Source organism: Triticum aestivum, chromosome 5B (genome assembly GCF_018294505.1).
Source record: "Triticum aestivum cultivar Chinese Spring chromosome 5B, IWGSC CS RefSeq v2.1, whole genome shotgun sequence".
NCBI lineage: Eukaryota > Viridiplantae > Streptophyta > Magnoliopsida > Poales > Poaceae > Triticum > Triticum aestivum.
In genome coordinates this window covers 407,410,358-407,554,536 of record NC_057807.1, presented here as the reverse complement: position 1 = coordinate 407,554,536, position 144,179 = coordinate 407,410,358, and the positions used below count along the sequence as shown (strand labels likewise).

The 144,179-nt window shown below is 45.8% G+C and overlaps 3 non-coding genes and 1 pseudogene across 3 annotated transcripts; all 4 read right to left on the bottom strand.

Moving 5' to 3' along the window:
* Positions 1 to 142,726: 142,726 nt before the first annotated feature.
* On the bottom strand, positions 142,727 to 142,798 carry LOC123118212 (small nucleolar RNA Z267). The gene has a single exon (XR_006457772.1). It is a non-coding gene; the product is annotated as a small nucleolar RNA Z267 (small nucleolar RNA).
* A 68-nt stretch (positions 142,799 to 142,866) lies between these two features.
* On the bottom strand, positions 142,867 to 142,944 carry LOC123118327 (small nucleolar RNA snoR122). Its single transcript, XR_006457872.1, has one exon. It is a non-coding gene; the product is annotated as a small nucleolar RNA snoR122 (small nucleolar RNA).
* A 55-nt stretch (positions 142,945 to 142,999) lies between these two features.
* On the bottom strand, positions 143,000 to 143,089 carry LOC123118217 (small nucleolar RNA R44/J54/Z268 family). Its single transcript, XR_006457774.1, has one exon. It is a non-coding gene; the product is annotated as a small nucleolar RNA R44/J54/Z268 family (small nucleolar RNA).
* A 151-nt stretch (positions 143,090 to 143,240) lies between these two features.
* Positions 143,241 to 143,329, bottom strand: LOC123118216 (uncharacterized; annotated as a pseudogene).
* Between the last annotated feature and the right edge of the window lie 850 nt (positions 143,330 to 144,179).

Here is a 144,179-nt window from a genome sequence, read left to right as displayed (position 1 = left end):
AAGGCCCAGCAGGAAATCCAGGTGGCCAAGAAGATAGCGGCAGGTAAGACATTCTTTATGCAAAGCAAGCATGTGGAGGAGACGTTTCTTTTACTTACCCGAATTCGGAGCTCTCCAGGGGCATTCAAAGATCTGCCACACAGCACATCGGATGTCGTGGAGTTCTGTCGTGCCGAAGAGGGGAGCTCAACGGAGAAGCTGTTCTGGTCCCAGTATGCTAGAGCCGAACTCCCGATGCCTCTGAGTGACCATTGAAGCAATTGGTTGAACTCCACAGGGCGGCCGAAGTGGCTATGAAAGATTCCATAGTCCGGATGTGGCCTCGTGAGCCCCTGCCCGCCAGTTACTTCGGCCTGATAAAGCAGATGGTAAATGCATGTCCGCGGCTTGAAGTGATCAAGCGATCCGTTTGCATTGAGGGTGCCCGCCGGGCTTTACCCGTGGGAAGGTGCATTGGGGCAAGCTGGATCCGGAGAAGCTGGTGAAGGATGGACCGCCGGAGGGCTAGGTGCATCGCTATCCCGAGAAATATTATGATGGTGTTATGAAAGGCGCTCACCTCGTGGCTGATGAATGTACCAAGGACACAATCTTTGAGTGAATGTACTCATGTCGTTTTTGTACTATAGAAACGAAGTTGTTTGCACTATATAGCGCTTTGTTGAGTAAACATATTACCTTCTATGCGGCTGTTTAAAAAATTCTGAAAGTAGGCAGTCGTCGGCTTCCGCCCCCTCGTAACTAGTACTAGGGTGTTCGTGCAAAACCCAAAACACCCTTTTACCCAAATATTTGGTCCCCGAAGGAGGTGTTTGGCGCAGCGAACAAGGCAATCAGACTATGCGGCTTTATAACTTTCACTTAGCCATAGAAGTCTACAATTTTAAATTTCAGCGAAGCCCCTAGAATTCGGAAAGCTGAATTGGGGCGTTATATACGCCTAAATCGGACGAGGCCGATTCCTCGCCTAAAGCAGAAAAAATCTTTAAGGATTTTAAGACCTGTCGAACAGCGACCAGCTCTCGCCGCATCATGCCAGTCAGTTTTCGGCTTTCTCTACTGAGGTGCTCATCCGGAAGAACCGGGACACAATCGCAGTAGTTCTCCCTGCGCTACCATAGCAGATATAACGGAACGTAAGGTACCAAAACAAGGGAGCCGGGCAAACCCAACTATTGACCCAAGACATAATTCGGAGCTGATGCATATAATGCTATAAGTTTAGGGTGCCGCACTGTTGAAAGTGTTCGGACTTATCTTGCCGTATTATGGGGCGCCATAAGAAGCCCCTGTCGAACTGAACGTACCAAAGTGTACGGATTCAATATTGACTAAACATTTTTAGAAAAAATGTGAAGATAGGAATAATAAGCTGACACTATGTATTTACTCCCATTGATAAATAATACGTCCAAGCGTATCTTTATAATTAATGCGTTGAGCAGAAGTGAAGAGGACTATTTGACACGTCCTATCCAAGGGCGGGCCGCGTGTAGGTATATAAAACAGGTATAACGATCATTAACAGATACCACCTGGGTATTCCCTTTGTGCGCAAAGCCTTTTGCCTCCTTGGTTCTCCCTCCTGTGAGGATTCCGATGATTCGGTTCTCTGAAGAGGCTGCCCGAAAGTAGGGTCCTGAAAGATAAAGAGGGTTATTAAAGTATGTTGCGGCTGAACCGCACTGTTGACCGCGTCACTATTGCGCCTCCGCATGTGCCCATGCTATTTTGAGTGCCTAATTGTGTGCGCGCGGCACGAATCCTGCCTGAATGGGACTGGGGCGGAGGCCGGACTGCTAGTCGCGCTCTTGGCGTGCCTGGCGATCCTGTTGCAGGGTGCTCCGGACTCGCTTAACGGTGTTCGTGGTTGTTGTCGCCGGATTGGTGGTTTGTCGGAGAAGGTTGCTTTGTACTTCTACCGTGAGAGCTGCGGTATGCTCTTCTGTACGGAGAGAGCGGTCCATGTTTCCATTGACTGTTATAACCCCGCGAGGTCCTGGCATCTTGAGCTTGAGGTATGCATAGTGTGGTACCGCATTGAATCGAGTGAATGTGGTTCATCCGAGCAGTGCATGATAGCCACTGCGGAAAGGGATGATGTCAAAGATAAACTCCTCGCTTCGGAAGTTATCCGCGGATCTGAAGACCACTTCTAGTGTTATTGAGCCCATACAATGGGCCTCTACTCCTGGAATTACACCTTTAAAGGTGGTTTTGGTGGGCTTGATCCTTCAGGGATCGATGCCGATTTTGTGCACTGTGTCCTGATAAAGCAGGTTCAGGCTACTGCCACCATCCAGAAGGACTCGCGTAAGGTGGAATCCGTTGATGATTGGGTCGAGGACCAATGCGGCTGAACCGCTGTGACGGATGTTGGTAGGGTGATCCCTATGATCGAAAGTGATTGTATGGGCTGACCATGGGTTAAACTTTGGGGCGACTGGCTCCATCGCATAGACATCCTGTAGTGCTCGTTTTCGTTCCTGTTTTGGAATGTGTGTGGCATAGATCATATTAACCATTTTCACCTGGGGAGGAAATTTCTTCTATCCCCCCGTGTTCGGACGTCGGGGCTCCTCGTCATCGTCGTTGTGCAGCCCCTTGTCCTTGTTTTCGGCATTTATTTTGTCGGCTTGTTTGAACACCCAGCAATCTCTGTTAGTGTGGTTTGCTGGCTTATCCGGTGTGCCGTGAATTTGGAACGAGCGATCAAGTATACGGTCCAGACTGGACGGTCCCTGATTGTTTCTTTTGAATGGCTTTTTCCGCTGACCGGATTTTGAGCCACTGAATCCGGCGTTGACTGTCGTGTCCTTAGTGTTGTCGCCATTGTTTCGATGCTTATGTCTGTTGCGTTGTGGCTTGTCATTATTGTCGCGGATATCTGAAGTGCCGGAGTTTATTGGCGTGGTGCTACTGCGAGCCAACCAGCTATCCTCGCCCACGCAAAAGCGGGTCATGAGAGTCGTAAGGGCCGCCATGGACTTTGGTTTTTCCTGGCTAAGGTGTCGGGCGAGCCACTCGTCGCGGATATTATGCTTAAAGGCCGCCAGGGCTTTGGTGTCCGGACAGTCAAAATTTTGGTTCTTTTTAGTTAGGAACCGAGTCCAGAATTTCCTGGCTGACTCTCCGGGCTGTTAGGTAATGTGACTCAAGTCATCAGCATCCGGTGGTCGCACATACGTGCCCTAGAAGTTGTCGAGGAACGCGTCCTCAGGTTTTCCCAACTGCCGATGGAATTTGCCGGTAGGCTATTTAGCCAGTGCCGGGCCGGTCCTTTGAGTTTAAGGGGAAGATACTTGATGGCATGTAGATCGTCACCGCGGGTCATGTGAATGTGGAGAAGGAAATCCTCGATCCATACTGCGGGGTCTGTTGTGCCATCTTATGATTCGATGTTTACGGGTTTAAACCCTTCTAGAAATTCATGATCCATCACTTCGTCAGTGAAGCAGAGGGGGTGTGCGGTACCTCTATGTCGGGCTATGTGGCTACGCAGTTCGAATGAGTCTGGTTGGCTATGTCCGGCCCGGCCGGACTTATTGATAGTGTATCCGGCGTGACGATCATCGTCACGTGTTGGGGCACACCCCCATCATCCGTAGATCGATCTTGGCTGTCCTGCCTTGTTTTCCCGTATGTCTCGCAGGTCCTGCCTATTGCCCCGGGCCATAGTGTATTGGCGTGGGGGTGCGGGCTGGTATTCGGGCTGATACGTCGTTTTATCCCGGCCACAACGTGGCCAGTCAGCCTCATCCTGTGCTGGTAGTATGTGCTCCTCCTTGAGTTGGGGTAGCCACTTGTGCTTTGGATAACCTTTGGTGTGGCGCTCGAGTCCATATTCCTCGGCTGCCAGGACTTCGGTCCATCTATCTGTGAGCAGATCTTGATCAGCTTGGAGCTGCTGCTGCTTCTTTTTCAGGCTCCTCGCAGTGGCCATAAGTTGGCTCTTGAAGCGCTCCTGCTCTATGGGATCCTCAGGCATGCCGAATTAGTCGTCGCCGAGGCTAATCTCGTCTTCGGAGGGGGGCATGTAATTGTCCTCCTCCGGGTATCCGTCTGTTGCCTATTCGTCTGGGCTGACCTGCCCGTCTTCCTGTTCGGCCTGCTCGAAGGCAGGCTGATCGGGGTTGTATTCATCTTCGGCACCATCCAGATTGTTTTCCTCTCCTGTGCCGATATTGCTGTGGCGGGGCTTGGAGCGGCGCCAATGACGCCCATGCTTTGCTTTCTTCCTTGAGGGGTTACCCTCCATTGCCTCATCGCCATTGGTTTCTTTCGGAGTGTCCACCATATATATATCATATGAGGAGGTGGCTGTCCAGCGCCCCGTGGGCGGTGGTTCCTGTTCTTCTCATACATTGTCGTCCACACCGTCGATGTCTTCAAAGTCGAAGTCAAGCACGTCGGTTAAATCATCGACCATGGCAATGAAGTGGGTGGTGGGTGGGCAATGAATTCCCTCGTCGCTAGCTTCCTACTCGAGCCGGACATAGTTCAGCCAAGAGTCTCCTGACAAAGAGAGAGATTTTAACGAGTTTAGCATGTCGCCAAAGGGCGAGTGCTGGAAGATATCTGCAGCGGTGAACTCCAATACCGGAGCCCAACCAGATTCGGCGGGCTCGGGTGTGCGCGAACTGGAACCTACAGCCAGACACGAGTCCGTGGGTCCGGAGTCATAGGCTTCCTTGGAGGTGGAGTCTGTGCTTGGCTCTACCGCTGAAAAGTGTGCGGCCTCCGGGGCGGGGTCCATCCACCCGTCCTCGGACGACGCGATCTGCTCCAGATTTGAGTTCGGAGCTCCTGCTGGTGCGATATCCCGAGTATTGTCCGACAGCAGGTCTAAGCCATGCTCGTCGTGACCATTCGGCGCCCCTGGCAGAGGCCCGAATCCGTCGAAGATCAAGTCTCCGCGGATATCGGACGTGTAGTTCAAGTTTCCGAACCTGACCTGATGGCCAGGGGCGTAGCTGTCGATCTGCTCCAGATGGCCAAGCGAATTGGCCCGCAGTGCGAAGCCGCCCAACACGAAGATCTGTCCGGGAAGAAAAGTCTCACCCTGGACCACATTGTTGTTGATGATCGAAGGAGCCATTGAGCCTTGCAGCGACGACACATAGGAACTCTCAATGAAAGCACCAATGTCGGTGTCAAAACCGGCGGATCTCGGGTAGGGGGTCCCGGTCTATGCGTCTAAGGCTAATGGTAACATGAGGCAAGGGACACGATGTTTTACCCAGGTTCGGGCCCTCTCGATGGAGGTAAAACCCTACTTCCTGCTTGATTGATCTTCATGATATGAGTATTACAAGAGTTGATCTACCACGAGATCGTAGAGGCTAAACCCTAGAAGCTAGCCTACGATGCTTATGATTGTCCCTATACGGACCAAACCCTCCGGTTTATATAGACACTGGAGGGGGCTAGGGTTTACACATAGTCGGTTACAAGTAAGGAGATCTAATATCCGGATCGCCAAGCTTGTCTTCCATGCAAAGGAGAGTCCCATCCGGACATGGCAAGAAGTCTTGAGTCTTGTATCTTCACGGTCCATCAGTTCGGCCAAAGTATATAGTCCGGCTGTCCGGATACCCCCTAATTCAGGACTCCCTCAGCGGGCACGGCTGCGTTGGCCATGGAGAGGAGAGGGCGAGAGAGAGGACAGGGAGGAGAATGAGGTGTCCAGGGGCTCGGGGCGGCGCCGAGGAGGCCCTTCGAGCCGCTGCGCTAGCGCGGGCGACGCAGGCAGGCAGGGAGGTGGCGTGGCGAGCTCGGCGGCGTCGCGGTGTCCCTCCTCTGCCTACTGGCAGAGGTGGGCGGTGACTAGCACAGGCCAGGTGCGTCGGCCCAGTGCAGGTAAGTGGCCTCTAGCCTTTCTCTCTCTCTCTCTCTCTCTCTCTCTCTCTCTCTCTCTCTCTTTTCATTTTAATTGTTTTTCTATTTTTCTGTAACTATTTGGCTTTATTAAAAATAGCTAGGCATTTCCAAAAATCCTGAAAATAATTAGGGGCTTTGTTTTGAATATTTCCAACAGCCCACACTTATTTCCAGAATTATTTGAGCATTTAAAATATTTTATATTATTTAAATGCCCAAACTCAAATAGCTAATGATTTAATCCAGTGACCTTATGTGTCCTAGAAAAATGTGAACCAATTTTGGCAGAGGTTCTAACCCAAGACAAAAATGATGGACATTTTAGAAGGGCATTTTAGGTTCATTGAAATTATTTTTAGTAAACCCTAGTTGGTTTCAAGGGGGCTGGGGGTTCTGTCATCCCCATTTCAAATTTCTGATGAAAGATAAACATGATGCAACACTCTAATGCATGAACTAACTAGGGTGTAACAACTCACCCCCACTCAGAAAAATCTCGTCCCGAGATTTAGGATCCTCTAGAAAGAAGGCGGGATACTCTAGTCGAAGATGATCCTCTCTTTCCCAAGTTGCTTCTTTCTCAGAATCGTGCGACCATTGAACCTTGAGAAACTTGATATTATGACATCGAGTGGTACACTCAGCTTGATCGCTTATACAAACGGGGTATTCTAGATATGTGAGATTATCTTGAAGATCAAGCATTTCGTGGTCCACTCCAAGGATAGGATTCGAGAAGCAACGCCTGAGTTGAGAAACGTGGAAGACTTTGTGGACTCTGGAGAGATGCGGAGGTAGTTCCAATTGGTAGGCAACTTCTCCTCGTTTGGCAAGAATGCAAAAGGGTCCAATGTAGCGAGGAGGCAATTTGCCTTTGATACCAAAGCGATGGGTTCCCTTCAGAGGAGTAACCCGAAGGTAAGCCTTCTCGTCAACCTCAAAAGTCATAGCCTTATGTTTTCGGTCATATTGGCTCTTTTGACGAGATTGGACTGTTTTCAACTTTTCACGAACGATGTGAACTTGCTCTTCTGCTTCCTGGATCATACCTAGGCGAAAGAATTGTCTTTCCCCGGTTTTTGACAAGTTAAGATGCGTTCGACACCTTCGTCCATAGAGAACTTCAAAAGGGGCTTTACCCAAGCTAGATTGATAGCTGTTGTTATAAGCAAATTCGGCAAATGGAAGGCATTTCTCCCAATCCATTCCGAATGAGATAACAGAAGCTCGAAGCATGTCTTCTAGAATCTGGTTGACGCGTTCTACTTGACCACTTGACTGAGGATGGAAGGCGGTGCTAAAAGAAAGACGGGTTCCCATAGCATTTTGGAAACTTTCCCAAATTCAAGAGGTGAAGAGACTTCTTCGATCTGAGTTAATTTCCAATGGAACACCATGGAGAGACACTATTCGGGAGATATACAAGTCTGCTAGCTGACTAGAAATTATACTCTCGCGAACAGGCAGGAAATGGGCCACTTTGGAAAGACGATCGATAACGACAAAGATAGTGTTATTCCCTCTCTTGGTCCTAGGAAAACGGGCGATGAAATCCATACCAATTTTATCCCATTTGCATTCAGGAATAGCTGAAGGTTGAAGGGTGCCAGCAGGCCATTGATGCTCTGCTTTTACACGACGACAGACATCGCAATTAGCAACAAAGTGAGCAATGTCTCTCTTTATCCTAGTCCACCAGAACCTCTGGCGTAGGTCCTGATACATCTTGGTACTTCCGGGATGAATGGTGAGAGGATATTCATGAGCCTCCTTAAGGATCAATCGCCTCAGGTTTCGCACCTTGGGAACCACTAGGCGGTTCCCAAATTATATGACTCCTTGATCATCAATGGAGAAACAATCCGCAACTCCTTTCTTGATGTTTCTTTTGATACGGGAAATCCCCGGATCTACCTTTTGAGCTTTGATGATTTGATCCATAAGGGTAGGCTTCGCCACCAAGGTAGAAAGGAATCCTTGAGGAACGATGTGAATATTAAGCTTCCTAAATTCCACATGGAGAAGCGGTTGACTTTGTTGTAACATCAGATTGTTACAATAAGATTTACGACTTAGTGCATCAGCCATGACATTGGCTTTTCCTGGGGGTAAGTTATCCCTAAGTCGAAATCTATGATCAACTCAACCCAACGTATTTGACCGAGATTCAAATCTGGTTGGGTGAATATATACTTCAGACTTTGGTGATCGGTGAAGATTTCACAACGATTACCGAGGGGGTAATGTCGCCAGGTTTTGAGTGCATGGACTACAGCTGCAGGCTCTAGATCATGTGTAGGATAATTTTCCTCATGTGGGTGCAACTGCCGTGAAGCATAAGCAATAATTAATTACATCACGATCTTGCATGAGGATGCAACCTAGTCCTTGTCGCGAGGCGTCGCAATAGATAACAAAGTCCTTGGAGAAATCTGGTGGTACCAGTACGGGAGCAAATGTCAGGCGCCTTTTCAGTTCCTGAAAACTGTGCTCGCACTGTGGGGTCCACTCGAACTTTTTATCTTTCTTGAGGAGTTCAGTTAGAGGTTTAGCAACTTTGGAGAAGTTCTCGACAAAGCGGCGATAATAGCTCGCTAAGCCAAGGAAACTCCAAAGTTGCTTGACCAATTCAGGTGGAGTCCGATTAAGAATGGCTTAAACTATCTCAGGATTGACAGCAATATCCTTACCAGAGATTACATGGCCTAGATAGGTCACTTCTGGCAACCAAAATTCACATTTAGAGAATTTGGCATAAAGGTGATGCTCTCAAAGTTTCATGAACACTAGCCTTAGATGCTCGGCATGTTCTTCCTCATTCTTGGAGTAGATGAGTATATCATCGAGGTAAACCACGACGAATTTATCCAAATACTCCATGAAGATTGAGTTCATTAACCGAGAGAAAGTGGATGGGGCGTTGATTAAACCGAAGGACATGACGGTGTACTCGTATTGGCCGTAATGAGTAACAAAGGCCGTTTTGGGAATGTCCCCGTTCTTGATTTTGATTTGATGGTAGCCCAACCTCAAATCCATCTTAGAGAAGACTGAGGATCCAGTGAGCTGATCATACAGATCGTTGATCCTGGGAAGCGAATACTTGTTCTTTATTGTGACCAAGTTGACGGGTCGATAATCTACAACCATCCGATCCGTACCATCCTTCTTCTTGATGAAGAGGACGGGATAAGCCCATGGAGACGAACTAGGACGGATGAAACCCTTTTTCAAGGACTCATCGAGTTGTTTCTTAAGCTCGGCTAGTTCTAGTGGTGCCATCTTATAGGGTCTTCTAGAGATTGGGATAGTTCCTAGAATAAGATCTATCACGAACTCGACATCTCGGTCAGGTGGAACACCTGGCAATTCTTCTCGAAAGACATCCGGAAAGTCACGAACTACCAGAATGTCTTCGAGGTCTGGCAAAGGACTGGCATTAAGAGAATATAGTTGTCGCTTAGCTACTCGGGGACAAGACATTGACTATCTTGCCCGATGGATGGGTAAGTTGAACAGTCCTAGAGAAACAATCAATCTTGGCATGATGGGCTGACATCCAGTCCATACCCAAGATGATATTAATATCTGAAGATTTGAGAGCTATTAACGATGCAAGGAAAACAAGTCTGTCGACCTGAATTTCATTCCCATGGCTTACTCTAGAGGTTTGCCATCTAGAACCAGGAGTAGAAATTTCCATGGTGGAAGGCATGTCACAGAATGCGGTGTTATGCAAACGAGCATAGTTTTCGGATATGAATGAATGAGATGCTCCAGTATCGAAAAGAACAGATGCCGGATGGCAATTAACAAGGAGCATACCGAGAACGACGTTAGGATCCTCGTGAGCCTCTTCAGCTGAGACACAGTTCACATGGCCACGTGCAGCGGTGGCCGGATTGGCATAGTACACCTTCCTGTTGGCTTGCCACGGCCAACAGCCTTTCCAGACTGGTTGGGGTTGGGGTTAGTCTGGGGACACTCATGCATGTAGTGGCTCGGTTCTCCACACTTGAAACACGTCACAGAGCTGGTGCGTAGAGGTGCATTGTTGGTTGATCCACCATAGGACTTAGCTAGTGCATACTGCTGAGCTAGGCGAGGCGCCAGATAGGATGGCCTCGGTGTGAACCTGGGTGGCAGGGCGGTGTTGGGCACCCACACCCAGCGCTTCTGAGAGCCAGAACCGGATGAGGAACCAGTGTCACGGCCATGCTTACGTGTTGCTTTGAAATCAGTCAGACCTGTCTCAGCACTGATGGCCTTGTTCACAAGCTTCTAGAAGGAAGTGCACTCGTGCAGACGGAGATCACGGCGAAGCTCGGGGCTAAGTCCCTTGCGGAACCTTGCCTGCTTCTTGGCATCGGTGGAAACTTCCTCAGTTGCATAACATGCTAGGTTTCCAAACTCCCTGCTATATGCATCCACAAAGAGTCTACCTTGGGTGAAACTACAGAACTCCTATAGGATCGAAAGTATGTCTAGAGGGGGGTGATTAGACTACTTGACCAAATAAAACTTATCATTTTCCCAATTTTAGTCTTTAGCAGATTTTAGCTAACTTAGCACAAGTCAAGCAATCTTAACACAATTCAAGCAAGCATGCAACGAGTATATGAGCAACGGAAAGTAAAGCATGCAACTTGCAAGAATGTAAAGGGAAGGGGTTTGGAGAATTCAAACGCAATTGGAGACGTGGATGTTTTTGTCATGGTTCCGATAGGTGGTGCTATCGTACATCCACGTTGATGGAGACTTCAACCCACGAAGGGTAACGGGTGCGCGAGTCCATGAAGGGCTCCACCCACGAAGGGTCCACGAAGAAGCAACCTTGTCTATCCCACCATGGTCGTCGCCCACGGAGGACTTGCCTCACTAGCGGTAGATCTTCACGAAGTAGGCGATCTCCTTGCCCTTACAAACTCCTTGGTTCAACTCCACAATCTTGTCAGAGGCTCCCAAGTGACACCTAGCCAATCTAGGAGACACCACTCTCCAAGAAGTAACAAATGGTGTGTTGATGATGAACTCCTTGCTCTTGTGCTTCAAATGATAGTCTCCCCAACACTCAACTCTCTCTCACAGGATTTGGATTTGGTGGAAAGAAGATTTGAGTGGAAAGCAACTTGGGGAAGGCTAGAGATCAAGATTCATATGGTAGGAATGGAATATCTTGGCCTCAACACAAGTGTAGGTGGTTCTCTCTCAGAAAATGCAAGTTGGAAGTGTAGGTTCGTTCTGATGGCTCTCTCCACAAATGAAGAGGAGGTGGAGGGGTATATATAGCCTCCACACAAAATCTAACCGTTACACACAACTTGCCAAACTCGGTGGGACCGAATTGGTAAACTCGGTCAGACCGATTCAGCAAATCTAGTGACCGTTAGGATTTTCGGTGGGACCGACATGCAACTCGGTAGGACCGATATGATTAGGGTTAGGGCATCACGTAATCTCGGTGAGACCGATTGCACAAACTCGGTGGGACCAATTTTGGTGATAAGCTAACCAGAGAGTTGGTCGGGTAAACTCGGTGGGACTGGTTCGCTCATTTCGGTGGGACCGAAATGTTACGAAAAGGAAACAGGGAGTTTACATTGCAATCTCGGTGGGACCTGGGACGATCGCTCATCTCGGTGGTACCGAAACGTTACGAAGGGAAACAGAGAGATTACAATCCCATCTCGGTGAGACCGAGATCCCTATCGGTGAGACCGATTTGCCTAGGGTTTGTGGCAGTGGCTATGACATCTGAACTCGGTGGCGCCGGATAGAAAGAATCGGTGGGGCCGAGTTTGACTTTTGGTTTAGGTCAAATGTGGATGTGGGAAAGTAGTTGAGGGTTTTGGAGCATATCACTAAGCACTATGAAGCAAGAACCTCATTAAGCAACACCTCATCCCTCCTTGATAGTATTAGCTTTTCCTATAGACTCAATGTGATCTTGGATCACTGAAATATAAAATGTAGAGTCTTGAGCTTTGAGCTTGAGCCAATCCTTTTATCCTTAGCATTTTGAGGGGTCCACTTTTCTCATCCATGCCATGCCATTCATTGAGCTTTTCCTGAAATATTTATCTTGGAATAATGTTAGCTCAATGAGCTATATGTTGTTAGGAATTACCAAAACCACCTAGGGATAGTTGCACTTTCAATCTCCCCCTTTTTGGTAACTGATGACAAGATATAGATCAAAGCTTCGTCAAATGATAATAAGAGTGAAAAGCATTGTCGCTTTGAGAAGTATGTGATAAGCAAGAGCTCCCCCCTAAATTTGTGCATAGTTTAAGATTTGCTTTGCACTGCAAATGCACAAAGAGTTAGGCTCATGGGTTACTCTTCCATGTCACATACATCTTGGTGGAGCGCTCAAAATGATAACAACTGAATACATGCACTCATCACCAAGCAAAGTGAATGATCATATAGAGATAAAAGGATAATGTCATCCAACAAGCATTAATGTAGCATATGATCATCCATGTATCACACAAACGCATAACGTATCTCAAACAAACAAAAGCAAACAAAGTTCAACCACCAAAGCAAGAGAGAATAAAAAGCAACGCTCTCTCTTGAAGCTTTTTCTCCCCCTTTGGCAGCAAGTTACCAAAAAGTTCATAGAAAATGCATAGTACTAAATCGTCTCTCAGGCTTGATCTTCAGGTGGTGGTGTAGAGATGGATCCTTGGACGAATACTTCAGTAGATGTGGATGGAGCTGGTGGAGTAGGTGCTGGAGCTTTTTGCACTGAAGCTGTAGCTGGTGCAGATGAAGTGGCTCTGGTGTCTGTCACTGGCACTGCAGCTGATCTCTGAGCCCTAGGCACTCTGGAAAATGCCTCAGTGGTTGTCTTGCCCTTCCTCTCCTGCATATCATCCTGGAGTTGCTCAACTACAGACTGGATCTCAGTTACCTTCACATCCAAGTCATAGAAATTTTGCTCCATGATCCTCTCCAGGCTCTCCTGGTTTTGAGTCAAGGTGGCCAGCCCCTTCTCAATCCTCAGAGTGGATGCAATCAAGTAGCCAAGCTGATCCTGTTTGCTCTTCAAAAAGTACTGAGATGCCTCTTCCATTGTTGGCATCTTGGTAGCCTTCTCTGTCCTTGCCTTCTCCTTCTTTGCCTGTGCTTGCACAGAAGATGGTTCATCTTCATCCATAACCACTTGGTTGTCCTCAAAATCTGGATAGATAGGCATGTGATCCTTGTCCAACAAGTATGTGCCAGTGCCCATCTTGGAGTTAATCAGCTCCTGGATCTGTGGGGCATACCCACAACTTCTCTTTTGGTCAGCAGCTGTCCTCTTGATAGTTTCAACTATAAGACTCATGACCTTGAACTTTTGTGGCACATCAAATAAGTGTAGCAGATTTATTGCATGGCCTCTGATCATGTTGTGATCACCTGACTTGGGCAAGAGAGTGTGCCTGAGGATCCAGTTGATGGTTGGCAGTCCTGACAGAAGGTAATGTACTGATCCAAACTTGTGTGTTTCAACAGCAGCATCTGGGATCTCCTTGTACATATGTGCCATAGTGTTGTGATCCATCTTCTTCTTGGCATAGACATCCAAGTCATCCTCTTTCTCCTTAGGTGCATTGATCAGATTTTCCCATTCATCAATTGATGATTGGTACCTAGTACCTTCAGACATCCATACAATCCTGCCATCTGGATAGAAGTGTGATGTGGAGTAGAATTGCATTATTAGCTCATCATTCCACTTTGTGAGCTTCTGCCCAACAAAGTCTGCCACTCCACAAGCACTGAAAGCTGTCATACACACCAGGATAGTGTTCTTCATTCTCCTTGATGTACTTCTAGTCCACCCATCTCATGTCACACACTATTGTCTTCTTGTCCAGCAGCACTGTCTCATAGAAATCATGCTGTTCCTTTGTATGGAACCTGTAGTCTACAACAGTTCTCCTCCTAAGTGCGTAAGGATCAGTCAACCTCCACTGTCTGAGTCCTGCATCCTTTCTCAGCTTCATTTTCTCAGCAACTGGATGAGCATCATTATGATCTGTAATTTTAGGCTTCAATTTTCTCAAGACATGCTCTTCATCATCTTCCTCTTCAGCAACAGTTTCAGGCACTGGGGCCTTGTTCTTCTTAGCAGCTGATATGTTCTTGGTATTCCTCTTAGGTGTAGTATTGGGCTTGGAAGAAGCCTTGGGTGCTTCTTTGGGCTTTGATGAAGTAGCCCCTGACCTGATAGCATCACCCATAAGCTTTTGAGCTTTGGGTGCTGGTGCAGCAACCTCTTCTTCTTCCTCCTCTTCAGAATCTCTCCTCATAGAGGGATTGCCAAGAACCTTGGCAGTAGTGGTTCTGACTCTCTTTTTCTTCTTGTCTTGGCCAACAGCTTCATCTTCTGACTCAATGGTAAACTTCATGGTTTCCCCAGTGGCAACCTTCCTAGGTTTGGAAGTGGGAATCCTTCTTGCAGGTGCCTTCTTCTGCATTCCTGGCTTAGTGGCTGCAGCTGAGCCATATTCTTTCTTGAGCACCTTCTTCTTGGAAGTGGCCTCATCCTCAATAGCCACATAGTCTTCATCCTCAAGATTCTGAGGTTTTCTTCTTTCTGGCCCTGGTGGCAGCTTTGGGTAAGTTGCTTGGGGTGCTCCTGCTGCCATCATCATAGCTGCTAGAGGGACTAGTGCCCTCACTCACTTGAACCTGCTCCTCTTCCTGTTCTGGCTGTCACTCTGATCAGACATATTGCAAACACTGACTAGCAGACCCTGTGAATAGATATAGATGAGATAGAGTGGATGAGCATCACAAAATACAGAGGTTTTTGCAAAAGAATGAGTCAAAAACTTAGTTTTAGTTTTCCACAGAAAGCATTTCGGATCTACCGATTTGGAAACTCGGTGATACCGAAGCAGCTTTTGGAACCTAAACTAGTGAACTCGGTCAGACCGAGTCACTGTTCGGTGGCACCGAGACTGCTAGGGTTTCACAAAGTCCTGAACTCGGTCACACCGATTTGCAATTCTCGGTCAGACCGAGAACCACATATGCAATGGCCTTAGCCGAATCGGTGGAACCGAGTTCTACAACTCGGTGGGTCCGAGATAGTTTTGGCGGAAACCTAACCCTAAATTTTCAATTCATCTCTAATCTACGGAGTGTTTTGACTAGATAAGATAGTTTCAATTGTGGCAAGATTCATGGCGAACACAATGTGCTAGGAATTAGATGGGGATAGCACAGTGATCGAGTCCATACCCTAGTTCGGCGATGAACTCGCTACGGCGGCTACGGCGGGGATGATTCCCGTTGACGGCGACGGAGACCAGCGGCAGGAGGCAGCTGGCGACGAGGAGGACAATCCGGAGACCCTGGAGGCAGAGCGGGCTGAGCGCGGGCGAAAGAGTTCGGAGAAAATTTCCAAAGTTTTGCCCGTGGGTATATATAGCCCGACCCTGTCGGTGTGACCGAGTGGAACAACTCGGTGGCACCGAGATGCATAACTGCTAACAGTTACAGCAACTCGGTGTGACCGAAAAGTTCAAATCGGTTGCACCGAGATTGAAAACCTAGATCGACTTAGTGATCTCGGTATGACCGAAATGGAAGAATCGGTCAGACCGAAACACACAAAGAAGTTTTGGAAGTTTAAGTCTATGACGAATCGGGGACTCCGAGTGCTCCTCACACAGAGTGGTTCGAATCTGACTTGATCAAATTTTGTGATGTAGCATGAATAGAGTTTGAGACAAGAAAAGCATAGATAGCTAGAGAAGGTTCTTAGGCATTCTTGTCCATCCACTTGGCAAAAGAAAAAGAAACCAATCAATCAAAACAACAAGTGGATGTCCTCGAATGAGTAAAATATGCAACCAACATGCTCACACAATAAAATGGCAAATGAAATATGTGGCAAAGCATGCACAACCAATTCTAGCATCTATCAAGCAATTGGCGATGACTAGGTCATCTATATATGAGTATATTGACTTAGGAGTCAAATGAGAACATTTGATCATAGGTCATACTCATCGTTTAAGCTCAAGTGGGGTTACCACTTTTACATAATGCATTGATGTGTTCACACCATTAGAGTTTCTTTGACGCAATTCTTAGAGTAAAGCTCCCCCTAGATGTGAGATCCCCCCTTAGAGGGATGAACTAACCTTGGGTTTTGTCGATGATGACTTCATGTAGGTGTTGAAGATGTGGATGCTCAATGTTGATGTAGATCATTTGGAGCAATCCTTTGGAGTGAGTTGCACTTTCAATACCTACACGGGTTAGTCCCACAAGGAACAAACAAGGATATCCATAGACATAGAGTGATGCACACACAAGATGATGTCTATGAGAGCATTAGGTTACCTTGTCCCTTGTCTTACCAACAAGAGGGTTTGTGACTCCTTGAACTAGTGAAAGATGTGGAAGTTGATTGCACTTGTTGTTGCCAAAATGATATGAGTGAAATATGTTGGCGGAGTCACCCTCAAGAACTCTCTAGTTCTTCTTCTTCGGGATCCACATCATCTTGATGGGAATCCCTTGGAGTTGTAGTCGTACTTGATGAAGTAGAGCTTGACGTAGTCTTGGGAACCCACTTGACCAAGGCCTTAGGAGCTTCTTCAAATGCATCAATCTCCTCTTGCCTTTTTGCTTGTGGTCTTGTGGTGGAAGATCATCTTGAGCTTGTGTCCCTTTGAACGAAGTAGGATCATACTTCTCTTGTTGAGGAACAAACTTCGTCTTGGGGTATTGATCTTCTTCCCACTCAACTCCATTGGCATTGAACTTTCATTCAAAACCAACACCTTGGTTCTTCCGGTGCCTTCCTTGCTTGCGTACAATTTCCTCAAATTGCTTACTCTCGGCAAGGCTCTTGTAAACACCTTTCTCTATAATTCCCTTCAATAAGCTATTTTCTTGCTCAAGTGTAACTTGGCTAAGAGAATCATTAGTGGAATCAAGAGAACTACTAGAAGCAACAACATTGGATTTAGCATGATTATTGTTACTACTAGAGGAAGAATCCTTCTTGTTCTTGTTACTAGACTTGACTTGAGGCATGTAAGTAGATAAGAGTAAACGCTTGGCAATGTAAGAAGAACTTTTCTTACGAAGATCATCATTGATTGCCTTTAAGAACTCATGCTCTTGCTCAAGGTTGAGCTTTTCAAAGCGTAACTTCTCATGAGTCCTTAAAAGTTCTCGATGATCTTCTAAGATAGTTTCATGTGCTAACTTAAGAGTGTTTAGTTCTTTAGTTAGAAGCTCAATCTTCTCCTTATCATTGTCATTCGTTTTATCTTGATTAGCATGATTAATTGACGTTTCATCATAGTATTCATCACTAGAGTTGTCAACAAGTAAATCATCATCACCTAACAAGTCATCTTCATCACTATTGAAATCAACATACTCGGGGTGTGTTACCTTTGGGCCTTTAGCCATGAAGCATCTTCCAAGTCCTTCATTTGGTGAATCAAATATGTCGTCGGAGTTGGTTGACACAAGTGCTAGACCGGCAACACCTTCATCTTGAGTATATTCGGAGTCGGAGTGATAGCTTCTCTCGGAGTGATTGTCGGAGTCGGAGCCGGATACCCATTCACCAACATGAGCTTGATGTCTTTGTTTTGTGTAGCTCCTTGATGACTTGTCCTTCCTTTCCGAATCCTTGCTTCTCCGGGATGTTCTTCGTTCATAACGATCATCTCTACTCCTCCTCTCTCTTGGTGGTGATTCTTCTCTTCTACTTCTCCTTTTAGGTGATTCTTCTCTTCTTTTGTGGGGTGCCGTACACTCATTGGAATAGTGTCCGGGTCTTCCACAATTGTAGCAATTACGCTCTCGACTAGAAGATCTTTTGTCATTGTAGGACCTTGACTTGGAGCTTTTCTCTTTGCTTCTACTCTTGTAGAACTTGTTGAAGTTCTTCACCATTAAGCTCAATTCTTCATTGAAGGTTTGTTTCTCACTTGATGATGTGGGGGCTTCACATGAGGCTTTGTAAGCACCACTTGACTTGTTGTGAAGTTCCTCCTTATCCTTGAGTGACATCTCATGAGCAACAATTCTTCCAATGACTTCCGTTGGCTTGAGATCTTTGTAATTGGGCATCATTTGGATCAATGTGCACACGGTATCATATTTTCCGTCCAAAGCTCTTAGGATCTTCTTGATGATGAATTTGTCGGTCATCTCTTCACTTCCTAAGCCGGCAATCTCATTTGTGATAAGAGCAAGCCTAGAGTACATTTCAGCGACACCTTCACCATCCTTCATTTTGAACTTGTCAAGTTGACTTTGAAGCACATCCAACTTGGATTCCTTGACGGAGTCGGTACCTTCATGCATATCAATCAAAGTATCCCAAATTTCCTTTGCATTCTCAAGACGGCTGATTTTGTTGAATTCTTCGGGGCACAATCCGTTGAAGAGGATATCACAAGCTTGAGCGTTGTATTGCAGCATCTTCAACTCTTCCGCGCTAGCTTCACGGTTCGGTTCTCTCCCATCAAAGAATTCACCTTGCAAGCCAATACACACAATAGCCCAAACGGCGGGGTTATGTCCAAGAATATGCATTTTCATCTTATGCTTCCAACTAGCAAAATTAGTACCATCGAAGTAAGGACCTCTACGGTGATAATTTCCCTCGCTAGACGCCATACTCTCCTAGGTTGTGAAACCAAGGCTATGACCACCAAAAGATATGGAAATCAAAGCAAATGGAGACCAAAGCTCTAATACCACTTGTAGGATCGAAAGTATGTCTAGAGGGGGGTGATTAGACTACTTGACCAAATAAAACTTATCCTTTTCCCAATTTTAGTCTTTGGCAGATTTTAGCTAACTTAGCACAAGTCAAGCAATCTTAACACAATTCAAGCAAGCATGCAAAGAGTATATGAGCAGCGGAAAGTAAACCATGCAACTTGCAAGAATGTAAAGGGAAGGGGTTTGGAGAATTCAAACGCAATTGGAGACACGGATGTTTTTGTCGTGGTTCCGATAGGTGGTGCTATCGTACATCCACGTTGATGGAGACTTCAACCCACGAAGGGTAACGGTTGCACGAGTCCATGGAGGGCTCCACCCACGAAGGTGATGTCTACTACACAACCTTCTTCTTGTAGACGCTGTTGGGCCTGCAAGTGCACAGGTTTGTAGGACAGTAGCAAATTTCCCTCAAGTGGATGACCTAAGGATTATCAATCCGTGGGAGGCGTAGGATAAAGACGGTCTCTCTCAAACAACCATGCAACCAAATAACAAAGAGTCTCTTGTGTCCCCAACACACCCAATACAATGGTAAATTGTATAGGTGCACTAGTTTGGCGAAGAGATGGTGATACAAGTGCAATATGGATAGTAGATAAAGGTTTTTGTAATATGAAATAATAAAAACAGCAAGGTAACTAATGATAAAAGTGAGCGTAAACGGTATAGCAATGCTAGGAAACAAGGCATAGGGTTCATACTTTCACTAGTGCAAGTTCTCTCAACAATAATAACATAGATAGATCATATAACAATCCCTCAACATGCAACAAAGAGTCACTCCAAAGCCACTAATAGCAGAGAACAAACGTAGAGATTATGGTAGGGTACGAAACCACCTCAAAGCTATTCTTTCAGATCAATCTATCAAAGAGCTTGTACTAGAGTAACACCTTAAGACACAAATCAACCAAAACCCTAATGTCACCTATATACTCCATTGTCACCTCAAGTATCCGTGGGCATGATTATACGATATGCATCACATAATCTCAGGTTCATCTAACCAACACAAAGTACTTCAAAGAGTGCCCCAAAGTTTCTACCGGAGAGTCAAGAAAACGTGTGCCAACCCCTATGCATAGGTTCATGGGCGGAACCCGCAAGTTGGTCACCAAAACATACATCAAGTGGCACGTGATATCCCATTGTCACCACAGATAAACACGGCAAGACATACATCAAGTGCTCTCAAAAAAGACTCAATCCGATAAGATAACTTCAAGAGGGAAACTCAATTCATCACAAGAGAGTAGAGGGGGGAGAAACATCATAAGATCCAACTATAATAGCAAAGCTCGCGAACATCAAGATCATGCCATAGAGAGAACACAAGAGAGAGAGATCAAACACATAGCTACTTGTACATACCCTCAGCCCCGAGGGTGAACTACTCCCTCCTCGTCATGGAGAGCGTCGGGATGATGAATATGGCCATCGGTGATGGGTTCCTTCTCCGGCAGGGTGCTGGAACGGGATCCCGAGAGGTTTTTGGTGGCTACAGAGACTTGCGGCGGCAGAACTCCCGATCTATCTTGATATTCGATGGTTTTAGGGTACGTAGGCTTATATAGGAGAAAGAAGTCGGTCGGGGGGTGCTCGAGGGGCCCACAAGACAGGGGGCGCGCCTAGCAGGGGGGCGCCCCCCTATCTCCTGGCCTCCTCGAGGATCTTCTGACGTGAACTCCAAGTCTCCAGGATGATATTCTTCCCAAAAATCACGATGCCGAAGGTTTCATTCCGTTTGGACTCCGTTTGATATTCCTTTTCCTCAAAATACTGAAACAGGCAATAAAACAGCAATATGGGATGGGCCTCCGGTTAATAGGTTAGTCCCAAAAGTAATATAAAGGTGTATAATAAAGCATGTAATCATTCAAAACACATAATAATATAGCATGAATGCTTCATAAATTATAGATACGTTGGAGACGTATCAGCATCCCCAAGCTTAATTCCTACTCGTCCTCGAGTAGGTAAATGATAAAATAAAGAATTTATGAAGTGTGAATGCTAGAAGGTGCACAAGTTTGATCAATGATAATTTCAATCACATTTTCTAGCATGATAATATGTCATAACAGTAGTTCATCTCATAAAACTTCTCACGATAAAGCAACAAGATATTCACATGTCAAAGAATAGACCATAAACTTTCTTGAAAACTAGCAAACTTCATTCTCAGTCATCAAACAATTGCAATTCATCTTATTTTCAGGAATAGCAAACTCCACATACTCAACTATCATATAGTCTTCTACAATTGCTAACACTCACGCAATACTAATGGTTATGGAGTTTCAATCGGACACTGAGAAAGATAGGGGCTTATAGTGTTGCCTCCCAACGTATTCACCTTTGGGTGATGTCAACAATAATAGTTCATGCTAACTTACATCCAATTGGATATATATATATATATCAGGATGACTCCAACACAAAGTGCTTGCCAAAGGATAAAATGAAAAAGGGAAAGGTGAAGATCACCTTGACTCTTGCATAAAAGTAAAAGACATAAAGTAAAAGATAGGCCCTTCACAGAGGGAAGCAGAGTTTGTCATGCGGTTTTAGAGTTGGATGCACAAAATCTTAATGCGAATGAACGTCACTTTATATTGCCACTTGTATATGGACCTTTATTATGCAGTCCGTCGCTTTTATTGCTTCCATAACAAGATCGTATAAAGCTATTTTCTTCACACCAAAATATCATACATATTTAGAGAGCAATTTTTATTGCTTTTGCACCGATGACAACTTACTTGAAGGATCTTACTCAATCCATAGGTAGGTATGGTGCACTCTCATGGCAAAACTAGGTTTAAGGATATTTGGAAGCACAAGTAGTATCTCTAGTTGGTGCAAGGAATTTTGGCTAGCATGAGGGGGAAAGGCAAGCTCAACATGTTTGAATGATCCATGACAATATACTTTAACTGAGATGTCGGAAAACATAACCCATTACGTTGTCTTCCTTGTCCAACATCAACTTTTTAGCATGTCATACTAAATGAGTGCTCCCAACTATAAAAGATGTCTATGATAGTGTATTTACATGTGGAATCTCTCTTCCTTCAATATTCTTTCATGAATTGTTCAAATGATCAATACAATGCTTGCTAACCTCCAATAAATTTACAACCTCTACTTCTTAGATGTGAAGTCATTACTCACAATGGAATAAGAAAATGAAAAATATATAATTTCAGATTTATGACAATCAACTCATTCAACAATTTACTCATAAGATATAAGTGAAGCACACGAGTAAATGACAAACTACTGCAAAAAGATATAAGTGAAGATCAATGAGTAGCTAAATAATTATGTAGCTTTAAGAAGACTCTCTCTTATTTAAGAAGTTCAGATCTTGGTATTGTATTCAAACATAAAGCAAAACAAACAAAATGACATTGCAAGGATAGCACAACTCATGTGAAGAAGCAAAAACTTTAGGCTCAACCGATACTAACCGATAGTTGTTGAAGAAGAAAGGTGGGATTCCTACCGGGGCATCCCCAAGCTTAGATACTTGAGACTTCTTGAAATATTATCTTGGGGATCCTTGGGAATCCCCATGCTTGAACTTTTGTGTCTCCTTAATTCCTCTCATATCATGGTTTCTCTTTTTATCAAAAGCTTCATCCACACCAAACTCAACAAGAACTCATGAGATAGGTTAGTATAAACCAATGCAAAACCTTATCATTTTCTACTGTAACAAATCACTAAAATTATTATTCAACATTTCATACTAAATGCCTCTGCATATTTAATACTCCTATCCTCAAATAGAATCATTAAACAAGCAAACATATGCAAACAATGCAACCATAACAGCAATCTGTCAAAACAGTATAGTCTGTAAAGAATGCAAGATTCATCAAACTTCCCTAACTCCAAAAATTATGAAATAAAATTACCACTTCAGTAAATTTATCAGATCTCAATATGAAAATAGTTTCAACATTATACCATTCTCTTACTTTTCTAGGGAATTTTTGCAACAGCGGTAACCTTTCTGTTTTCAAACAGCAACAAGTATACTAGCATAATAAGCATGGTAAAGGTCATCCTTGACATTTTGATTGGAAATAAATATGCAAAACATTATTATAAGTAACAGCAAGCAAATACTAACAAGAGGAAATGACGCTCCAAGCAAAACACATATCATGTGGTGAATAAAAATATAACTCCAAGTAAAGTTACCGATGAACGAAGACGAAAGAGGGGACGCCATCTGGGGGCATCCCAAGCTTAGGCTTTTGGATACTCTTGAATAATACCTTGGGGTGCCTTGTGCATCCCCAAGCTTAGGCTCTTGCCACTCTTTACCCCATAGTCCATCGAATCATTACCCAAAACTTGAAAACTTCACAACACAAACTTAACAGAAAACTCATAAGCTCCGTTAGTATAAGAAAATAAAACAACCACTTAGGTACTGTAATGAAATCATTATAAATTAATATTGGTGTAATATCTACTGTACTACAACTTATATATAGTTCATACCCTCCGATACTACTCATAGATTCATCAAAATAAGCAAACAACACATAGAAAACAGAATCTGTCAAAAACAGAACAGTCTGTAGTAATCTGTACCAAACGTATACTTCTGGAACTCCAAACATCCTACAAAATTAGGAAGTCCTAAGAAATTTGTGTACCAATCCTGATCAAAAAGAATCAGATCAATAGCACGTTTCTATGAATTAACAGAACTAATTTACTGGGTGCAAAAGTTTCTGATTTTCAGCAGGATCAACACAACTATCACCGTAAGCTATCCTAAAGGTCTTACTTGGCACTTTATTGAAACAAAAGTTATAAAACATGATTACTACAGTAGCATAATCATGTGAACACACAAAAACAGTAAGGGTAAATATTGGGTTGTCTCCTAACAAGAGCTTTTCTTCAATGCCTTTCTAGCTAAGCATGATGATGACAATGATGCTCACATAAAAGATAAGAATTGAAAAATAACGTGAGCATCATGAAGCATATGACTAGCACATTTAAGTCTAACCCACTTCCTATGCATAGGGATTTTGCGAGCAAACAACTTATGGGAACAATAATCAACGAGCATAGGAAGGCAAAACAAACACAACTTCAAGATTTTAAGCACATAGAGAGGAAACTTGGTATTGTTGCAATTCCTACAAGAATATATTCCTCCCTCATAATAATGTTCAGTAGCATCATGAATGAATTCAACAATATAACCAGCACCTAAAGCATTATTTTCATGATCTACTTGCATAGAAAATTTACTACTCTCCACATAAGCAAAATTCTTCTCATTCGGAATAGTGGGAGTATCATAAAAGACTTGAACACTAAAAATTGTTTCCACATTAAAAGAGTAATGCTAATCATGACAAGTTTTATAAATATAATCATCACTACTTTTTATAGCATAAGTTTCATCAAAATAATCATCATAAGTAGCAACTTTGTTCTCATCATAATCGATTGAAACCTCTCCCAAGATAGTGGAATCACTAAATAAAGTTGACACTCTTCCAAATCCACTTTTGTATTCATCACAATAAAATTCAACATCATCCAAAATAGTGGGATCACTACTTCCTAAAGTTGACACTCTTCCAAACCCACTTTCATCAATATAATCATCATAGATAAGAGGCATGCTATCATCATAAAAACTTTGCATATCAAAACTTGGGATGCTAAAAATATCATCTTCATTAAACATAGCATCCCCAAGCTTGGGACAAACATTAATTCCAGCAAATATATTCTCAAATATTTCATCCTCATCAAACATAGCTTCCCCAAGCTTGGGCCCTTTCATATCAGCATAATCACTCTCATCATTTAAAATATGGATAGCGCCAATAGTAAAGCAATTATCATCATCACAATGAGTAGTAGGAGCAACATCATTTGGGCGGGATACCTTTCTACCTTTGTTGCTCCTTCTTTTCTTTTTCTTCTTCATATTATGTGCGGGTTCAACCTTCCTCTTTGAGCTCCTTATTGACGAGATTGGTTGGATAGAAAGCTCCTCCTTGTTACCTGATTCATCATAAGAAATAATAGGAGGATATTGGGAAGTCTCTTCCCTTTCATTAATATTCTCATCATCTTCAATTTGCTTTCTTTTCTTTAAGTAATTGGCAATATAAGGGTTTTCAATGCAATTCTCCGCACAAAACATATAAATGTTTTCTAGATCAATATCAACGAAATGCTTAAGATTAAATTCTGAGTTCATTGAATTAAGGGAGGGCCATTCGTGGGGGGGTTCGTGGAAGAGTTGGGGTGCAGAAAGCGAAATGTTTTGCAGCGAGTCAAGCGTAATACGATCAAAAGGAAATGGAGTCGATGCTAAAACTCAAACAGTTCCCCAGAGGGGGCCCCGGGTTGAAAGAGCGAGTAACCCAAAAGAAAACTAAGTTCATTATAATGTGCAAGGGAAATCAACTCATCACAATTTTTGGACACGATTCGGTCATGAAACAATTTGCATTGGATATGTAAATGACCACGTTCATTGCAAAGTTCACAAGTACAGCAAAGGAATTTTAAATTTTCAGCACTCACATCTAGACTTTCTTGCAACCATTTAGTTTCTAAATGCTTATGCCTCTTGCAATATATATCTTCTCTATTTGGTGCGTTCATGCAAACATGCACTCCACAAAAGTTGATATGCTCATAAGAGATATTTTCATCATGACTAGAGCAATCATTATTAGTACTATGGATATTCAAGGAGTTTATACTAACAACATTGCAATGATGCTCATCATTCGAAGATTAAGTACCAAGCATTTTAATGCATTCTTCTTCTAGCACTTGAGCACAATTTTCATTTCCATCATACTCACGAAAGATATTAAAAAGACGAAGCGTATGAGACAAACTCAATTCCATTTGTTTCGTTTTCTTTTATAAACTAAACTAGTGATAAAACAAGAATCAAAAAGATTCGATTGCAAGATCTAAAGATATACCTTCAAGCACTCACCTCCCCGGCAACGGCGCCAGAAATGAGCTTGATTTCTACTACACAACCTTCTTCTTGTAGACGATGTTGGGCCTGCAAGTGCATAGGTTTGTAGGACAGTAGCAAATTTCCCTCAAGTGGATGACCTAAGGTTTATCAATCTGTGGGAGGCGTAGGATGAAGATGGTCTCTCTCAAACAACCCTGCAACCAAATAACAAAGAGTCTCTTGTGTCCCCAACACACCCAATACAATGGTAAATTGTATAGGTGCACTAGTTCAGCAAAGAGATGGTGATACAAGTGCAATATGGATAGTAGATAAAGGTTTTTGTAATCTGAAATAATAAAAACAGCAAGGTAACTAATGATAAAAGTGAGCGTAAACGGTATTGCAATGCTAGGAAACAAGGCATAGGGTTCATACTTTCACTAGTGCAAGTTCTCTCAACAATAATAACATAGATAGATCATATAACAATCCCTCAACATGCAACAAAGAGTCACTCCAAAGCCACTAATAGCAGAGAACAAACGTAGAGATTATGGTAGGGTACGAAACCACCTCAAAGCTATTCTTTAAGATCAATCTATCAAAGAGTTTGTACTAGAATAACACCTTAAGACACAAATCAACCAAAACCCTAATGTCACCTATATACTCCATTATCACCTCAAGTATCCGTGGGCATGATTATACAATATGCATCACATAATCTCAGGTTCATCTAACCAACACAAAGTACTTCAAAGAGTGCCCCAAAGTTTCTACCGGAGAGTCAAGAAAACGTGTGCAAACCCCTATGCATAGGTTCATGGGCGGAACCCGCAAGTTGGTCACCAAAATATACATCAAGTGGCACGTGATAACCCATTGTCACCACAGATAAACACGGCAAGACATACATCAAGTGTTCTCAAAAAAGACTCAATCCGATAAGATAACTTCAAGAGGGAAACTCAATTCATCACAAGAGAGTAGAGGGGGGATAAACATCATAAGATCCAACTATAATAGCAAAGCTCGCGATACATAAGATCATGCCATAGAGAGAACACGAGAGAGAGAGAGAGATCAAACACATAGCTACTGGTACATACCCTCAGCCCCGAGGGTGAACTACTGCCTCCTTGTCATGGAGAGTGCCGGGATGATGAAGATGGCCACCGGTGATGGGTTCCCCCTCCGGCAGGGTGCCGGAACGGGCTCCCGAGAGGTTTTTGGTGGCTACAGAGGCTTGCGGCGATGGAACTCCCGATCTATCTTGATATTCGATGGTTTTAGGGTACGTAGGCTTATATACGCAAAAGAAGTCGGTCGGGGGGTGCTCGAGGGGCCCAAGAGATAGGGAGGCACGCCCAGTAGGGGGGCGCGCCCCCCTATCTCCTAGCCTCCTCAAGGATCTTCTAACGTGAACTCCAAGTCTCCAGGGTGATATTCTTCCAAAAAATCACGCTGCCGAAGGTTTCATTCCGTTTGGACTCCGTTTGAGATTCCTTTTCCTCGAAATACTGAAACAGGCAATGAAAAAGCAATATGGGATGGGCCTCCGGTTAATAGGTTAGTCCCAAAAGTAATATAAAAGTGTATAATAAAGCCCGTAATCATTCAAAACACATAATAATATAGCATGAATGCTTCATAAATTATAGATGCGTTGGAGACGTATCAGAAGGGTCCATGAAGAAGCAACCTTGTCTATCCCACCATGACCGTCGCCCATGAAGGACTTGTCTCACTAGCGGTAGATCTTCACGAAGTAGGCGATCTCCTTGCCCTTACAAACTCCTTGGTTCAACTCCACAATCTTGTCGGAGGCTCCCAAGTGACACCTAGCCAATCTAGGAGACACCACTCTCCAAGAAGTAACAAATGGTGTGTTGATGATGAACTCCTTGCTATTGTGCTTCAAATGATAGTCTCCCCGACACTCAACTCTCGCTCTCTCTCACAGGATTTGGATTTGGTGGAAAGAAGATTTGAGTGGAAAGCAACTTGGGGAAGGCTAGAGATCAAGATTCATATGGTAGGAATGGAATATCTTGGCCTCAACACAAGTGTAGGTGGTTCTCTCTCAGAAAATGCAAGTTGGAAGTGAGGTTCGTTCTGATGGCTCTCTCCATGAATGAAGAGGAGGTGGAGGGGTATATATAGCCTCCACACAAAATCTAACCATTACACACAACTTGCCAAATTTGGTGGGACCAAATTGGTAAACTCGGTCGGACCGATTCAGCAAATCTAGTGACCATTAGGATTTTCGGTGGGACCAACATGCAACTCTAGGACCGATATGATTAGGGTTAGGGCATAACGTAATCTCGGTGAGACCGATTACACAAACTCAGTGGGACTGATTTTGGTAATAAGCTAACTAGAGAGTTGGTCATGTAAACTCGGTGGGACCGGTTCGCTCATTTCGGTGGGACCGAAATGTTATGAAAAGGAAACGGGGATTTTACATTGCAATCTCGGTGGGACCGATCGCTCATCTCGGTGGTACCGAAACATTACGAAGGGAAACAGAGTGATTACAATCCCATCTCGGTGAGACCGAGATCCCTATCGGTGAGACCGATTTGCCTAGGGTTTGTGGTAGTGGCTATGACATCTGAACTCGGTGGCGCCAGATAGAAAGAATCGGTGGGGCCGAGTTTGACTTTTGGTTTAGGTCAAATGTGGATGTGGGAAAGTAGTTGAGGGTTTTGGAGCATATCACTAAGCACTATGAAGCAAGAACCTCATTAAGCAACACCTCATCCCTCCTTGATAGTATTGGCTTTTCCTATAGACTCAATGTGATCTTGGATCACTGAAATATAAAATGTAGAGTCTTGAGCTTTGAGCTTGAGCCAATCCTTTTATCCTTAGCATTTTGAGGGGTCCACTTTTCTCATCCATGCCATGCCATTCATTGAGCTTTTCCTGAAATATTTATCTTGGAATAATGTTAGCTCAATGAGCTATATGTTGTTAGGAATTACCAAAACCAGCTAGGGATAGTTGCACTTTCAACTCCTCACGCTTACGATCCATAAGACCCTCCGGAATGTGATGTTCACGGAAAGCCTCACTGAATTCTGCTCGAGTAGTGACCTGGCCAGCTGGGCACATGGCCTCATAGTTCTCCCACCAGAGACTAGTTGGGCCTTCAAGATGATAGGCAGCAAAAGTGATCTGATAAGCCTCGGCTACGAGTGCAGAACGTAGCTTGTGGGTAATGCTACGAAGCCAATCATCGGCGTCGAGGGGCTCGACGGAGTGATCGAAGGTGAGTGGATGCAACTTGATGAAGTCGCTGAGTGACACCAAGTTGTTCCTCTGGTGCAGTGTTGTTTCTGTTTTGTGCGTTCCAGCAAACCGTTGGTCTCCCGTTTGTTCCTCTCGTCCTCTAGCATGACCTCAGCCAGAGATGGAGCATGAGGCAGGTTCGCATCTCTAGCCGCATTGCCTTCAGCCTACTCCAAGGGAGCAGGGTTGTTGCGGGTGTTGACCATCCTAGGAAAACAAGACAATGGTTTAGTCCAAAATGATAAGATTCTGACATAGAAATGCAGAATGTAAGGGATAACTCGGAATGCAAGATGTTCATTCGTATGACATGGTAAATACAGGAACTGCTACATTTATTCCATCGTCATACACACCATACAAGGTTTAGTACAAGACCAAACTGAGTACAACTATGGTGAAAGGAAGATTACATCTCATCGGAGGTATCCCAAGCTCCTATACATTATTTTTCTACACCTTCGGAGTTTGGTACACACTAAGTCATATCCCATGAGTCACGCAGGACTGTGGGTGATATAACTGTTACAACACTAGTGGTTCTACCATCATCTCAGACATCTCTGTAGTAATCTTCATAGAGATTACCCCCATGTCCTGGAAGCTGGACGTGATCATCTGGAAATAGTCGATCCTGTGGAGCCTGCGGTCCATAAGGACACGGATGTGGCCTTGGTCCAACAAACAGCGGCAGACGAGGTCCACGGGGAGGAGTGATGCCCCCTACATCACTCCAATCCATACGATTCGGCAGACTAGACCGCACGGGGTACAGATCCCGCATATCCATATACCCAGCCTGCACAGCAGGTGCAAACCGGGTCAAGGTGGCCCAGTGATCAGACCGGGAGTTGAAAAGCTCCAATCGCAAGGCACGATTTTCGCAGTCCTTATCCTCAAGCATCTCTACGGTAGTGTGGAGTAGCGAATCCTCATGAGAAGAGTCGGTGTAAATAGCTGTGTAGTAGCCTTCTGCCCCAGGGAGTGATGCTGGCATATAGCAGAACTCCGTGTTCCGAAGCAAGGTAGTTCTAGCCCGCATAATAGTCATCATCGAATAAGCAGCGTCCAGCACGGACATCTCGATGGTAACCCCAAGTCCATATGAGCAATGGAGGGGTTCAGTGGACCCAGGATAGGAAGGGTATATCCTGACTGTGCAAAGGTATTGGCTTTGACTGAAATCTCTATATTGCTCCTCAACGGTATACTCGGGATACCATCGGTAGCCAGCCTCGATCATTACTCCGACCAACATGGCGGTGTGGCCAGGTACATCGAGGCACCGAGTCAAACGAACAACTTGATTATGGGTGCGGGAGGCCATCTGAAACACAATGCAATGCAAAGGCATTAGAATTTCTAGCAGAAATTGGACAGCATAACGGCTATAAATGCTCAAATAAGATTTTGAGACACTTTGCAAAGGATTGCATAGACAATCAACAACATCATATCGAGGTTCTAGGTCCATCTTATCAACATAATGGGATAGTAGAACTAAACTAGGCTTGTATCCATCAAACCTATAAGGTACTACTGATTAGTAACACCTGAACCTGATAGAGAGAAGAGATCCTAATCCTTAACCCCCGGTGGAAAGAATGGACTGACTCAGATCAGAATGCCATGAGGTAAAGGAGTAAAAAGAACATTACGTTCCATCCCATAATCAATTCCCCTACATATAACTAAAGCATGACTAGACTCAACATTAACTAGTTTGGCTTGGAGAACCTACAGGCAGTCCGGCTCTGATGCCAACACTGTCAGGACCACGACTCAATGCCACACCGATCTAGCATGTAACACCTCATATCACTTTGCGGCCTCACACACGGTATTCCCACGGGTGACGCATTACCTTGCCCAGGACCGTTTGCGCCTTTTGGCACACGTATATGACAGTGTCTCTAGCATCCATATGATAAGGAGCCCGGGCTGACATGGCTAGTCGTGAACCCAAAGTGGCACTAACTTATAGGGATAGGCATACATGACCCAGCAACGAACGTGTCGGTCATCAGCGAGTGATTCCGAGCTGTAGCACTGGGCTAGCAGGACTCCGGTAAACCGGACTGTAGCGGGCTAACAGGACTCCGGTAGTCATCGCGTGACATTTCCCCGTAGGGACAGACACTGGAATGAAGAAGGACACATGCCGGCCAGCCTAAGTGTTCCGGAGCAGTAGCAAGCTACCAGGGCTCAGTGGACGCACTAGGAGACATTTCCCGGTAAGAGAGGCTACCAAGGATAATCAACTAGATAGTCAGATCCCACACATACCAAGCATTTCAATCATACACACAATATGCTCGATATGTGCAAATACAACATGACTCTACAACTCAAGTACTTTATTTAAAGGCTCAGAGAGCCATACATATTACACACACAAGTATGGGTCACACGACCTAGCATTCAAGTCATACAAACATACAAGCCAACGGCGGAAGTAACATGTCTGAGTACAGACAACTACAAGATAAAAGAGGCTTGAGAAAGCCTGACTATACTACACGATCCATCATGAGCTCAGGATCACCACCTGGGCTTCAGCCTACTCGTCGACATCGACGTCTATGAAGAACCCATCAGAAGGGGTTGCAGCGTCTTCTATAAAACATAAATTGAGAAAACATGAGTACAAAGGTACTCAACAAGACTTACATCAGATCCTACATACATGCACATTACCAAGAAGGGATGGTGGGGTTATTGCAGTAAGCTAGCTTTGACTCTTGGCTAAGCTATCTTACGAGACACCAACTTGAAATTGTTTTGCGCACTCGAGTCCACTACACACCACTTCAATACACTACCGGGGATCCACCTCCATCATCCTACGGAAGAGCCATCCTCGACACTCACGCTTATCTTGAGGCTTTTATTAGTATCCATTTACTTGTCTATGAACTGTATAGGCAACCAAGTAGTCCTTTACCGCGGATGCGGCTATTCGAATAGATGATGTTAACCCTGCAGGGGTGTACTTCTTCATACACGCTTCCACCACTTATCGCCGTTTACATGACATGTACTTGGAAACCTTCAAGCGGAAGCCCAACATGGGTGTCGGCCACAACCTACCTAAGCAACTAAGTCTCTAGTCCAGGTTTATCGCCTATTCAGGTTCCATCCGCAGGGAGTCCGGCCGAGGTTTCCACATACGGCCCCGAACGATGTGTACGGGGTTCTGAGACACCTAACGGGTGCCCGGCATGCCCGGCCACGTACCTACCACATCACAGCCCACCCCGAGGGTCAGCGCTGCCCAAGGCCTCCAGTAAGCTAAAAACACCAGAAACTACTTGCAACTCCTGGACAGAGGACTAGGATGATTAAGAAGCTGAGAGGGTCCATTGGTTTCGGGCCCAATGCATGGTAGTAGCTGGTTCTTAAATCACACATATAGATTTCAGTGGTTAAGGACGATTCGAATGAAACAACCCACCATGTACTCCTACATGGCCTCTCATCGATACCTTTACCAAATCGTGTTCAACAAATCACTCTCATTACCTACATGATCATTTCAATCTAGCCCATGACCCAGATGAACCAGACCTGACACGACTCTAAGCATAGCAGGCATAGCAAGGTAGGAAACACATACACATGGCTCAATCAACTCCTACACATGCTAGTGGGTTTCATCTAGTTACTGTGGCAATGACAGGTCATGCAGAGGAAATGGGTTCAACTACCATAGCACACAGCAGTTTGAACGCATCATCTTCAATGCAGTAAAAGAGAGCAGAGGCGAGAACATGGGATTGTATCGATATGATGAATTGGTTGGTTGCTTGCCTTGTGGGTCCATGGACTGGTATTGCTCATCGTTTGGATACTCGCGATACTCTTCGGGGGCATAACCTGCCGCAGAGAGCACAGATATACAATCAACACCAAACAATGTGCAACAACATGATGCATGCATGAGACATGGAAAAATGGGTGTGTTGGGCTAATGCAGCTATGACCAAACGGGTTTGAACCACTTTGAATCAGAGATTCAAGTTCCAAGCTCATATGTGGCCTTTAATAGTGCTTTATCATGTTCTGCACTAAACAGCAGGTTAACTTGCTTAAACATGCACGAAACCAGTACAGATGGATAGATTCGATTTTTCTGATCATTTTTCATATATAACACTTTGCATTTGGAGCTACAGATTAATTTCTATGAATTTTTGAAGTTTGAAGCATTTTCTGGAATTTCCTGTATAAGAATAAATCCAGTAACAGAGTTATTACGTCAGGATTGCGTTAGGGTGACATCAGTAGTCAACGGAGATGGTCCAGGTCAAACCTGACCAGTGGGTCCCACGTGTCAGTGTCATTAGACTAACTAATTTTAGCTAGTCCTAATCCTAGGTTAATTAACAGCGCGGGCCCCACCTGTCATTGACCCAGGGGGGTCAAACTAGGGTCAACCCAGGTCAAACTCGCCGGAGTTGACCCGGGGCTCGTTGGCGGCAAGGCCAGGGACCGCGGAGAGGTGTGGGTTTCCTCCTCCGGCGACCGAAAGGGCGGCGGAGGGCATCTACGTGAAGCTGGGGACGAGCCGCGTCTAGTGGTGGTGGTGGTTGGGCTCGGGGTGGCCGGAATCGGCACCGGTGATGACCTTGGCGGCTGCCGGAGCTCGGGCGAGCTCGGGCTCGTTGCTAGGAGGCACAGTGAGGTGCGTGGAGTGGTGTTGCGGGCTCCTGGGGGTGCAGTGAGGCTAACGGGCAGGGTGGCGAGGCCGTTGCATGGTCGGAGTCACGTCGGCGACCACCTCGGCGGCGGCGCGTGCAGTTGAGCTTCATGCGGTCGCTACGTTGCTCGAGAGCAGGAACGGAGAGCATGGGGAGGTAGCTGGGCTCACGGCGGTCACGGCGGAGCAGACGGCGAGGTCGGGGACGAGCTGATGCAGCGGTGACGGCGAAGTGGATCTCCGGCGATGGGCGGTGAAGGCGAGGTCGGTGGAGGCGGTGTAGAGCGTGCGAGCGCTCGAGGCTCGGCTAGCTAGGCGGAGCGGACGATGGCGGAGCTCAGGGACACGGTGGGTTGGCGCGAGGACGACGGTGGGCGCGACTTCACGACAGCGCGGGCGCGGCTGCGTCGGCCATGGTGAGGAGAGGGTGAGAGAGAGGATAGGGGGAGAATGAGGTGTCCAGGGGCTCGGGGCGGCCCTAAGGAGGCCCTTCGAGGCGTTGCGTTGGCGCGGGCGACGAAGGCAGGCAAGGAGGTGGCGTGGCGAGCTCGGCGGCGTCGCGGTGTCCCTCCTCTGCCTACTGGCAGAGGTGGGTGGTGACTGGCACGGGCCAGGTGGGCCGGCCCAGTGCAGGTAAGTGGGCTCTGGCCTTTCTCTCTCTCTCTCTCTCTCTCTCTCTCTCTCTCTCTCTCTTTTCATTTTTAATTGTTTTTCTATTTTTCTGTAACTGTTTGGCTTTATTAAAAATAGCTAGGCATTTCCAAAAATCCTGAAAATAATTAGGGGCTTTGTTTAGAATATTTCCAACAGCCCACACTTATTTCTAGAATTATTTGAGCATTTAAAATATTTTATATTATTTAAATTCCCAAACTCAAATAGCTAATGATTTAATCCAGTGACCTTATGTGTCCTAGAAAAATGTGAACCAATTTTGGCAGAGGTTCTAACCCAAGACAAAAATGATGGACATTTTAGAAGGGCATTTCCAGTTCACTAAAATTATTTTTACTAAACCCTAGTTGGTTTCAGGGGGACTGGGGTTCTGTCATCCCCATTTGAAGTTTCTGATGAAAGATAAACATGATGCAACACTCTAATGCATGAACTAACTAGGGTGTGACAGTTACCATGGACACGGCTATTCGAATTGATAAACTTCCCTGTAGGGGTGCACCAACTTACGCAACATGCTCGATTAACTCCGGCTGGACACACCATCAGGTCATGACCGTCCTTGGCTGATCAACATGTTGTAGTCCTACCTAGGCTCAATAGACAGGCCATCACGTTGGTCTACATCCTAAGCGCGCAGGGGTCTTGGGCCCATTACCCTTTGCACTCCTGCATGTTGCATACGTGGCCTAGAGAGCACCCACCCCCTTAGACAAGTGGAGGTGGTTACCGTCCAAGCGGGTGCGCGTTGCTCAATCGGCGAAGTCTGAAGAGCTTTCGGAGAATGTACGACACTGACTACCCATACTTATTCCCGCGTGGTGGTTAGTGTGACAAGGCTAGAGGCCTACTCAGATCAAATATCCAAACCGGTTAGTGTCTTGGGAGCGCACGGAGACGATCAGTGATCCCATCGCCCCGTATCGAGGACTTACGACAAGGGTCAGGCCCATCCCTCTCTAGGGCGGCCTGCCTGCCCAGTCGTGCCTCGTAGTTATCTTGCGGGTACCCTCACAGTCAACCCGACTTCACATTCTCTCGCGGGTACCCCTCGGGGCCGAGCCGACTTCAACATGGTTCTGGGGGTAAAGTCAGAGTAACCGTGTGTCCAAAACATCAATGGAGATCCAAGGAATTACCCTCGATGGATTCCCACTCGATGTAACTATCAAGGTAAACTTTGAGGAATCACCCTTGAAGGTTCACACTTGAGGAGTTGCACGACAGAGTCGTTACCGGGAGTGGTGAAGGAGGAACCACCCTCTATAGACCACGACCGATTAGCTACACCACAGAGATATCATCACAAGTGCATTATGAGGTATCACCCTCGGCACTCGATAGTAGCTCTGCAGAGTCGTACAACTAAGGGGGTGTGAGGTGATGTGTCGGGCTCTGGTCGTCGATCACATTGATCGAATCGTCGATGATAAACCGGGGGCAACAGGGACAAAGTGAGGGGTTACTAATGGATCACTAACCAACATATACTAAGGATATAGGATAAACAGGTAGGTAACAATAGCAGGTTACAAAATCAGGCTATCACTACAAAAAAGACACATCTGTGACATTTTGGGCCGAACGGAAATTTTTTCTGGCATGCTTATGACACTTCTATGACAATAATTGTGACAAAACCAGGTATCATCATAGATGTGGTGCGCTCCTACTTCTATGACAAAAAATCATGACAAAAAATGGGCTTTTCATCCTGGGAAGGCCAGAGATGCAGCTACATGACATTCTTTTGGCCGTCCATGACAGAAAAAACCATGGTAGAAGCGAGGGCGAGGAAAATATCAGGGAGTTCTCGGTTATGGTGTGTGGTCGGGGGCCAAGCGATGCGCGTTTCTCTCGTACACGTACGCACTTGGGAGCGAGGCGCTGGGCTCTAACTGAAGCTGAGCGAGGCGTTCAGTTACTGAACCCCGAGCAATTGCACTGCAGGCTACGCATTACTGAACCCGAGTGATCGATCGATCCCTGGTTGTTAACTGAATCTGAACGAGCGTTTCCTTCGCTACTTCTCCTAACTAAAGCCGATCGAACCTGCTTCCTCTTGATGAACAATGAGTGTTGTTGGGGGTGGATGAACAGTTCCCGGTGGGGCTTGGATGAACAGGACCCCGTGGTAGTAGAGGTCGTTGCCGCTGGATGAACAGGACCCCGATCGAGCCGATTGGGGTGGATGAACAGGACCCCGTGGAGGGCTGGATGAATAGGATGACCTCGTGGAGGGTTGGTTGAACAGTAGACGGTGGAGGGTTGGATGAACAGTAACCCTTGGAGGGGTGGTTGAATAGGACCCCGTGGAGAGGGCTGGTTGAATAGTAGCTGGTGGAGGAGCAGTGGAGGCTGGATGAACAGGAGCCCGTGGATGAACACTCGCAGGTGGAGGCTAGAGGAGGTCGACGGTGCATGAACAGTAACCTGTGTAGGCTGGAGAAGGTCGACGGTGGAGACGAACAGTAGCCAGTGGAGTCCCGTTTTGCGGTACGCCACACCCCTCCCGATGAACAGGACCCCCGTTTCGACCATAGCGCTCCAACACAAGTCCGTTTCCTCTCTTTTGCGGTACGCCATGCCCCTCCTGATTAGCAGGACCCCATTTCGACCGTAGGAGGTCGAAGAGAAGTCTATTTCCTCTGTTTTGCGGTACGTCACACCCCTCTCGGTGAACAGGATCCCATTTCGACCATAGGCGGTCAAACACAATGTCGTTTCCTCCGTTTTGCGGTATGCTAGGCCTCGTTTCGATCGGTTGTTCCGTCCAAGCCGGTTGGCTCCCGATGACCACGACACATTTTGTTGCCTACCGATGAACACGATGACGTAGTTTCTCTGTTCCGACCCAGCCATGTACACGAGCCCTGGTCCTACATATGCGCGAGTAGGCGTTCGAGACCCCGCCCGTATGTACATATGTGGCCGTATTTACTTTCTTGCACCCTGGCTATACGTGCGTGTACATGCCACATGTGTGCCTCTACTACAACATGTGCCCTTCCTTACTCGACCACGGTTCATCGCTGCAACCTGCAGACAGACTGATCGACCAGTATCATTATGTATGTACATGTTCGCGACCAGAATGACAACACTACGTATGCTTTGACCAGGTGGCTCCTGTCTGTCAGGGAGAATAAGGAGGCACTTCCTTGCATACGAAGATGTAAGTGGTGGGTCCTAGCAGTCAGCGGGGAAATGTTTTTTTGTGAAATATGGTGGCCCGTCCGGCGGGTCCCTGCTGTCAGGTGGAGGAATCATTATTTTGCGCATAATAAGATGGCACTTCCTTGCTGTGGCCGCGGACCCAGCTGTCAGCCTCTCCACGTACAGTACTCTTCCGATGGAAGTCGTTCCTTGACCACATTGACGACGCCGCACCGAGAGCACTAAGGTGGTGGACAATGGCAAGGACTAGGAAGGGGACGACGCCGAGCCGGGGAAGATGCGGCAGTGGATGCCCACGCGGAGAGGAGTACGAGGGTTCACTGGTTCGGCTGTGGTGTGAGGTTGTCGTCGCTGCAGAATAATGGGGGTGTGGGTGAGTAGAGGGATGGCATGGCCAACGGTGGGTGTAGTAGGGGCGGTGAGGCCTCCACGACAACACAGCCGGCCATGGGAGGCAGGAGCAGGTGGCACGACCGGCACTGGTTTGGGCGGCTGGAGCAAGAAGACCAGAGGTTGAAGAAGCACTACGGCCATTGGATGGACATCGTATGGTCACTGGATCTAGAATCATTCATATTGACTAAGTTGACAAAGCCCTCCATCCCCGTCAACTTAGTAGGCCCACAAGTCAGCCTCCCACTACGGTGCGTCCCAGCTAGCAGGCGGAGTATCCATTTTTTTGTGCGTAATAAGGAGGCACTTCCTTGCATGTGAAGATATAGTTGGTGGGTCTATGCTGAAAGCGTGGGGGGACGTTTTTTTCACTAAATAGAGAGGCTCTTTCGGTGGGTCCCAGCTGTTAGGTGGAGGAATCATTATTTTGTGCGCAATAAGGAGGCATTTCCTTGTGTGCGGCCATGGACCCAGCTGTCGGCCTCTCCACGTACAGTCCACTTCCGATGGATGTCGTTCATTGACCACCTTGACCATGCCGCGCCGAGAGCACCAAGGCGGTAGACGACTACGAGGCCTAGGAAGGGAACGACACGGAGCCGGGGAAGACTCGGCAGTGGTTGCCCACGCGGTGGGGAGGACGACGGTCTACTGGTTCGGCTACCCTCGCCGGAAAATAACAGGAGGTGTGGGTGAGAAGAGGAATGGCCTGGCCAGCGATGGAGTAGGGTGGGGCGGTGCGGCCTATGCGGCAGCACAGCCGGCCATGGGAGGCGGGAGCAGGCAGTCCCACCGGCGCTGCTTTGGGAGATTGGAGCAAGAATATCAGATATTGAAGAAGCAGCATGGTCGTTGGATTAACATCCAATGGTCACTGGTGCTAGAATCGTTTGTGGACTAAGTTGACAAAGCCTTTCATACGCGTCAACCTAGTAGACCCACAAGTCAGCCTCCAAATCTGTCCCAAACAGCATACAACCCAAAATTTCTAGCCAGATTCAAATTAATTTAGAAACTAAACATACCTTAATTTAAATCCAACGAAATTTTACCCGCACAAAGACAATGAAATTTAAAATATCAAAATCCAAAAGAAAAAAGTATTTTGGAACTAATTGCATGTTTGTTGTATTTCTTTCATTTTACAACCCATTTATTATTACTTATAGCCCATTTATTATTACTTATAGCCCATTTTCTGGGCAAGCCCGAATGCATCCCTCCTTGTCTTGAATGATTTCCGGCCCAGCGGGGCGTAGAAAAGCAAGTAGGCCTATGTTGGTTATTCTACAAAAAACAAAGTAGCTGGGCTAGCCATTTTCAGAAAGGAAAAAACAAACTAGGATGGTCATGTGGTAAACATATGAAATAAAAGCCTGGGCTAGACAGGCCACAGCTCCCGCACAACCCAGTTGATACCCTTCTCCGTCCCGAAAAAAATTACTGCGCGCCTACTGGGTTGCTACTGTCATGCTCACCATGTACAGTCATCTCCTTATTCCTCTCGGTTGTTGACCATGTTGACAACACCGGAGGGCGGCGCCGCGGCGAGCAAACCAAGGCGAAGGACGATGGTGAGGCCTTGGACGGGGATGAATAGGAGCCGGGGAAGATGCGCAGAGTTTTAGGGTGCGATGTGGCCATTATGCGTGCGTGGCAACACAGCCAGCCGTGGGAGGCGGGAGCAGGCGGTCCCGTTGGCGCTGGTTTGTCTTTGGCGGCTGGAGGAAGAAGAGATTGAATAAACACGACAGACATTGAAAGTCAATCCAACGGTCAAGGTTGGCACAATCGTTTGTTGACTAAGCCGACACCAAGTAGTATACTTTTTTATATATAGGAAGAAAAGAAAAACTGGGCTCATTCGCCCTGATAACATTCCCGAAACTGCGACCATGCAATCTTGCGTCACAACTAAAACTGCAAGGAAAATGTGTTTGTCTGCCGTCCTCCTCCCAGGGAATGTTCGCCACATAAGTGGCTAGCACCCTTGGTTTTCAACTGAGAGGTCTTGGGTTCGAGTCCTAGGAACACTCAATTTTGTCCTCCTTCCTTCCTCGCAAAAAATAGAAATAAAATCAAAGACTTGAGAAGGCGTACAGAACAAGCTAGTGTACTGGTAAAGAGACGTTGCTGAGTTTTAGAAAAAAGAGAGACTTGCCCCTGTAGCTGGTTCGAATCCAAACCTAGATTATGACTATATATGGTGCTATGCTACTCTGCAAGTAATTAAACTGACATATCCAATGTTCACTTCTCCTCTTCTCTACTTACTCTGCCGCGCCTATCATCAGAAGCTCTGGCCGTAGCAACCATGTCCGATGGCTGCTCGTCCACCTGCTCTTCAGCAGGCAACAACCAGATATGGGTCTCATCACACCCCCGCCGGCACACGCACCACAGCCGGTTGCCCATCGCAACCCGCTGTCGTTGGTGTGGTTCCACTGCTGCAAATCACACAGAGTCATCTATCGCGTCTCAACCACAATCCTCAACCCTGGCCGAGTCTTCTACAAATTCCCGAACCATGGGGTAATAATATGTTTAAGTGTTGTTATGCTGCTTTGAGTTGCTGATTTTTTAATAGTTTGGTTGATGATCTTCCAATTTGATTCGTGCAGAAAAGGGAAGATCCGTGTGATGTGTGTTTTTGGGAAGTTGTTGATGTGGGGGAATGCAACTACGTTGATTATTTGGTTAGCCGAAGAATTCCAATACCAGCAGGTTGGGGTGTTGGACAAGTAACTAAAGGAATGACAGAAGAGGAAGATGCAGAGCAGAAGGTTAAAGATGCAGTTCCTCTGAGCATGGCTAAGCAACAGCTGCTGTTCGGCCTTGACGGTAATGAGGATATGAAAGAGCTTGTGAAAATAATGGGCAAAATTGATGTGCTCTGTAGGATGATTGTCTCTTTATTTGCAGTGTATGTAGCACTCGTGATGTATTCAGTGGCTATGACATGAGCACTTTGCTAAAACTAGTAATGAATGAAACCTGTTTAGTAGGCTGGCCGTAGTGTTGTGAACATCTAATGATTTCTACTAATGAAAATTGGGGGGTATCCCCTTTTGCTCATAAATAAATAAATAAATAGCAGAAGCTTTTTTGCTAATAAATAAATAAATTAGCAGAGGCCCTGTCCGGTCAGCTTTGTTCCCATTCGAAGATGTCGAGCAAATTGCAGTCCAACAACGAACTATGTCATCAAATTCAAGTTTCACAACCAAATATGAGTACAACTAAACAACAATGTCATCATGTTTTACTCGTCATACAATCACCAAACACAAATCAACATACATAATAAGTGATGTTCTCACAGAAAAATACTAAACAACAAGTTTATCGGGTTTCAGTTGTCATAGAAAACACAATTTCATATAGTAGATAAAAATCATCTTCTGACAGGCAAATACGACAAAAGCAATCTAATCATCATCCGCAGCAGCAGCGTTAACATCTTCGCCATGTGTATCAGTCTAAATCGTAATTCCCCACAGTGTCATCTTCTTCTTCATCCTTAATGTCCTCGAATGTTGGCTTCTTCTTGATCAACTCTTGTATGTCCACAGCCCGACAGGCAATCTTTTCGCCAGCGTCATTGACATGATGGTTCTCAAAGATATTAGGAACATCTGTGGAATCTTGTACATCAGGAGCAGTGTAAGCATCATCTTGTTGTGCAACTTCATTAAACGAATTCCTCTGCTCAAACCTTTTCAATACTCTCCAGTCATCGCTATGTGCAAATGTATCTTCCAAGAAAAATATCTGTGTTGCTTGATTTGCCAAACTAAAAGGCTCGTTGGTCTGGTACGCCGCCTTGACATTGATGGATTTGAAATAATCATCAGCTCTGGGTTTTGCGATCCTGGAAAATAGGTTATACCAGAAAGCACAACAGAACCACACATGGATGAACCTCAAAATTGGAGATATACTACTGTCGGCATCCTTGACTTGGGAGTATCCAGTCCTGCCTACCTGCGGCCCACCACGTGGCTCCATCAACGGCCTGGTATGGCCAGCTTCAACAACAACACAGTAAGACCCTAGCAAGGGGCCAAGCCTCACGAGGCGGGCGACGCCAAGACCCCTGAAGGAGTTGGCCTCCTCAGGAGGGCTCTTGAGGGGCGGAGAGTTCTATGCAGCTACCTCATGAGGCTCGGCTGACGTGAGCCGTGACGACAAAGGCCAGGCGGGCGCCAGGCGGGCGCAGAGCGCATGTTTCCTCTTTGGTGCAAGGGAGGCAGGCCGCAGGCGCGGAGTCCCGAGGAGCAGCCAAAGGTTTCCATTCTGGTGCAACAAGACCAAGACTGTCAGGATGATAAGACAAAGGTCATCACCGAGCCCACCACAGCGTCACGACTAGGGGCCTTTCACAGGCGAAGACTACTTTTATCAGGATAGACTGTACTACTTGTACCCTTTCAAATCCTGCCGTTGTGGAATCCCTTCCCGCTTATATTTGGGAAGAGGACCAAGGCACTATATATAGGACTTAGCCACCACCATAGGGAAGGCTTGATTCCTCCCCGAGCAACACACCAGCTCAAGAACACCTCACCTCCTAAGGCTTGTTCATCCTTGTACTAGTTCATCCATAGCCCCTCGAGGAAATCCACCACACCACACTAGAGTAGGGTTCTAAACTACAATGGTGGCCCGAACTAGTATGAATCTCTGTGTCTTTGTGTCTCTGCGAGCTCGACGCGCTAGGCTAGGGAGGATCGCTAGTAGGCAGGCTGGGTAGGTTGAGATCTCCACACGCACCCCAGTGTTTGAACCTCTCACGGGTTGTCGGACCCTGAAATCCGACATTTGGTGCACCATGTAGGGGTGCGTCGGAATCCTTTTCCTCGACCTCCAGATCGTGCCACTAGCCTAGATGGCGGGCGCTCCTCCGTCGGCCTCGTCGACGCGCGAAGCACCAGGGCTGTGCTGCTTTGCCCTTTCCCTGCGGCAAGTGTAGTGGCCGCACAAGTTTCGACCGGAGATGCTGCCGCGCTACGACAGCGCGGCGTATCCAGCCCCCTTTCTCCAGGCGTACGAGGAAGCAGTTTGGGCGGCTGGTGGAGACGACAAGGTGAAGGCCAAGTGGTTCCCCATGGCCCTCATAGGCGCGCCACACGCTTGGTTGCACAACCTGCCGACATCTTTTGTGGCCTCCTGGGAGGAGCTGCGCGACCTCTTCCTCACCCACTACGCGGCGCCGGCGCCCCCGGTCGTCGCAGTTCTCCTGGGCAGCTCACAGCCGCCACCCTCTGACCGCCATATCAAGCAGTTCCACCGGCGGGCAGGAAAAAATCAGGCGGGCACGAGGGCTCCCCCGGGCTGGGCGGTGCCCCAAGCTGACCTCACCTTCAGCCCCGAAGATCACCCTCTTGCCACGACGGGAGCAGGCGCTCTCCCGATGCTCTACACCCCCACCATCTGCCACATGGCGATCACCAAGACCCTCATCGACGGCGGAGCCGTCCTCAACATGCTCTCCTCGGAGGCGTTCAGCCTTCTCCATGTACCGCCCAGCCGGCTCCGCCCCTCCAAGCCCTTCTCTGGAGTTGGAGACGGTTCCACCAGGCCCCTGGGGCAGATCCGCCTCACTGTCACCTTTGGGACCCGCGACAACTACCGCACCGAGCTCATCGACTTCGACATCGCGAAGATCAACCTTCAAGAGCTAGGGGTGTTTGAGGAGCAGCTCTTCAAGCCATCTGCAGTCCCGCACGTCGCGACCCCAGCACCGCCTCATGAGGACCTGCCACAGGCGCCAGAGACGGGAGCCCCAGCCTGTGGTCATCCCTCAGGAGCCCGCTTGCTACTCGCGCTGGAGCCTCAGGAGGGGTGCTGGACAGAAGAGTTCAAGGCATACTTGCTTCGAGGGACCCTGCCAGAGAAGGAAGAGGACGTTGAGCGTGTGGCCCGTCAGGCCACTTCATATTGTATCAATGACGATGAGTTATATCGCAGGAGGCCCAATGACGTTTCGTTGCGGTGCATCTCTAGGGAGCAGGGGCTCGAGCTACTGGCAGACATCCATGGTGGGGATTGTGGGCATCACTCTTCGTCTCGCACCCTGGTGGGCAAGGTGTTCCGCAGCGGCTTCTATTGGCCCACCGCGCTCAACAACGCTACCGAGCTAGTACGCTCTTGTGAGGCATGCCAGTTCCACGCCAAGCAGATCCATCAGCCCGCGCAGGGCCTCCAGACAATCCCGCTCACATGACCATTTGCGGTCTGGGGGCTGGACATCTTGGGGCCGTTCCCTCAGGCGCAAGGGGGCTAGCGATACCTCTACATCGCCATCAACAAGTTCACCAAGTGGGCGAGGTAGAAGCTGTGCGCACCATCCCAACAGGATCAGCCGTCAAGTTCATCAAGGGAATTGTGAGCCAATTTGGGGTCCCCAATCGCATCATCACCGACAATGGCTCGCAGTTCACTAGCAACCTTTTCAAAACATATTGTGCTAACCATGGAACGCGGATCTGCTATGCCTTAGTGGCACACCCACGAAGCAATGGCCAGGCTGAGAGAGCCAATGCGGAGGTCCTGAGGGGCCTCAAGACCCGCACCCTCAAGAAGAAGCTCGACGCCTGCGGCAGGGGCTGGCTCGATGAGCTGTAGTCCGTGTTGGGTCCATCTGCACCACAGCGACCAAGCCAACAGGAGAAACGCCTTTCTTCCTCGTCTACGGAGCAGAAGTAGTTCTCCTTCACGAGGTCAAGCATTGCTCCACGTGGGACCTGGCATTCCATGAAATGCAGCAAGACGGCACGCGGAGGATGGATCTCGTGTTGGGGGAGGAACGCCGCCGTCAAGCCTCGCTCCAGGCAGCGAGGTACCAGCACGCGCTGCGGCGGTACCACTGCCGCAGCGTCCACTCCAGGACGTTAGAGGTGGGAAATCTTGTCCTAAGGCGGGTGCTCTCCAGGGAGGGGCTGCATAAGCTCTCTCCCATGCGGGAGGGCCCGTTTAGGGTTGCCGGTGTCTCCAGGCCTGGCGCCGCGCGCCTGGAGATATAGGACGGGGTCCCCATCCAGAACTCCTGGAACATCCAGCACCTCCGAAAGTTCTACCCCTGAAGAAACGCTCCGGCCTGTGAAGCAAGGCTTCGGCCTGTGAAGGTCTCCACTCGTGACACTCTCACGTAATAATGAGTGGGGCTGTACATGCCCGGAGTCTCCTGAGAGTCGCCCTGTGGCCTCACGGGGGCTCCCTCCCACGTCCTAGTGGCAGCACTTAGCTCCGCGCTGCTGAGAAGACTAGATTAGGTGCCGGACGCAACTGTTTATTTGCTTTCTGAAGTTGCTTGCAGTTTTCTTAGTAAGTCTTTCAATGGATTTGGTATTCTCAAGCACTAGTTCCTCAAGTGTGTTTTCTCCTAAGCTGCTTTGGTCTAAGGACGTGAGGGGGGTGACAGTCTCCCGCAATTCTCCTCGCGCTCCTCGCGTGTGGGGCTAGGTAGGTTTGTGCTTGCCTTTGTGCGCACGCACCGCGTCAAACCCCGTTATTTCAGCTTTTTCCTCGCGAGAAGCCCTCGATCAAGTCCGCCGGCGCCAGCACCCCTCATGTCCGTGCCCCCCGGGCAGTGCGACGCTGTGCATCAGGCCCTTAACTTATGGTAGGGAGCTCACGTAAAGAGGAGCAAGTCGCTCTACAAATTTCTCTTCCTGCAAGGGACGGCTCTGCCCTGCTGCGGCTCCTGAGGGCACAAGACGTATCTCTTGAGAGTATAGGGCGTACGCCCTAGGAGGCCTGTCAAGTACCTAAGGATAGGATCTCATGAGGCACAGGATGACCGCACGTATCAAGCTAAGCCTTCCTACCCTGACCCGCTCAAATTACAAATACTGCAACACAGCATCAAGGACAACAACCATAACATAAAAAGGCATAACAGTAGCAGTTCATTACACGCCTTCGCAGGGTACATTCTTCTTCTTTTTGATATGCAGGAGAAAGGAAAAGCTAAGCAAAGAAGGCCTGGAGGCGTGCAGGCTCGGCACCAGTGCTGCATCCTCAAGCAGCGCCTCAAAGCAGCCCGGCGCTCCACCAGTTCTCCCACAGGAGATCTGGGGCCACCAGTCTTGAGTCCAAGTTCGCCGGCCCCCAGCTTCAGGCTGGGCTCCTCTCCGGCTTCACTGGAGCGCTGTGACATGATGAGCCACCGGCGTCCTCGACACGAGCACGACGACGCGGGGGCCGTTCGTAGCCACCGCTGCTCGAGCTCCCGTCCGAGGAAGAGCTGCCGCCACGAGAGGAGGAGCGCACATCGCCAAGGCCAAGTTTGCCATCGCCACCAACATCGTCGCTGCTGTCCTCCGGGCAGCACCCCATGCGGTGGCCGTCCCCCCTGAATACCCTCACGTAGAGGGTCGCCAGCCCGTCGTACTTGAAGTGGAGGGTGCACCTTCTGCCAAGGCCACGTGCGCGGGCGAAAGTCTGCCAGCCACGGGTTAGCACCACGCTGCCAGAGGCGGAAATCTCGGTGCCGACCCACGAGGCTCTGCTGCAGCACCCATCAACCTGCAGCGAGAGGCCAGCAAGCCCTGAAGAAGGAAGCTCGTTGGAGAAGAAGCGAGGGAGCCAGAGCGAGGTGCCAGCCGGGCTCTCCGACCACACCACGAACTCTGGAAGCACCTCCAGCGAAGAAAAGCGCGACCGAGGCGGGCGCACAATCACGGCGCGCCTCCCTTCGTCATGGGGGCTGTTTTGGGGCTGGTAGCCCCCGCCACGGGAAGAGGTGCCATCACGGGTGCCCGGTGCAATGCTGCCTTTGGGGGGGGGGGTGCCCGCGCCCCCTGGAGGCTGCCGGAGGGACTGCTGGGTGCTTGCAGGGACAACCATGGCCCCTCTTGGAAGGAGGAGAGGCTGGCCCCTCCTTGGGGGCCTTCCCCTTCTCGGTCGCCGAGAACCTCTTCGGTGATGCCATGGGAGCAAGACGGAGAGGAAAGAAGCAAGAGGGAGCAAGACGAAGGAAAGATGGGCAGGGGGCTCTGCCCCTCCCTCGCATTTATAGCTAAGGGAGTCCCACCGCCTGCCTCCACGACCTCGCGCCATCATAACCCTCTGCATGCAGCATCGACCAGTCAAGTCGAGCAGTTGCCGAGGCAGCGTGGGGAAGCGGAGCCGCCCACGTCCAATCAGTCGCCATGCATCATCAAGGCCGCAGACGGTTAGGGACCGCGGCGCTCTGCACTTGCCCTTTGGCTTCGCCTGGAAGCCAAGCCCGAGCGTGCCTTGGGCCCGGGGGCTACTGTCGGCGTCGTGGACTTGGGGGTATCCAGTCATGCCTGCCTACGGCCCACCATGTGCCTCCATCAATGGCCTGGTAAGGCCCAGCTTTAACAACAACACAGCAAGACCCTCGCAAGGGGCCAAGCCTCATGAGGCGGACGACACCAAGACCCCTGAAGGAGTTGGCCTCCTCAGGAGGGCTCCTGAGGGGCGGAGATTTCTATGCAGCTACCTCATGAGGCTCGGCTGACGTGAGCCATGACGACCAAGGCCAGTCGGGCGCCAGGCGGGCGCCAGAGCGCAAGTTTCCTCTTTGGTGCAAGGGAGGCAGGTCACATGCGCGGAGTCCCGAGGAGCAGCCAAAGGTTTCCATTCTGGTGCAACGAGACCAAGACCGCCAGGACGGCAAGACGGAGGTCATCACCGAGCCCACCACAGCGTCACGACCAGGGGCCTTTCGTAGGCAAAGACTACTTTTGTCAGGATAGAATGTACTACTTGTCCCCTTTCAAATCCCGCCATTGTGGAATCCCTTCCCACTCATATTTGGGAAGAGGACCAAGGCACTATATATAGGACTTAGCCACCACCATAGGGAAGGATCAATTCCTCCCCGAGCAACACACCAGCTCAAGAACACCTCACCTCCTGAGGCTTGTTCATCCTTGTACTAGTTCATCCATAGCCCCTCGAGGCAATCCACCACACCACACTAGAGTAGGATATTACACCACAATGGTGGCCTGAACTAGTATAAATCTCTGTGTCTTTGTGTGTGTGCGAGCTCGACGCGCTAGGCTAGGGAGGATCGTGAGTAGGCAGGCTGGACAGGTTGAGATCTCCACACGCACCCCAGTGTTCGAACCTCTCACGGGTTGCCGGACCCCGAAATCCAACAACAACAACTAAACAATGTCTGCTATGTTAGCATACATTTCAGTTGTCTCTCTGCCATACGTATCTGTGCTCATGATGGCACTATTTTGTGTCTTCCTGCCTTCGTCGCGTGCAAGGGTGTTGTAGTGCACATCTCCAACAACGCAAGATTCATAATGTCTTACCCTAGTCTCAGGACCCATTGCTAGTGCGTAAAGGGCATCATCAATTGTTGCCCATCCTCCCGCATCTTCTTAACATATGGTTAGAAAATAGACAAGATGATCATCTTGTGTACTCAATATATTAAAAAATCTGACAGTGCAATTCAAAAGCTTACATGGCTCTTGAACCATTTCGCAAATCCTTCCATAACCAGTTTGTCAATGTTTCTTGGATTTTGCAGCAGTAACTCCTTTTTGTAGATGCTGCACAACATAGTGATCCATCAAACATCTAAATATATAAGAATGTGCTGCAAGTTTAGTAGATTATGATGTATAACCTGCAGTACTTAGCACTTACTTAATATAAGGTAGTTTCTCTGGACAGTTATTCAATACATACAAAACCATTTTTTTCAAACCTTTAGGTTTGTCATCTTGTTGCCTCTTCCTGTAACTCGAACAGAACAATCGAAAACATTGAGCCCGGGATTGTCTTCACCCACCTCTTTGCTAAGCTGATCAGTTGTTTCAATGTATTTTGAGCAGAATGTCAACACTTCTGTAGCAATGATGGCCTCTGCAATGGAACCCTTGGGTCTAGCTCTGTTCCTAACATAGCCCTTGAAAGTGCCTAGCCGCCTTTCAATAGGGTACATCCAGCCATACTGTACTAGACCTCTAAGTAGTGCCTCATCAGGTAGATGAACAGCCAAATGCACCGCACATCAAAGAAGGCTGGAGGATATATCTTCTCAAGGTCACATAGGATAGTTGGTATCTTGTCTCTAAGACACTCCAAAGCATCTATCCTGATATTTCTACTGCAGAGTTCCCTGAAGAATTGTCCCAACTCTGCCACTGCTATGTATAAGTCAGGGCGGCCCAATCCTTTAAGGATAATAGGTAAAACCCTTTGAAGTAGGACGTGGTAGTCATGATTTTTCAACCCTTGTACCTTGTTTCCATCTGCATTGACTCTCCTTTCAGGGTTGGAAGCAAATCCATGTGGGAATCTCACACGTGACAGGACCTCGCAGAATTCTTTTCTTTTTACCTTGTCCAAGACATACACAGCTTGTGCCATATCCCGTGGTTTACCTTCATCTTGCACCTGCAAATCCTGTCTGAGACCCAGGTGTGTCAAACCAATCCTAGATTTTAAGGTATCTTTCGTCTTGCCTTCAATATTAAGAAGTGTGCCGATAATGTTGTCACATATATTTTTCTCGATGTGCATCACATCAAGATTATGCCGCAGATCCAAATCTTTCCAATACTCCAAGTCCCACAAAGTGCACCTGCGGGTAAACAATAATATCTCTTCTGCCCTGCCATGCTTCCTTTTCCCGCTACCATGATCAGGATGGTTTCCTAGTGTAATATGCCTGACCTTCTTTAATTCCACTTGCAACTCATCAGCGGTGAGCCTCTTTGGCGCATCATGTTTTTCATGCTTTGCATTGAACACATATCTTCAGTATATTGTAGGACACGGCTTGTCCTTGGCAAGGAAACGATAGTGTCCAATGTAACAGATCTTGATAAGTATTACGTATGATAGTGGATTCCAGTCATAGCGAACACATGCATTGTAACCATGTGTCCTTCTCCCTAACATAGTGCCCAAAGCCGGATAATCATGGATGCACCAAATTATAACAGCATGCAGAAACAAATCAGCTGGTGGGCTGCTATGTAGATCTCGAGTGAGAACAGCCCTCCATAGCTATTGAAGTTCCTCCACAAGAGGCTCCATGAATAAATCAAAATCCTTTCCAGAACTTTTTGGACCTAGGATGAGCAAGGCCATCATGTAGTTTGATTCTTTGCTACAGACATTTGGAGGCATGTTGTAAGGGATAACAAGCACTGGCCACATGCTATATGTGGCGCTCTGGTTGCCAAATGGGTTAAATCCATCTGAAGCTAAGCCAAGTCTAATGTTTCTCGGGTCAGCAACAAACTTTTTGTGTTTTTGATTGAAGCTTTTCCAGTCACTACCATGAGATGGATGGCTCATTACATTCTGATCTCTGTACTCCTGGTTCCTAGAATGCCATAGTACATCCTCTCTTGTTTCAGCATCACGAAACAACCTCTGCAATCTTTGTATAATTGGAAATGTCTCAGAACATTGTGAGGAATCCTCTTCACAGCATCGCCATCTTTCCATCTTGATAATTTGCATTTTGGGCATTCACTTAAGTTGGCATAATCCTTCCAGAGCAAAACACAATTATTCTTACAAACATGGATCATATCATATCCAATTCCAACTACACAAAGGAATTTCTTCATTTGCTGTCGGTGTGTGGCAGCTCAGACGGAGCTGGGAAAGATTTGCGGAAAGCAGCCAATATCGCATCAAATGATTTGTTGGTTATCCGCTCAGATGTCTTCACCTGAACAAAGGTGACAATAGCTGAGAATACTAACAGCTTATTTCCTGGGGTGACAGCCATGTTACATTGTTCCAACATGCGGGCCCGCCATTTTTCTTCTGCAGGTGAAAGTTCATGAAATCCACAAGCATTTCATAGCAATGTTTCAATGTTGGTCAAACTCACTGGCTCCGCCACATCCACCTCCTCCTCCTCTTTCGCCTGAGCATCAGGCACATCAAGATGGTGATCTGTTGCTTCCACATAGTCAGTAACATTGACGTTCACAGCTTCACCATGATGAGCCCACCTAGTATATGTGACTGACATCCCATACAAGTGTAGATGATTTTGCACAGTTGACTGGGGTCTTGTAACTGAATTCATACAACTGCTACACGGGCAGAGCACATCTGATTGGGACCACCGTACTCAGCTCTGATAAAGTTCATGAAGTTTTCAACCCCCTTGACATATGCAGTGGAGAATCTTTGAGCAGAAGTTATCCAATTCATGTCCATCTGTTAGACATACAAATTAGTTCTTCTACTAGATATTATAGGAAAAACATATATGGTTTTTTATGAAGTCCAGAAAAAGTACCTAGGTCGATGTCTAAAGCTATGGCAAGATATTTGGACAAGCAGATCTAAGTAACAAAATATATGTAAAGCTAATTCAGCACATAGATTTGAGTTCTAAATTATGACAGGTTGTTTCAGCAGTCAATGAGGCCGAGCACACAGCCATCAAACTATCGAAGGCCATCTCGGCAACAAAGATCGACAATAAAACGGTGTAGAGCTATTTCACCTAATAGATTGGCTACTAGACCATGGCAATCTACGTCCCAATAAATATATGGCAAGATATTTTAGCAACTAATCGGGCTTGTCATGCAATCTTAGCTAAGAAGATTGAGTGCAGAACTGGGCAAGGAAGCTTCTTAAGCAGAGCATATTGACTGTAAACTACTTCGGCAAACAGTGAGATTAATAGCGTCTATCAGCTAACATTCAGCGCTACACCGACATGCACGGGGCCTCAGTCTAGAATGCGTGTACCGTGGGAGAAGCTGGCCTCCGTGCGTCTCCACACGAACATTGCTAGCGGTGGCGGTGCTGACCATCGTGCGTCTCCACAAGAACGTCGCCAGCGGTGGCGCCGCGGCTAGAGGACGGCAGTTTGTGAGAGTGTACTGTGGGAGCGAGAGGATCACCGTGTGTTCCCTCTACGAACCACGATGCCTACGTATCGGCGCGACGGGGAGGGCGGCTTTGGCAGAGTGAATGGAGTGGAGGGGCCGGGGGGAGGGGAATTTGAGGAATATTATTGGCTAGTTGGCCGAAGGGCGGTTGAATTTGGGATTTGGGGGGAGGAGGGATTTTGGGGGGATTTTCACACCGTGGGCGGGGGGAGTTTGGCGCATGGTCGGTTTCTCGAAGTGCAGTCCCACGTGTTAGTGAAGATGTAAGCAAAAGCGCATTCCATTTGTGTGAGCCATGTGCAGGGCCGACCGTGTGTGGGGTGCAATGCGACCGCGATAGGGGTGTTGTGAGTGTATCGCCTTTTTCCTTTTAAACTTGGTGCTTCGCCCCCTCAAAAAAATGGTGCTTCATGAGATTCATCGTTGCTACTACTAGTAATCCGGTAATCCCGACTAAAATGGCGCGGCCGGGTCTTTTCCCGCACGATATGCTGGGAGGTTGGCTTAGTTGGTTTTTTTAGGTCGAGTAATGTTACACCTACATAATCCCAGTTACGTAATTAATGTAATGTGAAACATGTGAGTTGTTGATTGTAGATTGGGGGAGGGAGGGGCCCACCACCATGAAAATCAAGGGGGGAGAGAGAGAGAGGCAATTTATGCTAACCCTTTTGTAGGTTCCCGTAGATGTAGAAAGATGTGAAATGCATGAATGTGTAGTGGACGTACTATTGGAGTGCCTAAGATAAATAGTGTATGTAGACCCTATGTGTTTATTTACTTCGCATGTTAGCTTTGTCTCAGGTCAAACCTTCTAAGTTTATACACACAAAAATGAATCATCATTCCATATACTCCTACAATATATCTTACTATTATTGTGAAATTTCATACACCAGACAAAATTAATGCAAATACGGTAGATTTTCATTACATTTCGAACTTTTATAGGACAGCAAAATAAAAGAAACCCGACCCTAAACCTATTCTATGGCGGCGACCGATGACCTCCATCTGCAATCTCCATGTACGGGGGCGGGGTTCAAGACCCCTGAAGTGAAGGTGCGATCTCCGGCGAGGAAGAGTAGAACACGGGAGACGGACGGCCAGTTGGCACACCATGCCCTGCCGCCTCCCATGCCCTACTCATCCTCGAAGGAGTCCCCAACCTCGGCGGTGCCGGACATTGGACGGCGGCAAGTAGGACGCGTGGCTGACGGTGCTCCCATTGCCGGCTGCTAGTGTGGCCACCTCTTGTGCGGTCGCGTTCGTGTCCGACTATGCTGCTATTGCATCGCGAGCAGCGACTTGAGCGGGGGCGGCGACCTCGAGCTTCATCCCCGAAGACAAGCTCTCCTGCAGAGAGTTCCCGCCGCGGTCATGGCGGATGTGGTGCCAGGTAGCAGGACGATGTGCTATGGTGTGGAGTTTAGCTGGGCATTGCCGCTTTATGTAGCGCATTCCGGTGAGGCCAAGCGTTCGGGTGCGTCATTAAGTCGCCGGAGTTGGTTCCTCGGGCATTGAGCCTCTTAATGACAACATACAGATGGACGACATGAATGCTGGCAGCTGGCGCCGGCTGGGAACGCACCATGCGATGGTGCGAGGGATGAGGGTTTTTGGTGTGCCAGGGTAGTCAGCTGCGGTCATGGCAACATTGGAGATGTCCTTTGCTCACATGCGATCCCCACATGTCATTGAAAAAGCAAGACGACCCGGCATGGTCTCAGGTCTTGGGGATGTAGTTGGCCATGCTACACCACTCTGCGGATGTGTCGCGGCGCGCGTGCACTTCGGCGCCCCGTGCATCCTCGATGAGCCAGATGTTGATCTGCTGGTCGTGCCACAACGCTAACGCCACCCTCGGCACACTGAAGCCGGCCATGTCCAGCGATGATGAGCATGTCACTCACCGCGATCGCCATGTCCAGAGGCGGTGCGGGGGCTACCCACGTTGCTGGCCCCCACGACCCACACGAACTGTTGCAGGTGGCGAAGAGGTTGTGGGCCAGCTCCTCCACTGGACTAGTCTGCGTCACGTCGTCCCGACAGGTGTGCCCCACATGTCGGTTTCCTTGTTTTCCCGACCAAATTCGAGCACTGCTCCGCGTTGTGCATTAGGCGCAGAATAGGTGGTTTTTGTGCCCTAGTTCAAATGTGATACAGTACAAAGTTGTTACCCTAGCCCCAAGTGTGGTGGTTTTGGGTACGGTACCACCCTTTTATTTTCAACTAGTGAAGCATAACACTTGATTAAGTAGTCGAATGGTGTGCTAATGTAGGTGTCCGACTGTTAAGGAATAATTGAGGTGTGCCTGGTTCGTGCCCGCATTTAGGGGTCCCACTTACCATGTTCCAGCAGTAGTAAATATACTAGTCCCTGCGTACTCCCTCTGTTTTTATTTACTCCGCGTTTCAGCTTTGCTCAAAGTCAAACTTTGTAAACTTTGACAAAGTTTATAGACAGAAATAATGACATATAGAATAACAAATCAATACCATTTGATTCATTATTGAATATACTTTCACATCATATAGATTCGCTATTGTAAATGTTCATATTTTTTCTATAAATTTGGTCAAATTTTATGAAGTTTGACTTCAATCAAACCTAATATGCAGAGTAAATACAAACAGAGGGATTTTCTTACTCCGTGACCAAGACGGAAGGGAAAACAAGACAACTTATTGTTCATTTGAGCCGTTCAAGTATAATCATGTGGCGTTGCTTATTTCTCATTCCTCTCCAACCCTCTTCTCCATCGATCATGCCACCCTCCGATCGAGTCCATCCTCCCGCATGCCTCATTTGAACATTCTGCCAAGTATCATTCGCATGTGGACCTAGACCATGCTTGTATTTCCAATGTTGTAATCTATCTGACATGCATACAAACAAATGGTTCGTTTAAAGTTTCAATTTGCCTCCACTACGTGTCACTTCCCATCTTAGTTTTGACATCCCATTCAGTTCATGCACCGACACATCTTGACGAGATCGATTGATGTTGAGAGATCAATTGCTTGTCGTGCAAGGAGATAAAGGTTTGGTCTGTTTCTATGATAGAAATGACCCGCGGAGGGGTCTGTGGGGATCAGAGGGAGTATATTGTATGTTCATAAGAGAAACGAACGTATTGTACCCACCCTAGTCCTCTTTCAATCGATCTCCGGACCTCGAGATGAAACCGAGAGAGAACGAGTGGGGGCATGTGTGATACCTAAGGCTGATTCAAAATTTTGAACCGGTGATCATAGCATCTGCAAATCATATAAAGGGTATTCAATGTTTGTTTCGCTTTTGAACATACAATATAGTCCCTCCGATCCTTTCTAGTTTACATATATATTTTATGTGTAGTCAAAGTATCTCTACTTTGATCAAACTTACATAAAAAAGTATCAACATTCAACAACACCCAATCAATATTGTTAGATTCGTACGTACTCCTAAATTTATATTCAAATAGAGATGGTTTCCAATTTGTTTTCAAACACGTGAATGTGCTTGTTCTCGCGCATGCTCTTCCTACTACGATTTCGCCACGTATAGCCAGTCCAATAGTAACTTTTTTTAAGCTCCTTGTCCAATAGTACTAGTGGAGTACTGACAACATCTATAGTAGAGTATGCAGTGCTCATAGTACTCCCTCCTTCCATTTATATAGGGCCTAAGAGCAAGTCTAAGAAGGCCTAGTCAGTAGGCTATAAGACTTGCCATGTCATTAGAATCCTACTTGGAGGAGTGAGAAGAGAGGAGAGAGAGTGAAGCGGGCTCTTATTGTACAGCCCGGCTATAACACATAGATCAAGAGAAAATAGTATGCATGCAACTCTCTTCCAATCATATACCTTGCTCATGAAAATATTAAATGCTTAGAGCCAACCTAATAGCCATTCTAAGAGCCAGCCTAATAGCCATTCTAAGAGCCAACCTATTACTTGTATGAGTATTTTTTATGATGGCTCTAAGTGAGGTGGCATCTCTTTATAGCCAACAGCCGGCTACGTTATTAACCATGCTCTAATGCGTTTTTCAAAACCGCCTTTGACTATTGACAAGATTAATAGTACATGAGATGTATAATGTGAAAATTATATCATTGGAAGCTCCTTTCACATATGAATTTGACTGTATGCTTTGTGTGAGTTGCATGTCATATATTATTACTCTAACATTTGGTCAAAGTTAGCCTCGAAAAACGCATTAGGCCATGTATAGATGGAAGGAGGGAGTACTAGTGGAAGTGGATCCTCTGACGTAGGTATCCCTGCCTTTCGATCACCGACTGGTGGGCCCCATACTTGCTAGGCCCCGCATGTCAGTTACTGAATGGGTTCAGCCACGTTAGGGGATCCTCATCCGTTGTATACTCCCTCTGTTTTTATTTACTCCGCATAAAACAGAGGGGGTAGTAGTATAAATGACGCGGGCAGGGGAGGGGGAGGGACGTCGGTTTGCTCTCAACTATGGTCCCACAAGTGAGCGAAAACACAAGACAAAGTGCATTCCATTCGGTGAGTGGCGTGGAGGGTCCAGCGTGCCGGGGTGCAACACGAACATGACAAGAGCGATGTACAGTCAAAACCGATTGACCGGTTGTCACCGGAACCACTATTCACACCAGAACCTTCGCTGCTCGGCCTACACCAGCCACTCCCCCAAACCACACCTCCTCTCTAGTCCATTCCCCCACCTTTCGATCCCCTAGCACACATCAAGCATCCCCTAGTTCACCTGAAAGCCATGGTGCCGCATGATCACATACTACAAGATGTTGACACCGGAGCACCGCGCAGAAATCATGCCGGTGGTCGGCGTCGCAGACCTCCGTTCCCAAGCTCGCTTTGTGGCGGGCCAATCCCGGAGTTCTCTGGAGCCAAGCTTCAAGGAGGAGGAAGCCGATCCAATGTTCATGGCGGAGGTCGTGCCGCAGAAGGCCCCCGATGTGTATGAGATGATGGACGTCGACTTCGTGCCGGCATTCGGGTCCCCCATGGTGCAAGCGGACCAGCAGTTCAACCTGGCGATACTAAAGGGGGACCGGGAGGCGGAGGCTCAACTCGACATGGAGCGCGTGCATGCCGCTGCCATCGAGGCTCTCCTGCAGGTGGAACCAGATGTCGTGGAAGTGAACCGGGCGGCGGAGGCTCAAGTTGACGTGGAGCGCACGGATGCCGCTGCCATCGAGGCCCTCCTGTAGGCGGAATCGGACATCCTGGACTTGAACCGGGTAGTGGAGGTTCAAATCGACGTGGAGCGCACGGATGCCGCTGCCATCGAGGCACTGCTGCAGGCAGAACCGGATGTCCTAGACTTGAACCGGGCGGTGGAGCTCAACTCAACGCGGAGCGCGCGGATGCCGCTGCCATCGAGGCCCTCCTACTGGTGAAACCGGACGTCCTGGACTTGAACCTGGCAGTGCTCTCATCCATGCAGAGCGCCCTCACAATCCGCGTGAACGAGTAGCTAGAGGCCGAGGACAACCACGGTGCAGAGACACACGTCGGCTGCTACGGTTGGTTTGCGCCGGCAGCCAAAGATGACGAGGTCGTCTTGTTCCGTGAGCAGTGATAGTTTTTCTTTATGTTGTTGTTTTTAGGGATCTTTTGATGTGTAAAAACATATATTTATGCAAGTCGCCTGATGTGACAGCCTGGTTTTTGCCCTCTCTTCTTTGCCTGATTTCCAGTTGGATTGAATTTGGAACTTGGAGTTCTGAATCTTTTCATATGGACTTAAACACTTGGGTACCCCTTGTCTTTCACCCAAGTGCCTCATTTTCCTCTCTAATCATCATTCCCTCTCTGGTTCAACTCAAAATAATATTTTGAATATTTTTCTTTAATGAAAAATATTCATTTCCCTCTCTTAAACCCTAACTAGCTCAATGTGCTCCAAAGCAACCCCATTTTTTCTTGCCCATAAAAATCTGAGAAAAATCCCAATTATTCTTTGAACCCTAGGGCACCTTCCTGAGCAAAAATATTTCATCAATTTTTGGAATATTTTGGCTACAGAAAATATTTCCTGTTCTGGACAGAAATGGTAGTTTCTACCGCAACAACCATTTTCCTTGCTCCATTGTGGGTGGTTTTTCTTGTGCATCATCACCTTAGTAGATGATTCCTAACCTCCAAAGCCTAGCTCCCAACTCCCAGTAGTTTGACCATAGTAAGCTCTCAAAGTTACTGTCCAAAAACTTACCTGGCATGTGAAATCATTTCTACTGCACCTGAGACCAAACCCAAGTGTGGTAACCACTAAAACTACCACGAACAACAAGCCAGACATGAAGTTTGGGCTTAGGTTGGCCTGAGGTCAGAGTTCACGTGGTGACCATGTTCGTCCAGGCATGCTGGCACGCAGCCAATGCACTCTGAGTTCCGCCAAGCGCTCTGTTGCGCGCGTGCTCGCTTCCCCGCCTGCCTAAGCTTGCCAAATTGCACCACAATCTTCGTCCAAGCCCTCTTAACTCCACCATGACGCTCTCCGACGCCAGAACTCACCGCAGCGAGAACAGGCATGGTCCGGCCAACACAACAGTGTGCGGCGCACTATGCTCGTCGCCTTCCCCTCGCTCATGTGCTCGTCCCCGTTCGCCCACAGTTCCCGTGTGAGCTGTGTCGCCTTCTCCCCCTCTCACTGACGTCATTCGTCATCGGGCACCATGTCCAGGTGTCCACCGGCGGAGACCGAACCCCCCTCGATGCTCGGCTATAAATTGAGCCCTCCCCAGCCTCCTCGAGCACCATCCACCACTCCCACACACTCCACAATCGCGTAGATAGCCGTAGCCCGGCCGGGCAGGCCGCGAGCCGCCGTCCCCGAGCTCGATCTCACCAATGATCCGCTCAGGTCATCTCTGTAGCTCCAGCCCCTCCCAGGCCTAGGCAACCCTTCTAGGCCTCCGTCGCTCGTCGGTGGTGCTGTTCCGCCTGGTTGGAGCCCCTGGAGTCGCCTCTGTTCACCGTCAACTTCGTCTCCGGCGACCTCCGCTCTCTGCCTCCACTTGAGAGGTCGAATCCGACGCCATCCGACCACCCCTAGCTACTCTACAGGTACGGGTAGGTGCGCCTCCGTCTCCTCTCTCGATCCCTCCCTCTCGTTTTGGCCAAGAATCTCTCGCCGCCGCGTGTGCTCCGGCGACGCTCCGCCGTCCTCTGTTTCCTTCTCCCCCTCAACCTCACCTGACTAGCAAGGCCCGCTAGTCAGCCACTTAGTACGCGCGTGAAGCCGTACGAGTGGTGGCACCCCGAGGCTTTACGCCTTCAAGTCACCCCCCCCCCCCAGTTTGTTTTTATTTAAATTCAAATTCTTATTTTTAAACAGAGCTTCAAACAGCCAAAACTCTTTAACCATAAGTCCAAATGAATTGATTCTTTTTGCATTGTGATCTTTGTAAAGAAATCTAGCAGCTCACCAAAGCTGAGATTTTTCTATGTTGTCTAGATTTTCTGGTGAATTTCAGAAGGGTTCTTGATATTTTCTTCTTGTGTTTAAAATTATTTTCAGAGGGTGAGGCTTGTCTTGAGGATCACCAGGAGGCTTGTGAACCTCGTCTACACTAAGGCAAGCCACAGCAACATTTTCATGGTGCCATTTCAATATTTGTGATTTTCTTACTTGAACAAATGATTTAATCCATGCATTTAAATCATTATTATGTTATTTATATTCTGTTAGTTGCTTGTTGTAGTTAATATGCTTGATTTACAGAAAGTTTGAAGCTAACTTAGGTGGCAAAGAAACTAGGATTTATTTTTGGTAATGAAACAATAATATGGTTATGGATATGAGTAGTTATTTGGAATCATTTTCTTGCATGGGGAAGATAATAAAATTTGCTAGAAAAGATTCTGTTTAAAGTGAGGTTTAATCTTAACCAGAGTACTGTCATGAGTTGTCGATGCTTATGCTTAGTGTGGATGTAGTTGACTCAGTCATTTCGGTTGATATGTGATGCATATGTTAGTTTTGCATTTCATGGCATACTATGACACCGGTTATTTCCACGTTAAGTTGAACCTGGTAATAACTCAACTTGAATATATATTGTTGACTGGGTCATGGTGCCACTGAATCGAGTTTTTCCCAGTGCAACCACATTTGCCTTTATGGGAAGGCCTTTATTCGGTCTATTGTCATGCCTCTGGCCGGTGCCTCCAACGAGGGAAGGTTATGGGTGTGCGGTACCCTGGCCCGATGAGCAGACATAACCTTGTGTGCCCGTTGTTGAGTTTATGGTACCGGGTCCCCGTGTGGGATCGTTCATGTTTTGTCCACGATAGTGGTCGTTGTGTCTTTGGTAGACACGAGGCCACCCAGGACTAGCCCAATGGGGAGTGAGTCGGAGTGGCCGAGAGAGTATCATGGCAATGGAGGGGTTTCGTCAGAATGCCGTTGGTCCACCCGAATGGGAGCGCGAGGCCATGGGTTCCATGGTGTGGGTACAGTGCACTACCTCTGCAGAGTGTATTAATCTATCGATAGTCGAGTCCACGGTTACGGACACGCTCGAAAGTAGGTCACACCATGGGTCAAGGTTAAATAAATCTTGCACACTAAGTTATGAACTTGCACTATTGATGATGACGGAAAGGTCACCTTGGTTTTTTTAGACCGAGTGTTGGTCGTGGTTATGATCGCCGGAAGGATCACCGTTTAAGACCAAATATTGGCCGTGGTTGTGATCGCCGGAAAGATCACGAGAGATCTCTAGTCAAGACCATGAGTGTGTTACGTTTGTGATCCAAGAGCGATCACGGTTGGTAAGCCAGTCCGAGGGACTTTTATCACAAGAGTATGATCACAGCATGTTGGATATATTTTTGCATTATTATGAATTGGTTAATTATCATGATATTGATTGTCATCATGTTTATGCTTGTTGTGAGCTTGCAAGTACATTCAATGTACTGACCTGGCGTGTCATGCCAGATTTCAGGAAAGTTTCATTGGAAAGGAGTGATGTCCGAGTCTAGATCGTGTCCACATCGATGTCCCTGTGCTATGGAGTTCCGCTACGACGTTGTTCCACTACCGCGTAGTTGTTATGATTGAGGCCCCTTTTATGTTCACTAAATAATGTACATATTGTTCAGCCACACTGTGTGTGCCGCTTGGCCTCGCCATCTATTGTAATATAAACTTTGATCTGCTAGCATCAATAAAGCGGTTGTTTTCTGTACCAAGATGTTGTGTGTTGCCAGAAGACAAGGTCTCTGGGCTGGCAATGCATGGTAAACCGGTTGCTCTGAGCCGTGGTGCCACAATGCTTGTTATCAGAGCCGCGCTGACTATAGGTCACGCTAGACTACGACGTGTTGACTTGACGTTAGATACGAGTTTAAGTTGAGTGCCAGCAGCCTTTGTAGCTGGTTGTTGCATTGCATGCACTTGTTGTATTTTTATGCTAACCTACTAATGGTTGTGAGTGTAGATGGCTCCGATGTCGTATCCGTGCCAGTTGCAGCTGATGCCGTATATGTCGCCGCATCTCCTTTTGTCGGTGTACTAGAGTAGGGGTACCCTAGTATCCCGAACTCGTGCACGGGCAGTTGCAGCACCCCGCGGCAAAGGCTTGCCGGGCGACCACCAAAGACCCTCCAAGGTTCCCTTGGAGCCATTCAAGAACAAAGTATTCAAGATGAAGAGACAAGACCCCGGCAAGAGGAGCTTGCCGGGAAGGCCGCTCAAGGCATACCAAGAAAGCTTGCCGCGACGCGCCCTGCGTCCCGGCAAGGCCCGGTGAGCAACAAGCTCCCAAACACGATAAGACGACGACCGCGGCAAGGAGCTTGCCGCGGGAAACCCCCACTTCATGCCCGCGCTCCAGCACACCTGCTAACGTGTCGCTCTAGGACTCTCCCAAGCACACGTGGCAGGAGGCTGTGCAGCCAGGGGTACGCGGTGGCAAGCGGAGATGAAGAGAAGGCCATCGTGGCGAACGGTGGCGCTCCTAACGGTCACTTTTTGCACTGTTTAGGCAACTCAGACAGGCATTCAATGACCTTGTCCCCTGCCGTCAGAGTTAGGTAGGGTACACTGTGTCTACAGTAGCGGTAGCTGCACCTACCGCATCCTTTTCCATTTTTACCCTTCTAGTCTACGTTGCCACCTGTCGGTGACCCCTTGAAAGTATAAAAGGAGGCCCAAGCGCAACGTAGAAGAGGTTCGGCTCATTCGAAACACCAGAAACACTCCCACGCTTAGTCTGATAGCGTCCATCGCTCCTGAGCAAGAATTCAATACACACAAACAAGCAGCAGTAGGGTTTTACGCATCCGTGTGGCCCGAAGCTGGGTAAAACTGCTCGTGTGTACTGCCTCGATCCGCTCTTTGTTCAACCTCCTCCCTCACCGAATCGAAAGGGGCTCGGTCCGCCGATCCCCATAGGTGTTCGTGGATCAGTTTCCCCGACATCTTTGGCGCGCCAGGTAGGGGGCGTCGAGATTGTGCGAACCCGATCCGGCGTGCACGCGAGCTAAATCTTCATCGTCTTCATCGACATGCCACCGAAGAAGAAGGATTCGGAGGCAGCTGTTCCATCTGCGTCGCTTTCACCGCCTCCGGAGCAAACGGGTGGTGGAGTGGACGCCGGCGGAAGAATGGGCGTCGACGAGGGAGCCCTCAGTGCGGCCAAGTCCAAGGACAAGGCGGCACAGACCTCGGCGTCCATGCGCGCACCGCGCCCCTCTCAGGAGGCACGGGACCAGCAACGTCATGGCGTTCGCAGCGCCATACGTCCGCTGGGCCAAGATCAAGCTGGTGGTTCTCGTGGCGCTCAAGACCAACATGCACGTCAACATGCTGGCTCGAGCGAAGTACGGTCGCCTGGACGGGGCACTGCTCCTTCTAACGTGGTTAGGAGTCCGAGCACGCCCCACTCCTCGCACCGTTCACCTCCGCCATCCACCACTCCAGCAGAAGCCTTGGCGCGAGCTCAACTGCTCCTAGACTATCCTCCGACGGCGGACAAGACCGACGAATGGAGGGCCACTATCCAGAGCCTCATCTGCTTCGCCAACGGCGACACTGCGCGGCAACCAAGCACCTCGCTGCCGCGGCAGGACAGCCGAACGCGAGCCGATGGCAACAAGACCGGGGGAGGTGCGACTTCCATGCACTCTCCACTACGAAGGCCAAAATCGCCGACTCGCTGGGTCCACCCCGACAGCGGCTCCACCGCGTCGTCGGACCCACGAGCTCGTCGTGACCAGCGCCAAGTTCTTCATGAACGACAACAAGAAGACGCTCGAACCCGCATCGAGCACCGAAGAGAAGCGCGACGTCAATCCGACAAGCGCGCTGGGCCCTCTGTTGACATGCATGCGCCAGGGGAACCAGGCGATCTTCCGTACGCGGTAGGTTGTCCTGCGTTCACCCGTGAGCTGCGGCAAGTCCAGTGGCCCGGCACAAAGAATTTCAAGCCAGACGTACCGGAGAAGTACGACGGCAAGACGCATCTGTCGGAGTTCCTCAGCATCTACACCATTGCGGTGTAGGCAGCCGGGGGACGGGACGACAAGATCCTTGCCAACTACTTCCCGCTGATACTCAAGCCCAACGTCAGGTCCTGGCTCATGCACTTGCCGGACAATTCCATCTCCTCTTGGGAAGATTTATGCCATCAGTTTGTCGGCGCCTTTACAGGCGGCCACAAGCCACATGGCCAAGAGAGCGATCTTCATCTGCTCGCCCAGAAGGAAGGAGAGCCACTGCGCAAGTTCATTCAGAGATTCAGCCGTGTACAGCACAACATCCCAGACGTCCACCCCGCCGCGATCATCAGCGCGTTCCATCAAAACGTGCGAAACCGAAGGATGAGGGAGGAGATGGCGATGTGTAAGATCAGATACGTCAGCGAGCTTTACGCCCTGGCCGACAAGTGTGCACGCGCTGAAGAGGGAAGGAGGCTCCCCGGAGAGAGTACAGGAGCAGGAGGATCCGACAGTGAGGATGCCGCCCCGGCAAGGAAAGGCCGGCGGCGGAACAACAGAAGCAAAATGGGCAAGGAAGTGCTAGCTGTCGAGCAGACCGGCAATGGAGGTGGCGCCAAGGAAACTAAGGATGGTGGCTCCGGCAAGGAGGCCCAGCCTGTGGCGGCCGCCGACAAGCAGGACGGCTCCGGCAAGCAGTATTGCAAGATCCACCGCACCAAGGGCCACGATCTCCAGAGTTGCAAGAAGGTTGAGCAGCTCGTTGAGCTGCAGAAAGCTGAATATGAGCGACGCGACAAGGAGAAGGCCCAGGAAGGTGCTGGAGGAGCTGGCAAGAAACGCCCCGGCCGAGGAGGATGCCGCGGCAAGGCCAAGCAGCGGCAAGGAGATAGGCCTCCCCGTGGCCGCGACAAGGATGAAGACGACAACGATGATGAAGACGTGGATGATGATGAGGCCGATGAGCAAGAATTTCAGAAAGCCACAGAGGTCTTGTGCGTTGACGGTGGTGCTTCTCTGCATACTTCACACCGCCAACTCAAGCAGTGGATGCGGGAGGTTAATGCAGCGGAACCATCCGTAGAGTCACGCAAGCCTCTGAAATGGTCCAGCACGCCTATCATCTTCGACATTCAGGATCATCCTGATCGCGTAACTGCGGTCGGGTGCTTTCCGATGTTGGTTTCACCAACTATCCGCAACCTCATGGTCTCGAAGATGCTAGTTGACGGCGGGGCCAGCTTAAATCTGATTTCCTCCGCGGTCCTTCAGAAACTCCAGATCCCTGACAGCGAGCTCGAAGAGACCGGCACATTCCAAGGAATCAACCCGGGAAGGAGCAAGCCGAAGGGGAAGATCACGCTGCCGGTCACATTTGGCAGCGAGCTGAATTTCAGAACTGAGAAGGTCACATTTGACGTTGCCGATTTTCCATTGCCTTACAATGGGATCCTTGGCCGTCCAGCGCTCGCCAAGTTTATGGCAGCCTCTCACTATGCATACAACATGCTCAAGATGCCAGGCCCGATAAGTGTCATCTCTGTCCCCGGCGACAAGAAGGATGCCCTTATCTGCGCCGACAAGATCTACCGGGAAGCAGCAGCCGCAGCTGATCACAACACACTTGCCGCTGAAGCTCCCGGAGGGAAGAAGAAGACAAAGTCCGGCAAGAGCTCTGATGCCCACTCCGGCAAGTGCACCTCTTCGGAGTGCTGCGCTACCGTCGAGGACGCACCATCGAGCTCCACCGGCAAGTGTAAGAAGGCAATGGTAGCTCCACCTGAGACTAAGAAGGTGTCCTCCAAGGAGGATGGCACTGGTGGTACCTTCACCATCAGTGCCACGCTTGACCCCAAATAGGAAAGCGCGCTCATTGCTTTCCTGCGGGTGAATGTCGACGTGTTTGCATGGCAACCGTCTTATATCCCCGGTGTTCCCAGGAAAGTAATCGAGCACCACCTAGCCGTCTGTCCTCATGCGCGGCCCGTCAAGCAGAAAGTCAGGAAGCAAGCAGTGGAGCGCCAAGAGTTCATTGCAGAAGAGATCAGGAAATTGGAAGCAGCAGGCCTTGTCAGAGGAGTGCTCCATCCCACATGGTTGGCCAATCCTGTAGTTGTGCGCAAGGCGAACGGGAAATGGAGGCTTTGTATAGACTTCACTGATGTCAATAAAGCTTGTCCCAAAGATCCATTTCCCTTGCCACGCATTGACCAGATTGTTGACTCCACAGCTGGATGTGATTTGCTTTCATTTCTTGATGCATACTCAGGATATTATCAAATCTTCATGGCAGAAGAGGATGAGGAAAAAACCGCATTTATCACCCCTTGCGGCACATACTGTTTTGTACGGATGCCCTTTGGGTTGAAGAATGCTGGTTCAACATTTGCAAGGGTAGTCCATGTCACTTTTGAGCCACAGATACACAGAAATGTGGAAGCCTACATGGATGATATAGTGGTCAAGAGCAAGGACAAGGCTACCCTGATCCAAGATTTAGAAGAAACTTCTGCAAATCTGCGCAAGATCAACCTCAAGCTCAGCCCCGAGAAGTGAGTGTTTGGAGTCCCTTCCGGCAAGCTTCTCGGGTTCTTTGTGTCTCAGCGGGGAATTGAAGCCAACCCCGACAAGATCAAGGCCATCGAGCAGATTGAAGCACCGAAGCGCGTCAAGGATGTGCGAAGGCTTGCCGGTTGCGTGGCTGCTCTCAGCAGGTTTATCTCTAAGTCTGCTGAGCGCGCCCTGCTGTTTTTCAAAATATTGAAAAAGGCAGGTCCAATGAAATGGACTCCGGAAGCGGAGGCCGCGCTGCAGGACTTGAAGAGATACATGTCCTCCACTCCAATACTTGTCGCACCTAAACCATAAGAGAAGTTGCTGCTGTACCTAGCGGCAACCAATCAAGTGGTTAGTGCTGCGTTAGTAGCAGAGAGGGAGGCGGATGATGAGCCAGCGACCGCGACAAGTGAATCCAGCGACAAGCAGGGGGCTTCTCCGACAAGCTCTGGCCCCAACAAAGATGAATCTGCGCAGACATGCAAGGAGGTGCAGAAGAAAATGGTGCAGCGCCCAGTTTACTTTGTCAGTTCCCTTCTGCAGGGAGCCAGATCAAGGTACTCTGGTGTGCAGAAGTTGCTTTTCGGCCTCCTCATGGCCTCGAGAAAGCTGCGCCATTACTTCCAAGCACATGAGATCACAGTTGTCACTCGCTTTCCGCTGAAGAGAATACTGCAGAATCCAGAAGCAACAGGCAGGATTGTCGAGTGGGCATTGGAACTGTCAAGCTTTGGCCTCAAGTTTGAGAGCACTGCAACGATCCAAAGCAGGGCATTGGCAGAGTTCATAGCAGAGTGGACTCCAACCCCAGACGAAGAAATTCCAGAGACGAGCATCCCCGTCAAAGAGACAAGCAAGGAGTGGCTGATGTACTTTGATGGTGCCTTCTCGCTACAAGGCGCCGGTGCAGGCGTGCTGCTTGTCGCACCCACCGGAGAGCACCTCAAGTACGTAGTCCAGATGCACTTTCCCAAAGAGCAAGCAACCAACAATACTGCAGAGTATGAAGGATTGCTTGCCGGTCTCAGAATCGCAACAGACCTTGGGATCAAGAAGCTCATTGTCAGGGGTGACTCACAGCTTGTCGTCCGCCAAGTGAACAAGAATTACCAGAGTCCGTTGATGGAAGCATATTTTGATGAAGTGAGGAAGCTGGAAGAGCACTTTGACAGCCTACAAATGGAGCATATTCCAAGAGCTCAGAATGACATTGCTGATGGCCTGTCAAAGTGCGCCGCACTAAAAGTACCTGTGGAACCAGGGATTTTTGTGCTCAAGCTGACTCAACCATCCATAACACCATCAACTGAACAAAATAAGAAGAGGAAGTTGGTTTCCGGTGACTAATTTCCGGCAGAGCTCCCCGAAGCCGCCGCCAAGAAAGTCCCCAAGATCAACACCAAGAGTGCTGAGGAGCAGTTTGCTCCGGCAAGCCTTATGGCTTGTTCCGTTGAAACAGACGCTCCCGACAAGTTTTGCTCTGGCAAGCTTGCCGGGGAATGTCATGCTCCGGCCGAACCGCAGGTTCTTGCCGTAGAAGCGGATGTTCCCGCAGCAACAGATATGCCTTTAGTCCTTGTTGTCGAGCCACAAGCTCCAGCATGGGCGCAGCAGATTGTCCGTTTCCTTCAGGCAGGAGAACTTCCCGAAGAGCAAGAAGAAGCGGAAAGAGTAGCCCGGCAGTCAAGTATGTACAAGTTTGTCGACAACACACTGTACAGAATAAGACTCAACGGTGTGAAATTGAAGTGCATTTGCCGGGAAGATGGACAAAAGCTGTTGGCAGAGATACATGGAGGCATATGTGGTCACCACATTGGCGCAAGAGCACTTGCCGGCAAAGCATTCCGACAAGGCTTCTTCTGGCCAACAGCCCTCCAGGATGCAACTGCACAAGTAACCAAGTGTGAAGCGTGCCAGTTCCGTTCCAAACAGATACACCAGCCAGCTCAAGCTCTCCAGACGATCCCTTTATCCTGACCATTTTCGGTCTAGGGGCTCGACATCCTCGGCCCCTTTCCCCGAGCTGTCGGGGGCTTTGAGTTCTTGTACGTCGCCATCAACAAGTTCACAAAGTGGCCGGAAGTGGAACCAGTGAGGAAGGTGACAGCACAGTCAGCAGTCAAGTTCTTTAGGTCGATTGTTTGCCAGTTCGGGATCCCTAACAGGATCATCACCGACAACGGCACGCAGTTTACGAGCCGCACCTTCATGCAGTACGTCCAAGATCTTGGCGCCAAGGTCTGCTTCGCTTCTGTTGCTCATCCGAGAAGCAACGGTCAAGCGGAGAGGGCAAATGCTGAAGTGCTGCGAGGCCTCAAGACCAGAACTTTCGACAGGCTGCACAAGTGCGGAAGAAACTGGATCGAGGAGCTGCCGGTGGTTCTTTGGTCGATCAGGACGACGCCAAATCGAGCCACTGGCCAGACACCCTTCGCTCTAGTCTACGGAGCGGAGGCAGTTCTCCCCACGGAACTCGTTTACGGGTCACCTCGAGTGCTCGCTTATGATGAGCTCGAGCAAGAGCAGCTGCGACAAGATGACGCGCTGCTCCTTGAGGAAGACCGTCTTCAGGCTGCTGTGCGAGCCGCTCGCTACCAGCAAGCTTTGCGTCGCTACCATAGCCGCAAAGTTAAGGCCAGAAGCTTCGAGGAAGGCGACCTTGTTCTTCGGCGTGTTCAGTCCGCCAAGAATTCCAACAAGTTGACGCCGAAGTGGGAAGGCCCTTATCGGGTGAAACGAGTCACTAGGCCCGGCGCTGTCCGCCTTGAGACCGAAGATGGCATTCCGGTGAGCAACTCCTGGAACATTGAACATCTTCGTAAGTTTTACCCGTAGGGCGCGGTTGCCGGAAGCTTTTCCGGCAACCACCTTTTGTACAAGTCTTGCCGCTGTTGCATGTAATCCTTTGTACAAAGCCGGGCGCAGACCCCGTGCACCAGTAAAGTTCATGTGCCCCGCACATCTTGTCAGTTTTTCTTTATGCTATAATCCTTTTTCGCATATGTTATCTGACACTTTGTGCAGCACCAGACCCCGGTAAGCAATAACGAGCCCAAGGCTCCATATCATTACTTTATTTCTCTGTTTCTTTCTCAAAAGAAGGAAGGTTCCCTCGCCCACAAGGTTTACCGGGGGGGAAGGAGAAGATAATGGTGTGGACCAGGCCGTTCAAGAAAGTTTCTCCTTGCCGGGAAGCAGGCGACAGAAAAGCTAAGTTGCTAAAGCTTGAGCAATCAGTTTTTTAAGTTTTGAGTTATTTTCCTTGAACGACCGTGCTTTGTATGGAAAACCTGTGCGCGGAGGAACCAACTCGTAGCTAGTTGCGCCTTTACTTTGTTTCGAGTCCGCTCAACAACTTAAGTGAGCTGCTAGCGCCCTTACTTTGCTTCGAGTCCGCTCAGCAACTTAAGTGAGCCGCTAGCGCCCTTACTTTGTTTTGAGTCCGCTCAACAACTTAAGTGAGCTGCAACTAGTTATGACAAGGTTGCTTGTCGGTAGCGACCCCGCCAGCAGGCTGCTGAAGTTCCAGACTCGGCGCTCGCGGCAAGGGTGCCTGCACCGGCAAGTTTCCCTAGAAAGCGTAGGGCAGAGCCATACAAAGTCAAGAGTCGAGTAAAGGAAGTAACACGGCAATTTTTTGCTTAAGATAGAGTTATATTACAAAAATAACTTGTCGCGCCTCTAATAAAGTGTTCCCATGACATGACTGGCAGCGACAAGAAAATAAGAAAACGGACGGCCTAATCTACGCGACCGCCGTCAACCCTTTTGACCTCGTTCACCCTGTCCACAATGGATGCGACGAGGGCCTTAAGTGCGTCAAGATCAGCGTCCGCTGGCAGCTTCTTGAGGACGTTGGTGAGGTTGAGGCCCGGATTGTGGAAGGCCACCTTCACCAGCACCTTCTCCAGAACTCCGGCACAAATCGAGCGTGACTCGTCGGCCAACTGCTTTGGGATCCGTTCCCGGAGTTGCTGGAGAGCCGTCACCACGCCTTTGAATAACAGAGTGAGCTTGGCGCTGGGTTGGAGTTCCTCGTCAGAAGAGTACCCGAAGCCTTCCACCCTGGGGTTATAGCATGCATGCTAGAGGTCGAGTGTCCGTCCTTTTGCTTCTCTTTCGTTCGCAGGGCTCGCATATCCTGGCCAGACTGCTTGAGGACGAAAAGGAGAAGAAGGCACGCCGGCACCTGGGCCCCGGCAAGCCAGTATCGCTGGGGGCTGCGAGTGCCAAGAATCGTCCATGGCAAACCAGAGTTGCCGGGGGCTGCAAATCAGATAAGTCTTTCATCCCTCATCATGCATCCTCTTATGGACTGGGGAATGTGAAACCGCGTTTCTTCCCGAAAACTGCCGTGCTCCCTCAACTCTAGGCCCTGGGGCTCGTTCCCGGGGCCAAGTTTGGTCGTAGTCGCGGCAGCAAAGGGATGAAATGAGGAGAACGCACCCACCTCATTCCCGCCTCCGTCAAAGGCGTGAGAAAGGTCGAGCGACGTGGGAAGGCGGCAGGGCCTGTTGCCGGGAGATGAAATGTCTGTCCGAGGGATACCAAGGATTTGCTCCTTGGCGTGTGTTCAACTTGCGAGAAAAATAACCCGGCAAGCATCCCCTTTTCATTAAAAAACATCCCACTCAGGTATAGTCCATAGAGGATGAAAAACATGAAAGAGAGGATTACAAGTTTTAGATACAGCTAAGCCCCGAAGGCTTACAAATTAAAAAGATAAGATGCCCGTAATCCCTTTCCTGTCCCTCTCTTCAGGAGGCAGGTCAAGGAGGCGAAAAGGGCAAAAGGAGCGCCTAGGCGAGCTACGGGTGCCAGAAGACACCAAGAGAACATCCCGGGGGCCGTCCGAAGGATGGACGGCGATGGCGGCGCTGGAAGCGGGGCTCGAAGACTGGGAGGCAGGACGTCAGCACGCTGTCAAGGGCACCACGCCCTCGTACTCCGACCTGACGGCCTTGTCGCCAGCCCTCTTCCCCTTCCGCAGCCTCCCTACGCCAGCCGCCCAAGGAGACGACCCCGGGGAGTTCAAGAAGCCGGCGACACAGATGATGGGGTCGCCGGTGCCGCGCGAAGCGGCGCCCGACGCCTAGTCGGACCCGACACCCCACCGCCCGCTACCCTCATCGTCGCTGTCGCTCTCCTCCTCGTCACTCTTGCTCGAGGAGGAGCCTTCGCTATCGGAGGAGTTGTCCACGCAGCACTTCGCCCGAGTGCCGAAGCACCCGAAGACCTTGACGGAGAGGAGATCGCCCTCCATAAACTTAAAATGGAGGGTAAACCCCTCCATCAGGCTGTGGATACAGGCGAACGTCTTCCACCCTCGATCAAGATACATCACATTAGGGGCTGGGAATACAACGCGGACTCGCGTGCCGCTGATCCCACAGCCCCTCATGTGCAGTCTCAGTGTCTCAGGCGGGTCCAACTCCATCGCGCTCGCAAACAGAGCTGGAAGCCGGAGGCGACGACGAGGCGCCCGGCGCAGCTTGACGAAGAACTCGCAAGGGTCGTCCCCTATATGGACCGCCGTGGGGGGAGGAGCCGCCGGCGGAGGCGAAGCTGGCGCGCCGCCCCGCCCGCCTCTTCCCCGAGCGCCTCGACCTCGTCCTCGACCTCGTCCGCGACCTCGCCCCCTCCCTCTTCCCCTTATGGCTGGCTCTGCCACCACGGGCGCGGGAGAGGGAGAGATGCGCTGTCTGGCGGCGACCCTCGCCGCCACCGATGAAGGGCCTGGGTTCCCTTTCTCCATGGCGAATGAGAGAAAGGGGAGCGACGGCCCAGTTTCCCGCTGCCACCATCCGCGACCCCAAGCGCATGGGAGCCGCGTGGCGGGGATGCAGAACCAAGGCGACGGATGAGGCGGCCTCGCTCCGCCTCGTGATCGCGGGGAGTGGACGTCCCGAAAACCGCGCACCGGCCCCGTCCAGTAAATGCACCACGCCCCCACGCCTACCTCCGTTTAGGGAGGAGGGCGTGAACCGTCCTCATCATCGTGGCTTGACGCATGCTCGAGGGGCTTAGCCCCGCGCACGCCGCCCGCGTCACCCACGACGCCGCGTTTGACGCGTGCCGTTCTGGGCGTGCGCGGTCGGAGCGGAGAGATATGCGGCGTGACCTAGGCCGCGCGTGCCCGTGCACTGTTTTGGGCCTGGCCCAACAGCGCTCGGCACCGTGTGTGGCCCAGGCCCGGGGGCTCCTGTCGGTGTACTAGAGTAGGGGTACCCTAGTATCTCGAACTCGTGCACGGGCAGTTACAGCACCCCGCGGCAAAGGCTTGCCGGGCGACCGCCAAAGACCCTCCAAGGTTCCCTTGGAGCCATTCAAGAACAAAGTATTCAAGATGAAGAGACAAGACCCCGGCAAGAGGAGCTTGCTGGGAAGGCCGCTCAAGGCATACCAAGAAAGCTTGCCGCGACACGCCCTGCGTCCCGGCAAGGCCCGGTGAGCAACAAGCTCCCAAACACGACAAGACGACGACCGCGGCAAGGAGCTTGCCGCGGGAAACCCCCACTTCGTGCTCGTGCTCCAGCACACCTGCTAACGTGTCGCTCTAGGACTCTCCCAAGCACACGTGGCAGGAGGCTGTGCAGCTAGGGGTACGCGGTGGCAAGCGGAGATGAAGAGAAGGCCATCGTGGCGAACGGTGGCGCTCCTAACGGTCACTTTTTGCACTGTTTAGGCAACTCAGATAGGCATTCAATGACCTTTACCCCTGCCGTCAGAGTTAGGTAGGGTACACTGTGTCTACAGTAGCGGTAGCTGCACCTACCGCATCCTTTTCCATTTTTACCCTTCTAGTCTACGTTGCCACCTGTCGGTGACCCCTTGAAAGTATAAAAGGAGGCCCAAGCGCAACGTAGAAGAGGTTCGGCTCATTCGAAACACCAGAAACACTCCCACGCTCAGTCTGATGGCGTCCATCGCTCCTGAGCAAGAATTCAATACACACAAACAAGCAGCAGTAGGGTTTTACGCATCCATGCGGCCCGAAGCTGGGTAAAACTGCTCGCGTGTACTGCCTCGATCCGCTCTTTGTTCAACCTCCGCCCTCACTGAATCGAAAGGGGCTCGGTCCGCCGATCCCCATAGGTGTTCGTGGATCAGTTTCCCCGACACCTTCAAAACGTGTGGCGTTGGCTGTACCCCCTCAGTGACTATCTAGCCTATCGTGTGTACCGGTAGCGTCTAGTAGACTTAGTGTATGAGTATCACGCAGTGGTTACTCTGCGCACCAGTTCTGATTCCAGCACTTACACTCGTATCTCTCGGAGCGGTTACGCTTCTACCGCTTCTCAGGCTATCCAGTTTGCTGCATTCGAGGTCCTTGTCGAGCTTCGTTACGACGAGGTTCGGATGCAAAACCACCTAGGTTTCTACTACTATCCTTCTCTGCACGACAATGGTCGTATCCGTTTCCCTATCATTGATCCGGAGTTTGATAGTGTTGCTAGTCACCTTTCTCGCTATATCACTGCTAGCTATCTTATGATCCACGAGCTAGCTTGAGAGCTGACTCGTGCCCATACTGCTTTAGCCTCTACTAGATCTGTCACTGCTCCAGCATCTATGGGATTTACTCCTTACATTCCAGCCAGTTCTAGTTCCCTTGTTTCACTGGTTACTCCTCCGAGTAGCTCGGGCGCCGTGACCGTGAATCCTCTCAGTGCTCCTGCTGAGTGGGTTTTACTTTTCTCTACTCATGTAGCCCTGATGCTTCACCCTACGCCTGCCCCAGAGGGAGAGCCCTCGAGGCAGCATCGTCATGTTACCTTTAACCCGAAGGTCTCAGCTAACCTCGTCAGTTCAGGATCTGAGTCCGCTTCAGGAGAGGACCCTGTAGCACCAGCAGAGCAGTAGAGCTTCTAAGTATTCACAGTCATCAGGATGGTGTACGATTGTAGTCGTACGAGTCATGAGGTTTCGTTTCATGTCTGAGCGTAGTTGAACCTGGCATGTTGTTTATCTTTCATGTATGAGTCTATGTATAATTATGTTGGAACTCTATTTTATTCGCCGTATTTTCTTCGTCATTTCAGTTTTTCTCAGGCTTTTGTTGCTGGCTTACCCCAATTTATTTTGAATGCTTCTCATATCGGTTGCGTTATCTTGGGAAAATCACAATAGGATGACGCGGGGAGGCAGCAGTAGCAACATTCGCGAGGGTAATCCTGTTCATTATTCCGCATGACAGGCAGGACAATCCCCCGAGCCGTACGTTCCACCACCACCTCCACTGCCAAATCCGCCCTCCACCGAGAAAATTTTGTGTATGTTTGAGGAAAGACAGAATAATGATCTGATTGAAATATTAAGAAGTGTGCAAGCTATGGTTGGACAGAATGGAAATCAGAACGGTCATCACTCCAAGCTGTCAGATTTTCAAAGAACCAAGCCTCCCAGTTTCAGTCAGGTTATTGACCCCTTGGATGCGGACGATTGGTTGCGAACCATTGAGAGGAAACTTGAGATTGCTTGTACTGAATAAGAAAATAAGGTTCCATTTGCAACTCATTATCTTGAAGGCGCTGCCGCCATATGGTGGGAAAATGTAAAGGCCATGTGGCCTGCTGATGAAGAAATCACTTGGTCAAAATTCAAGGAACAATTCCGAAAATATCATATCCCTACTGGAATTATGAAGACTAAGAAGCGTGAATTTCTCGCGCTCCTCCAAGGAAATCAGTCTGTGGGTGAATATTTGCAAAAATTCAATCATCGGTCACGTTACTCCCTTTATGACGTGGCCACTAAAGAAAGAAAGATTGAAAGATTTCTTGGTGGATTAAACCCGCAACTCCGGTGTACTCTAAGTATGTTTGATTTCCCAGATTTCCAAACTCTGGTGAACAAGGCTTTCATTGCTGAAAGGGAGCACAAGCTTGTATCGGATAATAGGCGTACTAATAATGATCACAACCACAAGTTTGAGCCAAGGAAGGAAGGGCAACCAATGCAAAAGGCTCGTACCTGGCAGTAGACTCAGGTAGAATACAAGCCCAATTGGCAACAGAATGTTAACAAGACCAACACTCAAGTCAAGAATGGTGTGACCAACCCAGTGCACGAGGAGCGCCAGCGCAACAATTCTTGCGTCAGTTGTGGGCAAACCGGACATTATGCCAGACAGTGTCCCAAGAATAGCAAGGCGAATGCTCTATTTAGGCCACAAGTCAATTTTATGGAGTCATGCCCGAACCAGCAAAACATCACTAGGCATGTTCATCACCTCTTCACCGATGAAGCCCAAGAGAACCCCAAAGTCGTCATTGGTATGTTTTCTGTTAATAACATGACTGCAGTTATTTTATTTTACTCTGGGGCTTCCCACTCTTTTATTTCTCGGAGTTTTGTTGCCCAAAACAAATTTCCTTGTTCGCTTTTGGGAAAGAATATGCTGGTACAAACCCCGGGATCCTTAATCAGGAGCAATCTGTTCTGGCGTAATCTGGAAGTCAATATCAACGGAGTCTGTTTTCCAACTTCTTTGATAATTATTGAGTCTGCTAAGTTGGATGTTATCTTGGGTATGAATTGGCTGACTCAATATCAAGTATGCATAAATTGCGCGACCCGAGAAGTCACTTTGACCAGTCAAAAGGGGCAGACTACCAAATTCTATGCTCGCAGAAGTATACCCAAGAGAGAAATGGTCTTCACCACTGTGGCTGACTTGGAATTAATTCCTGTGGTCAGTGAGTTTCCTGATGTATTTCCAGAAGAGCTGCCAGGCATGACACCAGATCGAGAGCTTAAGTTTGCAATAGATCTTGTGCCTGGAACCGCACCGTTATAAAAGAAGTATTACCAGATGCCCTCATCAGAATTAGTGGAGCTAAAGAAACAGCTTGATGAAATGCTCTAGAAAGGATATATCCGTCCCAATTCTTCACCATGGGGATCACCTGCTATCTTCATGGACAAAAAGGATGGCAGCCTCCGCATGTGTGTGGATTGCCGTCAGCTGAATGATGTCACAATCAAAAACAAATATCCACTGGCAAGGATTGATGACTTGTTTGATCAGCTCAGTGGGGCCAAGCTATTCTCCAAGATTGATTTACGGACTGGATATCATCAGCTCAAGATTAAAAAGGAAGATATTCCTAAGACCACATTCACCACTCGATACGGTCTTTATGAATATACAGTTATGTCCTTTGGTCTCACCAATGCCCCTGCTTTCTTCATGCATATGATGAACAAAGTATCCATGGACTTCCTCGACAATTTCGTGGTAGTCTTCATCGATGACATACTTATTTACACAAGGAGTGAAGAAGAGCACAAAGAACACCTCCGAGCAGTGTTACAACGACTCCGTGAACATCAGCTATACGCCAAATTCAGTAAATGCGAATTTTGGCTCAAGCAAGTCGTATTTCTTGGACATGTGCTATCCGCCAAAGGTATAGCCGTGGACCCGAGAAAAGTAAAGGATGTGCTCGATTGGTTGCCGCCCACAACCGTATCTCAGATCCGGAGTTTTCTTGGATTAGCGGGATATTACCGTCGTTTCATTGAAGGATTTTCCAAGATTGCTAAACCCATGATGGAGCTGCTCAAAAAGGATAAGAAGTTTGAATGGACTGAGGACTGTGAGAAAAGTTTCAATGAGCTAAAGATACGGCTGACAACTTGGCCTGTGTTGACTCTTCCAGATATCTACCACAGTTTTGATGTGTACTGTGACGCCTCCAGACAAGGACTTGGATGCGTACTTATGCAAGACGGCAAGGTAGTAGCCTATGCATCATGACATCTACGACCCCACGAGGGAAATTATCCTACTCATGATTTGGAATTGGCCGCGGTGGTTCATGCTCTAAAAATTTGGAGACACTATCTTATCGGGAAGAGGTGCCAAATTTTTACCGATCACAAAAGTCTCAGGTATATATTTACTTAGCCAGATTTAAATCTCCGACAATGAAGATGGCTCGAGTTAGTCAAGGATTATGACCTTGGAATAAATTACCACCTGGGTAAGGCCAACGTGGTTGCCGATACACTTAGTCGAAAGCCTGTCAGCCTAAATGTCATATTGAAATCATTGCCACCTGAACTTCAAGAGGAGATTGCTCAGCTCAACCTAGTTATATTTGATGCTTGTCTTGCTAATATTTTGGAATTTTCCCCCACACTTGAGGAAGAGATTCGCAAGGCCCAGCTAGCTGACACCGTTCTGCAGAAATGTGCCAAGAATATGGTAGCAGGACAAACTTCAGATTTCTCGAAGGATCAATTTGGTACCCTCCGCTTCCGTGGAAGGATTTGTGTACCCAATCAAGCAGATTTGAAGCAGAAAATCATGTTAGAAGCACACGAATCCTCGTATTCCATTCACCCTGGGGGAACAAAAATGTATGAAGACCTTCGACAAATATTTTGGTGGGATGGAATGAAGAAAGGCATTGCTTATTTTGTGGCATGTTGCGACATATGCAACAAGTGAAGGCAGAGCATCAAAAGCCAGCTGGACTTCTCCAACCATTGCCAATTTCACAATGGAAATGGGATGATGTCTGCATGGATTTCATCACAGGGCTGCCTAAGACTCAGCGAGGCAATGATGCAATCAGGGTCACAGTGGACAACTTAACCAAGGTTGCTCACTTTATCCCGATCAGAACCACATATTGAGCGGATCAACTTGCATAGATGTATGTATCCAGAATAGTCAGTCTGCATGGAGTACCCCGAACCATCACTTCTGACCGAGGTTCACTTTTTACCTCTGCTTTTTGGTCCCATCTCCATCAAGCCTTGGGGACAGCGCTGAAATACAGTACCGCTTATCATCCTTAGACTGATGGACAGACAGAGCGGGTAAACCAAATACTCGAAGATATGCTGTGAGCATGTGCTTTGGCCCAAGGACCTAAATGGGAAGACTGCCTGCCGTATGACGAGTTCTCTTACAGTAATAGCTTCCAGACCAGTCTTAAGATGTCACCATATGAGGCTTTGTATGGCCATAGGTGCCGCACTCCTTTAAATTGGTCTCAAACTGGAGATAGTCGTATTTTCAGAACAGATCTCATGATGGAAGCCGAGAAGCAAGTCAAGGAAATTAGAGACAGATTGTAGTTGGCCAAATCTCGACAGAAGAGTTATTATGATACAAAGCATCGATAGATCAGTTTTGAACCCGGAGAACACGTATACCTCCGAGTCACTCCTATGAAAGGAATCAAGAGATTCCAGACTCGTGGAAAGTTGGCCCCTAGATTTATTAGTCCATTTCCAGTTATGTCTCGAGTGGCACTGTTGCATATCAGTTGGAACTACCCCCTGAAGTGTCGGACGTGCACAACATGTTTCATGTTTCACAGTTGAGGCGATGCATATCACCGCCTGAGAAAAAGACTGCTATGACTGAAATAGGGCTAGCAAAGGATTTAACATATGAAGAGACGCCGGTTAGAATTTTGGATCAGATGGAAAGGGTCACTCGTAGTAAAGCAAGGAAGTTCTACAAAGTCCAATGGGAGCATCACACAGAGTCAGAATCCACGTGGGAACGGGAAGAATTTCTAAAGGCACATTATCCAAACTGGTTTCCCAAGCAACCGAATCTCGAGGATGAGATTCATTTTAAGTGGGGGAGGTTTGTGACAGCCTAGTTTTTGCCCTCTTTTCTTAGCCTGATATCCAGTTGGTTTGAATTTGAAACATGGAGTTTTGAATCTTTTCATATGGACTTAACCACTTGGGTACCCCTTGGCTTTCACCCAAGTGCATCATTTCCCTCTCTAACCATCATTCCCTCTCTGGTTCAACTCAAAAAAATATTTTGAATATTTTTCTTTAATGAAAAATATTCATTTGCCTCTCTTAAACCCTAGCTAGCTCAATGTGCTCCAAAGCAACCCCAATTTTTCTTGCCCATAAATATCTGAGAAAAATCCCAATTATTCTTTGAACCCTAGGGCACCTTCCTGAGCAAACATATTTCATCACTTTTTCGAATATTTTGGCTACAGAAAATATTTCCTGTTCTGGACAGAAATGGTAGTTTCTACAGCAACTACCACTTTACTTGCTCCATTGTGGCTGGTTTTTCTTGTGCATCATCACCTTAGTAGATGATTGCTAACCTCCAAAGCCCAGCCCCCAACTCCCAGTAGTTTGACCACAGTAAGCTCTCAAAGTTACTATCCAGAAACTTACCTGGCGTGTGAAATCATTTCTAGTGCACCTGAGACCATACCCAAGTGTGGTAACCACTAAAACTACCACGAACAACAAGCCAGACATGAAGTTTGGGCTTAGGTCGGCCTAAGGTCAGAGTTCACGCGGTGACCACGTTCGTCCATGCGTGCTGGCATGCAGCCAACGCGCTCTGAGTGCCGTCGAGCGCTCTGTTGCGCGCGTGCTCGCTTCCCCGCCTGCATAAGCTTGCCAAACTGCGCCACAATCTTCGTCCAAGCTCTCTTAACTCCACCCTGACACTCGCCGATGCCGGAACTCGCTGCAGCGAGCACTGGCATGGTCCGGCCAACGCAACAGTGTGTGGCGCACTATGCTCGGCGCCTTCCCCTTGCTCCTATGCTCATCCCTGTTCGCCCACAGTTCCTACATGAGCTGTGTCGCCTTCTTCCCCTCTCACTGACGCCGTTCGCCGGGCGCCGTATCCAGGTGTCCACCGGCGTAGCCCGAACCCCCCTCGATGCTCGGCTATAAATTGAGCCCTCCCCAGCCTCCTCGAGCACCATCCACCACTCCCACACACTCCACAATCGCGTAGATAGCCGTAGCCCAGCCGGGCAGGCCGCGGGCCGCCGTCCCCGAGCTCGAGCTCGCCGACAATCCCCTCGGGTCGTCTCCGTAGCTCCAGCCCCTCCCGGGCTTGGGCAACCCTTCCAGGGCCTCCGATGCTCGTCGGTGGTGCTGTTCCGCCTAGTTGGAGCCCTGGAGTCGCCTCTGTTCGTCGTCGTCTTCGTCTCCGGTGACCTCCTCTCTCTACCTCCTTTTGAGAAGTTGAATCCGACGCCGTCTGACCACCCCTAGCTACTCTATGGGTACGGGAAGGTGCGCCTCCGTCGCCTCTCTCGATCCCTCCCTCTTGTTTTGGCCAAGAAGCCCTCGCCGCCAACGTGTGCTCCAGCGACGGCGCGCCGTTCTCTGTTTCCTTCTCCCCATCCACCTCACCTAACTAGTGTGGCCTGCTAGTCAGCCACTCAGTACGCGCGCGAAGCGGTATGAGTGGTGGCACACCGAGGCTTTACGCCTTCGACATCACCCCCCCCCAGTCTGTTTTTATTTAAATTCAAATTCTTATTTTTACAGATAGCTTCAAATAGCCAAAACTCTTTAACCATAAGTCCAAATGAATTTATTCGTTTTGCATTGTGTTCTTTGTAAAGAAATCTAGATGCTCATCAAAGATGAGATTTTTCTATGTTGTCTAGATTTTCTGGTGAATTTCAGAAGGGTTATTGATATTTTCTTCTTGCGTTTAAAATTATTTTCAGAGGGTGAGGCTTGTCTTGAGGATCACCAGGAGGCTTGTGAACCTCATCTGCACTAAGGCAAGCCACAGCAACATTTTCATGGTGCCATTTCAATATTTGTGATTTTCTTACTTGAACAAATGATTTAATACATGCATTTAAATCATTATTATGTTATTTATATTCTGTTAGTTGCTTGTTGTAGTTAATATGCTTGATTTATAGAAAGTTTGAAGCTAACTTAGTTGGCAAAGAAACTAGGATTTATTTTTGGTAATGAAAGAATAATATGGTTATGGATATGAGTAGTTAGTTGGAGTTATTTTCTTGCATGGGGAAGATAATAAAATTTGCTAGAAAAGATTCTGTTTGAAGTGAGGTTTAATCTTAACCAGAGTAGTGTCATGAGTTGTTGATGCTTAGTGTGGATATAGTTGACTCAGTCATTTCCGTTGATATGTGATGCATATTTTGTTTTGCATTTCATGGCATACTATGACACCGGTTATTTTCACGTTAAGTTGAACCTGATAATAACTCAACTTGAATATATATTGTTGACCGGGTCATGGTGCCACTGAATCGAGTTTTTCCCAGTGCAACCACATTTGCATTTATGGGAAGGCCTTTATTTGGTCTGTTGTCATGCCTCTGGTCGATGCCTCCAACGAGGGAAGGTTATGGGTGTGCGGTACCCTGGCCCGGTAAGCAGACATAAACTTGTGTGCCTGTTGTCGAATTTATGGTACCGGGTCCCCGTGTGGGATCGTTTATGTTTTGGCCACGATAGTGGTCGTTGTGTCTTTGGTAGACACGGGGCCACCCAGGACTAGCCCAGTGGGGAGTGAGTCGGAGTGGCCGGGAGAGTGTCATGGCAATCGAGGGGTTTTGTCGGAATGCCATTGGTCCACCCGAATGGGAGTGCGAGGCCATGGGTTCCGTGGTGTGGGTACAGTGCGCTACCTCTGCAGAGTGTATTAATCTATCGGTAGCCGAGTCCACGGTTACAGACACGCTCGAAAGTAGGTCACACCATGGGTCAATGTTAAATAAATCTTGCACACTAAGTTATGAACTTGCACTATTAATGATGATGGAAAGGTCACCTTGTTGTTTTAGACCAAGTGTTGGTCGTGGTTGTGATCTCCGGAAGGATCCCTATTTAAGTCCAAATATTGGTCGTGGTTGTGATCGTCGGAAAGATCACGAGAGATCTCTAGTCAAGACCACGAGTGTGGTATGTTTGTGATCCAGGAGCGATCACGGTTGGTAAGCCAGTCCGAGGGACTTTTATCACAAGAGTATGATCACAGCATGTTGGATATATTTTTGCATTATTATGAATTGGTTAATTATCATGATATTGATTGTCATCATGTTTATGCTTGTTGTGAGCTTGCAACTACATTCAATGTACTAACCTGGCGTGTCATGCCAGATTTCAGGAAAGTCTCGTTGTAAAGGAGTGCTATCCGAGTCTAGATCGTGTCCACATCGGTGTCCCTGTGCTATGGAGTTCCGCTACGATGTTGTTCCGCTGCCGCATAGTTTTTATGATCGAGGCTCCTTTTATGTTCACTAAATAATGTACATATTGTTCAGCCGGACCGTGTGTACCGCTTGGCCTCGCCACCTGTTGTAATATAAACTTTGATCCGCTAGCATCAATAAAGCGGTTGTTTTCTGCACCAAGATGTTGTTGTTGCCAGAAGACAAGGTCTCTGGGATGGCAATGCATGGTAAACCGGTTGGTCTGAGCTGGGGTGCCACACCTGACTTTCATCATTTGGGTCAGTCGACCATTTCAGGCGGTTGGATGAATATCCTACGTCTCCTAACCCTTCTTTTTCACCTCTTCTTCTTCCCAACAGACCACCGCATGGGCCATACAGATCTCCCCAACATGCGGTTGGATAAACATACTGTATGAATGAAAATTATGTGTCAGCGGTAGGGTGGCTGAGTTTGGTTTGATCACATGAGGTAGCACGTGTTAGTGAGGGTGCGTTCCCTTGGTTAGGTTTGCGGCGTGCATGAGCGACTGTGTGAGGGTGTGGTGCGACCGCGGCGTGTAGGAGCGACTGTGTGAGGGTGCGGTGCGACTGCAACAGCCGTGCGCAAGTGTACCTCCTTTTCATTTTGAAAACTTTAGGCAAGCTTGGCAAAAATGTGTGGTGAAGTATGGCAATGCAAGGCCTAGACCCAAACAGGATACAAGTATGTATGTAGGATTACTACTTGTGTTAAAAAAGAAAGGCGGGGTTTTCCTTCGCGGGATTGATCAATACAAATCCTCGTTGACGTGTCAATTAATGCGTATTTTTTTCTCCAACGCCCAAAGAGCTAACCATCTCACTCATCATCACTTGATTAATGCAGCGCCATGCAAACCAACCTTCTCACTTCCACATGCATGCAAGGGTATATTAATGTCCTTGGTTGCTAGTACGAGGCAAACCCCATCAATTTTGCCTCGATTAGTGTTAGTGGCCTTCTGCAAATTGTAATTTTGATATACTGGCCTTGTGTACAAAAAAATGGAGGTCGTAACTATTTGACTTCCTTCCCCATTGCGGTGACATCGACGATATCTCGAATGTTGTGGTTTGGTGAAGTGTGTTCGACGAAGAACACCATTGAGGGAGACCACGGTAAGTCGTTCGCAAGTGCCGCCTGCAAGCCGAGACAACCGCCTTATTTGCATCTAGGAAGTCTGTTGAACCAAAGGACGCATAAATGTACTAGTACTACAAAATAGCGTTGTCTGTCCAGCTTACTGCGGTGAGGTGGTTTCTCGAAGAAGATGATGGAGAAGCAGAGTCAACGAAGAGTGAAATGATGGTTACTTCATTTGTGCTTTGTGATTTGACGCCTCACTGCTTTGTGATTTGTGATAGAAGGGACAAGGAGTAGACTCTGTGCTCTATACTATACATGCGTCCAAGCACGGGAGAAAGAGGAGAGACATTGCGTTTTTCTATTCCTTCAATCAATCAATTAGGGAGGTTCGGTTCCATTTTTTTGGCTTTGGTAGCACCGTCCACAATGGTTCCCATCAATGCCAAAAGCTATTTTCACATTTGGCTACACATTGTCGATGCCCTTAACTGTACCACTTGGTTTGCTCCTGTGTGCTACTATACAAATCTGAATTATATTGATCTAAAAAAATTATAGTATCAAGATTAGTAAAAAGGAGGTGATTTTGCCGCGCGGATGGCGGGGGAGGTTTCTTATTTTTAGAGGACGTTGGCCTGGCGGTTTGCTAACATATGGTCCCACGTGTCAGTGCTTTACCAAGCCATTCCGCGTCCCACATGAGGTAGAACAACAGCAGAAGCAACACGTGGTTAACTTGAAGAAGATGTGGGAGAAGCGGATTCAGCAATGAGTGAAATGATGGTTGCTTCGTCCCTCCAACTTCTTTTTTAGCACTATTACTTCATCCCTCCAACTTAACTGCGGGAAAGGTGCAGCATTGTGATTTGACGCCTCATTGCTCATTACTACGCTGACGCCATGACTGGGGTGCTTCACCCCTGCTGCTCTGCACCATATTTTGGTATGGCACGTGGACCCGGTAGCTTGATGTCCCACATGTCGGTGAAAGGGACTAGAACATTATGAAAGCGAGCGCCCTACTCTTACGACTGAGGAGTACACGACATGGCGGCCCAGTGAACTGTTACTTGTACTATAGTACTACTATAGTTTTGCTGTTTCGCACGATCCATCGACACAAACCCGATTAAACAAGAAAGGGCGGGATTTTTCCCGCACGGTAGATGATACTGGCCATACATTTCAAAGGCAGTTTTAATGTATGCAAACTGAATAATTAAGTAACAATATGAGATCTAGTAAAACTAAAAACATGTATGATTTATTGTGTTAGAGTGTAGTAGTAGTGCTGTATTGCATAGTTGTTAGATGTAACATGCGAGAACGTGTAGAGATGTAGTTTTGGAGGGCCTAGAGAGAGAAAAGTGTAATACGGTCACCGGACTTCAGAATACGCTCATTACGGTTACTATATATGTTTCGCGGTGATTATATGGACACTTGCTCACTGTTCATCGTCGGATTGCACTCTGTTGACCGGCCAAATAGTCTGCGTGGCACTATGTTGACTAGTTAAATTGACCACATTCCTTGTGGGTCCCACCTGTTAGTTCGCATAGGAAAAATGTCATATAAACACAAATTTATGCAGGCGCGACAAGACTCCAACTCATGCGTGGGAACCACCTAGTCGTGTATGTGTATGTCAGGGCCTGATGTGTGCGCATGCACGTGTAGGTTGAGCACTTGAGCGTGAGAGTGTGTGTTGGTCGTGTGGTGTGTGCATGCATGCGTGTGTGTGTGTGTGAGTGTTGCACGTGTGCGTGGCTGCATGTGTACGTGTGAGTGTTGCGTGCATGTGTGGCTGCATGTGTTCGCGTGAGTGTTGCATGCATGTAGTTCATGTGCATGCATGTGTGTGTGTGTATATAATCACCACACCAGCTCATGTGTGCTAAAACAGACAGCTCAGCATACCGATACAAGGCCACCTTGTCCAATGTGCCCGCGGTCATGACTTCGAACCACCGTCCAATATTTTTTTATCATTTGTTTTCATTCTTACTAGCAAGATGCATGTGCGTTGCACATAACATCAAGATGCATTTGTATGATTAGTTTATCTTGTGAGAGAAAAGGATGAACGAGGGAAGGCCTTATTTGCAAATGTGGAGAGGTGTGTGGGTACCTTTTTGCAAAATTGCCATAGTTTCCTTCCTATCCGTCAGATATAAATCGGACGGCCTATATTGCAGGATGGCAGGCACACCATCATCACCAACTCTGTTTTTTATAAGAGTGTAGAGTAGATACACGCCGACAGGTGGGCCCAATGGTAGTGAGATAATGTGATGGAACACTAGAGGTGCCACGTGGAGCGTTTAACTGGTCAACTAGTCGTGTCTTGAGCAAATACAGAGTTGTACGGTGAGCCCGTGACTGTATAATAACCACAAAACATAAATGGTGACCGTAATGAGTGGATTCTGAAGTCCAAAGTATGTATCGTGCTTTCGCTTCAAATACAATGATCGTCACTGTATATATCGCGAGAGAAAGATGAAACAAGTGTGAATGTGCTGGGGGCGTACTTTTAGAGGACCTGGAGATAGTTTGTGTGCGTATGTGAAAGAGGCATAGAGGAGGTGTATGCGATGGAGAGAGAGATGCTCTTCATTTCTCTTTATTATGACTAACTTTATATATAATATAAAAATATAAAAATTCACAGTGCGGAATAAATATCATTGTGGGCACCATGCAATGCAAATTAACATTCATACTCCTCCATATAACTTTGTAATGTTGTATGTATGTAGAAATTCTAAAATAATTTTTTGGCCACACTTTATTCAAAAGGAATGTTGTATGCGAAATAAACGTGAAGAGAGGGCTTTTTAGATCAACGGGGTACGTGATGTAACATGTGTGAATGTGTAGTTGATGACGTATTCAAGAGAGGCATTGGTAGAGGGGCCGGCGGGGGGCGGGGGAGAGATAGCACGAGAAATGAGAGAGGTCTAGAGAGAGAGACGAATATGATGTCATGGCGAGAGATGCCCTTGAGTGTGTATATGCATGGGGGAGGGGATAGGGCACGAGAAGAAAAAAATATGTGGTGTGTGTGTTGGTATGTGTGGGTGTGAGAAGATAACGAGACCTGGGGGTAGAGGGTGTGTCACCGCGTGAGGTTCGGTGGGCCGAGGTGAGGCCCTTGGTTCGGTTCCGTCCTGCGCCACATTGGTCGGCCTGTGACGCATTTAGGGAGACCCATGGAGGACTAGCCATACAAGACAAAGATAGCAGAGTCGTGAAGGACTCTGTGTCCACTGACAAAGCCGGCTAGGATTTGTAACCCTACATCCTCGAACTAAGGTAACCCCTTATATCTGATATTACTATTCATCCAACCTAACTTTAAGGGGCATCCTACAGAATGCTCTGCTAGAATCATACTTGTCGATTAGGAAGAGAGGTGGAGATAGTATGTGAGAGATAGGCCTAAAGATAATGTGCGTACGAGAGAGACGTAGGCAGGTCTATGTATATAGATAGGGTCGATGGGGATTGTGCGTGTGTATGCTTGTGAGAGGAAGAGTGCTTGTGATAAAGGTTAATGAAAACAGTCGTAAATGGTTACGAGAGGGAGGGAGGGTTATATCGAGAGCATGTCTGCGAGAAAGACACCTCGGGAGAGAGTGTGTGAGCATGTGTGAGAGACCACCGATGGAGAGTGAAACTACACGTAAAAGACTGATGTACACATTGGTTAAAAATATAAATTGTATCCTAATATTAGGATGGGATCATGATATTTGCAATTCATTAACGAACGGTCCTTGATCCATCATACATCTATATTCTATCAAATTTGAGCATGTCTATGTTATTATTCGACATAATTTATCCACATAGTTAGTATTTTGAACTCCAGACAATGCATCGCTTTAGCAATCGAATATGAACGTGAGTATAGTTCATGTTGTGTGTGTAAAGCACATTGTACATACAAAAGTTACACAATGAACATTAAAAATAGCTAGCTATGAACTAGCATACATTTGAATTCAACTTAAGGTGGTTTAAAAAATTCGAATTCAACATGAAGTCTATTCAATTATTTGAATTCGATATCATGGCATTTGTAAATCATACCTAAATTATGGGGGCACCAATCTTTGCTCTGCTTTTGTACATAATAGCATATATAGTCGTGTACAAAACAGATTCAAATTTACCTCCTCCATTCCAAAATAATCGTAGTTATAGGATTTTCAAGTGTCAAATTTCAAAAAGAATCGCATAATTTAATGAGGTTTTCAAACATACAAGGTCAAATTTAACGTTGTCTATTTAGGTAAATCCTCAAAGTTCAAGAGTACTCTAAACATGAATGCTTCTGTTTCAAAATTTCGAACGAAGCGCCAAAAGAGCCTCTACTCGCCCAAAACTACGTGAGACCAATGTTTGGTAGAAGGAAATTACTTTTCTAACTCCGACCCGTGAAACCCACCATCCCGACGTCTAAAGGTGTAAAATGGGGTAGGTTTGTAGCTTCATACACGCAACCGCCTCGGGAAAACATTCATACACAATGACCGCCTAAGCACACATGTGCGCGGCCGAAATCGCTCCCGCCCACTATTTGGGACACCTAGGATTACCATCCTACCCCCAACCCGCAGTAGGTCCGAAATTTAAGAGGGGGGCAAAGTTTGTACTTTCCCCAAATTTCAAACAAGTGCATCCCATTTGTTCAAAAAAACCAAAAACAAGCACGTCCCAGACCGAAACATGGTTCTCCCTTAGCTCCCCCCCCCCCCCCGTCCGATTCCCCTTTCGTACTGCATGGGCGCCAAAACTACCTCTCCACTATCCATGAAACCCCGACGTCCTCCGTCTGCCGCCCTTCCCACCCATCAACCGCCTCCCTCATCCATCACGCCAGAGCCGATACCCCGACATCGTCGTCCACCGCAACCGCAACCGCAATGCCCTCCACTACTAGTAGTTGAAGCCGAGGCCGACTTGTCCGTACCCGAGCCAGTTCAACCACGCCATCCTGCGCCTTACTGTTGCTGCTCCAACTTCGCCACCGTCCATCGCACCGGAGTTGTTCCCACTACATCGTCCTTCACCGCCTCGGATCTACTTCCCCTCTGCCAACAGACGGCCACCGCAACATAGTCAACAATTTGACCAAGGTTTCGTCCAAGGCTCGACCCTCCTCCAAATCATCGGTTCCCCAGGTAAAACCAAGAAAATCATCGTGACATCCGGAGGACCAGTACTAGTAACCGGAAATGATACTCCTCTTCCCTTATTCGTGCAAAACTTACGTGTTTGCTTGGACAGTATTCATCCCACAGAAGACACTAGTTGACCACTTCTTCTTGATACTAGATGTTCCTACTAACTCGCGATGCACAAGGTTTCTCCTCATATACTATTTCACCTTAGCTAGAGGTCCTTCGCCCCCTGGATTTCAATTCCTGGTCAGTTGATTCCCAATTAAAGGAAGCATTCCCCGGCATAACAGGCGCTAGTCCGCCTATTACGCCGGGGAAGCAGCGCCTCGGTGTTTATCTTAGGGGTGTGTGGGGCCTAGGAGCTGCTAGAGCCCGATCTGCAGGTCGGTTGGGATTAAAGGGATGGTCAGGGGGCGCTGCCAAGCGCGGCGGTGGTGTGAGGTCGAGGGGAGGGAGCGGCGGCGGAGGCAGGGGTCTGGGCCGATGGTCGCTAGCGGTTCGAGAAAGATCATCAACAGTGACTGGCGGGAGGTAGACAAAGGCATCTGCCCATTCCTTATAGATTAGACGGTTCATAAAAAAATTGACTGACATATTTATTTTCATTCGACTGTTATTTTGATAGGACCACATGTGGTGGTGTGCTGGAGGAGTACATGCATTTCCCAGACATCCCTGTGCTCATATATTAAAAAATCATACGAAGTAGAATCTAATTTTGTTTGTCGTGCAATGTTGTAGAGCTATCATATGTCTCATGTCATTTATTTTTCAGCCACCTGCTATCTACTACTTTTACAGTGTACTAGTTCTGCACATACTTCACCCATACTCTCACTGTTGTGCTTTTATGCAAGGGTATTTGAGACTCTGCCTTAATAGAAGCAGAAAAGAAAAGAGAGAAGTCGCTCCTGCTTGCTTCGCTAGCAGGCAAGACACGCTTCCATGCTTTAAAGGTTGGATGTTCAACAGATGGAGACGATAAACATAGCTCTGGAGTTGATGATCTTGCTCGCCATGAACCACCATCTTAGGTGCTTGCTTTAACTTCGTGGTGCCATATGTGGTTGCATGTTGCATATGGTGTCTAGCGTGTATTCAAAAGGTCAAAGTCGGTCTTTGTTCAGATAAGGAAATATATTTTTTACATGAACCACCATCCTGGGAGCACCAGAAGACAAATAGCTAGTCAGGGCACTAGCCAAGCCAGTGACAAGCCCAGCACAAACAGGCATCACCTGGAAGCCAACTAAAAAGCCACGATGGTGGCGAAGCAGCCCGCCTCCCACCAGGCTCTCAGATCCTAAATGATCATGCTCACCACTCCAGCCAGATGTCTAGCTTGTATTGCTTCCAATTTGGTTAAATTGCATCTTCTTAGCTTACACATTATACCTTTGAATATGACATACCTTCCTATTTTTCATACATACTAGTACATTTGTCTATTAACAGATCTTACATCAAACTAAAGTTCTTGTGTATCCCTCATCAATCACTTATCATGAGGTAGTCAGGCTAGTGGACTATTGTGAGAAAAGATCCTCACTTAAAGAATGCAGCGTTAGCCTCCCCGCATGATTCTCAAGAAACAGGAAGGCTAGATGAAGATAGTGAACGTAGCTCTATAGTTGCTTACCTCATTTCCCCTACACCAGCATCGCAGGAGCTTGCTCTAACTTGGCAGCGTGATATGTGGTTGCATGTTGCATATGGTGTCTAGATTGTAATTCTTCAAATCTAGCTAAATTGCATGTGCTTGATAACCCACAAGTATAGGGGATCGCAACAGTTTTAGAGGGTAGAGTATTCAACCCAAATTTACTGATTCAACACAAGGGGAGCCAAAGAATATTCTCAAGTATTAGCAGTTGAGTTGTCAATTCAACCACACTTGGATAACTTAGTATCTGCAGCAAAGCATTTAGTAGCGAAGTAGTATGGAAGTAACAGTAACAGTGGCAAAAGTAACAGTAGCAGTTTTGTAGTAGTTGTAACAGTAGCAGTGGTAAAGTAAATAAGCAAATCACAATGTGTGAAAAGCTCGTAGGCATTGGATCAGTGATGGATAATTATGTCGGATGTGATTCCTCATGTAATAGTTATAACATAGGGTGACACACAACTAGCTCCAGTTCATCAATGTAATGTAGGCATGTATTCCGAATATATTCATACGTGCTTAAAGAACTTGCATGACATCTTTTGTCCTACCCTCCCGTGACAGCGGGGTCCTAATGGAAACTAAGGGATATTAAGGCCTCCTTTTAATAGAGTACCGGACCAAAGCATTAACACATAGTGAATACATGAACTCCTCAAACTACGGTCATCACCGAGAAGTATCATAACACATAATAGGTGACTATAGACTTGTAAGATAGGATCAAGAACTCACATATAATCATGAAAACATAATAGGTTCAGATCTGAAATCATGGCACTCGGGCCCTAGTGACAAGCATTAAGCATAGCAAAGTCATAGCAACATCAATCTTAGAACATAGGGATACTAGGGATCAAACCCTAACAAAACAAACTTGATTACATGGTAAATCTCATCCAACCCATCACCGTCAGCAAGCCTACGATGGAAATACTCACGCACGACGGTGAGCATCATGAAATTGGTGATGGAGGATGGTTGATGATGACGACGGCAACAAATCCCCCTCTCCGGAGCCCCGAACGGACTCCAAATCAACCCTCCCGAGAGAGATTAGGGCTTGGCGGCGGCTTCGTATCGTAAAACGTGATGAAACTTTCTCTCTAATTTTTTTTCTCCGCGAAAGCAAATATATGGACTTGGAGTTGAGGTCGGTGGACGTCCAGGAGACCCACGAGGCAGGGGGGCGCGCCCCCCACCCTCGTGGACAGGGTGTGGGTCCCCTAGTGCTCATTCTTTTGCCAGTATTTTTTATTAATTCTGAAAAGTTGCTCCATGGATTTTCAGGTCATTCTGAGAACTTTTATTTCTACACAAAAATAACACCATGGCAGTTCTGCTGAAGACAGGGTTAGTCCGGGTTAGTTCCATTCAAATCATGTAAGTTAGAGTCCAAAACAAGGGCAAAAGTGTTTAGAAAAGTAGATACGACGGAGACGTATTAACTCCCCCAAGCTTAAACCTTTGCTTGTCCTCAAGCAATTCAGTTAATAAACTGAAAGTGATAAAGAAAAACTTTTACAAACTCTGTTTGCTCTTGTTGTTGCAAATATGTAAAGTCAGCATTCAAGTTTTCAGCAAAGATTATGATCTAACCATATTCACAATAACACTTAGGTCTGATGTTTACTCATATCAATGGCATAATCAACTAGCAAGCAATAATAATAAATCTTGGATGACAATACTTTCTCAAAACAATGATAATATAATATAACAAGATGGTATCTCGCTGGCCCTTTCTGAGACCGCAAAACATAAATGCAGAGCACCTTTAAATATCAAGGACTGACTAAACATTGTAATTCATGGTAAAAGAGATCCAGTCATAGTCATACCCAATATAAAGTAATAGTAATGCATGCAAATGACATCGGTGCTCTCAAGTGGGTGCTTTTTAATAAGAGGGTGATGACTCAACATAAAAGTAAATAGGTAGGCCCTTCGCAGAGGGAAGCAGGGATTTGTAGAGGTGCCAGAGCTCGATTTTGAAATAGAGATAAATAACATTTTGAGCGGTATACTTTCACGATCAACATAACAACTGAGAGATCTCGATATCTTCCATGCTACACACATTATAGGCAGTTCTCAAACAAAATGGTAAAGTTTATACTCCCCCTCCACCAACAAGCATCAATCCATGGCTTGCCCGAAACAATGGGTGCCTCCAACTAACAACAATCCTGGGGAGTTTTGTTTAGTTATTTTGATTTGATTTGAGCATGGGACTGGGCATCCCAGTGACCATCCATTTTCTCGTGAATGAGGAGCGGAGTCCACTCCCCTTGAGTATAACCCGCCTAACATGGAAGATACATACAACCCTAGTTGATACATGAGCTGTTCAAGCATACAAAACAGAATTTCATTTGAAGGTTTGGAGTTTGGCACATACCAATTTACTTGGAACGGCAGGTAAATACCGCATATAGGAAGGTATGGTGGACTCATATGGAATAACTTTGGGGTTTATGGAGTTTGGATGCACAAGCAGTATTCCCGCTTAGTACAGGTGAAGGCTAGAAAAAGACTGGGAAGCGACCAACTGAGAGAGCGACAACAATCATGAACATGCATTAAAATTAATCAACACCGAGTGCAAGCATGAGTAGGATATAATCCACCATGAACATAAATATCGTGAAGGCTATGTTGATTTTGTTTCAACTACATGCGTGAACATGTGCCAAGTCAAGTCACTCGAATCATTCAAAGGAGGATACCACCCTATCATAACACATCACAACCATTTTAATAGCATGTTGGCACGCAAGGTAAACCATTATAAGCTCCTAGCTAATTAAGCATGGCATGAGCAACTATAATCTCTAATTGTCATTGCAAACATGTTTATTCATAATGGGCTGAATCAGGAACGATGAACTAATCATATTTACAAAAAAAAGAGGTCAAGTTCATACCAGCTTCTCTCATCTCAATCAGTCCATTATATATCGTCATTATTGCCTTTCACTTGCACGACCGAACGGTGTGGATAATAATAATAGTGCACGTGCATTGGACTAAGATGGAATCTGTAAGCATTCAATTCAAGAGAGAAGACAAGGTAATATGGGCTCTTGGTTAAATCAACAATCATGAATATTAGAGCCACTTAACATTTTCATTATGGTCTTCTCCTCTCGACCCCCAAAGAAAAGAAAAGAAATAAAACTATTTACACGGGAAAGCTCCCAACAAGCAAAAGAAGAACGAGAAATCTTTTTGGGTTTTCTTTTAATATTACTACTACAAGCATGGAAAATAAACTAGCTACTTTTTTTGGTTTTTCTTAAGGTTATTCAAACTCACAAGAAGAAAGCTAGAAAAAGAAAATAAACTAGCATGGATAGTACAATGAAAGAATATGAGCACCGGCAACTAGAGTGAGTGTGTGAACATGAATGTAATGTCGGTGAGAAATACGTACTCCCCCAAGCTTAGGCTTTTGGCCTAAGTTGGTCTATGCCCATGGATCACGACTACTCTCTCTAGTGTACTGAGGAGTGTCATGTGGGTACCACTCGCTGGCGATCTCCTCCAGATCCCACTAATAACAGGATGGTCGATAAGGGTCAAGTGGTGGTTCCGGCTCAGGATCTGGAGCTGATGTCTGGCCACGGAGCGCATAGACGGCCGCCGGCAAGACAAGGTAAGGGCCTACAGTTAAATCAAACAAAGAGGGCACAGGCGAGATAATAGTCTCACTATGTTTCTTATGAAGTCTCAAATTATACTTAAGCATATTCTCGTCATTTTTAACAATAAACTCATGTGCTACCATGCTCTTATAATCTAGAAAAGTAGGGGCAGCAGCTTTTCCTCTTTCTCATAATGCCTAATAGGTGTCTTGAAGTGTTTAGCGAAGCGTGAAGCATAGATACCTCCAAAGATGGGGCCCTTTGTATGGTTCAGACTTAATCGTTTAGCAATAATAGCGCCCATACTAATAGAGTTATCACGAAATAAAGCATGGAACAAAATAATAATATCTGGGACACTAAGGTTTCCACAGTTTCCGCGACCAATTAAGCATCGACTAGCAAATATTGCAAAGTAACATAGGATAGGAAAGTGTATGCTAGTAATTCTTGCATCGGAAACCTTCCTCGTTTCCCCTACAGTAATAGTGTCAATAAATCCATCCACATCTTTATGATGTGGTTCCTCTAAGCTGCCCCTGAAGGGTATCTTGCAGACTGTACAAAATTCTTATAGTGACATCTCCCTAGCCATATCATATAAATGAAACTCTACTGAAGGAGGTGATTTCTTAGGATAAAAGTAGAAATTTTGCACGAAAGTATTGGTGAGTAAGAGGTACTGTTCGATCTGGTCGTGGAGGAAGTCGGTGAGGCCCGCATTATCAGCCAATGAATAAAAATCATCATAAATCCCGGCTGCTCTCAAGAAATCATCACAAGGCCATTCACACGGTCGTACTTCCGCCACACGACGGAGATTATACTTGGGCTTTTCATTCTCCTTAGCTTGTTTATCCTTAGAGCCTTGGCTACAAGAGCCCCTCAAAAAGAATATCTTCATCTTTTTCTGAAAATTTCTGAAATTTTTAGTAACTCAAAATAAAAGTGAACCAAACTAAACAATATTGATAGCAACTACTCCTACAAGTGCCGAGAGGCTATATCATATGTTAGAATTACTTGGGACCATATATATTTGACATGCAAGCTCAAGAATAGGGTCACCTAGGCAGCAAAAATTTGCAATGAATAAAGCACTAGAACAAAAACTAATTCGACCATTGGAGGAGTCACATACCAAAGAACAATCCCCCAAAGCAGTTTTGTCAATGGAGCTTTGAGCAAGGAGATCGAAAATGGCAGCAAGATGAGCTAGAACTCGTGCTTGAGCTGGATAGTGATTTTTTTCGGAGGAAGAAGAAGTGTGTGGGTGCAGGAATAAGTGGAGGGGGCCATAATGGGCCCACGAGGCAGGGGGCGCGTCCTGTAGGGGTGGGCACACCCTGGACCCTCATGGCCAGGTGCTTACTCCCCCTATTGTGTTCTTAGTGCCAGATATTCTCAAATATTGCAAAAAAATCATATTAAATTGGTAGGGCATTTGGAGAACTTTTATCTTCGGGGTATTTTTTATTACATGGATAATTCAGAAAACAGACAGAAAATACTATTTTGCTTTATTTATTCTAAATAACAGAAAGCAAAAAGAGGGTACAGAAGGTTGTGCCTTCTAACTTCATCCACTTCATGATCATCAAAAGTAATCCACTAACAAGGTTGATCAAGTCTTGTTAACAAACTCATTCTGAATAACATGAAATGGGAGAAGTTTTGAATAACACTAGGTTACCTCAACAGGAATATGAACATCCCAATAATAAGAATATCATATTTCTTCTTGACAGTAGGAAGAGGAAATTCAAAACCTCCAATAATGATAGTTGGAATTTTTTCAATAGAATTGATACTGTGAACTTGAGGTTGTTTCCTCGGAAAGTGTACCATATGCTCATTACCATTAACAAGAAAAGTGACATTGCCTTTGTTGCAATCAATAATAGCCCCTGCAGTATTCAAAAAGGGTCTACCAAGGATAATTGACATACTATCGTCCTCGGGAATATCAAGAATAACGAAGTTTGTTAAGATAGTGACGTTTGCAACCACAACAGGCACACCCTCACAAATACCGACAGGTATAGCAGTTGATTTATTAGCCATTTGCAAAGATATTTCAGTAGGTGTCAACTTATTCAATTCAAGTCTAGGATATAAAGAAAGAGGCATAACACTAACACCGGCTCTAAGATCACATAAAGCAGTTTTAACATAGTTTCTTTTAATGGAGCATGGTATAGTTGATACTCCTGGATCTCCAAGTTTCTTAGGTATTCCACCTTTAAAAGTGTAATTAGCAAGCATGGTGGAAATTTTAGCTTCCAGTATCTTTCTTTTATTTGTAATGATATCCTTCATGTACTTAGCATAAGGATTCACTTTAAGCGTAACAGTTAAGTGCATACGTAAAAAGATAGGTCTAATCATTTCAGCAAAGCGCTCAAAATCCTCATCATCCTTTTTCTTGGATGGTTTAGGAGGAAAAGGCATGGGTTTCTGAACCCATGGTTCTCTTTCTTTACCATGCTTCCTAGCAACAAAGTCTCTTTATCATAACGTTGATTCTTTGATTGTGGGTTATCAAGATCAACAGCGGGTTCAATCTCTACATCATTATTATTGCTAGGTTGAGCATCAACATGAACATTATCATTAATATTATAACCAGGTTCATGTTCATCACCTGATTGTGTTCAGCATCAGAAATAGAAATATCATTGGGATTCTCAGGTGTTCTACAACAGGTTCACTAGAAGCATGCAAAGTCCTATCATTTTTCTTTTTCTTATTTTTAGAAGGACGGTGCATCTAAATTATTTCTCTGAGAATCTTAGGGCGGCCTTCACGATACAAAGGTTCCTGCGTCATTTTACCCGTTCTAGTAGCCACTCTAACAGCAAAGTCATGTTTATTATTTAATTCATCGAGCAAATCACTTTGAGCTTTAAGTACTTGTTCTGCTTGAGTGGTAACCATAGAAGCATATTTACTAATGAGTTTAAGTTCACCTTTAACTCTAGCCATATAATCACTCAAGTGTCCAATCATGTAAGCATTACTCTTCAATTCTCTACCAACATAAGCATTAAAGTTTTCTTGTCTAGCCATAAAGTCGTCAAATTCATCCAAGCATTGGCTAGCAAACTTAGTAGACGGGATTTCAACTTTATCATATCTATAGAGAGAATTTACCTTTACTACCGGTGTAGGGTTATCAAGACCATGTGTTTCTTCAATAGGTGGTATATTAAGACCATGTATTTCTTCAATAGGAGGTAAATTCTTAACATCTTCAGCTTTAATACCTTTCTCTTTCATAGATTTCTTTGCCTCTTGCATATCTTCAGGACTGAGAAATAGAACTCCCCTTTTCTTCGGAGTTGGTTTAGGAATAGGCTCAGGAATTGGCTTAGGAGTTGGTTCAGGAAGTGTCCAATTGTCTTCATTAGTCAACATATTATTCAATAGCAATTCAGCTTGGTCGACTGTTCTTTCCATGAAAGCACAACCAGCACAACTATCCAAGTGGTCCTTGAAAGAATCGGTTAGTCCATTATAAAAGATATCAAGTATTTCATTTTTCTTAAGAGGGTGATCAGGCAAAGCATTAAGTAACCAGAGAAGCCTCCCCTAAGCTTGTGGGAGACTCTCTTCTTCAATTTGCACAAAATTATATATTTCCCTCAAGGCAGCTCGTTTCTTATGAGCAAGGAAATATTTAGCGGAGAAGTAATAAACCATATCTTGGGGACTATGCACACAACCAGGATCAAGAGAATTAAAACAAGTTTTAGAATCACCCTTTAATGAGAATGGAAATATCTTAAGGTTATAATAGTAGCGAGATTTCTCATCATTAGTGAACAGGGTGGCTATATCATTCAATTTAGTAAGATGTGCCACAACAGTTTCAGATTCATAGGCATAAAAAGGATCAGATTCAACCAAAGTAATTCTCCCAGGATCGACAGAGAATTCATAATCCTTATCAGTAACAAATATAGGTGAAGTAGCAAAAGCAGTGTCATATTTCATTCTAGCATTCAGAGTTTTCTGTTTCAGTTTAGCTAATAACTTCTTAAGATCAGATCTATCATTGCAAGCAAGAAAATCTCTAGCAGTTTCTTCGTCCATAACATAACCCTCAGGAACAACAGGCAATTCATATTTAGGGGGAGAACCTTCATCATCACTATCTTCAATAATATCAGTTTCAAGAATTTCATTCTCTCTAACCCTAGCAAGTTGTTCATCAAGATATTCACCTAATGGCACAGTAGTATCAAGCACAGAAGTAGTTTCATCATAAGCATCATGCATAGTAGAAGTGGCATCATCAATAACATGCGACATATCAGAATTCATAGCAGAAGCAGGTTTAGGTGTCGCAAGCTTACTCATAACAGAAGGAGAATCTAGTGCAGAGCTAGATGGCAGTTCCTTACCTCCCCTCGTAGTTGAGGGATAAATCTTAGTTCTTTCGTCTTTCAAGTTCCTCATAGTGATCAGCAGATATAAATCCCAAGTGACTCAAAGAATAGAGCTATGCTCCCCGGCAACGGCGCCAAAAAATAGTCTTGATAACCCACAAGTATAGGGGATCGCAACAGTTTTCGAGGGTAGAGTATTCAACCCAAATTTATTGATTCGACACAAGGGGAGCCAAAGAATATTCTCAAGTATTAGCAGTTGAGTTGTCAATTCAACCACACCTGGATAACTTAGTATCTGCAGCAAAGTATTTAGTAGCAAAGTAGTATGGAAGTAACGGTAACAGTAGCAAAAGTAACAGTAGCAGTTTTGTAGTAATTGTAACAGTAGCAATGGTAAAGTAAATAAGCAAAGCACAATATGTGAAAAGCTCGTAGGCATTGGATCAGTGATGGATAATTATGTCGGATGCGATTCATCATGTAATAGTTATAACATAGGGTGACACAGAACTAGCTCCAGTTCATCAATGTAATGTAGGCATGTATTCCGAATATAGTCATACGTGCTTATGGAAAAGAACTTGCATGACATCTTTTGTCCTACCCTCCCGTGGCAGCGGGGTCCTAATGGAAACTAAGGGATATTAAGGCCTCCTTTTAATAGAGTACCGGACCAAAGCATTAACACTTAGTGAATACATGAACTCCTCAAACTACGGTCATCACCGAGAAGTATCCCGATTATTGTCACTTCAGGGTTGTCGGATCATAACACATAATAGGTGACTATAGACTTGCAAGATAGGATCAAGAACTCACATATATTCATGAAAACATAATAGGTTCAGATCTGAAATCATGGCACTCGGGCCGTAGTGACAAGCATTAAGCATAGCAAAGGCATAGCAACATCAATCTCAGAACATAGGGATACTAGGGATCAAACCCTAACAAAACTAACTTGATTACATGGTAAATCTCATCCAATCCATCACCGTCCAGCAAGCCTATGATGGAATTACTCACGCACGGCGGTGAGCATCATGAAATTGGTGATGGAGGATGGTTGATGATGACGACGGCGACGAATCCCCCTGTTCGGAGCCCCGAACGGACTCCAGATCAGCCCTCCCGAGAGAAATTAGTGCTTGGCGGTGGCTCCGTATCGTAAAACACGGTGAAACTTTCTATCTGATTTTTTTCTCCATGAAAGAAAATATATGGAGTTGGAGTTGAGGTCGGTGGACGTCCAGGGGCCCCACGAGGCAGGGGCGCGCCCTAGGGGGGCGAGCCCCCCACCCTCGTGGACAAGGTGTGGGCCCCCTGGTGCTGATTCTTTTGCCGGTATTTTTTATTAATTCTGAAAAGTTGCTCCGTGGATTTTCAGGTCATTCCGAGAGCTTTATTTCTGCACAAAAATAACACCATGGCAGTTCTGCTGAAAACGGCGTCAGTCCGGGTTAGTTCCATTCAAATCATCCAAGTTAGAGTCCAAAACATGGGCAAAAGTGTTTGGAAAAGTAGATATAATGGAGACGTATCAGTGCTATTCTGCTTAGTTTATACATTATACCTGTTAATGTGACATGCCTTACTATTTTTAGTACATAATACATTTGTCTTAAGCATGTCCTTAGATAAAACTATTGTTTTTTGTATCCCACATCATTCAATATGACGAGACACCTTTAGTATATGCAGTGCGATATTAGTTGCATCTTTCATATGATTTATAGCATGCGCTGCTTCTAATTTGTTGAAATGCCATTTATGATGGGACGCTTTTAACTTGGTGGAGTCATACTGGTTGCATCTTTCATGTGGTGTCTAGCTTGCATTGCTTCTTATTTGTTGAAATGGCTTCTGCTTAGTTTACACAAACAGGTGTGAATATGCCATGTCGTCCTGTTTTTCGTACATATTCCATCCTGGTATCATGTGTTTGCCTTACATCAAAGTAGTGATTGTCAGTATCATGCACGAAGAGTTATGAAGAGTGAATTTTATTGCTTTTTCTTGTCGGTTTTACTTGACAGTTCAAAATCAAGAAAGCGGAAGGAAATTAGCAAGGCAGCTGATAAAGGTGCACCTTCCAAACGGAGGGCCTCTACAGATTCTACTACTCCACCCCCCACCCCCCACCCCCACCCCCCCCCCCACCCCGAAGATGATTTTTGCAAGACAACACGTGCATAGACACTCAACGTAGTTGTGTTGATGATGAGCACGTCTCCCCTAGTGCACCGTCACAGGTGATCCCTCTAACTTGGCACTGTTATATGTGGTTGCATGTTATGTATGATGTGTAACTTGTATTGCTTCTAATTTTGTTGAATTCCATCTGCTTACTTTACACATTATACTTGTGAATAAGACATGTGTTCCTGTTTCTAAAACATACAATATATGTTTATCACACTATGTTCTTACATCAAAGTACTATTGTTGTGTAACCTGCAACAATCACTTATCATAAGACACATTTAACTTGGGAGTGTGATATAGGTTACATCTCGCATTTTTTTCTAGCTTGTACTACTTGGGAGTGTTGAAATGGCACTTATGACGAGATAGTCTTAACTTGGTAGAGTGATATTCATTGCATCTTTCATATGGTGTCTAGCTTTCACTGCTTCTAATTTGTTGAAATGCCTTCTGCTTAGTTTACACATCATAGCTGCAAATATGCAATGTTGTCCTTTTTTCTTACACATCCAATCATCCTATCATGTGGTCTCCTTACATTAAAGTAGTGCGCGTCAGCATCCTGCATCAATGAGTTCTGAAAAGGGAATTTTTATTCATTTTTCTTGTGGGTTTGACTTGACAAGGCAATATAACTAAGAAAGAGGAAGGAAAAGAATAAGGCAGGGTCTGATGGCGGTCTTCCAGCGAAACCGTCATCCTAGGTGCTTTCTCTAGCTTGGTAGTGTGATATTGTCTTGCATGTTGCATATTGTGTCTAGCTTGCATTGCTTCTTATTTGTCGAAATGGCTTCTGCTTAGTTTACACAAACAGTTGTGAATATGACATGTTGTCCTGTTTTTCGTACACATTCCATCCTGGTATCATGTGTTTGCCTTACATCTCGCATTCTTTTCTAGCTTGTACTACTTCTAATTTGTTGAAATGGCACTTATGATGAGACAGTTTTAACTTGGTAGAGTGATATCCGTTGCATCTTTCATATGGTGTCTAGCTTTCATTGTTTCTAATTTGTTGAAATGCCTTCTACTTAGTTTACACATCATAAGCTGTGAATATGCAATGCTGTGAATATGTAATGGCACTAATGACGAGAGACCTTTAACTTGGTAGTGTGATGTTATTTGCATCTTGCATATGATTTATTTCTTGTACTGCTTCACATTTGTTTAAACGCCAGTTATGACGAGACATTGTTAACTTGGCAGAGCGATATTTGTAGTATCTTTCATATGGTGTCTACCTTCCATTTCATTGCTTCTAATTTAGTGAAATGTCTTATGCTTAGTTTACACATCATAGTTCTGATTATCTCATGTTGTCCTATTTTTCGTACATATTACATCCTCCTATCATGTGGTTGTCTAACATCAAAGTTAGTATCAAAGGCAGCGGTTGTCGTTAGGTGTCATGTATGTATCCTCCCAACATGGATTCAGTACAGGAATGACAAATACGAAACCCAGTTCAACACCTTCCTCGACCATTTATCTGTAAGTATGGTTATGTATGGAAATTAGAAATATCGTCTTGCTCTGTCCCATACTTTCTAGGTTGCTAATAATGAGACTCGCATAATTTTCAACAGATGAGGTTCAAGTTGGATAGCCAAGATGATGCAACCAGACAAGCTTGCACCATGTTTTCAAGTCTTCTCTGCGACAATATCGGTATAACTTGAGGAAAACTCACTTTGAAGGCAAGGCTAACAGTGAACTTGCCCAAACATCTCTAGTGGAAAATATATCGGATGAAGACTAGAGAGGCCTCATTAAACATTGGTCTGATCCAAAGTATCAGGTACGTTATATGTATGTGATCAGATCACATGTTAAACTCCTATTTACGCATGTGTCTCACAAATCTATCTTCTTGTAGGTGAACTATTCAAAGAACAACGCCAACCGTATGAAAGTGAAATTCCAACAGACAACAGGATCTCGTATTTATATTGCACACTGCGAGGCTCTTGTAATTAGCTGTTGTTTCACTCTTTTCGATGTACCATATTATCAGATCTATATTGACTTGTTCCAAATGCAGAGGAAAGCCCGCAAGGACCAAAAAGTACCTGAACCAAATGTTGTGGAAATCTTCAAGGACTGTCACACCAGCAAGACGAAGGGCATGACTACACTAGTCAAAGCCGCTATTGTAAGTCCTTAATCCTCATGCCTTTTAACTACTACTTACTCTGACTTGTGCATTGAACTGCATGGTTTGCAGCCAATGTCTATTACTCTTTTCAATTTTATACACAATTGTATTGGCATATCATTGCACCTTACAAGGTTTAAAAGATAGGAGTGATGTTCCTTTGATCTTGATCTGTAATCTAGTTTTGTGTTGGACTTGCCCACACAACATTACAATTGCATGTTTATTTGTTCTCAGTTGTTTTGTGATATGAATGATGTCATACTATGCTTACCGTATTATAAACTTTGTCTCTTTATCCTTAGCTGTCAATACAATGTGAAGAAACAGACAATACATTAGCCACGGTACATGGTCATATGTTTGGAACCTGGTTTTATTATGTACTTCGCAGTAAAATACAATTAATATTTTACATGGGTTCACCAGAATAAGTTCTGTATATTGACCAAAGCTATTTTGTTTGGTGTTGCTGCCTCCTTAATATCTTCTGTTCTGGTACTACTAATGTAAAAAACTCAACTTTTCAGCAAGCTATGGAAAAATGGTGGAACCGCCACCTTTTGAAGGTGACGAGGCAACTATAACCGCAATGTCACCTCTTGCTGCATTGGGTCAGTACTTGTCTACTAACAATGCCAAAAGCATGTTCCTGCGTAATACTGGGTTGGTTGTTAAAGCAATCTCGTCCAAACTGTCCCATGATCAAGATATGCAAGCTCAAAACAATGTTCTATCTGTGCTCCAGACACAAGTCCATTCCCTAACAGAGACCCTTTGTGAAACAAGGACATCCATTGTTTGATGTCGTCAAGATATGCATGGTTTTGAAACCAGACTATCAGACATTTGCTATGTTCTTCAGGAGCCTAGGAGAAATGAAGGCGGAGGTTATGGTGCTCCGTCGGACAATACAACATGAAAATGTAATAGTCGGGTCAAATGAAATGAGCTTCTAAACTTCTGGTGGTGCATTTATGTGCCAGACTGTTAAATTTTATGCCAACCTTCCATTTGTTTTATGGTTGTAATTTGTTTTGTTGTGATACAAAATTTGTTCTTAACGTGCAGCCACCAGCTGAAGAAAATAGCAAGCCATTTTTGTATAGTGAGGGTGTTCACTATATTTGCACTGGTGGCGAACTTTGATGCCTGGTGGATGTAATCTGTGCAATCGCCTTAATAGCCTAGCGTTAGTTTTGTTTCCCTGGTTTGCTAGTGGCCACAACAACCATGGGCCATATACGGACCATGGTAACCTTGACCCTGCTACACGCCATAGGATCCATGGGCTTCCTATAGGCCGTCGGATAAATGGGCCTCCAACGGGCCGTAGAATCGGTGGCCTCGGGCCGTCGGATAAATAGGTCCACATGGGTCGTAAATGGGCGTAATTGGTATCGGGCCAGCACGGTAACGGGCCGTTAACAGGCCGGAAGACAGCAAAGGCTTAATTCTATCACAGGCATAACGGGTTGTCAATGGGCCAGAATATAGGACGGGCTGGGAACGGCGCAACGGTTTAACAGGCCACAAATGGGCCGATTCTATCCACGGGCTGAATTTGGCCCATTAGGGGAACGGGGCGGAAGTAATCGAGGGCCGGAAAGGAGCCCAAGAACGTATGGCCCGTCCGTAGGCCGAAAGCTAACATGGGCTAGGAATGACCCATGTGAATCATGGGCCATTAATGGGTACAAAGAAATTTACTTTACATTATGGGCTAGAGTCATCGTGGGCCACTAAAGGGCCTAAAGATATGAAAGGCCTCATATGGGCCGAAAGACGTCGTGGGCCATACATGGGCCGAAAGTGAAATGGGCTAGTGTTATATTCGACGGCCCACATGATGTTGTTGGGCCGATTTCGAGAAGGCCCTAACGGGCCATGAGTTACCGGGCCGAAAATGGGCTATTTGCGAATAGACCATTAACAAGATTTTCATGGGCCGGCCCGCTAACTTTTGACCAAGTCAAACGGGCCAGCCTTTGTAAGCTAAATGGGCTAGTGGTGGGCCATCGCATGTGTCGACATATCATAGGCGCCTATCTGACCCAATGATGAGCTGACACGTGTTTTCTACGGCCAATGAGAATTGTACACGTGGAAAATCGCCATTGGTCCAGGCTGCTAATGGGTTATCGGATCCAAAACTAGACCCGGTAGCTTAACGGCGACCCGTTATGGTGGATGCCACGTGTTGGTTACCCTTGACGAAAGCACTTCCATGACGTGTCATTTATCGTCATGGAAGTGAACACTTCCGTGATGATAATTTTGGTATTGTCATGGAACACTTCTATGACAGCACAGGTATGACTATCTTGATTCTGTCATAAAATCGTCATGGATGTACATGCATGACAGAAAACGTGACCTACTGTGACAAACACGTATCATCACGGAAGTGTATTTTTTTGTAGTGTATGCATCAGAATAGGATCAATCAAATACAATAGCAAATTCTAATGCAAGCATGAAAGAGAAGGAAATGGGCAATATCAGAATGATCAAGGGGGGTTTGCTTGCCTGAAAGCTTTGCAGACAGATACGGACCCTCGAAGGTGAAGTAGTCGATTACCGGATCAACAACGGTTTTGAGGATCTACTGGAAAAGAAGTAACGAAGGGGGAACACAATAAATAACAGAGCAATCAAATACATCGCAAAGCATGACATGGCAATACGCTTTGCTAGGGATGAACTAACGCAGTACTACACATTACAGACGGAGCGAGAAAACATCCCGAAATGTTTTCTCGGTGTTTGGTAGTTTTCGGACAGATAAATCGGAGGGGAAGCATACATATATATATATATACATATATATATATATACATATATATATATACATATATATATACATATATATATATTATTTGCATCAGAGTTACAGATTATTTTCTATTAATTTTCAAAGATTTAAATCATTTTTTGAATTTTTGTAATTTATTTAATTCAAAAGTATATTAAATGCAAATGCTATGGGTACACAAAAATGTACCCACACATGTGCATGTGTGGCTGACATGTGGGGCAGTTGACCTAGTCAACTGCCTAGTCAGCAGTCAACCGAGACTGTTGACTGGTCTACTGACAAGTGGGGGCAACCTATCATAGACAGAAACTTTAACTGAAATCAACTAAATTTACTAATTAGCTAGCAGGTCCCACATGTCATTGATTGTAATATTCAACAGAGTTTCAATTTAGCACAGTGGGGCCCGGTGTCAGGGAGTCAGGGGTAGTTAGCTCACCGCTAAGAGCATCTCCAGCCGTTGGCACCCCCAGGAGGCATAAAAATCGCCGCCTGGGGGCGAGCCGGCGGTATAATCGGCTCCGGGGGCAGTTGGGCACCCAGCCGTAGCCCCCAGGTCGCCCCCAGTCGCCAATGTCGGCCCATTTTTCGGCCCACTTTCGGCGAAAAATGGCCCAATATCGGCGCGAATCGGTCCATATTCAGCGTGGTTCGGCAAGAATTCAGAACATAAATAATTTTTTTATCACATAGTTCATCATAGAAAATCAATAGAAATCAAATAGTTCAATACAAATTATATAGTTCAACAAAGGAAAACTCATATTTCATCACACGTCGAGCTAGGCGTCGCCCTTGATCCTCCATAGGTGCTCCACCAGATCTTGCTGCAGTTGCTGATGCACCTGTGGGTCTCGGATCTCCTGACGCATACTGAGGTAGGCAGTCCAGGTTGCCGGTAGCTGGTGATCAACTTGGGCAAGAGGACCCTGCCTATAATATGGTTCAGTGTCAAACACTGGCTCTTCCTGCTCGCTCCCAATGATCATATTCTGCAAGATGACATAGCAAGTCATGATCTCCCACATTTGATCTTTTGACTAGGTCTGAGCAGGGTACCGAACAACAGCAAATCTGGATTGGAGCACACCAAATGCTCGCTCGACATCCTTCCTGCAAGACTCCTGAGCCTTGGCAAAGTGGGACTTCTTGCCTCCTGGCACAGCGTTTGAGATAGTCTTCACAAATATCGACCATCTCGGATAGATGCCATCAGCTAGGTACTACCCCTTGTTGTAGTGCTGCCCATTGACCTTGAAGTTCACTAGAGGAGAATGACCTTCAACAAGCTTGGCAAAGACAGGGGAGCATTGCAGGACGTTGATGTCATTGTGAGTTCCTGGCATCCCAAAGAAAGAGTGTCAAATCCAGAGGCCCTTGTGTGGCCACTGCCTCAAGTACCACAGTGCAACCACCTTTGGCGCCTTTGTATACAAATGGGCAAAAATCTGTTTTACCTTGAAAAAATGAATTAAAATATAATCAACCACTCAAATTGATGACTTAAAAAAGGTCTATGATATATTTTCGAATGTCGATTATGCACGCAATAAACCAACAATTATAAAATATTATGAAACAAATAAACAACCATTAAGTTTTCACCTATTGGAAAATGGAGAACACATGGTTTATATGTACGTGCACCATCACTGACAAAAAAAATGGAGAAATGGGGGACACACGGTTCATATGTACGTGCACCATCACCAACGGATACTGATCTAAAATTTCACCGTCAGAGGCGGCACCAATGTTGTCAAAGCGATCTAAAATTTCACTGTCAGATGCGGCGCCAATGTTGTCGAAGCATCACGGGGTATGTTCCTCCATCAAAATATCGTTGTATCTTAACGGATACACACACAAAAAACCATAGTGCTGCACAACAAAGAAAAAAATGATTCATTGGATTGCGTACATATACATGCATGAGGTATGCGTATGTTTTTTTTGCGCCAATGTTGTCGAAGCATCACGGGGTATGTTCCTCCATCAAAATATCGTTGTATCTTAACAGATACACACACAAAAAATGATAGTGCTGCACAACAAAGAAAAAAATGATTCATTGGATTGCGTACATATACATGCATGAGGTATGCGTATGTGACATAGCTAGGCATGCATGCATATATTAGAAGACCCATATGTTCAAAATTAGCCTTAATGAATTACTAGAATCAGGCCTAGCCCACTTCTAAAAAATGGCTACGTGTACATGCACATGGGTTGCTTCACCACACAAAGCAAATGGGTTAGAGCAAGAGCCCATACGTTGACAAATGATGGCCTAATAAAGCCCATACGGGCTGATGGGACGTTGCCGGTTAATTAGCAATAAAGAAATAGAGAAAAGGAAAGGAGCAGCGCCACGCTTGCACGATCTCACGATCACACGATCACAGAACGTGGGCGCGCGCATGCAGCCACAGCTCTTTGCTGCTCCCCCTCATTATAAATACATGGTCACCAAGCACACAAAAAGCATCAAAATTGTGTCAAAAAGGTTCAGTCCATTACGCTACACACGGGCACCATATCAGTGTCGCGCGGTGATAGTAGTAATGTGATGATGCAAAACTTATTAAAATTGGCATGCCACATATATCCATGTCACCTAAACCAAAGATGTCATATAAAATTCCCAAAGAAAAATATGTACATATCCTATATGCCAAACGTAGGATAAAACTATACCTACCCAAAATCAACCTGCATTCCGCATATAAACGAGGTTGAACACACACAAATTGTTGCATGCTAGGAAAATATATTCCCAAACATCACATATAAAATCATAGAGGAGTACTTTCATGGAACCAAACTTCAAGCTCACCAAGAAGGAGTTCGTCGTCGACCGTGAGGAGGATTTCTCTTGTAGTATGCTGTAATAGGAATGCGATGCAATCCTATGTTATAGATATTTTGGAATTCTTAATCGGGGGTTTTCTCTTTGGAGATGTAATTAACAGAATTTTTATGTAAATGTAAGAGTTCTGGAAATAATGTACCTGCAATGTTTGATTCTATTTTTATTTTATGCATTTAAATTTCATTCTGTATCAATGACGTGGACGCGTGTCTCACGCCCGCCATTTTCCCGTCATCAGATTCTGGCACGCCCAGTGGGACCTATTTCTCCCCTCATCTTTGAATTCCAACACACGATTGCAGCATATGAATTTCTAAAGTACATGATGTATATAAACATTGTGTACGATAAATATACTCAAAGAAAACTGATATGAAGTTTTCTTTATTCAAAGGTATGGATGGTCAAGTGACGCAGTCGGTCACGCTCCGCATTGGAGACATTTGGCTTGATGTGCCAGTTGGTCCATGTGCGGCTTCAACAAATCAACATCTGGATAATATGACTGCATCACCGGCTAAACATGACCAAGGAATGGAAGTCTTCTCTCCACTCAAATTTGGAGGAAGTATGAGGGTAGACATAGAAAGAAAAGGGAAGACAATGGACAAACTTCACTATGAGCAACCTATGAATGGGGGCAATACCATGATTATATTTCCCTCCTCATTGTTTCTGTATGGAAGGACGTAAAAGGTTCAGAATAAAGTTCAAGTTGATGCTTCAGAGCCTATTCTTTCGTTGGTCGATAAATCCATTGGAGAATGCTCTGAGACGGTTCTCAAGTTTCCCCTTGAATGCAAGAGAAAGCACCCCAATTCCCATGGCTATGAAACATGTCATGTGAACCCAACATCAACATTGTCAAGTCCCTTGTCGTCCTCAACACCCGTTGCATATGATTCATCTCTGACTTCTTTTGAGTCGATGTGCCCTCAACCTTAGCGAAGAAATGTTCGCCATGTCAACCTTCACAATATTAAGGTCGGCAAAGTCCATATCCAATTCCCCAAGAGTGTGGACAAAAATCATCCAGACCGCCTTTTCCATATCAGCAAGGGCGGTATTAGAATTCATACTACAGTGACTAGCAACCCTTCAACAGTTGTTGCCTTCATTAGGTTCATCTGGAAAAAGTATCTTAATCATGCCAAGTGGCGTGTTGTTGGCCTTGATTGTGAATACACTAGATATGTCCACAGCAAGGAGCGTAAGAAGCTTCCACTTGAGCAACAAGTTGCTCTCTCTAATCAAGAGCCACAACGCGCTGTTGTCTTGCAGCTTTGTGTGGGAAAGCATTGCCTGATTTACCAGCTATACTAGGCTCAGGCTAGGAGTTTTATCCCACCACTTCTCCGCGACTTGCTTGACAATGACACAGTTGAATTTGTGGGTGCCGCCATTGGCAATGACATCCCAAAACTCAAGTTCTGTAACTTGCATATCAGAAAACCCGTCGATGTGCAGGGACTGGGTATCAAGGTTCATAATCAAAAAGTTGGCAACTTGGCTTCATTGGAGAAGCTAGCAAAGAAGGTTGCAAACATAAGTCTTAACAAAGACAAAAGCATCACTGTCAGTCTGTGGGAGAAGTGCAACCTAGACCATGACCAGATCAAGTATGCATGTTTGGATTCCTATGCGAGCTTCGAGGTTTATAGGCGACATTCCAACATAACTGGTTATCTTAGGACCCGCTGAAATGTTTGTTCCTGAGTGAAATATGTAACCGGTTATCTTAGTGGATGTTGAAATGTTTGTTCCTAGGTGAAATATGTCAGAAAAAGGTTGTTCAGTCTTTATCAACGAAAAGGATGTACATGACCATTGTTTCTTTATATTATGGCTATGACTATTTCACTAGGTGCATTTTTTTTAATATGATGATGCGGGGAAGAAAATGTTCTTGTATCATCATAATTTTGTTCTCATAGAAGACAAGTGAATCTGAAGGGAAATGACATATATTTTGCATTAATGTCCGCAATACAAATGTTGCTTCATTATGTGCACCTAATAAAAAAATCACACACAAAAATACTCCAACAACTTATGAGTCTAAACTGTGATGCAGAAAAAGGGAACATACTCCAATACCTCACGAGTATAAACTGTGGTATAAAATATATATTACTCCAATAACTTACGAGTATAAGTTCTGACTTAAAACAAACATATACTCCATACCCTCAAGAGTATAAACTGGGGCACACACAAAAAACTCCAATAGACTTACGAGTCTAAACTGTGATAGAAAAAAAATATTACTCCATACCCTCGTGAGTATAAACTGGGGCACACAGAAAAATACAGTCCATACCGTCTGGATTCTAAACTGGGACACCCCAAAAAAAATAAACTCCAATAAACTTACGAGTCTAAACTGTGCTAGAAAAAATATATTACTCCATACCCTAACGAGTATAAACTAGGGTACATAGAAAAATACACACCATGCCCTCACGAGTCTAAACTGGGGCACCAAAAAAATAGACTCCAATAAACTAATGAGTCTAAACCATGGCATCTTGAAAAAGATAGACTCCAATAAATTACGAGTCTAAACTGTGCCATATACCAAAAATACTCCAATAATTTACGAGTCTAAACTGTGCCTTATAACAAAAATACTCGAACAACATACAAGTCCAAATTGTGATGCAAAAAAAAAGACACAAATCATAAAACTTACTCCAACAAACTTACGAGTATAAACTGTGATATAAAACATATAGTACTCCAATAAACTTACGAGTATAAAATGTGATATAAATCATATATTACTCCAATAACTTATGAGTATAAACTATGACATAAAAGTCTATTACTCCAATAACTTACGAGTCTAAACTGTGTGATATAAAAAAAGCAAATATACTTCATACCCTTAAGAGTATAAACTAGGGCACAAAAAGAAATTACTCCAATAACTTATGAGTATAAACTGTGGTATAAAAGATATACTCCAAAAACTTACGAGTCTAAACTATGACGCGAAAAAGCATCAAAGGTACTCTGAGACTTCATGAGTTTAAACTGTGTCAGATAAAGAAGACATACTCCAAAATCTTAAGAGTCTAAATTGTGTGATATAAAAAGAAAAGGAAAAGTTAATCCAGCAATTTACGAGTATAATCTATGATGCAAAAAAACATCAAACGTACTCCATACTCTCGCGAGTATAAATTGTAGGCACCAGAATGAAAAAAAACTTGAAGTAGCTCCATACTTTACGAGCTGGAAACATAAATGACAATTTAAATTGCTTGGTGCAGCATGAATAATGAGCTTTGCAAATGAAAAAAAGAATAGGCCAAATGCTTTAGCGCTCTGCCAAAATATAATGTGAGCCTAAAACACTCTCAGGCTAGATGAGTATATACTAGTAGCCTCATTTGATTAAGATGAATAAATATAATGCTCCCAGGCTACACGAGTATAAACTTTTAGCCTCATGGAAAAAAACGTAGCACCCCAAGCTATATGAGAATAAACTATTAGTTTCATATATTCGGAAAATTAATGCTCTAAGCTATGAGCACAAATCATTTGCCTCATGAGGATAAACTGAAACCTCATAATGCTCCAATGCTATATGAGCCTAAACTATAAGCGTCATGTGAAACATTTATACGCACATACAAAATGCTCTAATGCTATATGATGCAAAACTGTAAGCATGTTTTAATAATGTTAAATTTTATCCAACCTTCATGAGTTTAAACTCAGTGTTAAGATGTGTGCTCCAAAAAAAGTTTCGAGACTAAATTGAATTAAAAATGCATTGTGTGGATAAAACTGCACAACCACTTAGCTGGCACACAATTGACTCAAAAATCATGAGCCCGTATACTCACGGGCAGTGCTATAAACACAAGAAATATGTATAATCAAGTTTCGAGCTCTGGGCCCGAGTCAAAAAATATTTCTCTTCGAACCCAGACCTAGAGGGGCATTTGTTGACATGGATTTTGACCAAGAAAAAATAAATGCATAAACCATATAAAATATTAAAATATAAATACAAAATGGAAAAATTTTGTTTTACCTTGAAAAAATGAATTAAAAATATAATCAACCACTCAAATTGATGACTTAAAAAAGGTCTATGATATATTTTCAAATGGTGATTATGCACGCATTAAGCCAACAGTTATAAAATATTATGAAATAAATAAACAACCATTAAGTTTTCACCTATTGGAAAATGGAGAACACATGGTTTATATGTACGTGCACCATCGCTGACAAAAAAAAGAATATATGAAGAAATGGGGGACACACGGTTCATATGTACGCGCACCATCACCGATGGATACTGATCTAAAATTTCACCGTCAGAGGCGGCACCAATGTTGTCAAAGCGATCTAAAATTTCGCTGTCAGATGCGGCGCCAATGTTGTCGAAGCATCACGGGGTATGTTCCTCCATCAAAATGTCGTTGTATCTTAACGGATACACACAAAAAAACGATAGAGATTGCCAATTATAAGAGTGATTCGCTGCACAACAAAGAAAAAAATGATTCATTGGATTGCGTACATATACATGCATGAGGTATGCGTATGTGACATAGCTAGGCATGCATGCATATATTAGGAGACCCATATGTTCAAAATTAGCCTTAATGAATTACTAGAATCAAGCCTAGCCCATTTCTAAAAAATGGCTACGTGTACATGCACATGGGTTGCTTCACCACACAAAGCAAATGGGTTAGAGCAAGAGCCCATACGTTGACAAATGATGGCCTAATAAAGCCCATACGGGCTGATGGGACGTTGCCGGTTAATTAGCAATAAAGAAATAGAGAAAAGGAAAGGAGCAGCGCCACGCTTGCACGATCTCACCATCACACGATCACAGAACGTGGGCGCGCGCATGCACAGCTCTTTGCTGCTCCCCCTCATTATAAATACATGGTCACCAAGCACACAAAGGGGAGGGTCTCATTTCGTCTCTCGGTCCCTCAATCCATTTGTCTCCCATCTGCTGCTAGAACACACACACACAAAAGAAAGAAGAGAAATAAGCATGCAGGCGCCGTGCTTGCTAGGAGGTTGAAGGTGAGATTCATGGCTCTCCTCTAGCCCTTGGTTTGGCCATTGTGGTACAGACCAGGGAGCATTCTTCTTCCTCCTTTTCCAAAACTCCCGTTCCTTGGTTTGGCCATCATGGTACAAATCAAGGAGCATGTTTCATCTCTCTAAAATTCTTGCCCTTAGTCCGGCCATTGCGGTATAGACTAAGGTGCATGGTTTAATCTATCTCAAAATTTTGTCTTTGGTTTGGTCATTTTGGTACAGACTAAAGAGCATGTTGCATTCATCCCAAATTTTTGTCCTTGGTTCGGCCATCGCGGTACAAACCAAGGAGCATGTTATATCTACCCCAAACTTTCGCCTTCGGCTCAGCCATCACGGTACGAGTCAAGGAGCATGCATGGTTCTTGTAAGCACGGTTCCTTTAAATGGTGCGTGCGCTTCGTCCTATTGATCTCCGTCTTGGTTCGATCCCTTTAGCGATACAAGCCAAGATGAACGCCTCGTTCCTTGGTTTGGTCTCTATACATGGATACAAATCAAGAGAGTGTCATAGGTGCGAGAACCTCATAAAAATTTGACTTAATTTGGTCATCATAAAAAAATGGATACGACTAAGTTGGAATGAAATTACGAACGCACTAAACTAAACTCATGATAATCTCTTGTTTGGTTGCGCTACGGGCATTATGTGTCACGCTAGTTGCAATACAAACAAGAGCATAAAAATATATTCCTTCACTTGGTTACGCTACACACGGGCATTATCTTAATGCCACGCGGTGTTAGTAGTAATACGAGCAGGGCAAGACTTAATTAAAAAAATGTGTTCACAATACACACCTAGAAACCAAAATCATGCAAGATGAATGATAAAACATGTTGCATCATAAAAAAACAAATCTTACTTGGTTGCGCTACACGTGGGCATTATCATAATGCTACACGGTGTTAGTAGTAATACAAGTAAGAGAAAATTAAAGAAAGTATTCAAGCAACATATTTGGTCCAAACTCAAATAAAACATGTCATGAAATGCTCCAATGCTATAAGAGCCTAAACTATTAGCATCATCATAAATGGATATCACAAACTCACTTTACTTCGGTTATGCTACACACTAGCGCCAATGAAATGAAGCTATGTGGAGTTAGTGCTAATACCATGTAAGGTGCAAACATAAACAAAAATGATAGATGTCATACGACTCGTGCAACACCATGATTGCTCCACAAACATTTGCTTGGTTACGCTGCACGCGGGCATTACCTTAGTGCCACGCGGTGTTAGTAGTAATACAGGTAAAGCAGAACTTAATAAAAAAATTACTCCACATCCACATACGTATACAAAATTCATGCAAAATACATGATAAGGCATATTTCATGTAGCCCACATAGGCTTTAAACAAATTAAAAAATATCATAAACAAATTTCATTCGGGTCAAGCTATATGTGTGTGTCATATCATTACACCGCGTGCTTAGTTTTGATACCGTATGAAGTCAAAGTCAACAAAATATGGCACATATCATATGCACCATAAAAAGCATCAAAATTGTGTCAAAAAGGTTCAGTCCATTACGCTACGCACGGGCACCATATCAGTGTCGCACGGTGATAGTAGTAACGTGATGATGCAAAACTTATTAAAATTGGCATGCCACATATATCCATGTCACCTAAACCAAAGATGTCATATAAAATTCCCAAAGAAAAATATGTACATATCCTATATGCCAAACGTAGGATAAAACTATACCTACCCAAAATCAACCTGCATTCCGCATATAAACGAGGTTGAACACACACAAATTGTTGCATTCTAGGAAAATATACTCCCAAACATCACATATAAAATCATAGAGGAGTACTTGCATGGAACCAAACTTCAAGCTCACCAAGAAGGAGTTCATCGTCGACCGTGAGGAGGATTTCTCTTGTAGTATGCTGTAATAGGAATGTGATGCAATCCTATGTTATAGATATTTTGGAATTCTTAATCGGGGGTTTTCTCTTCGGAGATGTAATTAACAGAATTTTTATGTAAATGTAAGAGTTCTGGAAATAATGTACCTGCAACGTTTGATTCTATTTTTATTTTATGCATTTAAATTTCATTCTGTATCAATGACGTGGACGCGTGTCTCACGCCCGCCATTTTCCCGTCATCAGATTCTGGCACGCCCAGTGGGACCTATTTCTCCCCTCATCTTTGAATTCCAACACACGATTGCAGCATATGAATTTCTAAAGTACATGATGTATATAAACATTGTGTACGATAAATATACTCAAAGAAAACTGATATGAAGTTTTCTTTATTCAAAGGTATGGATGGTCAAGTGACGCAGTCGGTCACGCTCCGCATTGGAGACATTTGGCTTGATGTGCCAGTTGGTCCATGTGCGGCTTCAACAAATCAACATCTGGATAATATGACTGCATCACCGGCTAAACATGACCAAGGAATGGAAGTCTTCTCTCCACTCAAATTTGGAGGAAGTATGAGGGTAGACAAAGAAAGAAAAGGGAAGACAATGGACAAACTTCACTATGAGCAACCTATGAATGGGGGCAATACCATGATTATATTTCCCTCCTCATTGTTTCTGTATGGAAGGACGTCAAAGGTTCAGAATAAAGTTCAAGTTGATGCTTCAGAGCCTATTCTTTCGTTGGTCGATAAATCCATTGGAGAATGCTCTGAGACGGTTCTCAAGTTTCCCCTTGAATGCAAGAGAAAGCACCCCAATTCCCATGGCTATGAAACATGTCATGTGAACCCAACATCAACATTGTCAAGTCCCTTGTCGTCCTCAACACCCGTTGCATATGATTCATCTCTGACTTCTTTTGAGTCGATGTGCCCTCAACCTTAGCGAAGAAATGTTCGCCATGTCAACCTTCACAATATTAAGGTCGGCAAAGTCCATATCCAATTCCCCAAGAGTGTGGACAAAAATCATCCAGACCGCCTTTTCCATATCAGCAAGGGCGGTATTAGAATTCATACTACAGTGACTAGCAACCCTTCAACAGTTGTTGCCTTCATTAGGTTCATCTGGAAAAAGTATCTTAATCATGCCAAGTGGCGTGTTGTTGGCCTTGATTGTGAATACACTAGATATGTCCACAGCAAGGAGCGTAAGAAGCTTCCACTTGAGCAACAAGTTGCTCTCTCTAATCAAGAGCCACAACGCGCTGTTGTCTTGCAGCTTTGTGTGGGAAAGCATTGCCTGATTTACCAGCTATACTAGGCTCAGGCTAGGAGTTTTATCCCACCACTTCTCCGCGACTTCCTTGACAATGACACAGTTGAATTTGCAGGTGCCGCCATTGGCAATGACATCCCAAAACTCAAGTTCTGTAACTTGCATATCAGAAAACCCATCGATGTGCAGGGACTGGGTATCAAGGTTCATAATCAAAAAGTTGGCAACTTGGCTTCATTGGAGAAGCTAGCAAAGAAGGTTGCAAACATAAGTCTTAACAAAGACAAAAGCATCACTATCAGTCTGTGGGAGAAGTGCAACCTAGACCATGACTAGATCAAGTATGCATGTTTGGATTCCTATGCGAGCTTCGAGGTTTATAGGCGACATTCCAACATAACTGGTTATCTTAGGACCCGCTGAAATGTTTGTTCCTGAGTGAAATATGTAACCGGTTATCTTGGTGGATGTTGAAATGTTTGTTCCTAGGTGAAATATGTCAGAAAAAGGTTGTTCAGTCTTTATCAATGAAAAGGATGTACATGACCATTGTTTCTTTATATTATGGCTATGACTATTTCACTAGGTGCATTTTTTTTAATATGATGATGCGGGGAAGAAAATGTTCTTGTATCATCATAATTTTGTTCTCATAGAAGACAAGTGAATCTGAAGGGAAATGACATATTTTGCATTATTGTCCGCAATACAAATGTTGCTTCATTATGTGCACCTAATAAAAAAATCACACACAAAAATACTCCAACAACTTATGAGTCTAAACTGTGATGCTGAAAAAGGGAACATACTCCAATACCTCACGAGTATAAATTGTGGTATAAAACATATATTACTCCAATAACTTACGAGTATAAGTTCTGGCTTAAAACAAACATATACTCCATACCCTCAAGAGTATAAACTGGGGCACACACAAAAAACTCCAATAGACTTACGAGTCTAAACTGTGATAGAAAAAAAATATTACTCCATACCCTCGTGAGTATAAACTGGGGCACACAGAAAAATATAGTCCATACCGTCTGGATTCTAAACTGGGACACCCCGAAAAAAATAAACTCCAATAAACTTACGAGTCTAAACTGTGCTAGAAAAAATATATTACTCCATACCCTAACGAGTATAAACTAGGGTACATAGAAAAATACACACCATGCCCTCACGAGTCTAAACTGGGGCACCAAAAAAATAGACTCCAATAAACTAATGAGTCTAAACCGTGGCATCATGAAAAAGATAGACTCCAATAAATTACGAGTCTAAACTGTGCCATATACCAATAATACTCCAATAATTTACGAGTCTAAACTGTGCCTTATAACAAAAATACTCGAACAAAATACAAGTCTAAATTGTGATGCAAAAAAAAGACACAAATCATAAAACTTACTCCAACAAACTTACGAGTATAAACTGTGAGATAAAACATATAGGACTCCAACAAACTTACGAGTACAAAATGTGATATAAAACATATATTACTCCAATAACTTATGAGTATAAACTATGACATAAAAGTCTATTACTCCAATAACTTACGAGTCTAAACTGTGTGATATAAAAAAAGCAAATATACTTCATACCCTTAAGAGTATAAACTAGGGCACAAGAAATTACTCCAATAACTTATGAGTATAAACTGTGGTATAAAAGATATACTCCAAAAACTTACGAGTCTAAACTATGACGCGAAAAAGCATCAAAGGTACTCTGAGACTTCATGAGTTTAAACTGTGTCAGATAAAGAAGACATACTCCAAAATCTTAAGAGTCTAAATTGTGTGATATAAAAAGAAAAGGAAAAGTTACTCCAGCGATTTACGAGTATAATCTATGATGCAAAAAAATCATCAAACGTACTCCATACTCTCGCGAGTATAAATTGTAGGCACCAGAATGAAAAAAAAACTTGAAGTAGCTCCATACTTTACGAGCTGGAAACATAAATGACAATTTAAATTGCTTGGTGCAGCATGAATAATGAGCTTTGCAAATGAAAAAAAGAATAGGCCATATGCTTTAGCGCTCTGCCAAAATATAATGTGAGCCTAAAACACTCTCAGGCTAGATGAGTATATACTAGTAGCCTCATTTGATTAAGATGAATAAATATAATGCTCCCAGGCTATATGAGTATAAACTTTTGGCCTCATGGAAAAAAACGTAACACCCCAAGCTATATGAGAATAAACTATTAGTTTCATATATTCGGAAAATTAATGCTCTAAGCTATGAGCACAAATCATTTGCCTCATGAGGATAAACTGAAACCTCATAATGCTCCAATGCTATATGAGCCTAAACTATAAGCGTCATGTGAAACATTTATACGCACATACAAAATGCTCTAATGCTATATGATGCAAAACGGTAAGCATGTTTTAATAATGTTAAATTTTATCCAACCTTCATGAGTTTAAACTCCTAAGTGTTAAGATGTGTGCTCCAAAAAAAAAAAGTTTCGAGACTAAATTGAATTAAAAATGCATTGTGTGGATAAAACTGCATAACCACTTAGTTGGCACACAATTGACTCAAAAATCATGAGCCCATATACTCACGGGCAGTGCTATAAACACAAGAAATATGTATAATCAAGTTTCGAGCTCTGGGCCCGAGTCAAAAAATATTTCTCTTCGAACCCAGACCTCGAGGGGCATCTGTTGACATGGATTTTGACCAAGATAAAATAAATGCATAAACCATATAAAATATTAAAATATAAATACAAAATGGCAAAATTTTGTTTTACCTTGAAAAAATGAATTAAAAATATAATCAACCACTCAAATTGATGACTTAAAAAAGGTCTATGATATATTTTCAAATGGTGATTATGCACGCATTAAACCAACAGTTATAAAATATTATGAAATAAATAAACAACCATTAAGTTTTCACCTATTGGAAAATGGAGAACACATGGTTTATATGTACGTGCACCATCCCTGACAAAAAAAAGAATATATGAAGAAATGGGGGACACACGGTTCATATGTACGCGCACCATCACCGACGGATACTGATCTAAAATTTCACCGTCAGAGGCGGCACCAATGTTGTCAAAGCGATCTAAAATTTCGCTGTCAGATGCGGCGCCAATGTTGTCGAAGCATCACGGGGTATGTTCCTCCATCAGAATGTCGTTGTATCTTAACAGATACACACAAAAAAAAACGATAGAGATTGCCAATTATAAGAGTGATCCGCTGCACAACAAAGAAAAAAATGATTCATTGGATTGCGTACATATACATGCATGAGGTATGCGTATGTGACATAGCTAGGCATGCATGCATATATTAGGAGACCCATATGTTCAAAATTAGCCTTAATGAATTACTAGAATCAGGCCTAGCCCACTTCTAAAAAATGGCTACGTGTACATGCACATGAGTTGCCTCACCACACAAAGCAAATGGGTTAGAGCAAGAGCCCATACGTTGACAAATGATGGCCTAATAAAGCCCATACGGGCTGATGGGACGTTGCCGGTTAATTAGCAATAAAGAAATAGAGAAAAGGAAAGGAGCAGCGCCACGCTTGCACGATCTCACGATCAAACGATCACAGAACGTGGGCGCGCGCATGCAGCCACAGCTCTTTGCTGCTCCCCCTCACTATAAATACATGGTCACCAAGCACACAAAGGGGTTGGTCTCATTTTGTCTCTCGGTCCCTCAATCCATTTGTCTCCCATATGCTGCTAGAACACACACATACAAAAGAAAGAAGAGAAAGAAGCAGGCAGGCGCCGTGCTTGCTAGGAGGTTGAAGGTGAGATTCATGACTCTCCTCTAGCCCTTGGTTTGGCCATTGTGATACATACCAGGGAGTTTCTTCTTCCTCCTCTCCCAAAACTCTCGTTCCTTGGTTTGGCCATCATGGTACAAATCAAGGAGCATGTTTCATCTTTTTAAAATTCTTGCCCTTAGTCCGGCCATTGCGGTATAGACTAAGGTGCATGGTTTAATCTATCTCAAAATTTTGTCTTTGGTTTGGCCATTTTGGTACAGACTAAAGAGCATGTTGCATTCATCCCAAATTTTTGTCCTTGGTTCAGCCATCGCGGTACAAACCAAGGAACATGCTATATCTACCCCAAATTTTCGCCTTCGGCTCGGCCATCGCGGTACGAGTCAAGGAGCATGCATGGTTCTTGTAAGCACGGTTCCTTTAAATGTTGCGTGCGCTTCGTCCTATTGATCTCCGTCTTGGTTCGGTCCCTTTAGCGATACAAGCCAAGATGAATGCCTCGTTCATTGATTTGGTCTCTATACATGGATACAAATCAAGAGAGTGTCATAGGTGCGAAAACCTCATAAAAATTTGACTTAATTTGGTCATCATAAAAAAATGGATATGACTAAGTTGAATGAAATTACGAACGCACTAAACTAAACTCATGATAATCTCTTGTTTGGTTGCGCTACGGGCATTATGTGTCACGCTAGTTGCAATACAAACAAGAGCGTAAAAATATATTCCCTCACTTGGTTACGTTGCACACGGGCATTATCTTAATGCCACGCGGTGTTAGTAGTAATACGAGTAGGGCAAGACTTAATTAAAAAAATGTGTTCACAATACACACCTAGAAACCAAAATCATGTAAGATGAATGATAAAACATGTTGCATCATAAAAAAACAAATCTTACTTGGTTGCGCTACACGTGGGCATTATCATAATGCTACACTGTGTTAGTAGTAATACAAGTAAGAGAAAATTAAAGAAAGTATTCAAGCAACATATTTGGTCCAAACTCAAATAAAACATGTCATGAAATGCTCCAATGCTATAAGAGCCTAAACTATTAGCATCGTCATAAAATGGATATCACAAACTCACTTTACTTGGGTTATGCTACATACTAGCGCCAATAAAATGACGCTATATGGAGTTAGTGCTAATACCATGTAAGGTACAAACATAAACAAAAATGATAGATGTCATACGACTCGTGCAACACCATGATTGCTCCACAAACATTTACTTGGTTACGCTGCACGCGGGCATTACCTTAGTGCCACGCGGTGTTAGTAGTAATACAGGTAAAGCAGAACTTAATAAAAAAATTAATCCACATCCACATATGTATACAAAATTCATGCAAAATACATGATAAGGCATATTTCATGTAGCCCATATAGGATTTAAACAAATTAAAAATATCATAAACAAATTCCATTCGGGTCAAGCTATACTTGTGTGTCATATCATTGCACTGCGTGCTTAGTTTTGATACCGTATGAAGTCAAACACTAGTGCAGAACCGGGCAATAGCACCGGTTCGTATGGCCCTTTAGTGCCGGTTCCATAACCGGCACTAAAGTGTGGGCACTAAAGCCCCCCCCCCCCTTTAGTACCGGTTCAGCACGAACCAGTGGTAAAGGGCAACCACGTGGCACGAGCCAGCTCCGGTGGGCTGGAGCCCTTTAGTACCGGTTGGTAATACCAACCGGTACTATAAGGTTTGGGGGTGTTTTAGTTTTATGATTTCTTTTTCATTTAATTTTGTGTTTCCATTTTAATTCTTTTTCGTTTGCTGGTATTTTACGATACTACACAGTGTACACGTTATGCATCTATATATATATAAATAGAATTTCTAGTAGAACCAATCATGCATATATATATCATCAATGTCTCACAAACCACCATATTAATTAATTCACACATACACAAATGTATAGCTAGATATATACAATTTCTCCTACATATGCATGTTGCCTTCGGAGCCAGTGGCATTAGCCTAATTGGTGCCTTCGGAGCACGATGACAATTGGAAGTGGTTTTCATGGGGGCGGTAGCGGGTAATAGTATTCTCCCTTCGGATTTATGACCTGGTCGAGCAAAAATCCCGCTATTTCCTCTTGAAGTGCTTCTACGCGCTCCGTTTCTAGGAGCTTCTCCCGCACCTCTCTGAACTGTTAAGAAGGAGATCAATATGCATGTGTATTAGTTGTGTGACTAGATATCGATAATGGTGTAAAAATTGTGAATAGTGTTCTGACAAGCGTACCCATTCCTGTCTTTGAGATCTGCTCCTTTCGGACGCCATCATGCGAATGTTCTCGCAAACGCAGAATGCACACAGATCAGTCCCCTGCGCCTGCTTCAGGGCCTTTACGAGAATGGAATTTGATCAGATAATAATTAATCAAGCATGATAATTAAAGAGATGGCAGCTAGCTAGCTAGCTAGTACTACTTAATTACTTACCTTGGGTCGAAACCATTGAAGCTTTTTTTTCCATTCGCCATCCGTGACGCTGATGAACCTTGCCCAAGCCCTGCCCGCCGACAAAGAAAATGAATAAAGGGGTTATTAAATAGTTCATATCATGAAATGACGAACTAAATAGGCCGAGATATATAGTTAATAATGATTGAAATTACCTGTTGACTATCCCAAACAAGATGTTATAGTCAGTTTTAACTTTGAGTAGTGAGTCCAGTATTTCAACTGTTCCGTCGTCAACTTTAATGATACACAAGACCCAGTGAAATCTGCATGCACACACGTTTGCATGTCTTAATTAAGCGGGCATATGTAAGCAAAAACATGTAGCTAGCTAGTAGGCAAAAACAGAGAATTTGTAGTACAAGACAGTGTGACTCACTGGAAGTTGTAAGGAAGTAGTATATCTTCATTGTATTTGAGGCGCTTCAAGAACTCTAGCATGTTGTCCTCTACGTCCTTTTGATGATGTGGATTTATCCGCCATGTGTATTCATTAACGGTGTTTGGGTCAATGAACCCAATGCCATAGCGTCCACCTTTTCTCATTTCATACATCTTCATCCTGCATAATACCACAGAAAAGAATATAGTGAGGATAATTACAGGTAATGATTGATCAAAAGGATCACTACAGCTAGCTTGAGACTTAAATTACAGAAAGAAATCACTTACAGACAATAGCAACTGACGATAGATTTGTCGAGTGCGTCTTGATTGTATAACTGAAACAGTTCAGAATACTCAACGGACAGAGCTTTCTCATGGAAGTAATGATCCTCCTTGACATTCACCATGAGGGACAATCGATCTGAAATCTTGGTAATGTTCATGTACCATTGATGCAATTCATACATTCTCGTTGGGAGGTTCTTGACCTTGTCTGGCTCGACCAAAGGTTGGCCCCGGACATATTTCCGTTTTATTTCATCCTCTCTAAGCACAGGCATGGGCTCGATCTCGAGGAGTTGTCCAACAGTGATTTTGAGAACTTCAGCCTGCATTATATGCTCCTCCGTTATTACCACATTGCCCACCTCAGGAACGTAAACTGTTTGCCCACAATAATATTGGGCGCGCGTACTGTCACGTGTTGTTGGCACAACAAGCGAGGGGATCGATTGCGCCGCCTGTTCTCCCAGCTGGGGAATGGTTTTCCCGCATTTTTTGACAGCTGCTTCTTGTTTGCTCGATCCCGAGCTCGCCTCCTTACGTAGACGTGCTCGATTTAACTTCCTGATGTGGCGCTCATAGTCTGTGTCAACAGGCTTGGGAGCTGGTGGTTGAGCCATACGAATGAAGTGGTCAATCGTTTCCTCAGGCACTTTCTCCCTTGGCGGCGGTGGCGGTTTCGGTGCAAAATGGGCTTCCACCTCGGCCTTCGATATGGCTGCGATTTCCTCCTCGGACCTGTCATAAGCCCTCTGCGGAAGAGGCGTGAGGCTTGGACCATATTTATATCGCTTGCCTCCGCCTGTACTTCCTGTACTACCTCGACTCGTACCGCTACGCACCATAGCTGCGGGGTGTCTCTTCTGCGATTGCTGAGGCGGCGGAGACGGCTGACGGGGCTGAGTTGGACGAGGAGGAGTGGCCGCCTGAAGCTGTGCCGGACTTGGAGGAGGAGTGGCCTGAGGTTGTGCCGGACTTGGAGGAGGAGTGGACGTCTGACGCTGTGGCGGACTTGGAGGAGGAGGAGTGGCCTGACACTTTGCCGGACTTGGAGGAGGAGTGGCCTGACACTTTGCCGGACTTGGTGGACTTGCAGGAGCGGGAGACTGCTGACTCGGTGGCGGACTTCGACGAGGAGTCGGCTGACGCGGTGTCGGTGGCCTTCGAAAGATGATGCAATCCTTTTTCCATAGGATGATACGATGTTTGGCCTCTCCGAGAAAGCGCTCGTCGTCACCTCCAGGAATGTCAAGCTGTAGCTCCGAATATGGTGGGTCCACCACCTCATCAACCAAGACACGAGCATAGCCCGCTGGAATCGGGTTGCAATGGAAGGTTGCCTCGGGGGGATTTGTAAAAGCAACGGCGTCCGCCACCTTCATGGATATGTTCGTTATTTTGACGTGTAGCTCGCAGTTAGTGTTCTCCGTGATGTCATCCACGGGGTATCTACCCAGCATTGCGTCGTCCGGGGCGCCGAACCCACGCTGCTTCTCGGCATGGATGGGTCGGTGCTATCCAATGCTGGATCATCCGCTAGCTGCTGCAGCTGCTGAGACCCCCTTTGCTGGGTAAGTGAGTCGATCTGCTCCTGCTGCCGCTGGAATTTGACTGCCAATTCCGCTTGACTTGCTTCTAGGCCTTGAAGGCGTTCATAGTCCCGCTTCCTCTGCTCCTCCTCCATCTTCCTCTTCTTCTCCTCCGCAATCTTCTTTCTCGCACGGGTTCTGTAGTCGGTGTTCCAGTCTGAAAACCCCTCATACCACGGAATAGCGCCCATGCCTCGTGTTCTTCCCGGGTGTTCAGGATTTCCCAGGGCACGCGTAAGCTCGTCGTTCTCTCTGTTGGGCTGGAACACCCCCGATCGTGCCTCTTCTATTGCAACAAGTATCGCATCGTCGGCTCCCTTCAGACTTGCCTTCGTCGAAACATTGCCTGTCTTCGGGTCCAACTCCCCCCCATGCGCATAGAACCAAGTCCTGCACCTGGGGGGCCAGCTCTTAGTAACCGGAGTGACACCTGCATCCTCCATCTCTTTCTCAGACTTATCCCACTTAGGCATTGCCACCGCATAGCCACCTGGCCCCAGCTTATGGAACTTATCCTTTTTTTCGGCATTCTTCTTGTTTATTCTCGACCGTTCCTTAGCTAATTCGAATCCTTGAATTTCACGAAATCGTCCCAATGAGCACGTTGGTTCTCTAGTGTTCCCTCGAATACTGGAGTCTTCCTTCCTCCCTTGACGTACTTGTCCCATTCACGATTCTTGTGGTTCTTGAATGCAACCGCCATCTTCCTAAGAGCAGCGTCCTTGACTTTCTGCACATCTGCTTCTGTGAAATGATCTGGTAGGGTGAAATGTTCCATGAGAGTATCCCAAAGCAGATCTTTTTGATTCTTGTCGACAAAAGTAACATCTGGACGTGGAGCAGCGTCCTCTTTGCCTTTTTGTCTTTTGTCTTTTGCTGGCTCTCTCCATTCTTGAAGGGAGATCGGGAGTTGGTCCTTCACAAGAACTCCGCACTGACGAACGAACTTGTCCGCAATCTTCTTAGGCGCTAATGGTTCGCCATTAGGTCTGACTGCCTCGATATTGTACTTTACGCCCTCCTTCAACTTTTTGTTCGGGCCTCGTTTCGTCCTTTTGCCTGAAGATTTGCTCGATCCGGATGGCTGAAAGAACAAAGATCGATTCGTTAATATATCTTCAAGTCATTTAAAACATGTGATGATCACCAGATACCTGCTTATATAAATATATATACCTCGCCGGTCTTTGTTGTTTCAGGATCAACATGTTCTTCGTCATCGTCATAATCGTAGTTCATGACTTCATCAATTCGGTCGTCGCGATCGAATATCATATCACCCTCTCCGGTGTTGTTTAGAAATTCGGAGCCGTCATAATCTTCTTCATTCTGATCATCATCTGGCCCGCGTATCATATCGAACATGGTCTGTTCTCCCTCTCTGTCGGTATTGTCTGCCATAGCTTTTATTTAACTAATCCAAAAGAAATATAAAACAATTTAGTATTCAAATTACATCGTCTCGAATAATAGATATAATCTCGAATACTTCGTCTAGAATAATAGATATAATCTCGAATACATCGTCTCGAATAATATATAATATTGAATAGTACATCACTGGCTAGCTAATTAAAGATCGAATACTACAGAAGAATCTAGGACACTCGCGGTTCCTGCGGCGCGGGCGGTGGACACCCAAAGAGAAGGAACCCTCACAGGATCATAGCTGAAGTGAGATCCCCGAAGATACTGCCAGGTATTGGAGAACCTGCCGCCCTCTAACGCAACCATGTAGCGATGGACGTGCTCGTCCTCCTCCCTGACACGGCGACGTACCACCTCCGGCGGGGCCGGGTCCCTCCGCACCGAAACTGGCCCACGCGAACGCCACCAAACGAGATCAGGGTCGACGACGGGACCCGGGGCCGGGTTCCTCATCAAGCGGCGCGCCCCTCCAGGCAGCACCTCCCAGTGCCAGCCCGGCGGAGCCCAGTCCCGGACATGGGTCGGCTGGACGTCGTCGCGGACGGGTCGACGGCGAGGATGCGGGCCGGGCATCGTCGAGAACAAATACTAGCTATATGCCCGCAAAAAGTAACATTTTTTTAATGATTGGATTTTGATAACTAAAATTTCTAACATTTCTACTATTTCAAAAATCTATATACTATTTCATACTAATTAAGCATCTAACACTAAAAACAGAAAACACAACTTCTATACATCCATTAAAAAACTGAAAAACAACATTATATAAAAAATATCCATACTAATTAAACACTAATTATATCCATCTAACATGCATTCATACATATATAATAGTGAAAAAATAATAATCTAAATAATCTAAACTAATTAAACATACAAAATACGTATATACTAATATATACATGCATTAATTCATACATATGTGTGTGTGTGTTCATCATGCTTGTGTGTGTGTGTATGGGCTCGGGGAGGGGCGGCGCCCATGGTGGCCGCCGGGGGCGAGGGAGAGGGGTTAGAGGGGGAGAGCTCACAGCGGGGTGACGGCGACGGCGAGGCGACGGCGAGGCGACGGCCGGGGCGGTGACGGGCCGGGGCGGCGACGCGGGGACGGCGCGACGGGGACGGGCCCGGGGCGGCGACGGAGACGAGGGCGGCGACGGGGACGGGGGCGGCGACGGGGACGGGGGCGGCGACGGAGACGAGGGCGGCGACGGGGACGGGGGCGGCGACGGCGACGGAGACGACGGAAACAGAGGAAGAAACAGAGGGAGAATGAAAATTTCGTAAGTGTATATATAGAAGGCACCTTTAGTACCGGTTGGAGCCACCAACCGGTACTAAAGGCCTGTTTTGGCCAGGCCAAGCGGCGGGAAGACGAGGCCTTTAGTACCGGTTGGAGCCACCAACCGGTACTAAAGACCACCCTTTAGTACCGGTTGGTGGCTCCAACCGGTACTAAAGGCCTCGCGCTGCCACCCCAAAGTTTAGTCCCACCTCGCCGGGCGAAGGGCAGCCGCACTGGTTTATAAACCCAGCCACGGCTACCACTTCGAACTCCTCTATATAGCAGGCTTGTGGGCCTAAACTCTGCGCGCTGCCCTGTGAGTCTGCTGGGCCTTTAAGGCCTGTAATTACACACCTGTGGCCTATCAGGCCCACAGGGCAGCGCCCCAATTTTTTTATAGTTTTTTTCTTTTCTGCTTTATTTTCTTCTATTTATTTTTGCGTAGTTTTTTGTATAGTTTTTTCTTTTCTGTTATATTTATTTTCTTCTATTTATTTGTGAGTAGTTTTTCATCTAGTTTGCCAAAATTCAACATTTTCAGAGTTCATTTTGTAGTGATTTTCAATTTCACGGTCATTTTGTAAACGATTGAAAAATAGCAAATATAATTTTTTTCTTTTCTGCTTTATTTTTTCTTCTATTTATTTCTGAGTAGTTTTTTCTTTTCTGCTATATTTATTTTCTTCTATTTATTTTTGAGTAGTTTTTTATATAGTTTTTTTCTTTTCAGCTATAGTTTTTCTTTCTTTTCTGCTATTTTTTCTTTTCTGCAAAACTTGATGGTCAAAGTCTGGAGTTATAACTTAAAAAAAAGAAATGTCGACGTGCAATTAGTTTTTGCCATAACAGAAGAAGTCCGGAGTTGTAATAAGTTATTAAAAATAAAAAAGAGGTGCAATGCTCGTTAATTTGCTTCAAGCCTTTCGGAATAGTGTAAACTGCACTGCGCATAGCTCCGTGCAGTCTACCGTATTCCTGAAGGCTTGAAGCTAAGCAACGTGAGCATTGATCCTCTTCTTCATCGTCTCTGCACTCAGGGCTTATAAACCGCTCCTAGTCCCTCTCACTTCGCGAGGTGGGACTAAAAAACAGCTTACGTCTGGTTCATCCATGAACCGGTACTAAAGGTGCTCGTGGGGCCCCAGCCTTACCTGACACAACCTCATTAGTACCGGTTCGTGGTACGAACCGGCACTAAATGGTGATGGTGGGGCCATAGCCTGACCGGAGGCTGACACAGCCTCTTTAGGTACAAAAAATTACAAACTTTCTGTTAGTGCCCGTAGTTTTCAAATTTGAATAGTTTAAATTTTGAATTATTTGAAATTAGTGTGAATTTGTTTGCACATAAAATTTCTTCGCGTTTCAAATGCCAAAACACATAACTACCCTAACTATTACAGAGATTCCCCTCTGGGTGCGAAACACAGAAGAAAGTGATGATAGCTAGTGAAGCCGATCACATCCCAGATCTTTGGGTGTGAAACTTTTTCTTCGCGTGTGTCCCTTTGCGCCGTAACCATGGAAAATCTTCATCATTTAACGGGATGCTCGGGTCAATATTCACTGTGAATGGAGCAATTTCATCAAACTTTTCATAATCTTCTGACTTGTCTGTCTTGTCATCCACTCCCACGATGTTTCTCTTCCCAGAAAGAACTATGTGCCGCTTTGGCTCATCGTACGATGCATTCGCTTCCTTATCTTTTCTTTTTCTTGGCTTGGTAGACATGTCCTTCACATAGAAAACCTGTGCCACATCATTGGCTAGGACGAATGGTTCGTCTGCATACGCAAGATTGTTGAGATCCACTGTTGTCATTCCGTACTGCGGGTCTTCCGTTACCCCGCCTCGTGTCATATTGACCCATTTGCACCGAAACAAAGGGACCTTTAAACCACGTCGATAGTCAAGTTCCCATATGTCCTGTATATAACCATAATATGTTTCCTTTCCCGTCTTGGTTTCTGCATCAAAGCGGACACCACTGTTTTGGTTGGTGCTCTTCTTATCTTGGGCGATCGTGTAAAATGTATTACCATTTATCTCGTACCCTTTGAAAGTCATTATATTCGAAGATGGTAACTGGGACAGCAAGTACAGGTCATCTTCAATAGAGGTGTCATGCATGGTACGTGTCTGCAACCAGCTGGCGAAACTCCTGGTTTGTTCACGTGTAATCCAGTCATCAGACCGCTCCGGGTGTTTGGAGCGTAGCAAATTCTTGTGTTCATCCATATACGGAGCCACCAAGGCGGAATTCTGTAGAACTGTGTAGTGTGCTTCAGTGAGAGAATGTCCGTCCATACATATTATTTGTTCCCCTCCTAGCGTGCCTTTTCCATCCAGTCTGCCCTTATGCCGCGATTCAGGAACACCAATCGGCTTAAGGTCAGGAATAAAGTCAATACAAAACTCAATGACCTCCTCATTTTGATGGCCCTTGGAGATGCTTCCTTCTGGCCTAGCACGGTTATGAACATATTTCTTTAAGACTCCCATGAACCTCTCAAAGGGGAACATATTGTGTAGAAATACAGGACCCAAAACGTTAATCTCTTCGCATAGGTGAACTAGGACGTGCGTCATGATGTTGAAGAAGGATGGTGGGAACACCAACTCGAAACTGACAAGACATTGCACCAAATCATTCTGTAACCTTGGTATGATTTCTGGATCGATTACCTTCTGAGAGATTGCATTGAGAAATGCACATAGCTTCACAATGGCTAATCGAACGTTTTCCGGTAGAAGCCCCCTCAATGCAACCGGAAGCAGTTGCGTCATAATCACGTGGCAGTCATGAGACTTTAGGTTCTGGAACTTTTTCTCTGCCATGTTTATTATTCCCTTTATATTCGACGAGAAGCCAGACGGTACCTTAATACTGAGCAGGCATTCAAAGAAGATTTCCTTCTCTTCTTTGGTAAGAGCGTAGCTTGCATGACCCTGATGTATGCCGTCTTCTCCGTGCATACGTTGCTGGTCCTCCCGTGCCTCAGGTGTATCTTTTGTCTTCCCATACACGCCCAAGAAGCCAAGCAGGGTCACGCAAAGATTCTTCGTCACGTGCATCACGTCGATTGCGGAGCGGACCTCTAGGTCTTTCCAATATGGCAGGTCCCAAAATATAGATTTCTTCTTCCACATGGGTGCGCGTCCGTCAGCGTCCTTTGGAACAGGTTGTCCGCCAGGACCCTTTCCAAATATCACCTTCAAATCCTTGACCATATCATGTACATCAGCACCAGTACGGTGGCGAGGCTTCGTCCGGTGATCCGCCTCACCTTTGAAATGCTTGCCTTTCTTTCTTACGGGATGCCTGCTCGGAAGAAATCGACGATGTCCCAGGTACACATTCTTCTTACAACTATTCAAATATATACTGTCGGTATCATCCAAACAGTGCGTGCATCCGCGGTATCCCTTGTTTGTCTGTCCTGAAAGGTTACTGAGAGCAGGCCAATCATTGATGGTCACGAACAGCAACGCCTTTAGGTCAAATTCTTCCCCCATGTGCTCATCCCACGCACGTACACCTGTTCCATTCCACAGTTGTAAGAGTTCTTCAACTAATGGCCTTAGGTACACATCAATGTCGTTGCCGGGTTGCTTAGGGCCTTGGATGAGCACTGGCATCATAATGAACTTCCGCTTCATGCACAACCAAGGAGGAAGGTTATACAAACATAGAGTCACAGGCCAGGTGCTATGGTTGCTGCTCTGCTCCCCAAAAGGATTAATGCCATCTGCGCTTAGACCAAACCATACGCTCCTTGCGTCATCTGCAAACTCCTTCCCGTACTTTCTTTCGATTTTTCTCCACTGCGACCCGTCAGCGGGTACTCTCAACTTTCCGTCTTTCTTACGGTCTTCTCTGTGCCATCGCATCGCCTTGGCATGCTCTTTGTTTTGGAACAAACGTTTCAACCGTGGTATTATAGGAGAATACCACATCACCTTGGCAGGAATCTTCTTCCTGGGGCGCTCGCCCTCGACATCACCATGCTCATCGCGGCTGATCTTATAGCGCAATGCACCACATACCGGGCAAGCGTTCAAATCCTCGTACTCACCGCGGTAGAGGATGCAATCATTAGGGCATGCATGTATCTTCTGCACCTCTAACCCTAGAGGGCAGACAGCCTTCTTTGCTTCGTACGTACTCTCGGGCAATTCGTTGTCCTTTGGAAGCATATCCTTTATCATTACCAGCAACTTTCCAAATCCCTTGTCAGATACACCATTCTCTGCCTTCCATTGCAGCAATTCCAGTGTGGTGCCCAGCTTTTTCTTGTCACCTACGCAATTCGGGTACAACAATTTTTTGTGATCCTCTAACATGCGCTGCAACTTCTTCTTCTCCAAATCACTTGCGCAGTTTCTCTTTGCATCGGCAATGGCCCGACCTAGATCATCAACGGGCTCATCTGATGCCTCTTCTTCAGCTTCTTCCCGCATTGCCGGCTCAGCTTCTTCCCGCATTACCGGCTCAGCTTCTTCCCCCATTGTTGTATCATCGTATTCAGGGAACCCATGGCCAGGATAGCTGTCGTCGTCCTCTTCTTCTTCATTGTCTTCCATCATAACCCCTCTTTCTCCGTGCTTGGTCCAAACATTATAGTGGGGCATGAAACCGGACTCAAACAGGTGGACGTGAATGGTTCTTGACGTAGAGTAATTGCGACCATTCTTACAGCCAGCACATGGACAAGGCATAAAACCATCCGCCCGCTTGTTTGCCTCAGCCGCAAGCAGAAAAGTATGCACGCCCTCAACGAACTGGGGAGAGCATCGGTCATCGTACATCCATTGCCGGCTCATCTTCATTACACAACACCGAATAGACCAAATTAATACAAGTTCATACATAAAGTTCATACAACACTTAAATGCAACAAACAAATAACTCTCTAGCTAAAGCATTTAAATGCAACAACAAATGCGATCAAGATCGCAACTAAGGTAACAATTGATCCAACAGCATAATGATACCAAGCCTCACTATCGATGGCATATTTTCTAATCTTTCTAATCTTCAAGCGCATTTTCTCCATCTTGATCTTGTGATCATCGACGACATCGGCAACATGCAACTCCAATTCCATCTTCTCCCCCTCAATTCTTTTCAATTTTTCTTTCAAGTACTCGTTTTCTCTTTCAACTAAATTTAACCTCTCGACAATAGGGTCGGTTGGAATTTCCGGTTCACATACCTCCTAGATAAAAATATCTATGTCAACTTGATGGGCATAATTTGTCATAAACACGAAATGCAACAAATAGTTTTAAAAGAGAATATACCACATCCGAATCATAACAAGGACGAGGGCCGACGGGGACGGATATCAAAACCATGGCACTATGTATAACAAACAACGTACGGGTAAGATAATTATTATACGAGTAACTATATATCCAAATCACACAAACATCAATTTTTTATATAAAATTTCATGAACAAGAGGCTCACCACAAGGTGGTGCCGGCGACGGGACGGTGCGGGCGATCGACGGTGGTTACGACGGAGATTTAGAAGGCACTAAGTAAACCACACCTACATATGCAAACTAAGTGTTATTTTGACCTCAAATTGCATATAAATCAAATACTACCACATATAATTCCTCCCAAATTACTAAAACCCACAATTAATCACTATATAAACCAATGCAAGAGCTAATCTAGCAATGAGAGATGAAAGGACAAAGTTGCTAACCTTGGTGATCATTTGAATGGATGAGGGCCTGCAAATCTTGACAAATTTGGGGCAAATTTTGTGATGAACTCGAGAGGAAGAAGGGAAGAATAGAGGAGAGGTAGAGGGGAAAGGGGGAAGAACAGAGTGCGGGTGGACGAAGGGTTTATATAGGATGACCTTTAGTACCGGTTCGTGCCACGAACCGGTACTAAAGGTGCTGGAAGGGCCCCACTCTGACAACATCCTGCCACCACTCTCATTAGTACCGGTTCGTGGCACGAACCGGTGCTAAAGGTTTGCCACGAACCGGTACTAAAGAGCTCCTCCCGGCTAGCCGTTGGAACCGGCACTAATGGACACATTAGTGCCGGTTCTGTTACAAACCGGGACTAATGTGTCTCACATTTGACCCTTTTTCTACTAGTGAAAGTCAACAAAATATGGCACATATCATATGCACCATAAAAAGCATCAAAATTGTGTCAGAAAGCTTCAGTCCATTACGCTACACACGGGCACCATATCAGTGTCGCGCAGTGATAGTAGTAATGTGATGATGCAAAACTTATTAAAATTGGCATGCCACATATATCCATGTCACCAAAACCAAAGATGTCATATAAAATTCCCAAAGAAAAATATGTACATATCCTATATGCCAAACGTAGGATAAAACTATACCTACCCAAAATCAACCTGCATTCCGCATATAAACGAGGTTGAACACACACAAATTGTTGCATGCTAGGAAAATATATTCCCAAACATCACACATGAAATCATAGAGGAGTACTTGCATGGAACAAAACTTCAAGCTCGCCAAGAAGGAGTTCGTCGTCGACCGCAAGGAGGATTTCTCTTGTAGTATGCTGTAATAGGAATGTGATGCAATCCTATGTTATAGATTTTCTCTTCGGAGATGTAATTAACAGAATTTTTATGTAAATGTAAGAGTTCTGGAAATAATGTACCTGCAATGTTTGATTCTATTTTTATTTTATGCATTTAAATTTCATTCTGTATCAATGACGTGGACGCGTGTCTCATGCCCTCCATTTTCCCGTCATCATGCACCAAATTCGTGACTTAAATATTCTCCCCCACGATCTGATCGTAAGAATTTTATTTTTTGGTCACGTTGATTCTCTACCTCACTCTGAAATTCCTTAAACTTTTCAAAGGTCCCAGACTTGTGTTTCATCAAGTAGACATACTCATATCTACTCAAGTCGTCAGTGAGAGTGAGAACATAACGATAGCCTCCGCGAGCTTCAACGCTCATTGGACAGCACACATCAGTATGTATGATTTCCAATATGTTGGTTGCTCGCTCCATTGTTCCGGAGAACGGAGTCTTGGTCATTTTGCCCATGAGGCATGATTCGCATGTGTCAAATGATTCTTAATCAAGAGACTCCAAAAGTCCATCAGCATGGAGCTTCTTCATGCGTTTGACACCAATGTGACCAAGGCGGCAGTGCCACAAGTATGTGGGACTATCGTTATCAACTTTACATCTTTTGGTATTCACACTATGAATATGTGTAACATCACGTTCGAGATTCATTAAGAATAAACCATTGACCAGCGCGGCATGACCATAAAACATATCTCTCATATAAATAGAACAACCATTATTCTTGGATTTAAATGAGCAGCCATCTCGCATTAAACGAGATCCAGATACAATGTTCATGCTCAAAGCTGGTACTAAATAACAATTATTGTGGTTTAAAACTAATCTCGTAGGTAAATGTAGAGGTAGCGTGCCGACGGCGATCACATCGACCTTGGAACCATTCCCGACGTGCATCGTCACCTCGTCCTTCGCCAGTCTCCGCTTATTCTGCAGCTCCTGTTTTGAGTTACAAATATGAGCAACCGCACCGGTATCAAATACCCAGGAGCTACTACGAGTACTGGTAAGGTACACATCAATTACATGTATATCACATATACCTTTGGTGTTGCCGGCCTTCTTGTCCGCTAAGTACTTGGGGCAGTTCCGCTTCCAGTGTCCGCTTCCCTTGCAATAAAAGCACTCAGTCTCAGGTTTGGGTCCATGCTTTGGCTTCTTCCCGGCAACTGGCTTACCGGGCGCGGCAACTCCCTTGCCGTCCTTCTTGAAGTTCTTCTTACCCTTTCTTGAAACTAGTGGTTTTATTGACCATCAACACTTGATGTTCCTTTTTGATCTTCACCTCCGCTGATTTTAGCTTTGAATACACCTCATGAATGGTTTTCACCATCCCCTGCATATTGAAGTTCATCACAAAGTTCTTGTAGCTAGGTGGGAGCTACTGGAGGATTTTGTCGACCACCGCGTCATCCGGGAGATTAACTCCCAGTTGAGATAAGCGGTTGTGCAACCCAGATAATTTGAGTATGTGCTCGCTGACAGAACCATTCTCCTCCATCTTACAACTGTAGAACTTATCAGAGACTTCATATCTCTCGACTCGGGCACGAGCTTGGAAAACCATTTTCAGCTCTTGGAACATCTCATATGCTCTGTGCTGCTCAAAACGCTTTTGGAGCCCCGGTTCTAAGTTGTAAAGCATGCCGCACTGAACCAGGGAGTAATCATCACTATGCGACTGCCAGGCGTTCATAACGTCTTGAGTTGCTGGGAAAACGGGTGCTTCACCTAGCGGTGCATCTAGGACATATGCTTTCCTGGCAGCTATGAGGATGATCCTCAAGTTTTGGACCCAGTCCGTATAGTTGCTGCCATCGTCTTTCAGCTTGGTTTTCTCTAGGAACGCGTTGAAGTCGAGGGCAACATTAGCGTGGGCCATTTGATCTACAAGACATATTGCAAAGAGTTTAGACTAAGTTCATGATAATTAAATTCATCTAATCAAATTATATAATTAACTCCCACTCAGATAGACATCCCTCTAGTCATCTAAGTGATTCATGATCCGAGTCAACTAGGCCGTGTCTGATCATCACGTGAGACGGACTAGTTATCATCGGTGAACATCTTCATGTTGATCGTATCTTCTATACGACTCATGTTTGACCTTTCGGTCTCTTGTGTTCCGAGGCCATGTCTGTACATGCTAGGCTCGTCAAGTCAACCTAAGTGTTTTGCATGTGTAAATCTGGCTTACACCCGTTGTATGTGAACGTTAGAATCTATCACACCCGATCATCACGTGGTGCTTCGAGACAACAAACTTTCGCAACGGCGCACAGTTAGGGTGAACACTTTCTTAAAATTATTATGAGGGATCATCTTATTTACTACCGTCGTACTAAGCAAATAAGAAGCAAAACATGATAAACATCACATGCAATCAAATAGTGACATGATATGGCCAATATCATTTTGCTCCTTTTGATCTCCATCTTCGGGGCGCCATGATCATCATCGTCACCAGCGTGACACCATGATCTCCATCATCATGATCTCCATCATCGTGTCTTCATGAATTTTTCATGTCAACGATTACTTCTACTTCTATGGCTAACGTGTTTAGCAACAAAGTAAAGTAATTACATGACGTTATTCAATGACACGCAAGTCATACAAAAAATAAAGACAACTCCTATGGCTCTTGCCGGTTGTCATACTCATCGACATGCAAGTCGTGATTCCTATTACAAGAACATGATCAATCTCATGCATCACATATATTTCATTCATCACATCCTTTTGGCCATATCACATCACAAGGCATATGCTGCAAAAACAAGTTAGATGTCCTCTAATTGTTGTTGCATGTTTTTACGTGGTTGCTATAGGTTTCTATCAAGAACGTTTCTTACCTACGCCAAAACCACAACGTGATATGCCAATTTCTATTTACCCTTCATAAGGACCCTTTTCATTGAATCCGATCCGACTAAAGTGGGAGAGACAGACACCCGCTAGCCACCTTATGCAACTAGTGCATGTTAGTCGATGGAACCTGTCTCACGTAAGCGTACGTGTAAGGTCGGTCCGGGCCGCTTCATCCCACGATGCCGCCGAAACAAGATAAGACTAGTAGTGGCAAGAAAATTAACAAAACCAACGCCCACAACAATCTTGTGTTCTACTCGTGCATAGAAACTACGCATAGACCTAGCTCATGATGCCACTGTTGGGGAACGTAGCAGAAAATAAAAAATTTCTACGCATCACCAAGATCAATCTATGGAGTCATCTAGCAACGAGAGAGAGGAGTGCATCTACATACCCTTGTAGATCGCGAGCGGAAGCGTTCAAGAGAACGGGGATGAAGGAGTCGTACTCATCGTGATTCAAATCACCGATGATCCTAGCGCCGAACGGACGGCACCTTCGCGTTCAACACACGTACGGTTGGGGAAGACGTCTCCTCCTTCTTGATCCAGCAAGGGGGAGGGAGAGGTTGATGGAGATCCAGCAGCACGACGGCGTGGTGGTGGAAGCAGCGACGATCTCGGCAAGGCTTCGCCAAGCTCAGCGAGAGGGAGAGGTGTTACGAGGGGAGAGGGAGGCGCCAAGGACTAGGGTGCGCAGCCCTCCCTCCCCCCCTCTTTATATAGGGGCCCTGGGGGGCATCGGCCCCCTAGATCCAATCTCAAGGGAGGGCGGCGGCCAAGGGGGGAACTTGCCCCCCAAGCCAAGTGGGGCGCCCCCCCCCCCTAGGGTTTCCAACCCTAGGCGCAGGGGAGGCCCAAGGGGGGCGCACCAGCCCACCAGGGGCGCACCAGCCCACCAGGGGTGCACCAGCCCACCAGGGGCTGGTTCCCCTCCCACTTCAGCCCATGTGGCCCTCCGGGATAGGTGGCCCCACCCGGTGGACCCCCGGGACCCTTCTAGTGGTCCCGGTACAATACCAGTGACCCCCGAAACTTTTCCGGTGGCCGAAACTGGACTTCCTATATATAAATCTTCACCTCCGGACCATTCTGGAACTCCTCGTGACGTCCGGGATCTCATCCGGGACTCCGAACAACTTTCGGGTTACCGCATACTAATATCTCTACAACCCTAGCGTCACCGAACCTTAAGTGTGTAGACCCTATGGGTTCGGGAGACACGCAGACATGACCGAGACGACTCTCCGGTGAATAACCAACAGCGGGATCTGGATACCCATGTTGGCTCCCACATGTTCCACGATGATCTCATCGAATGAACCACGATGTCGAGGATTCAAGTAATCCCGTATACAATTCCCTTTGTCAATCAGTATGTTACTTGCCCGAGATTCGATCGTTGGTATGCCAATACCTCGTTCAATATCGTTACCGGCAAGTCACTTTACTCGTACCATAATGCATGATCCCGTGACCAACCACTTAGTCATTTTGAGCTCATTATGATGATGCATTACCAAATGGGCCCGGAGATACCTCTCCGTCATACGGAGTGACAAATCCCAGTCTCGATCCGTGTCAACCCAACAGACACTTTCGGAGATACCTGTAGTATACCTTTATAGCCACCCAGTTACGTTGTGACGGTTGGTACACCCAAAGCACTCTTACGGTATCCGGGAGTTACACGATCTCATGGTCTAAGGAAATGATACTGGACATTAGAAAAGCTCTAGCAAATGAACTACACGATCTTGTGCTATGCTTAGGATTGAGTCTTCTCCATCACATCATTCTCCCAATGATGTGATCCCGTTATCAATGACATCAATGTCCATGGTCAGGAAACCGTAACCATCTATTGATAAACGAACTAGTCAACTAGAGGCTCACTAGGGACATGTTGTGATCTATGTATTCACACATGTATTACGATTTCCGGATAACACAATTATAGCATGAACAATAGACAATTATCATGAACAAAGAAATATAATAATAACCATTTTATTATTGCCTCTAGGGCATATTTCCAACATCTTGCTCTTAATACTCTTGCACAGAGTGAACCATAATTTCCAATCAACCTTCAGCATTGCTTAGCTAGCATTGCTAGATTAAAACTATGCACATCTTTGAATCCCATATCACCTCTCTCTTTTGGCACACAAATTTTCCACCACGCAAACTAATGCACCCTTCGCTGGTTCTCCTCGTCACCCCACCAATATTGCAATACTGCATCAGTGATTCCCTTGCAGAATTTTTTTTGAATTTGAAAACACCCATCGCATATATTGGGATGGCTTTGGCCACCGCTTTCAAAAATGCTTCCTTACCCCCATAAGAGAGGGCTCTTTCCTTCCATCCATTGACCATTGCCAGAATTCTTTCAATGATATGTTTGAAACAATCAACCCTGTCTAGCCCAATCATGGAAGGTAGTCCTGGGTATTTGTGTGAGAGGGATTTCGTCAATATATTCAAGCTCTGACATACTTGAGCCTTCACTTCCACATTCATATTTGGACTGGAAAAAATTGAGCACTTGGCCTCGCTTACCATTTGCCCGGATACCGCATAATGATCATCATACCCGTTTAAGAGATGTAGCATTTGCAGAATCTTCTCTCATTAGGATAAAAGAATCATGGGTGAATAGTAAATGGGGAATATTTGTGGAATCTCGACACACCTAAACACCATTTAATGCACCCACTAACTTTTCATGAGCAATCAAAGCCGATAAACCTTCGGCACAAAATAGGAAGAGGTAGGGTGATAGGGGATCTCCTTGCCTCAACCCTTTGGTCGGTGAAAAAAAGAAGGGTCTCATTTGAATTAAACCATACCTTATATTCCACTGATTTCACACATGACATTACTATTTGGATCCATCTTAGTATCAAAACCAAGCTTCCCAATCAAAACCAAGCTTCTCAAGAATAGCCTCCGGAAGAACCCATTCAACACGGTTGTAAGCTTTGTGCATATCCAATTCAACAGCACACGGTTGTAAGCTTTGTGCATATTTGATGGGCTTGAATTCTAAATCTTCTCCATCATTTTTAACACTACGTATTTTGTCCCAAAATACAAAAACGTTTTTGATACTATGCAAGTGTAAAAACATTTTTATATTTTGAGACGGAGGAAGTATGTTATTCCCACTGTAGGTAGTCTTAGGAGCATGTAGGTAGTCTTAGCAGCAAGCAGATACTCATTCATATAACACGGTTTTTACTTTATTTTGAACAACAATACTCCCAATCAGCGAAGCCACCTGTGAACAGCAAACCCTAGCCTTCTTCGCCAGGGAACAGAAAACTAAGAGCATCTCCAGCCACGCCTCCAGAATGGCCTCCCCAGGCGATTTCCGTTTTTCGCCGGCTTGGACTGAAATCAGCGTCGACGAACCAGGCCAAACCCGACGCACCGGGTGGCGCTCGGGGCGCCAGGGCGAGCGTTTTGGCGCGAAGCAGCCGAGGGCCCGCCGAGTCAGCGATATGGCCGCTTCGTTGACCTCATCGCCTCGATTCCCATGGGAATCAATGCGAAGGATGTCGCACTGTCGCGTCGGTCAGCTTCCATTGATGCCGCACAGGCGACGCAGTGAAGACGTCGCCAACACGCGTTCGCTCACATGCGCCACGCATCCGCCCGCACGCCGCCCACCGCCACCCCCGCTTCGGCTATAAAAGGCGCTCCTCCCCGCCAGTGAGCGCCACAACCTCTCCCTCTCCCTCCCACGAAAGCCTTCTTCCCGCCGACAAGCTCTCCCCCCACTGCCTTCCACCACTTACAAGCAAATTGGCCAAGAGATACCCAGGCGACGGCACAGCGACGAACGGCTTCGGCCGCCAACACCTCCAAGACCCGAAAGCGCGCCTTCTGTATGAGGTCGAGTACCCGACGCCCCCCGACATACGCATGCCGGGGGCGTGGAGGTTGAGCGCCGGCGGCGTCCCGGTGCCACCGTCCCCAAAGAAACCACACGACAAGCGGAGATTACCCGCATCCGCTCCTCGCTGACGAAGGAGCAACGGAACAAGCGAGATACACATCCGATAGCGAAACGCTGTGCACCGCCGCGAGGAGCAGATCGCCTCCATCAACGGTGCCATCCCTCACGGTCACCTCAACTCCAAAGGACGACACAGGTGGTGGGGCTTCCCCGGCCGCACACTCGACACCGTCCTCAACCACATCAACCACATCGAGACAGATAATGTGCCACGGCTGAAGTACCACCGCCGCAATAGTTCTTGGATACCGCAGCGAATGGAGCCGGGGTCATCCTCCTCGTCAGGCTCCGGCTCGCCAACCATCCGCCCCATCAAGAGACACCGCTCAGGCATCACGCGCGGAGCGACACCCTCAGCATCAACAAGATGTCGCCGGCAACACACCGACGAGGCACTCCCGTCACCTTGTCCGGCCGAAATCCAAGCCAGACACACCCCCATGAAACCGGAGCACGCCAGCATCGTGGCCCCTGACGACAAGTCCACCCTCAAATGGGCAAGGGTTTATTCCTACTATAACATGGAACCACCAGCCTAAATTGGCTAAGACATTACAGTAAATATTACAACCTTCACAATGATGTTCTGCGTACCACATTACAGGATTACATCAGACTTCCATGTTCACCACTCAACCCAAAATGGTTTGCTCATCTGAAATGCATCTAATTAGCTTCTTTCTATTTCATTCCTCATCCATAATCGGATACAAAAGCAAAGTAATCTATTTTATTCCTTACAAATATTTAAAAGGTTAGGACCTAGGCAATACTTCCACCAGGCTGCAGGGCATCCAGGCAAGATGACCATTAACTTTGATACTGTTATAACTAAGCTTAATGACTTTCTAACAAGATATATGATAGGATCATGAATATAAAATAATTAATACTCCCTCCATTTTTATTTAGCTTGCATATTAGCTTTGGTCAAAGTCAAATTTGTCAACTTTGACAAAATTTATAAACAAAAACATAATATATACAATAACAAATTAATAACATTCAATTCACTATTCACATCATATAAATTTGTTATGATAAATGTCTATATTTTTTTCTATAAACTTGATCAAACTTTACGAAGTTTGATTTCAATTAAACCTGAGTAATAGATTCACAATTAATAATCATCATATTCTTGTACTCCATTTCATTACAGATCAATGGCTAATGCTCAATCATAACGCATGTCAATTGTAATCACTTGCATGAAGTTGATCATATAACAATGCATCTCAAACAGCAAATCAGCACCAACTGCAAAACTGTAACCAGAAGATTTAGCATAAGGTACAGGCATAAGGTCATACTGCTGCTACTAGGCCTAACAAATACTGCTCAAGCGACGGCAGAGAAAAGGGTAGCTAATTCCTGAGAAAATTGTGAAATTAAAGATGACATGATCACTAGGACGGTGAAGGCGTAGGTCTGAGTGCCATGGAATTCCATGAACCATTGTTATTTCAGATATCGAACTGAAAAACGCATTCCTTTCATTGCCTTCATTCTAAAGTTTCTTTTAGTTAAGATACATCATCCACCGAGCAGATAAACCAAACAGAAGAAACCTAAACTAATGTTGCAATCCTGAAACCTGCGCGAGAGCTTAAGCAACCACATGTTTTAGAAGAGCCTTGTTACCGATTACTTTACTACTACAAAAAATTTAGGCTCACCTGTTAAATTTGTGAGCTGTTCACCTGTTAAATACTACTCACAAATTTACCACATGTTTTAGCAGAGCCTAAATTTTTTGGAGTAGTATTTAACAGGTGAACAGATAACAAATTTTAGGTGTTTCAAGTACAAGGACAAGTTTATTCGTTGATAGAGAAAATGTTAAATAAGAGAGCAAGGTTCTGTTTTGCCAGATCCAAATTATGTTAAAAAAAAGATAAAACTGATTGAGTGATAAACGATGGATTGGATGCAAAAAGCCTCAGATTGTAGTTTTTTTCATAGCTGAAGCTGCAAAGTATATTTAACACCATCACAGGCAATTCGCTCCAATCCACGAATTAAACAAACCAGGCAATAGAAATCAGAACAATAACCATAAATTCAAAGTAGCTGCCTCAGTGGTAGTGACAATGTGTTTGATCGTCATGGAACAATCCGATAATACGTGCATTTTTATGCATCATCGGCAGCCAGTCAAATCCCATGAAAAACAAAATCAAAATCTCGAATCGACTTGGAAAACAGAAACATCAGAGAGATTCCCATTATAGACTTGGTCTATCATAACCATTAGATGGTTCTGATGTCCCTGTCTGATTGTCATCACCTGCTTCCATGGATTCCCAACCAAGATCCGAATCGCCTAAAACACAGCTGGCGAACGAGAAACACGATTCAAAAGAATAAGAGCAAACACAAACAGAGACAGATCTGAAAGAAATAAAAAATCTACTCAAAAACAGAACAACCTGGCTTGGGAAATTGAAAACATCAGAGAGATTCCCATTATAGACGTAGTCTGTCATAACCCCAAAGGGTTCTGATGTCCCTGTCTTGCTATCATCACTTGCTTCCATGGATCCCCAACCAAGAAACTACTCAATCCGCAAGCTAAACTACTTCACAAACGACATCTGCTGGACGATTGACGCACGATTTTTTATTCTACCTGCTGTGTTGTCGTATCGTGCGCCATTCATCCGTCCGCAAGGAAGATTAGAGGAACCAAAAGGGGGAGAAACGAATTGAAAACTCGAGAGAAAGAAATAAACCGAGGGCGGCGGGCGGTGGGGGCTGGGCGATGCCTCCTGATCCCTACGGCTTGCGTATATATAGGTGCGGCGGAACATCTAGGGTTTTCGAACGTGGGCCTGCTGGGCTATATATCTGAAGGACTCGGCGTATCAAGTTATTGTAGTGGGCTGTCTCAAAAAAATTATTGTAGTGGCCGAGTTATGTGACCGAACAATCTCGGCTCGGTAATACGGCGCTGTAAGCGCCTGCAGGAACGCGAACTGGGCCGGCCCAGGAAACGCAGCGACGCACAGCTAGGTAACAAAAATTGAGAAAATGTGCGGTAGGGCGAGGATTCGATCTCTGAACGCCCATGAGGTAACATTGGAACCCAGCACTCAGCCAACCTCCCATATACTATTCATTTGGAGGACAAATATCCTTACTATATACACAGCCTATATGCTTATTATTTTATGATGAAATGAAATAAAAAAAGAAAAATGAATGCACAATATAAAAAACGTGCATTTCAAAGAAAGTTCATAAAACTGAAAAGGTTCCTACAAACAAAAAAATGAATTTGAGAAAACTTCACAAATTTCTAAAATTTCACAAAATTTAGGATAAAGTCCATGAAATTTCGAAAAAAGTTCACAATTTTGGAAAAAGTTCATTGATTTTGAAAAT